Source organism: Ursus arctos, chromosome X, assembly GCF_023065955.2.
Source record: "Ursus arctos isolate Adak ecotype North America chromosome X, UrsArc2.0, whole genome shotgun sequence".
Lineage (NCBI taxonomy): Eukaryota > Metazoa > Chordata > Mammalia > Carnivora > Ursidae > Ursus > Ursus arctos.
Genome location: NC_079873.1, coordinates 105,430,725 through 105,574,903, shown reverse-complemented (window position 1 = coordinate 105,574,903; position 144,179 = coordinate 105,430,725). Strand labels below are relative to the sequence as shown.

General features: G+C 39.9%; 1 protein-coding gene and 2 non-coding genes across 3 annotated transcripts; 1 reads left to right on the top strand and 2 right to left on the bottom strand.

Moving 5' to 3' along the window:
- Positions 1–61,430: 61,430 nt before the first annotated feature.
- Positions 61,431–61,535, bottom strand: LOC113246833 (U6 spliceosomal RNA). Its single transcript, XR_003313078.1, has one exon. It is a non-coding gene; the product is annotated as a U6 spliceosomal RNA (small nuclear RNA).
- Positions 61,536–63,039: 1,504 nt separating this feature from the next.
- Positions 63,040–63,145, bottom strand: LOC113246834 (U6 spliceosomal RNA). Its single transcript, XR_003313079.1, has one exon. It is a non-coding gene; the product is annotated as a U6 spliceosomal RNA (small nuclear RNA).
- A 22,303-nt stretch (positions 63,146–85,448) lies between these two features.
- Positions 85,449–142,250, top strand: PASD1 (PAS domain containing repressor 1). The gene is made up of 14 exons (XM_057306609.1): positions 85,449–85,476; positions 91,252–91,340; positions 93,445–93,534; positions 101,136–101,244; positions 101,657–101,770; positions 104,130–104,260; positions 106,597–106,679; positions 127,704–127,782; positions 134,577–134,750; positions 136,977–137,159; positions 137,505–137,699; positions 138,074–138,387; positions 139,636–139,897; positions 142,110–142,250. The coding sequence occupies exons 1-14, from the start codon at positions 85,449–85,451 to the stop codon at positions 142,248–142,250; spliced, it is 1,992 nt and encodes a 663-aa protein (XP_057162592.1).
- The last annotated feature ends 1,929 nt before the right edge of the window (positions 142,251–144,179 follow it).

Below are 144,179 nucleotides of genomic sequence, written 5' to 3'. Positions count from 1 at the left end.
GCAAATGCAACTAAAGTTCTTTTTCTATTCCATCTCCTAGGTGGGCCTTTACTTAATACTTTGTTGCCCTACACAGTAATTGTGTTCTTAGAAATGTGTGTTCATGTCACCTTCCGCTGTATAATGTACTAGAAAGAGCCCTCCCTAGACTGGGAGACAGTGGACCTGCTATCTAATCCCAGTTGTGCCTCTAACCCACTATGTAACCTAAGACAATCCCTACCTGTCTGGATGTCTTTCAGCACTATGAAATGCATTTCAATTTAGCGAAATCTTCTGAGTGCCAACTCTGTGACAGGTCTTGTGAGATATACTGAGATGAGCAAAATGCAAATCTTGCTCTCAAGTGACTTTCTCCCCTGTAGGCTATACCTGCAATTTATTAAGCACTTACAATAGGTCAGCTGCAATGCTAAGCACTTTATGTGTCATACTTCCTTTAATCCTCAGGAGACCTTGTGAGCTAAGAGGTAATATCATCCCCATCTTACAAATGTGGAAACCACAGCTTTTGAGAGGTTAAGTAGCTTGTCCAAGGTCATACTGTTGGTGGCTCTTTAACCACCACATCACATCAATTGATGTCAAAGGACAGAGTTCAGGTGGGCTTCATATATGAGATAGGATCTTAATCCAGTAGGACTGAAGGTAGCATTTTGAGAGGAAAGGAAAACAGAAGTTAGATATATTTATTAGCACTTTACAGGTGGAGAAGCTGAAGTTTAAAGAAGTGCTATGTCTTGCCCAAAGTCACAAGATAGACAGTACAGGACTCAAACCTATATTATTCTTTTTTATGGTTGGGTAATAAGGTTCCTCCCCTAGGTGAAGGCCAGCCTCTCACCTTGTGCAGTGGATCCCATCTCTTTCTCCTTGGAGATCTGTCTTTTCATCAATTACTCCCTGTCATCTACGGAAATGACCTCTTCTGGGCTATCTCTTTTGTCCCAGCAATTAAATGTGTCCAAAAATCTTCCTACATTAGAAATCTTTTCCTGTATCCTATCTTAGCTGCCTCCCAAGCTAACGAGAACTCTCTCTCTCCTACTCTCATAACCGTCCTTATGGAAGGAGTTGTCTATACTCAATGTCCTAACTTCCTCGCCTCTCACTCCCTCCCCTCCCACTGTAATCTGGCTTCTATCTCCAACATCTCTCCTGTACCGCTCTTACCAAAGTCATCAATGACATCCTTGTCACTAAGCATTATTTCCTTTCTCATCTTGCTTGGCTTCTCTACAACAGTTAATGAACTTGACTAATACCTCCTCACCTGAGGGTTTTAACCTTGGCTTATAAGACATGGTGTTCTTTGTTCTTCCTCTTTCTCTTCTTTCATGTGTCCTTTAGAGGTTCACTGTCTTCCCACTTAGTTATACTGTATTATTCTTTTATTTTTTAAAAAGATTTTTATTTATTTTTTGACAGAGAGAGAGACAGTGAGAGGAAACACAAGCAGGGGGAGTGGGAGAGGAAGAAGAAGGCTCCTAGCAGAGGAGCCTGATGCAGGGACTCAATCCCAAAACCTGGGATCATGACCTGAGCCAAAGGCAGATGTTTAACCGACTGATTCACCCAGGTGTCCCAAGAGTACCATAATCTTAATAACTATAGCTCTCTGGGGTCACTTTTAAGATCCCAGAATGGATGGGTAATACGGCTAAGAGGAATCAGCATTCAAATCAAAGATTCTGTGGTGATAAGTAGTTGAACTCAGCTGGCAATTAAATATGGGCACAGATGTGGTCTGTTTCCATTTTTTCCCCATGACCTGGCAACTTACATGACTGAAACTAGAAGCACAGATGCCACTGGAACTAACTGGAATCTTCCCAGGCTCTGGGCCCTGAGGTTGGTAGATGACTGCACTGGTAATATGATGGTGGAACAACTAAAAAATTGCAACGTTTCGGGGGTGGGAGGAAAGTAGCTTGAGGCATCTGTGGGGTCACCTGTCTATGGAGGGATCAACCATATTCAGCTAGAGTCACAGGAAAGGTGGAGCTGGGGTGTGTTGTGTCCCTCTGTGCCATAAAGAACCCAGTCCAGCCATAAAGAACCCAGTCCAGAGCCTGGCACCAAGAAGGTGCTTAGTAAACTTTTGGTAAATGAGTCTAGATGGAGACTCATGGATTATTGAGGACCCCAAAAAAACTTTTGTTTATGTGGGTTATAGCTAATGCTCTTTAACACAAATGGAAATTAAAGCTGAGAAGATTTAAATAATTCTTTGTTCATTTAGAAATAACATTTTTATGAAAAAGAAAACCTGTTATTTTCCAAAACAAAAAGAAACTTTATAAGAGTGCTGTTGTTTTATATCTTTGCAAATCTCTTTAACATCTGGATTTTCCTACCTGTATCTTTATTCAATCTGTTGTCATATGATATGTCATGTAGCCTCCTAAAAACTCCACTGTACGCTCATGAGATAAAAAAACAAATAATGTGTTAGTGTTATTATGAGAATAGTCGATCTAGTAGACCCCCTTAAAGGCTCGCAGGAACCCCCAGCAGTCTGGGGAACAGAATCTAGTGTATATATCTAACAGGGTAGTTTCTGGATCATAGAGTATGCACGTTTTTCATCTTACTCAGTATTTCCAAAGTGCAATCCAAAGTGGTCATAACAGTTTATACAATCAGCCACAGTGTTTGGGAGTTCCAGTTTCTCATATCTGAATCAAAATTTGGTGTTATCAGACTTAAAAAATTTTACCAATCTAAGGGATGTTTTAAATTTGCATTTCCCTGATTACTAGTGAGGTTAAACATATTAATCAATACTGAATTCCCTGTTTCTATTTTTTGTGCATTTTTTAATGTATTTGTTTTTTCAATATTGATTAATAAGTTTTTAATATGTCCTTTACATATTCTACCCCTTTGTTAGGAATAAGTGTTGCAAATAGTTCTTCCATGATATTGCTTTACATTTATTTTTTCACACTGACCTTTGATGCACAGAAATTTTTAATTTTAATGTAATGAAAATTAGCAGTCTTTTTTTTAACAAGTTATACTTTTTGAGTCTTACTTATTTAATTCTTCCCTGCCCAGAAGTTATAAAAATGATTTTTAAAATTTTCTTCTAAGGATTTTAAAGATTTTATTTTCATATTTACTTCTTTAATCTACCTGAAAATTGACAAAATTTTTTGGCATGATATTGGGTAAAGATGTAGTTTTATCATTTCCCCCAGATTCTCTATTTTGTTCCATTAGTCTGAGTTCCCTCACTTCGTTTTTATTCTTCAAAGTATTTTGCTTATTCTTAACACTTTACCTTAAAAATTTTATGAAGTACATAATACATACAAAAGAATATATAAATTTTTCATGTACAGTTAAAAAATTATAAAATTAACACCTAACTAATACCTTGGAAGCCTCTTGTAAACCTCTACCTGATCACATCATTCTTCATTCCCCAAAGACTACAGGCAAACACTGTCCTTAATGTTAAATTAAACATTCACCTCCTTAAGTCAAGCAGAGAAAGACAATTATCATATGGTTTCTCTCATCTATGGAACATAAGAACTAGGAAGATCAGTAGGGGAAGAAAGGGATAAAGAAAGGAGGGTAATCAGAAGGGGGAATGAAGCATGAGAGACTATGGACTCTGGGAAACAAACTGAGGGCTTCAGAGGGGAGGGGGGTGGGGGATTGGGATAGACTGGTGATGGGTAGTAAGGAGGGCATGTATTGCATGGTGCACTGGGTGTTATACACAACTAATGAATCATGGAACTTTACATCAAAAACCAGGGATGTACTGTATGGTGACTAACATAATATAATAAAAAATATTATTATAAAAAATTCACCTGCTTTTTATTATAATTTTACTGTTCATGTAGCCCCACTGTATATTGTTTGGTGTTGCCTGTTCGTTACATAAATGGAATCATACCATGCGTTTTCTCCACATTTTCTCTTGTGACTTGCTTCTTTCACTTATTAGGTTCCTGAGATTCAGCTTTATAAGATGCATGTAACTATAATTTATTCCTTTTTACTGCTGCATGGTATCCCATTGTTTGCATATACCACAATGTATCCTACTATTAATAGATACTTGGGTAATTCTTTCAGGCTTTTGCACATTTCAAACAATACTACAATGACTGTATTTTACATGCCTCTAGATGCACTTATGAAAGAGTTTCACCAAACCAAGGAATATGATTGCTAGGTTATAGGGTAATTGCTAGGTTATAGAGTAAATGAATGCCAATTTCAGCAGGTAATACCCAACATTTCCAAAGTAGTTGTTATATTACTACCAGTTGTAGATGCAAGTTCCTGTTATCAACAAATATTCTCTTTTTTTGCCTTTGCCAATTTGGTAAGTATGAAATATATCTCATTTTAGTTTTACTTTACATTTTCTTTATTAAAATGATCTTAAGCATATGTTTATATGTTTATGGCCTCTGTACAGTTCATTTCCTTCAAAACGTGTCTTTTGTCCAGTTTTTAAATTAGGTTATAATTTCTTATTGATTTTTAGAAAATTTTTATATATTGTAGATATTAATTTTTTATTAGCTTTATATACTTAAATATTTCATTCCAGCGTGTGGCTTGTCTTTGTAACTTTCCTTAGGGTTTTTTAATGAAAAGAAGTTCTTAATTTTAATGTAGCTGAGTTCATCATTTTCCTTACTGGTTTTTGCTTGCTTCTCTAATCTGAGGTCCTAAAGTTGTACCCCTGTGTGGTCTTCTAAACATCTTATAGTTTCACATTTACATTTAAGTCGAGTACAATCTTCAATACAAGTACAAGTCATTTTCATATGGTGCAAAATAGAGATCTCTTTCTTTTTTTTTAGATAAACTATTCTCCAAGAATCATTTGTATTTATAGTCCATCCTCTTCAACAATCTGTAATTACTTCTGTGTCATCAATCAAGATACTGTGTATGTGTGCATTTATTTCTGGACTCCATTCTGTTCCAATACACGGTTTGTCTACCCTTGCACTAAAACCACATGGTCTTAATTACTATAGTTTTTCTCTAGAATTATTTTTATTAGGAAGATGTAATGTGAAAGAAACAAAAGTATTTTAGGCATCAGTATAACATCAGGTTCAAATTTCTTATCATGCAATTCCTTAATTATTATCAGAGGTGAATCATAAGCACACAGCATTTATAGCACATATTTTCTGTTGATTACTATAAATCTCGATATCTAATAGTTTATCCTATCTGGATCATTCTTTTGGAATTTCTTGGCTACTTTTGGCTCTTTGTGTTTTAACATAAATTTTGGAATTAGCTTGTTGTATTCTACAAAAAAACCTTGGGAAATTTATTGGAATTGCATTTAACATATAGATACTACATCAAAAGCTAATGATATACTGTATGGTGACTAACATATAATAAAAAAATGATTACTACGAAAAAAAGAAATGAATTGACATTTTTATTGAAGTATAGTTGACACACGATGTTACATTAGCTTCAGGTGTACAACATAATGATTTGACAAATTTATACATTATGCTGTACTCAGCACAAACGTAGCTACCATCTGTCACCATACAATGCTACTATAATACCATCAACTTTATTCCTTATGCTGTGACTTTATCCCCATGACTCATTCATTCCGTAACTAGAAGCCTGTATCTCTCACTCCCCTTCACTCATTTTGCCCATCCCCCCACCTGAGAATTGATATTTTTAAGATAATGAATCTTCCTATCCAAGATCATGATACATTTCTCCATTATTTCCATATTTGAAGGGAGTTTTTCAATAAAATTTTACAATTTTCTCCATCAAGGGCCTGTGCATAATTAGATTTATGACTAAAGAGTTTTGTTTGTTTTTGTAATGCTATAAGTGGTATTTTTTAAAACTTAATAGACTTTATTTTTTGGAGTAGATTTAGGCGAGAAAAATTGAGTAGAAAATATAGACAGTTTATTGTCCACAATAGCCAGACTGTGGAAGGAGCTGAAATGCCCTTCAACAGATGAATGGATAAAGAAGATGTGGTTCATATATACAATGGAATATTTGTCAGTGATCAGAAAGGATGAATACCTACCATTTACATCAACATGGATGGAACTGGAGAGGATTATGCTAAATGAAATAAGTCAAGCAGAGAAAGGCAATTATCATATGGTTTCACTCATGTGTGGAATATTAGAAATAGCACAAAGGATCATAGGAGAAGGTAGGAAAAAATGAATGGGAAGAAACCAGACAGGGAGCGAAACCATGAGAGACTCTTGACTCTGGGAGACAAACGGAAGGTTGTGGAAAGGGAGGTGGGTGAGGGCATGAGGTAACTGGGTGATGGGCTTTAAGAAGGGCACATGATGTGATGAGCACTGGGTGTTATATGCAACTAATGAATCATTGAACACTTAAAAAAAGAAAGAAAGAAAGTATAGAGAGTTTCCCTATGTGCCCCAACCTCTCTCTGCCATATGGTTTCCCTATTATTAACACTTGCATTAGTATGGTACATTTTTATGATTGATGAGCCAATATTGAGGTATTATTATTAACTAAACTCCACAGGTTACATTAGGGTTCACTCTTTGTGTTGTACATCCTATGAGTTTTGACAAATGTATAATGATACATATTCACCACTACAGCATCATACAGAATAGTTTCATTGTCCTAAAAACCCCCTGTACTCCACCTATTAATCCCACCCCCCACCATGAACCTCTGGCAACGACTGATCTTTTTACTGTCTCCATTGTTTTGCCCTTTCCAGGATGTATGCTTTTCAGATTAGCTTCTTTCAGTTAGCATATGCACTGAAATTTTCTCCATGTCTTTTAATAGCTTGATACCTTATTTCTTTTTAGCACTGAATAATATTCCATTGTGCCAGTGTTGGCACGTGCCACTGCTACTGTTTGTTTGTCCATTTACCTATTGAAGAGCATCTGGGTTGCTTCCACATTTTGCCTGATTATGAATAAAGCTGCTACAGATATCGACATGATGGTTTTTGTGTGGACATAGGTTTTCAGCTTCTTTGGATAATTACCAAGAGTGTGATTGCTGGATGATATGGTAAGAATATATTTAGTTTTGTAAGAAAATGGCAAACTTTCTTCCAAAGTGGCTCTACCATTTTGCCTTCCCACCGGTAACATGAGAGTTCTTGTTGCTCCACATCCTCCCCAGCATTTGGTGTTGTCGGTGCTCTGGATTTTGGCCATTCTAGTAGGTGTGTAGGGGTATCTCGTTGTTTTAATTTGCAATTCTATAATGACATGTGATGTGGAGCATCTTTTCATAGGCTTATTTTCCATCTGTATATCTTCTTTGGTGAGGTGCCTATTAAGGCCCTTGACCCATTTTTTTTTTAAATTGGGTTGTTTGTTTTCTTATTGCTAAGTTTTAAGAGTTTTTTGTATATTTTGCATAACAGTCCATTATCAGATATATCTTTGCAAATATTTTCTCCCAGCCTATGCCTTTTCTTCTCAGCTATTGGTTTTTTGTAGATGTCCCTTATTGGGTTGATGAAGTTCCCTTTGGTTACAAGTTTATTGAGTGTTTTTATCATGAAAGGGTGTTGGATTTTGTCCAATGTTTTTCTATATCTATTGGGATTATCATGTAATTTTTGGTTTTATATTTTATTGATATGACATACTACATTAATTGATTTTCAGATGTTGAACCAACTTTGCATTCCTGGGATAAATCCCATTTGATCATTGTGTATATATATGTGGCTGGTTTGCCTATATTTTATTGATTGTGCTTAATAGTTTTGCATTCTTCTTGAACTTTTTTTCTGGTATGCAATTAGGTTACTTGGAATAGTTTGATCTTTTCTTATCTTTCTTTAAAACTTTAGGAGGAAACAGAGCAGCATTTGTTCTATAGTTATTTCCTACCACTGAAGCAAGACCCTTTTGAATACTCTACCCTATGCCTTGTGAGTCATGAGGTTTCCAGTGTGACTGGTGGGAACTGGCTCTATTCCCAGCTCTCTAAGAACTCCAAGACTCCAGGAATCTGGGGGGCAGTTAGTTAGCTAGTTTTCTCATATGCATGTGCTGTTCGGTACTCTGCTGAATACTTGAGAGGGATCCTCTGTGAATCTCTGTGATTTTCTCTCTGTGCAGGTGTTTCCTTTTGATTCTGTCTCTGTCCAAGCTAACTGTAGCAGCCTTGGTCTCCTCAGACTCTCAGCATCCTTCCTTATTTTCAGAGAAATACAAAACAGTTGTGGTATAATGGAAAGAGAACTGGGTTGTGAGTCAGGAGGCCTGGTTTTTAGACCCTGCGATACCATTGCCTCATTGTATGACCTGAATCATGCATCTGTTGCTCTATGAGCCTCAAAGAGATCTGTTTAACGAGAGAATTGCTTTAGATGACTCTTTAGCTCTAAAATGCATAGTAACATACATGTGTCCCGTGCTTCACAATTTACAAATAACTCATATCCCCTCTTCCTAATAATTCGACATGGTAGTCAGGGCAAGAATCATTATGCTGTTATATAAGTGAGGAAACTGAGTCTTAAAGTTTTGGTATCACAAAGCTCATTAAGTAGTAGTATTTGGACTCAAATTCAGGCTCTGTCTCCCCAAATCCAGTGCTATTTCCACTTCATATACTAAATTCCATGATCCTGCAGTTTCATTTGTTCACTTAACCAATACTCATTGATTATGTGTTCCAGCGTCTGTGCTTTTGGGGCAGCAATTTTAAGAATATCCCAGTATTCATCAGAAAGTGATACCAACCACATGAGTCATTTTTTCTTGAAAAGAACACTTTTATATTAACTGGCAGATGTTCAGGAAGGTTCATTCAGCGTGGTGGAAAGTTCCTCATATTTTTGCCATCTCAATGAATATATCAGCTAGATTAGCCCAACCCAAGTGGTATTTGGTTATTTTTGAGTTCTGGGCTCAGTGTGGTATTTCCCCTTGTCCGCTCAGAGGCACTGTACATACTGAGCAGTTTTCCTCTTTTGCAATTACTACTTGGAACACATTTGATGTTGCAGTCCAAAAAAGTTTCTGATACTAAAGATAGCTGCTATTTGCAGCATGGAGACTAAACCCTGATGTAGATTGGCTAAATGTCCCAGGGCTTGGCACCATGACACTCGGAGACTTCTCTGATGTTCCCTTATAGGGTTAGATTCTTGGCAGTGCCTTTCCCCAGCTCTCCAAATTGCACACAACACTCCGGCTGCTGCAAATATGAGGACCTTTAAAAAGACCAGCTTGGCATTGGGTATTAGGAAACTGCACACAGAGGACTGTTCTTGCATAAGTTCTTTCAGTCCATCACTCAGCAAATATTTGTTGAGTGCCTATTTTGTGCCAGGCAGTGTGTTAGGTGATTGAAATATCTCAGTGATAAAACAAAGGTCCTTCCCTTATTAAACTTACATTCCAGCAGGGGAAGACAGATACTAAACATGGTTCATACATGAATTTAACTTTAGTATATTGGAAGGCCTTATTGAGAAAATGACATTTAAGCAAAGACTTGAAGGAGTTAACTTTATGAAACTTCAGAGAAAGAGCAGTCTAGAAAGAGAGAACCATCAGTGCAAAGGCCCTGAGGCAGGAGTGAGACACACATATTTGAGGAACAGCAAGGAGACAGAGATAGCAAGGTAAGTGGCAGAAGATCAGACAGATAACAGGAAAAGGGACCTAATAGTACAGGGTCTTACAGGGCATTTTAAGGATTTACAATTTTCCTCTGAGTGAAACGGGGAGCAAAGGAATGACACAATCTGACTTAACATGTTAGAAAGATTTTTTTGGCTGCTATGTTGAGACTATACTATAGGGGTCAAGGGCCAAAGCAGGGAGGCCATTTAGAAGGCTAACCCATTAATCCAGGCAAGAGATGACGGTGGATTGGACCAAGTGGTAGCAGTGGAGGTGGTGAAAAGTAGTAGGATTCTGGATATATTCTTAAGGTAGAGCCATCACAATTTGCTGACAGATTGTTGTGCCATGAGAGAAGTGATAAGGTTGATGCAGTTGTTTCTGGCATGACCAGCTGGAAGGATAGAATTGCCATCTAATGAGAAAAGGAAAGTCATCAATGTGCAGATTGGAGAGAAAGATCAATAATTTAGTTTTAGACATGTTGAGCTTGAGATATCTTATGTTCATGCAAAGCTCTGGGTGTGAATGTTTGTAAAAATTTTATTCATAACCTTCAAAACTGGAAACAAATCAAACGGCCTTCAACAGATGAAATGCTAAATACATTGTGGTACATCTGTACAACTGAGTACTATATAGCAATAAAAAGGAATAAACTACTGATGTACACAACCACATTGATGAAATCTTAAATGCATTATGCTAAGTGAAAGAAGCCAGACTCAAATTGTTACGTACTATATGATTCCATTTACATAGCATTCTGCAAGAAGTGAAACTAAAGGAACAGAAAACAGATCAATGATTGTCAAGAAATGGAGATATCAGAAGGAATTGACTATGCAGCGGGCACAAGGGAATTTTTAGGGGTATTGGAAATGTTTTATATGTTGATCGTAGTGATAGTTACACAACTCCATGTGTTTGTCAAATCTCATAGAACTATACGCTAAAAAGGTGGATTGTATTGTATATAAATTGTACTTCAATAAATCTGAGTTAGAATATTATATATAGGCCAGTGATGGGTAGTAAGGAGGGCACGTATTGCATGGAGCACTGCGTGTTATACGCAAACAATGAGTCATGGAACACTACATCAAAAACAAGGGATGTACTGTATGGTGACTAACGTAACATAATAAAAATTAAAAAAAATATTATATAGTCCATTCTTCAGGTTGCTGGGGGTAGAACATATATTCTTTGAATTAAAATAAGTGAATCAATGAACATGAGGCAGTGCTTGTATTAGGGAAGAACAATTACCTTTTGTGAATGAAGTTTCTGCTCTTAAGTCTGTCATAAAGTACCTTTATTTTGATTGCAAGTGCTAGTACCCAAAAGTGGTGACCAGCCTTGGCCACCATTGTCAAATGCACAATGTATGATCATCACAGACTCTGATTATCTTAGTGAGGAAAGAGTATGAGGGTTAAAGCAGTCACACAAAACATTTGGCCGTACAGGTGGGACGAATGTTTCTTTGGTCTGTTTCTTCTTGCTTTGGTATCTGTAGCTGTGCTCCACATGTGTCAAAGGGCAGCTTTGAGCTGTACCCCACTAGGAAATGGAAAATGGAAATTTTTGGAAAGATTTTTTAAATTTTGCCTATTGTACAAATTTTTAAAATTTTACCTATTGTACAAATTGTACAAACAGTTCTTGATTTTTCTAAATAGTTTGCATCTGTAGGTTTTTGTTTAGAGACCAGCTGTAGAGAATTACAGCTCCCAGCCTCAGACTTCCAGATTCTATCTTTGCACATTCTGAAATCAGTCAATGTTATTTTACAGGTTTGCAGCTCGTGAACTCCCTCAGAGCTGTTATGGGCCCCATCAAAAGGAAACGGCCTGCCTTGGCCTCTGCTTTCCTGCTCTGTCTTGATTTTGCAAAGTTCCAAGGAAACACAAGAATTATGGTACCTTGTCAGACACAGAGGAAGGCTTTACATCTGTCCCAGGTCTTTGGAGCTCCCAGTTCTCATTATTAGCTTTGATAGAAACTTCCAGTGGGGCCTAGCCAGACAGTAGTCCACAAGCCCCTGCCATTAGATGGATTACAGTTACAAAAATCAGCCTTGGACTGTGAGCTGCCCGTAGCTTATCTTAATGCCACAAGAGCATTGAAATGAGTGTCTCTAATTAGCCGGGCATATGGTTTTGCTGCATACATGAGCCCTACCAAACACAGTTAATCCAAGTTTATGGGCTTGTTTCCATTCTGTCCCCAGTCTCATCTGCCCTTTCCCACCTCTGTGCCACTGTTGTGGCTTTTCTTTCCATCTGAAATACTCTCTTGCTCCTAGCCCCTCAGGTATGCCTGTTGAAATTCTCCCGTTCTTCAAGGCCAGGTTTCCATCCCCTCTCCTCTCAGAGGCCCTCCTGAAACTCTGTCCTGGAACACTTCTTCCCTCCATTGACCCTGCTGAGTGATGCATATGTCCCTGTCTTAATACTCTTTCTAGACCACAAGTGATGAGAGGATAGAGACAGGGTTCATTCATCCCTGTACCTGTCCACACCTTCCCTCCTCCACCCCCTACTCCACATCTCATCTCTGCATCTACCACAGTTCCCTGCTCAGAGTGGGCAATCAGAAAATGTTTGCTGATGTGGAAAACCAAAAGTCAGAATGAGCAAATAATTGAAATTCTGCTATTTGTATTAACCCATGGGAAATCAGACAAGTTTTGAGTATATGCCACATGGCATCCAAATATCTAGTACTGTCTTTAAGTGTTTCAAATTTCAAAATATAAAGCTTGGTTATAATTAAGACTTCAAAATTCTGTAGATTTTTCTTACCTTCACATAGAAATTTCAAAAAAACACTTCAACAAACAAAAATGAATGTCTGCTTGAATTTAAGAGACTTGTGGATTCTGATTGTTTAAAACAAACTTCAAAGCAGAAGGGAACTGAGCAGTATTTAATTCAAAGATTTCATCTGATTACAGGTGAGACACACTATCCCCTGTGTGAATGGCAGCAAAAGACTGCATTGTCAATTAGAGAAAGAAACACAAATGTGGAAGCCGAATTCATACCTTACCTGATTTGAAACCTGAATTATTTACTGTTGAGATTTATATGAGATTAGATTTTTTTGCTTAAACACTAAATCAAGCTTAACAGGAAGAGATATTGCAAATAAACAATGTTCTCTCAAATGGTGTTTTTAATACTTTCATTAGAAAGGAAACCAGCAAAAAATTTAAAATAAAAAAAAAAGGAAATCTAGCTGAGTTTTTTATTGCAGACCCTGATGGCTCTATAATTTTTTTATTAAAGATTTTATTTATTTATTTGACAGAGAGAAAGAGCACAAGCAGGGGGAGAGGCAGGCAGAGGGAGAGGGAGAGGGAGGAGCAGACTCCCTGCCGAGCAGGGAGCCAGATGCCAGGCTCGATCCCAGGACCCCAGGATCATGACCTGTGCCGAAGGCAGACGCTTAACCGACTGAGCCACCCAGGGGCGCCTCTATAAATTTTGATGTGCCGTGCTCCAGAATTCATGCACCCATCATGAGAGAAGTTGCTCCTCGCCAGCTTATAGGTGCAGCAGGGTTTACAAGTACTGGCTTAGTGCCCAGGAAGGTCTGGGTTCCAATCTTATCTCTGCTACTGACTTGGGCAAGTCCTTTCTCCTCTCTGGGCCTTGGTTTCCACATCTAGAGAGAGTTGAATTCTGGTTTTTTTTCTTTCTTTCAATGAACCATGGGCAATGAAGTAAAGATAGTTATGTTGCAGTTCTTTCACTGTTTTATGTTACTGCTCATTAGTTTATTTGCAACCACACCCTATAGTTTTTAAGAATGCTAACAACTTAAGAGACTGAGATGGTGCCAGTTTTTTAAAAGAATGTCTCCGGCATTTCATCTCTCTGGATGTATTAACCTTATCATCATTGTGATGAGTCAATTTTAAAGTCAAACAAGAAAATGTCAAACTTCTGTTGGTTTCCTCACTTGCATTTGTTACTATGGAGAAACGTCCTTGAAAGAATTGTATTAAAGCAGCATCAATTAGTTTAACTTCCTCAATCTATATTTGCACCTAGAATATTCTGTTTAATGCATGCTTCTGCCACATTGTGGCAGTTATGGGTCAAGAAAGTGCAGGCATCAAAGTATACTGGGAAATTGGGTTGCCAGCACTCAGAATCTGTCCATTACACCTCTAACCTCTGTGTATTACCCCAGCCACAGATGCCTGCAGAGACTTATTTGTGGGCCTTGGCATAACATATGACTCATTCATGTAGGTCTCTCACCTTTCAGGATCTGCCAAGAGCAGTCTGGTCACTGGCATGAGGAACAAGATCCTGGTTTGGGCCCATAAACAAGTCATTCAACTGTCGAGGAAATTACCTATTTTGTATCCAGATGTTTTGAGTTCATGTACAGTCTTAGTAAAGTGGAGTTTGTTCAACTGGAAGAGCCAATTTTGTTGCTGTGTATTGATGGACCATCCAGAGACAGTTTCCTTTTGAGGGATTGAGGGTGTCGAGCTAGCTAGCTGATATCCAAGGTCCCATCCAGCTGGGAATCTCGGCCTATGGAAACAGAAATCTCATGTCTGATGAGTTAGCCTTGCTGTTCAAAGACATACTTCTCCATCTCTTTTCTTTATCATTTATATTATTACAGTTATAGGATTTTAGTGGCATTCTTACCTGCTTCAGGAAGAGAGGTGGAGGTGAGGTGATTTTTTTAACCTGGTTACTGCTCTACAAAATAGTCAAGTTTATTTTTTATTTTTTATAATAATTTTTTATTATGTTATGTTAGGCGCTATACAGTATATCCTTAGTTTTTGATGTAGTGTTCCATGATTCATTATTTGCGATAACACCCAGTGCACCATGCAATACGTGCCCTCCTTAATACCCATCACCGGCCTATCCCGGTCCCCCACCGCCCTCCCCTCTGAAGCCCTCAGTTTGTTTCCCAGAGTCCATAGTTTCTCACGGTTCATTCCCCCTTCTGTTTACCCCCCCTTCATTCTTCCCTTCCTTCTCCTACCGATCTTCCTGCTATTTCTTATGTTCCATAAATGAGTGAAACCATATGATAATTGTCTTTCTCTGCTTGACTTATTTCACTTAGCATAATAATCTCCTCCAGTCCCGTCCATGTTGCTGCAAATGTTGGGTAATCGTTCTTTCTGATGGCTGAGTAATATTCCATTGTATATATGGACCACAGCTTCTTTATCCATTTGTCTTTTGAAGGGCATCTCGGCTCCTTCCACAATTTAGCTATTGTGGACAATGCTGCTATGAACATTGGGGTGCATATGGCCCTTCTCTTCACTACATCTGTATCTTTGGGGTAAATACCCAGTAGTGCAATTGCTGGGTCATAGGGTAGCTCTATTTTTTAACTTTTTCTTACCAGAATATTATATCTTTGTTGGTAAATGTCCCATATGCACTTGAATGTGAATTCTGATGTTATTTAAATTATTCTGTAAATGTCATTAGGTTAATTAAATTGACAATGTGGTTCAAATTTTCTATATCTTTACTGTTTTTCTATCTACTTGTTTTCTCATTTATTGAGTGAGGGGTATTGAAATCTCTGATTATCATTGTAGACTTTGTTTCTCTTGCAGTTCTATCAGTTTTTGTTTCATGTAATTTGAAGATCTTCTATTAGTAGCAAAATGTTTAGGATATTTTGTTCTCTTGATTAATTGACAACTTCATTATTATTAAATGACTTCTTAGCTTTGATAATATTTTTTCCTCTGAAATCTCTTTTGTCTGATATTAATAGAGCCACTCTGGCCTATGGTTAACTCCATCACCTCTTTCCTACAGTGACAAAACCCAAATGAGAGACTGTCTACCTAAGGAGGTAAATGAACTGAAAATGGTCACAAAGTTTCTCCACCTAGAAGCTGGAAGCTTGTTACGGCTGTTCATAAAAAAAGAATTCCACCAGTACTCCTCCAGGAAGGTAAGGTCTATTTCTCCAGAAGGCTGCAGGAGAAGGAAAGGAGTTAGGATGCTAAGAGTGCCCGCAGTAAAATAAAAGTGCCTTGTGGGTGAAGATACATGTTGAGAAGACCTTTTCACATAAGGCACTCGTGCCTCTGGCTAAGTCAAGCCCATCCTGGATGTATTCATCAGTTTTAGTTTGTAGTTTTTTGCATGCAAACATCCCTTACAACTTGCAGCATCTATGTATCTGCCTCATCCTCCCTACACTATTAAAACCTAACCCAGATTTGAAACAAGACTAGGATACCCATGGGGCACTTGGGTGGCTCAGTTGTTTAAGTGTCCAACTCTTGATTTCAGCTCAGGTCATGATCTCAGGGTTGTGAGATCCAGCCCCATGTCGGGTTTTGCACTGGTCATGGAGCCTGCTTGAGAATTTCTCTCTCCCTCTTTCTCTGTCCACTGCTTGCCCCCACTCTTTCTCTCTCTCTCTCAAAAAAATTTTTTTTTAGAAAAGAAACAAGACTAAGATACCCAACAGAGCAAGTTTATTCAGTGAAGTCTTGATAGCCTGAAGGTAGTGATTTCAGATTGGACAACAAAACTGAGGAGAACTATGTGGTCACTGTAAAAGGAGGTGGGGATAAAAAAGATCTCTGGTAGTAGGCAAGAACTGAATGACCTTCAAGGTGTGTAGGAGTGAAATGAGATGATTCACATCTCTGTACAGACTTAAATATGGCCACATTATCATGGATGGATTGAAGGTAAGATATAAAAAAAAAAAAAACTTGACATCGGTGAAGGGTGGGAGAGAACAGAATGTATTACTGAATGGGGTGGCTGTGGGGAAGTTTGGAGGAGACACCCTCCCCACCATGTGACCCACCAAAATTGACATGCAGAGATGAGGAGGGTGACAGGTCAGTGTGGAAGACTCTTAAGGGGTACTAAGAAAATTCCCCCTTTCTCCCACTGCAGCATCTTGGCCTTTCCAGCATCTCCCCTCCCCTGAAGTTTTGTCAACATGGTCTTTTGTGATGTCTAAGCATCCCAGGGCTACCATTGGCTGGGGAGCTTTGTAGACCAAACAAAACTGAAGGGTGTGTACCTTCATTATCCTGGTGAGCATATATAGGCAGGTCAAGAGGCCTGGGGTAGACCACTGGGAATTTTTGCGTGGAAAAGTGACCTATAAACCACAAGCTTCTAGTGGAGTTATAGAACAACCAACTTCAAGCACCACAGGCAGGAAAAAGAAGACCACTTGTCAACCCTGGTCCAGAGGCAGTGGCAAGGTGAGATGACTCTACCCATGCTCTTCCTCATCCCCTTTGATTCCTTGCCCTGTAGACTCCTTCCCTGTCCTTGCCTGGCGCACATATCCTCCTCAGCCTCTCCCTTCTCCTGAAGCCCCTGCTCCCTTCCACCCTCCATCTTCTTCCCCCCAAATCAATGCCCCTCTGTGCTCACCCTATTGTCTTCGCAGGTGGCCAAGACAACTATGAAAGCTAAAAGACAGTTTCAAGGGAGTTTGAGAGAAGAAACCTCTTCCAGAGTTCCCATTCCATTAATTAAGTCTAAGAAAACTAAAGTACCAATACTATTCGGCCATTATCACAGGCTGAATGAAAAGCTGAATCAAAATGAGCCAGAGCAGGACCAAGAGAGTGTAGAGAAACCCACCACTTCAAATGATGACCAGGGCAGTCAGAATGTAAGAGTCGGGCCAGAGACCTCAGATACCTGTGAATTCTCCAAAGTCTAGTCACTAAGAAATGGCCAACTACTTAGAGCCAAACCATGCACAAACAGGGTACATGCATGGTGATAAATAAAACAAAAAACTGTGTGAAAATTTGCGTGTGTGTCTCTGTGTGTTCTCTGATGGTAGGGAACGACAAAGGGAAGAGGCAGGTGTGTGAGAAGGGAGAGAGGTGGGGTTGTACAGGGTTGGGGGTTAGACCAGAAAGTCCACATTTAGACAAACATTGGGAATAAGGACTAGGTAAGGTCTGAGCAGTAAAGACAAATTTCATAACACTATCCCACAAGCAAGGAGGGAAAGGGTATGGTGTTTCTGCATGTGTATGCAGGCAGTTGGGGGGCAGCAACATAAGGGTGTAGATTGCAGGAACCTATATTGAGTGAAGTGTGTGGGATGACACTGTCACCACCCCCAAAAAGCAGACAAATACATAAAATACATAACCTCTAGCCCACCTACCTCACAGTGTTGTTTGTTGCATCCTGTCCTCTGCTGTAAGAAACCTAAGACCCCCAAAAGGACCAAAAATTTCACCCTACTAAAAGTCAATGACAACACCCTCAAGGACTGATTATGGCGATAAATGGGAGCATTATTTGCAGACAATTTTTCATTAAACTTTTTATTTTGAGATAATTGTGGACCAACATGCAGTTGTAAGAAATAATACAAATGGGGCGCCTGGGTGGCCCAGTCAGTTGAGTTCCAACTCTTGGTTTCGGCTCAGGTCCTGATCTCCCAGTTGTGGAATCAAGCCCTGCACTGGCTCTGAGCTCAGTGCGGAGCCTGCTTCAGATTCTTTCTCTCCCCGCCCATCTTCCCCTCCCACTCGTGCTTGCTCTCTTTCTCTCTAAAATGAATAAATAAATGGGGAGCACTTTACCCAATTTCCCACAATGGTAACATCTTCCTTTCAGAACAATCAGGATATTGATATTGAGACAGTCCGGATGCACAACATTTCCATCACTAAATGAAACCTCATTTCACCCTTTTATAGACACAGCCATTTCCCTCTTGTTATAGACTGAATGTATGCCCTTAAAATTCATATATTGAAGCTTTAATCCCCAATGTGATGATATTTGGAGGTCAGGGGCTTTGGGAGGTGATTAGGTTTGGGTGAGGTCATGGGGGGGAGCCCCCGTGATGGGATTAATGCCTTTATGAGGGGATGAAGAAACCTAAGCTTGCTCTCTCTGCCATGTAAGAATACAGCAAGAAGGCATCTGTCTGCAAACAAGAGGGCCCTCACTATGAACCAAATTGACTGGCATCTTAATCTTGTACTGCCCAGCCTCCAGAACTATGAGAAAGAAATTTCTGTTCAGTCATCCAGTCTATAGTACTTATTATAACACATTGAGCTGACTAACACATCTCCCATACCCACATCCTTCCCTGGCAACTACTAATATGTTCCCATTTTTATGATTTCATCTTTTCAAGAATGTTATATAAGTTGAATAATACAGTATGTAAGATTTTGGGATTTTTTTCACTTAGCATAATTATCTGAACATTCATCCAGGTTGTTGTGTGTATTAACAGTTCATTTTTTATCATTGAGTAGTGTTCCACGTTATGATGGCCAGTGCCAGGGTAAGACAACTTGAACTGTAATTGACGAATTGCTAAAAGTCTGATGCAGACAACTCTGAATTAAAAACTCCAGGGAGGGTGGGGTGCCTGGGTGGCTCAGTCGGTTAAGCGTTTGCCTTCAGCTCAGGTCATGATCTCAAGGTCCTGGGATCAAGCCCCACGTCAGGCTCCCTGCTCATTGGGGAGTCTGCTTCTCCCTCTCCCTCTGCCCCGCTCTTCACTCATGCTCTGTCTCTCAAATAAATAAAATCGTTAAAAAAAAAAAAAAAAAGCTTCAGGGAGGGGCACCTGGGTGGCTCAGTCAGTTAAGCCTCCGACAGTTGGTTTCGGCTCAGGTTATGATCTCGGGATTCTGGGACCAAGCCCTGTGTCAGGCTCCACGCACAGTGCAGAATCTCCTGTCCCTCTCCCTCTGCTCCTCCCCAACTCATGCTCTCCCTCTCAAATAAATAAATAAATAAAATCTTGAAAAAAATTTAAAAAGCTCCAGGGAGACCCAGTCATGGGGCAAGGGCACAATACTGTGAGCTCTACCTCCAGGACCTCAGCTAGTTTCCACAGTAAATATCAGAGAAAAAAATCCCTCAGGCTTCTGGCAGAGGGAGGGATAAAAGAACCATTTTGAAATATGCCAGAGCACTCTGTTCTTTGTAACAAGGCCTGCCCTCAGGAAAGCTTAGTTAACCAGAGCTTAACCTGCTGGGGTATCAACAGAGCCTAACTGACCAGAAGGAAGGGAAATACCCAGCTCCAGTCAGCTCTAGCTTTCCACGTCGGAGAAAGGAAATACCCAACTCCAGCCCACTCTAGTCATCCTATTCCACCTAAGGGAGGAGAAAAAAAAAAGAGAAACCCTTGTGAATTTCACAGTCCAGAGATAGAGGCTCACTAAAAGAGTGGGACATACTCATAGGACAATAGAACATTACCCCAGACCTTATCACCACATTACTAAAGGCTTACTCACAGCAGTTCCTTTTACCCAGTACATCATGTTTGGCTATTAAGAAAAAATTACAAGGCATACTAAAAGACAAAAAACACAATTGGAGGAGACAGAGTAGGCATCAGGAGCAGACATGGTAAGGATGTTGGAATTATTAGACCAGGAATTTAAAGCAACTATGATTAATGTGCCAAGGGCTTGCATAGATAAAGTAGACAGCATGCTTGTGAAGGTGTAGAGCAAGAGGGATTTTCATTCATTGCAGGTGGGAATATAAAATGGTACAGCCACTTTGGAAGATGGCTTGGCAGTTTTTTACAAAACTAAATATACTCTTACCATATGATCCAGTAATCATACTTATTGGTATTTACCCAGATGAGTTTAAAACTTATCTGCACACGAAAACCTGCACACAGATGTTTATGCTCGCTTTATTCGTAATTGTCAAAACTTGGAAGCAACAAGAGGTTTCTCAGTAGGTGAATGGATAAACTGTGGTACATCCAGATGATGGAATATTGTTCAGCACTAAAAAAAGAGCTATCAGTCCGTCAAAAGACACGGAGAAGGGCGCCTGGGTGGCACAGTGGTTAAGCGTCTGCCTTCAGCTCAGGGCGTGATCCCGGCGTTATGGAATCGAGCCCCACATCGGGCTCCTCTGCTATGAGCCTGCTTCTTCCTCTCCCACTCCCCCTGCTTGTGTTCCCTCTCTCGCTGGCTGTCTCGGTCTCTCTGTCAAATAAATAAATAAAATCTTAAAAAAAAAAGACATGGAGAAAACTTCGATACATATTACTAAGTGAAAGAAGCTTTTCAATCTGAAAAGTCTACACACTGTATGATTCAAACTTCAGTTGACCCTTGAACAGCAGAAGTTTGAACTGCGTGGGTCCACTTGTGTGTCAATTTTTTATAAGCACAGTACAGTACTATAAATATATTTTCCTTATTTTCTAAATAATATTTTATTTTCTCTAGCTTACTTCATTGTAACACTAGAACATGTAATACATAGAACACACAAAATATGTATGAATCAGCAGTTTATCAATAAGACTTCTGGTCAACAGGAGGCTATTTGTAGTTAAATTTTGAGGAAGTCAAAAGTTACACACGGATTTTTGACTGCATGGGGTGTCAATGCCCCTAACTCCCATGTTGATCAAAGGTCAACTGTACGTGACATTTTGGAAAAGGCAAAACTATGGAAACAATAAAAGTCATTGGTTGCCAGGAATTGGAAAGGGAGCAATGAATAGATGGGGAGCATGGAGAATTTTTAGGGCAGTGAAAACACTTTGTATGATACAAAAATAGTGATTATACATTTTTCCAAACCTATGGAATGTATAACACAAAGAGTGAACCCTAATGTGAACTGTGGACTTTAGAGGATTATTATGTGTTAATGTAAATTTATCAACTATAAGAAATGTCTTACTGTGGTGGGGAATGTTGATAATGGGGAAGGGTATTCATGTATGAAGGCATGGGGTATATGGGAAATCTCTGTACCCTCCTTTGTTTGCTCTGAACTTTCAACTGCACTAAAAAAATCTTTAAAAATACATGAAATGATACAGCCAAAAATCACATATGTAAATTAAAAAGGAATATTTAAAATATTCAAATAATCAAAAAAAGCTAAAGGAAGAACAAGGAATAAAAACACAGAAGCAACAAACAAAACTGATACAATAGAAGACCTAAATCCAATCATATCAGTAAGTGTATTAAATATAAAAGGTATACACACGTCAATTAAAAGAGCAAAATTGCTAGGGTGCCTGGATGGCTCAGTCAGTTAAGCATCCAATTTTTTGATTTCAGCTCAGGTCATGATCTTGGGGTCCTAGGATCCAGCTCCACATCAGATCCCCACTGAGTGGTGAGTCTGCTTGTCACCCTCTCCCTCTGCCCCTCCCCTCCTTGCTCTCTCTCTCTCAAAATAAATCAATCTTTAAAAAAAGAGAAAAATTGCTAAATTGTATAACAAAAATAAGACCCAACTATATGCATTCTACAACAAGCCCGTTTATTTTTTTCCTGTTCTTTTGTGTGTTATGTCGTTAAACTTTAACTGGATTTTATTTATTTTTTAAATTGAAGCATAGTTGATATACAAAGTTACATTAGCTTTAGGTATACAACATAGTGATCCTATAACAAGCCCACTTTAAATATAATTTACAAGTGTAATAATTGATGAAGATAAAACAAGTAGACATGAATGAAATTAAGCAAGCATGTGTATATTATCAAGAAGGAGACTTCAGAACAAGGCAATTGCCTGGGTTAAAAGGGACATTGCATAGTGATTAAATAGTATATTTGCTCAAAATATATAACAATCCTAAATGTGTATGTACCTTATAACAGAGTTCCAAAATATATTAAGCAAAAACAGAAGTTAAAGGAAACAAAAATCCACAAATATTCTTGGTGAATCCAACACTCCTCTCCCAGTAATATGTAAAACAAGTAGAGAATCAGAAAGTGTATGTCAGAGCTGAACAACCTATCAGTCAACTTGACCAAATTGACATTTCTAGAGCAGTTTACCCCAAAGAGTAGATTATAAATTCTTCTCATGTACATATGGACTATTTTCTAGAATGTGTAACATCATAGGCCATACAATAAACTTTAACAGATTTAAAAAAACTGAAATGATACAAAGTGTGCTGTGACTATATCAGAATTAAACTACAAATAATTAAGAGAAATATACCTGGGGAGTTCTTTAACATTTGGAAATTAATAACACTTCTACACAATCCATGGGTCAAAGATTATAATTCAAAAGAAAGTAGAAAATATCATTAATTGAGTAAAAATGAAAACAGCATAACCAAAATTTGTGGGATGTAGCTAATGCAGTGCTTTGGGGGAAATTTATAATATTTAATGTTTACATTAGAAAAGAAGAAAAAATCTCAAATTAGTGATATAAGCTCCTGTGTTATAAAGCTACAAGCATAATAGAAGACTAAATTGAGGGGCACCTGGGTGGCTCAGTTGTTTAAGTGTCTGCTTTTGGTTCAGGTCAGGATCCCAGGGTCCTGGGATTGAGCCCATGTCAGGCTCTCTGCTCAGTGAGGAGCCTGCTTCTTCCTCTCCTTCTGCCTGCCACTCCACCTGCTTGTGTGCTCTCTCTCTCTCTCACTCTCTGTCAAATAAAAAATAACATATTTTTAAAAAGAAAAGTAAATTCAAAGCAAGAAGAATGCAAAAGTAAGGAAGTAATAAAAATATAAGCAGAAATCAAGGAAATTGAAAACAGAAAATAGGCTAAATCAATGGAACCAAAAGCTTGTTCTTTTTTTTAAGTCTTTATTTAAATTCCAGTTAGTTAACATACGGTGTAATATTAGTTTCAAGTGTAGAATATAGTGATTCAGCAATTCCATACATCACCCGGTGCTCATCACAATTGCACTCCTTAATTCTATCACCTATTTAACCAAGACAAATACCATATGATTTCACTTATTTGTGGAATTTAAGAAAGCTTGTTCATTATAAAAATCAATAAAATTGATAATCCTCTAGCCAGATGGACCAAGCAAAGGAGAGATAAGACACAAATTACCAAAATCTGAAGTGAAAGAAAGGATATCAGTATGGATACTATAGACATTAAAAGGATGATTAATTAATAATATGGACAACTCTATGCCCATGAATTTGACATCTTAGATAAAATGGACAAATTACCTAACAAAAAGTCACGTAAGAAACAGATAACTTGAAAAGTTGTATTTCTATTAAAGAAATTTAATTCGTAGTTAAAAACTTACCGCAAAAGAAAACTTCAAGTCCAGACAGTTTTATTGGTGAATTTTCCTAAATATCTAAAGGAGAAATAATATTCTATTACAAAAACTCTCCAGAAGATAGAAGAGGTGGAAATACTTCCAAATTCATTTTTTGAGGCCAGCATTAACATGATTACCAAAAACCAAAGACATTACAATAAAGGAAAACTACAGAGCAGTATCCCTCATAAACATAAATGTAAAAGTTCTCACCACATTAGCAAATTGAATCCAACAATATATAAAAAGGCTAATGCATCATGACCAAGCGGGGTTTATCCAGGAAATGCAAGGCTGGTTCAACATGCAAAAATCAATCAATATAACATACTAAAAAAGAAAACCACATATCATATCAACTGATGCAGAAAAAGCATTTGACAAAATTCAATATCCATTTATGATTAAAAAAAACCACTCTGCAAACCAGAAATAAAAGATAAACCTGATAAACTTGGTAACCTGATTAATGGTATCTATGAAAATTCTTAAGCTAACATAAATACCTAGTGGTGGAAAATTGAATGCTTTCTCTGTAGGTCAACAACAAGACAAAGATGTCTGCTTTAACCAATCCTATTCAATATCATCCTTGAAATTCTCGCAAGTACAATAGGGGAGGAACAAAGAACTAAAACACACCCATTGGAAAGGAAGAAATAGAACTATATTAGCAGACAGCATCACTGTCTAAGTAGAAAAACCTAATGAAATCTCAAATAGCTCTTAAAACTAGTGAGTTTAGCAAAGTCACACTGTAGAAGTCAATATACAAAAGTTAATTGTATTTCTATATACCAGCAATGAATATTTGGAAATTGAAAATTTTAACAGTTTTACCGAGGTATAATGATGTACAAAAATCCTGCACATGTTTAATGCATACAATTTGATGCATGGGGACATGTGCCTTCACCCATGACTCCATCACTACAGTCAAACTAATAGATACCCCTAACACATCCCAAAGTTTCCTTGTGTCCCTTTGTTTTGGTTTCTGTTTTTGTTTTATTTTGTGATAAGAACATTTAACATGGAATCTACCCTCTTAACAAATTTTTAAGTGTGCAATATTGTTAACTATAGGCACTATATTGTACAGCAAATCTCTAGAATTATTCATCTTACGTAATTGAAACTTGATACCCATTGAACAACTTCCCAGTTGCCCTTCTTCCAACTCCTGGCAACCACCATTCTACTCTCTGCTTCTATGAATTTGACTATTTTAGACACTTCATGTAAGTGGAATCATGCAGTATCTGTCCTACTATGAGTGGCTTATTTTACCTAGCATAATGTAGAAAAGAAGTATTTACAGTAGCCCCCAAAATGGAATATTTATATTTAAATCTAACAAATTATGTGCAGGACCTGCATACTGAAAACTACAAAATACTGGTGAAAAAAATTAAATTAGATGTAAATAAATGGAAAGATATACCGTGTTCATGAATTAGAAGACCCAGTATCATTAAGATGTCAATTCTCTACTAATAGGTCTATGGACATAATCCCCATCAAAATCACAGCAGTTTTTTTGTAGATATCAACAAACTTATTCTAAAATTTATATGGAAAATCGTATGAAATAGAATAGAAAATTTTTTTTTGGAAAAGAACAAAGCTGGAGGACTCACCTTACCTGATTTTAAGACTTAAAAAAAGCTAAAGTAAACAAATCAGTGTGATATTGATGGAGGGATAGACATACTGGTCAATGGGATAAAAGTGAGAACCTCAAGTAGGCCCACACAAATATGGCCAATTGAATTTTGACAAAACTGCTATGGCAATTCAATGAAGAAAGAAGAGCCTTTTCAATTAATGCTGCATGAACAATTTCACATCCATATGCAAAAACAAAATTGAACCTTGACTTTACATATACCTCTAATCTTATACATTAATTAGCTCAGAATGGATTATAGATGTAAATGGAAAATTTTAAAATATAAAACTTTTAGATGAAAACAGGAAAAATCCGTGTGACCTTGGTTAGAGAAATAGGTTTTAGATTCAATACCAAAAGCATGATCTATAAAAAGAAAGCATAATAAATAGGGCTTCGTATAAATTAAAAAAGTTTCCTCTGTAAAAGACATCATTAAAAGGATAAAAATGCAAGCCATAGACTGGGAGAAAATATTTGCTAATCACATATCTGACAAAAGGACTTGTGTCTAGAAATCTCAAAACCCAAAAATAAGATCAAATAATCCAATTAGAAGAAATCAGAGAGGGAGAAAACCATGAAAGACCCCTGACTCCAGGAAGCAAACAGAGGGTTCTGAAAGGGAGGTGGGTGGGGGGATGGGGTAACTGAGTGATGGGCATTAAGGAGAGCACATGATCTGATGAGCACTGGGTGTTACACTCAATTAATGAATCATTGAACACTATATCAAAAACTAATGATGTACTATATGTTGGCTAATCAAATTTAAATAAAAAAAGAAAAAAAAAAAGAAAAATGGAAAGAAGATTTGAACAGATACTTCACCAAAGAAGATATGTGGATATATCAAAGAAGATACATGGAAGCTTGGTATTTATATAAACAAACATGCACGTGAAACTATGCTCAGCATCGTTAGTTGGTTTGGAAAGGCAATTTAAAACTACAATGAGAACCACTACACGTCTATTAGAATGACTAACATTCAAAAATATATAAAAAAGAAAAAACTGACAAACCAAGCGCTGGTGAGATTGTAAAGCTACTAGAAGCCTCATACAATGCTGGTGGGAATGCAAAACGGTACTGCCACTTTGGAAGACAGTTTGGAAGGGTTTTGTGTGTTTTTTTTAAGTTAAACATACACTTCTCATATAACCTAGCTATCTTACTCCTAGGTATTTACTCAAGTGAAATGAAAACACATGTTCACACAAAAACTTGTGTGTGTATGTTTATGGCAGCTTTATTCATAATGTCAAACAAAAAGTGGAAACAACCCAAACATCCCTCAACTGGGGAATGGATGAATAAAGTGTGACACACCCATCCAACGGAGTACTACTCAGTAATGAAAAGAACAAACCACTGACACACACAGGATGGATGAATTTCAAATGCATTATGCTGAGTGGAAGAAACCTATCTGAAAAGGTTACATACTGCATGATTTCATTCTTATGACATCTTGGAAATGTTATGTGTGTGGGCAGGATGTTTAACTATAAAGGAGTAGCATGTGAACCCTTTTTGGGGGGTTAGTTATAGAATTGTTCTGTGTGTTGCTTATGGTAGTAGTTGTGTGACTCTGTGGTAGTTGTGAAAACTCATCAAACTGTATACCAAAAGAGTGATTCTTTCCTGAATATAAATAAAAATAAACTTAAATTTTAAAAACTATATACACGGTGGGGAAAGCCCTCTGGTGGTTTCTGGATAAAAGTTTGTGAGAGAGCAATGGCAGATGTGAATAGACAAGTTAAGGGGTTACCTCAGTTTTGCACACAAAAGACAATGGTGGAAGGGGCCAGGGAAGGAAGAGGATTTGGATCAGAGTGGACAGATATGAGAACCATGAGGAGATAGACTGAACAGTGAATGGTGTGGCGGAGGGAGTGGGATGAGTCTAGAATCACTCCTAGGTTTCTAGTTTGTTCATGAGATTCAGTAATGCCATTTATAAAATAGAGAATAGAAGAAGAGGGCCAAGAGTTGGAAGAAAGACAGTATGTTCATTTGGGGACATGGAACATTGTGGAACAAGTTCTGACTGTATATGGGCTGTCAATGTAGAAATGGCCAGCAATGACTTGAATATTCAGGTTTGGAGCTCAGGGGGAAATTTCTGGGCTAGAAATCAAGATTTGGGAGCCCATGAACTTGGAATTGTTTCGTCAACGTATGAAACATGTTCCTGATCTTATTTGGCCCCTCTGTTGCATTCAGCAGTTGACCTCTCCTTCCTTTTGAAGCTTTTTGGTGCCTTAACTGCCGTGACAATACACCATCATGATTCTCCTTGCATTTCTGTGTCTTTTTTCCCAGTCCCTTTTGTGGACTCCTCTTGCTCCATCCGATGAATATTTCTTGAGAACCCTACTATGTGCAGGTTGTCATACCAGGTGTTGAAGTCTCTCCCTTGAAGGAGTGTATAGTCTTGTGAACTCTTCGGTGGCCTGCACTTTAACTAATAACATCTCCAGGTTTCTGCGTAGTGTTCTTCCTGGGCACTGTATTTTGGCCTCTAGGTGGCCCCAGAGCATCTAAGATGAATGGGAAAGGGCCTGAATAATGAATCTGTAAGCACTCGCAGGGTCTTCAGTAGTCTAGGCCTTAGTCAAATGCATTCAAAGCAGGCTCAAAAGGAAGTTGTTCTTGGGCTTTATGATCTGGTCTGTGTTCACTCTCCAGGCTCATCTTTCTCTTATTTCCCCTTCATTCATTCCCCTCTGGCCATATGAATCTTCTCTCTCTTCCTCTAATACACCAAGCTCAGTCCTGTCTCAGGGCCTTCATTCATGCTGTTCCATTTGTGTTTTGCCCCCTCACCTGTGCTACCCAGCCATCCTCAACCAACTCTTTGGGTGACTCCTCCTCCATTCTTTAGGTTTCAATTTGTTAAATATGCTTACATCAGAGAAGCCTTCTCTGACCTTCGCAAACTGAATGAGGTCCCCTTTTTATTCTATTCCATAACATCCCATACTCTTCTTTCATAACACCTATTACAATTTGTGATTTTCCTTTCAAGATATCTCTCCTCCACTAGACTATAAATTCTAGGAAGTCAGAAACTGTGTTTGGTTTCGTTCTCTTTTGTATTCCCAATGCCTGGAACATAATAGAGGCTCATTATATATTTATTGAATGAATAAATAAGTAAATGGCTACCTGGAAGTTCAGGGGAAAAAATGTCATTCCTGGAGGTAGATAAGCCAAGAGCAACCATTTGGATTTACTCCTACATCACCCATAGACCATAGGTACTCAGGGCTCTTGCAGTTCCATTTCAGCCAGAAGACAGATCACAGAGGTCAGAAACCCTAGATTCTTCTTCCAAATTTTCTACTTACTAGTTTTGTAGTCCTAAACAAGCCCTTTGCGCCCCCCGGACCTCAGTTTCCTCCTCTGGTAAATGGGACTAGTAATTCTTATCCTGCCTACCTCACAGTACTCATGGTGATCATCAAGTGAGACAAGATATCCTATGGCTCTTTATAAACAATGATGCACTGTGCATACATAAACGATGGCTGTCACAATGTCCCATCTCAATTGCACTGTCATTGCCACCCATGATTTCCTCAGGACTCCCCAACATCAATGCTCTGGGACTCTGCAGTGAGTTGGTTGCTTCCCACACAGCTAAAGGAGGTGCTCGTTAGAGAAAACACATGTGCCAACCCAACCCAGTTTTCTGGAGTAGATTATACTGTTTTTCTTTCCTGAAAAGCTAGATCGTAGCATTTTTACAGAGAATGGGACAATATGAAGCCATGGCTCATTCTTTCAATGGAGGTATGCCTAGAATGGACCCAGGGATGGCCCAGATGGACTACCAGCTCATTCCTGATGTGCAGAAAGTTTGTAATAGTCAAATTCCAAGGATAGGTCATGTCACAAGGAAAGCGGGTATTCATTTGTTACATAGAACACAGACTCCAGGAACCAACCAATCCAGGAAAGGCTACATTCAATCATCTCACACTGTAAAGAGAGATTGGCAACTCATGTTTAAGGAGACAAAGGTAAGAGAACACCCAGCACTTTTATTTTTTATTTTTTTTTAATAATGATTTTTTATTATATTATGTTAGTCACCATACAGTACATCCCCGGTTTTCGATGTAAGGCTCGATGATTCATTAGTTGTGTATAACACCCAGTGCACCATGCAATATGTGCCCTCCTTACTACCCATCACCGGTCTATCCCATTCCCCCACCCCCCTCCCCTCTGTAGCCCTCAGTTTGTTTCTCATAGTCCATAGTCTCTCATGTTTCATTCCCCCTTCTGATTACCCCCCCTTTCTTTATCCCTTTCTTCCCCTACTGATCATTCTAGTTCTTATGTTCCATAGATGAGAGAAATCATATGATAGTTGTCTTTCTCTGCTTGACTTATTTCACTAAGCATTATCTCCTCCAGTGCCGTCCATGTTGTAGCAAATGTTGAGAACTCATTCTTTCTGATTGCTGAGTAATATTCCATTGTATATATGGACCACAACTTCTTAATCCAGTCATCTGTTGCAGGGCATCTCGGCTCCTTCCACGATTTAGCTATTGTGGACATTGCTGCTATGAACATTCACCCAGCACTTTTAAATCAAAACTCCCTCACACAGACACAGACCGTTCCCTGGGCCTGAGGAATTTTTAGATGGAATAACAAACACTATTTGGAAAGCAGCACCTGTTTGGCTTGTGGTGGTCATTTAAATATTTGTTGAACAAGAAACAAATTTCTTTGCAGAAGTATGAAGAATGAGACTTGAAAGAGGCAAAAGTTACTCTGATTTTTCCATAAACAGAAAGAGGCAAATTCCAGAAAGTGAAGACTGGGTGATTTTAAAGGCTGGTTGCACATCTATTCCCAAAGTGAGCTGATTTTTAAAAATGCTGTCAGACTGGAGAGACATTTTTAATGACATGTGCCATAGGACTATCCCTGACATTATTCTAGTCACTGTTTCTATCAATGCCATAGGAGAAGACATTTGAGCCAGCTGGTCATATTTGAAGGTTTTCTAACTGTCCTCATGGAAATAGGCCTGGACTGTTCTGAGGAGATGTCCACTTCTGCAAAAGGGTCTGGGTAGTCTCAAGAGTTGCCTTGAATGGGGAGAAGGAGCGTTCAAATAAGCAGAGCTGTGGGCAAGAGCACTGCCATTATGAGCAGGTGAGGTGATGCAGGACACTTGAGGATAAGAGAGCAGACCGGCTGGGCTGGAATAGACAGTCCATGTTGGGAAGAAGAATTGAGGGTGATAAGATTGGTAGGACAGAGTGCAGGGACCAGATCAGGAAAGCCCTGAAAGCCTGGCTAAGAAGTTTGAATTTTACAATTTCTGCAAATGTGCAACAATTTATTCACTTATTCATTCACTCATTCAGCATACATTTATAGACTACTTTTTGCTAGAACCTTCACCTACTTCTCACTAGGAATGCAGATATGAGGAAGACAGGATCCCTGCTTTCAAGATGTTCACTGTCTTACAAGGCAGTCTGACTCATCAATAAACATCTGATTATAAGAATGCGCCAGAGAGGGGCGCCTGGGTGGCTCAGTCGTTAAGCATCTGCCTTCGGCTCAGGGCGTGATCCTAGCATTCTGGGATCGAGCCCCACATCAGGCTTCTCAGCTAGGAGCCTGCTTCTTCCTCTCCCACTCCCCCTGCTTGTGTTCCCTCTCTCACTGGCTGTCTCTATCTCTGTCAAATAAATAAATAAAAATCTTTAAAAAAACCCCAACTTTCTTTAATTAAAAAAAAAAAAAGAATGTGCCAGAGAGCAGGAGAGTTAGGAGAGTCACGGTGCGTCGCTGGGGTAGGGGTGAGAGTGGGGGGAGAGTGCAGTCAGATGTGTTCTTTAGTTGAGCAGTTTCAAATTGCCCTCCCATGGACCAGTACTTGCTGTGTGAATGTGTACCACTGGACAATGTGAAGAGTTTTTCATAAGTAAAATGTATCCAAAATATTTTACCATAAGATTTTTAATTTTTCCTATTTTCTTGATAAGAAATACCCATCCTTTTTTGAAAGAGTGGTGATTAAGTAGGTGGTAACTGGACTTCCTTATTTGGCAAGAAGTTGCACTTCGCATCACTTCCTCCCCACTTGGCTTGTTATGTCCAGTGGGCACTTTCTGGAGTGTGGTAGATACCACCTTAGAAAGTATATGGGCAAGAAGAATGGAAGTGAAGGGCAAACAGCTTAGATAAAGATGGAAGGGAAGGAAACCAAATTAGAACAGGGAATCAGGTTGACAGGAACAAGCTTGGGGCTCTCCTGGCACTTGCCTCCATGACACATACAGCCAAAGAGGGTACACAGAGCTAGACAAGCCAGAGATGACTCAGCACAAAAAGGGGGGCTCGTTTAAAATGGAAGGGATTCATCTGGGTATCAAAAGGAATGTCAGGCTGGAGAAGCAATTTGCAGAATGGTGACATGAATACCTGTGTTCCCTCTTTCCAGTGAAACAACCATAAATGGTGAATGTTACTGAAAAACACAACTAATTAAAGTCTCTGGAAATTCAGAAAGTATTCAGCAAATGGGGGAACATTTATTTTTAAAAATCTACTAAATTGGAGTAGGAACAGTGACCCACTCCCTTATCCACCCCCAGGCTCAGCATGTTGGAAGCTCAACTCCTTCCAGCTGCAGCTCAGGACCACTCAGGACTAAGGGATCCCTATACTCCCAGCTACAGGCTAGGGCTGATTTCTCCCCAGGAGAAGCAGGCTGCTAGCATATCTCCTCTGCTCCAGCTCCATGTTACAGAGATTTGGAGCTCAGAGAAGAGAGGGGAGGGGAGGGGAAAAACTATTCAAAGAAGCTGGTGTCTTGAAAAGATCAGTAAAATTAACAAACTTTTGGCTAGGTAGACCAAGAAAAATATGAGAAGACTCAAATTACTAAAATCAGGAATGAAAGAGGGAACATCACCACTGCTCTGACAGTAATAAAAAGGATTATAAAGGAATACTATGAACAATTGTATACCAACAAATTAGATAACCAAGATGAGACGGAAAAATTTCTGCAAGGACACAAAATACTGACACTGATTTAAGAAGAAATCTAAATAGACATTTAAAAAGTAAAGAGACTAAATTCAGCAACTCAAATAACCTCCCAATGAATAGACCAGACCCACATGGCTTCATGGCTGAATTCTACCAAATGTCTAAAGAATTAACAGCAATTTTTCTCAAACTTTCAAAAATAGAAGAGGAGGGAACATTTCCCAATGAATTCTGTGAAGCCAGTGTTATACCCTGATACCAAAAGCAGACAAAGACATTACAAAAAAACTATAGACCAATATTCCTTATTGGTGCATAAAACCCCAACAAAGTGATAGCAAACTGAATCCACAACATATAAAAAGGATTATGTACCATGACCAAGTGGGATTTCACCCAGGAATGCAATGTTGGTACATGTGTGTGTGGGGGGGTATTTTCTATACTACTCTAATTTTTCTCCATAGAGTACTTCACAAACTTTATTATATATAATTAAATATCATGAAACACTGTGATTTAAAGGCCAATAAACCACAACCCACATGGGACCAAATTCTGCCTCTAGTTGTCTGTTTTTGTAAATAGTTTTAGTGAGATAAATGGAACATAGCGTAGGGAAGGAAACATTTTCCCATCTTTCTTTCTAGGTTCTTTGGCTGATCTAATAATTAAATTGACATAAGAAAGATTATCAGGAGGAAAACAGATTTAATTTTGTACTCACAGGAGCTCATAAAAATATAAGACTCAAAGAAGTGACCAAAGCAGGCAGCTTTTATACCTTTTAGACAGAGAAACAATACATTTGTGAAGAATTGACAGGACAAAGAAGTTTGGGCTTGAGGTGGTAAATTAGTGAGGACGTAACAAGGTTTATTTATACAGGTTTCTCAGCCTTAAATTTCCTATCTCTGGTGATAAGGATGCCTCTCTTCCTCCTGGCACAGGGAACATACCTTTCACATGGGAGATTTATTTCCTGTTTCCTGGGAGACAAAGGATGGTCAGAGTGTCCGTTTTGCACTGGCTGTTTCTTAAGTAACCTTAATTCAAAAGAATCAATATGCCAAAGTGGTATATTTTGAGGTAGCGTATTCTGCTCCCACCCAATGGCTGCATTCATTATTTACATGTGGTTGAGAGAGAGACTATCAGTGGCCCACTAAAGCCTAAAATTTACTGTCTGGCTCTTTACAAAGAATGTTTGCTATCCGGATATGTTCCAGATCTGAAAATTAAATTTCTGAATTCAATAACCTGCCCAACATCACACCACTATGAATGTGATAGAGTTGAAATTTGGGTGCAAGCCACCTGATTCTGGGGCCCATGGTCAGAACACATACATATCATGCTGCCTCATTGTCTGAGAGTGCTGCTGTTACCCCCTGCTCCCCACAGTGATCTCTAGATTTAGTGTTTCATTTCCAAAATATTAGCCATTTTATTTTTCATTTTTAATAATATTTTTTATATTATGTTAGTCACCATACAGTACATCCCTCGTTTTTGATGTAACGTTCCATGATTCATTACTTGCATATAACACCCAGTGCACCATGCAATACGTGCCCTCCTTACTACCCATCACCAGCCTATCCCATTCCCCCACCCCCCTCCCCTCTGAAGCCCTCAGTTGGTTTCCCAGAGTCCATAGTCTCTCATGCTTCATTCCCCCTTCTCTTTACCCCCCCTTCTTCTTCCCTTCGTTCTCCTACCGATCTTCCTACTTCTTATGTTCCATAAATGAGTGAAACCATATGATAATTGTCTTTCTCTGCTTGATTTATTTCGCTTAGCATTATCTCCTCCAGTCCCATCCAAGTTGCAGCAAATGTTGAGAAATTGTTCTTTTTGATGGCTGAGTAATATTCCATTGTATATTGACAAGGCAAGAAACAACAAATGTTGGAGAGGATGTGGAGAAAGGGGATCCCTCTTACATTGTTGGTGGGAATGCAAGCTGGTACAGCCACTTTAGAAAACAGTGTGGAGGTCCCTTAAAAAGTTAAAAATTAAGCTACCTTATTTTCATTTTTTAAAAATATTAAGAGGCATCTATTTACCTCTGAATACTTCTTCGATATATTTCATAGATTTAGTATTAACTGTATTGGTTTTCATTGTTTCATAGTCTATAATTACTCATTTATTGTCTCTTTGATTTAATTTTCATTGGTGAGATCATCTTACTCCTTCAATTTTCAGGTGGATGCAATTATTTTTGAATTAAAATATAAGACATATCACATTTTATTTTCCACGAAGTATATAAACAGTTTTCCATGTATGCAGAGGAGTGAATACTTTTTGTATCATACCTGATTTTTTGAGTTAGAAATTTCTTGCTTCTACATAATGTATGATTTTTTAAAAACTTTTTAATAGTTCTTAAAATTTGAGTATAGTTGACACACAATGTTACATTAGTTTCAGGTGTAAAACATAGTGATTCAACTTCTCTATACATTGTAATACATGGTTTTTGAATGTGTTCAAGTATAACATGCTTAGAGAAAAGGGCACAAACTGTAAGGTACACCTCAAAAAAGGATCAGAAAGTGAACAATCATGTGTATCCATTCCAGATACCTTGTTGTATGAAATCTCTGGTTAATAGTAATAAAAGTATCTGACTTTCTGTATTAAAAAACAGTAGCACTAATGGGCTGACTTGGTCAAGGATTAAAAGAAAATTGTGGGCTTTTTTAATATTAAAAAAAAACACCTGCAATGAAAAGAATGGTAGACTGTGACTCAGGAGACTTAAAGCTTAGTCTCAGCTGTGCCGGTTCCCTGTCCCCTGTGTCTTTGCTCCTGAAGTCCCCTCCTATACAAGGAATTAAAACAAGATGTTCACCAAATGCCTCCAAACTGACTGTTCGGAGTTCTAGAAGTACTTTCATATGTATTAGGTTATTGGTTAGCTGATACCAGAAAGTCCAGAACTAACAGATAAAAACAAAGCTCAATTATGAGTAACACGGCTCCTTTCAAAGTTATTCAAATTCTATTCTATTGAACAGGCCAGAGAAAAATTTAACTGGACAACGTAGTCATTTTGAAAAGTAAGTTTTTAGCCATCTTTAGCTAAACAATTTGGCAATGTGTATCAAGGGCCATAAGACTTTTCTTGATCTTAAGAATTAATTCCATTTCTTTGTACTCTAAGGAAGTACCCTTATGCACACAATTTCTTTGACATTATTCTAAAGCGATGGTCTTATGCACGAAGACAATTATCACATTGTAATAGGGAAAAGTAGAGATGACCTAAATATCCAATAGTATTTAAAACAATAGGGGTGTTTTCTTACTGAAATATAGTTGACACACAATGTTACATTAGTTTCAGGTGCACAACATATGATTGCACAAGTTTGTACAATATGAAGGGTATGTTTGAATAAATTACGGTATCTCCATAAAATATGTTATCATGCAGACATTAAAATCAGGTTGTATAATTTTATTTAATAGCATGAAGAAACCTATTATAATGTTAATTTCTAAAACCAGAGTGTAAAATTAAGTGCACAATATGGTCTTAATTATGTAAAAGAAAATATAAATGAATGAAGTGTACCGAGTCAGTATCATGATTGCTTCTGCCTGATGAGATTATGTGTTTTTAAGCTTGTTCTTCAAGCTTTTTATTTTTTTACAAAGACACACATTGCTTTTATAATCATAAAAAGAGACAAAGATGATGTATGTTCAATTGTTTCAAAATGATTAAAGTAAAGTACTTGACAAATAATAATGAAAAGGGCTATGTTTTCTTCCTGATGCATTATTTATAGGGAAAACAATTCCTATTAGTCCCTGTTTTCAACAAGCACAATGTATACTCTTCACAGTTGCCAATACAATGCGGGGGTAATGTTGGTAAAAAGCGCAAATGATAACCCCAGAGATCTGTCTGTTGATTAAGCGACCCTTTGAAATTACTACATGAAAAGGTCACTTACTTGCCAACAAAAATAACATTTTGTCCATGTCCTCTAATTTCACACAATGAGAGTGTAATTTAAATATATGTATTTTTGAAATTTTCAATTTAGTTTGAAGAGGTATTATGTAAATATTTTGAATATTCAATTTAAAGTTCAACATAATAGACTGGCACCTATTGAACAACCACGCTGTCCCACAAGAGGACAAAGGCAACTTTCACAAGTTCTAATTGGCAGGGACCTTTTTGCACAGAAAGGTCACCTTCATTTGAATACTGTTTGTATTTATGTGGTCCTAGCTGCCTTAATAACTCACGAATCAGCTGATGGATCATCTGTCCCTATTTGATAGCTACATCTCTCAGATGCAGATCAATCTATTTTGAAATGAACAAAGGGGCAAGGGTCTTTTTGAAGATGTTCCACAGGAGATGAGCATGGAAATGAAGGCTCAGAGGACCCTTCACGCAGCAAGGCGTTGCTGACTCATATAGCTGTGTGGATGAATGAGGGTACGTTCAGCCTTGCCTGTTCTCCTCTCAACTTGTTTTCGTGATCAAGGAGATACACTTCCAAAACGGTAGGTCGACCATGTCTGGGTAGCAATAATTAGCAGGGAAATTGTACATGCATTCTCCGTCCTGTACCTCATTCTCTAGAAGGTACCAACTAAACATCAAATTTGATCTGGCCCTGTTCTCAGCCCATCCATACACTTAGATGTTGTTTTAGCATCTCTCTGCTCTCAGCTACCCAGGCCTTAGCTCCCTGCATCATCACCTCCCTCTGTGTTCTATTCCAAACTTATCACCCGCTGTGTGCCATCTTTCTTTCTCAATTCCCAGAACCGGACAGACCCTGGCCTGTCTCTGGTTTGATTCTGCTTTCACTCTTCGGAAGCTGATGCTGATTTACCTATGACCCTGACCTCCAGGCCCTTCCCCTTCATCCTACACAGGGGTCCTGTGTAGAGGCTCCCGGCAGAGCTGGCTTCAAACATCTGCTGAAAATAGCCCTTCACATTTCACCACTGACCATAGCTAAGACTCATTCAAATAAACAAATAATTAGAGTTGAAAAGAGATATGTAATGTCCAACAACAAACCAACATGCGACATTATCCAGAAGGGCCATCTAAATTGGAGCTTATTTTACCACATCGGTAAGGAAGTATACAATCTGAAAACATTCAAAGGGAATCATTTTCCACTCTTTGCCTGACACCAAACACTGTCCAGTCCTCTAGTCCAACATTGCACATTAACCCATTGTCAAGTATTAGGTGTGAGCAAATAGTGAATTCACGTAGGAGCAGGCAAAACTCAGGGTCCTGTAAGGTGGAGCTGACTGAATTCCATGGAATGTAAAGCCATGAGTTTTTAGGAACTCAGTCCTGAAAGAAGACCTGAATACTTTTGTTAAGGCACTGTTTTTAAGGGCCCTATTGTTTGTATGCACTGGGCAGCTTATGGCTTTTGAGATGCTTGTTAATATTGAATGTTCTCTCTCTGTGTGTGTCTGTGTGTGTCTCTCTCTCACAGACTATTAGTGATTTTTTTTACTGGTGGGATCCAGAAGTGCTGAAACAACCTACGCAAGAGCTTCCAGCCTTCATCAGGTACCTGTGGGGCTGGGGAATCAGCTTTAGCAAGTTCATTAACTATTTTCAACTCGCCGCACAAATCCAAGAAACTAATTGCTCATTTGCCAGGCAGGGTGGGCCTTGTTCTCCAGTTCTTGGTGATCGAGATAACTGAAATTTGTTTGTATTTTTCAGCCAGAAGCTATTTCACTTAATGCTTTCAATATGGAAGCACTCTGGTTAAGGCACTGAGCAGAATTTAAAGGAATTGTTGAGTCTTCAAAATTAAACTATAAACAGAGGGCAATTTTAAGAATTTGTAAATCCTTCTTCCTGATCCTGAAGTCTTTCCCTGGGGCTGACGTTAGGCAGGGCTTGGTCATTTTCCTTCAAGGGAGAAACCCTAAATTAAGCTCCCCAGGAGATTACTTTGACTTGATTGGCCATGAGTTTTCTCCACACTCGGACATTACAAATTCTTAATTTTGACATTCTGAATTCACCATAAATCAAGCCAAGAAACACTGAAGTTTCATATTTTGTAGATTTCCAAGATGACATTTACTAATGTGTGTGCGTGCATGCACGCATTTGAGGGGGTGGGTAGGGAAGGGACATAGGTGAACAGAACTAAGGACGGCTCAGTCTTAAAAGTAAATTTGAAATCATTCATTTCCAAATGAGTGGCATCCTGTTTGCATGTCATCCCTATCTCTATCTTGGTACAAGTTCCTGGTAACTGTTTTTGCACCTTTATGTCTGTTGCTGGTAAATGTAGAAATAAGGAAAGTGACTGTCTTCTAACATATTCCTTACGCTCAATTTTTAAATGTTTCAGGACAACTCTCCCATTGTCTGCTAGGATTTTTGAGACCTGACTGAGTTTTTAAATGACGGATTATGGCTTTTCCAAAATTTTAAGGGGTTAATATGTGCATCAGTTGCTTACGGTTTATTTGCAGATTATACTGCAGGGTTATCAAGTAATCAATTCACATTTACTTTTTGTGTTCTTACAGAATGTTGTGTTCTCAACAGTAAAAAAGCATTGAAAGAGTAGGCCTGGTCCCCGTTTCTTGCAAAATTACCCTCTGGCTAGAGAAGTAAGTCTTAGAGAATGTTTATAATCATAAATAGATAATCCAACACAAAAACATATATATGACAGTAGACTGATGTTAAAGGTAGTTAGAGAAGAGCAAAAATCAATGCTAGACGAAATGGATGGGATTGGTTAATTAAGGAGGTGATGAAAGTGGATTTAAGGATACAAAAAGAACACAGTTATATCAAGCATCCGGAAGATGAAGTTCCCTTCAATTTCAAAGTAGTTTCTTTTGACTAGAAACTAAAAAGCAGGAGGAGGGGGTTGTGGTGAAGACTGATGCATTTCATTTGATTAGTATGTAAATATCAGCATCCCCAATCTAAATGCCATTGTATGTAAAGTAGCAATTCTAATGTTAACAAGCTGTGTATTTCTCTGAGGAAAAAGCTCTGAAATGTTGCAGCTGAAATATTTCTGACGAGATGTTCCTGAAAAAAATATCTTGCTTTGTGTATAGTAGTCAATAATGTGCTTATAGAGTCAAACAGAGTTCAGAACTAAAGCCAGTAGCTGAATTTGTATGGTTTTGAATAAATCAGTGGAGAAGAAAGGGACTCAGCTTCATAAATACTCAGTAAATAATATGAGAGTGTGAATTTATGAAAAAGGTATAGTTTTCTTTTGTGTTAATAATGGATATAGATAATGTATACATATATATTGTTTTTAAATTTGGACTCTTATCTGGCAGGTAAGCTGTGCCCCAGATATACGGTTTGTCTAAAACATAGCAGGATTTAAAAGAATCATCTGTATGCTAGTCTTAAAAATCAAACATTGACAGGGGCGCCTGGGTAGTGCAGTCGTTAAGTGTCTGCCTTCGTTCGGCTCAGGGCGTGATCCCGGCGTTCTGAGCCCCACATCGGGCTCCTCCGCTGGGAGCCTGCTTCTTCCTCTCCCACTCCCCTGCTGTGTTCCCTCTCTCGCTGGCTGTCTCTCTGTCACATAAATAAATAAAATCTTAAAAAAAAAATCAAACATTGACAGATATATTTGGTTCAGTTTCATTCAAAATATTTGAAACTGCATAGTTGAATTAATGCTGATTAGGAAGTTTATTGACCAGAAACAATAGTCACCATAACAAAATTGCCTAAAACATGCCTTGTCTCAAACCAACATGTTAACTTTTGTTCCTCTTATGTCAAAGTAGAAGATTCATAATGAGAAACGACATAAACTTTTAAACTGGTTTTACTGGCTTTCTGAAAACACCCTGAGCATAATATTGAGTGAGGCAGTGTTTTTACTTTGCCTATTTATTAAAATTTTATATCTTGATCTATTTATTTTGCAATATTCACTTTACTATGCTTCATTCATTCCTAGAATCATTCATTTAGTGTGTAAACCTGTAATGAGTAGTTTTATGCCTAGATTTGTTTTCCCTTTGGGGATTATAATTAGGAGAGAGAGGACTGTCTAAGTCTGTGCTCACACTCACCACCATGTTGTTGTCCAAGGATTCCCTGACTTGCTAGCAGAATGAGGCACCCAGTTATTAGCTACAACACACAGAAACGGGATGTTTCATTTCCCCCAACATTGCTTACTTAGGACTTCAAAATCCTTGCTGGAGTTACAAGGTTTGTTTTTGTGTTTGTGTGTGTGTGTGTGTGTGTGTGTGTGTGTGTGTGTGTGTGTGTGTTTGAGCTCTGTTTCCTAACCTAATTTTTGTTTTGGTCTTTCCTCATTTGTGCCCTCAGGATATATAGAACCCTTGGGCATGCATTCATTTACTTCATAGTGCGTTTTTTGTTTTTTACTTTTTGTGAATGTTTTCACATCTTCTCCCATTGGATTATGTCAATCTCACAGAATCTGTTAACTGTGACAATAAACACAGTCCTAAACCCCATCTCGTCTACTCTCGATGGAACATTAATTTGTGTTCTAATTAGATTTTATTCCACATAGTATTCTTCTGCATGTTTTACAAAATCATATTATAACCTTTCACTTAGATGTACTCTTCTTTGAAATTTAGGACAATTTTTTAAATTAAAGAAGATGGAAACTATTTTGAATATAAAACAAGTCCAAAAGTTGCTAAACCTACAATTAGGTAATTGTGAGCACAATTAGCTACCAGCTGTTCGTTCTAAAGTAACAAGAGTTTGCCTGTGTCACTAATTATTTATACATAAAATTTTGCACTTTTGCATTTTGGCAGTTAATTAAATCATGCAGTTAAATTACACATGATAATTGGGCATGAAAGAACAAAATGGAAATAGAGAAAACTTAGTAAAAGTAGACCTCATGAAGAATATATTTTCTAGCCACATAGGAAGATGAATCTATTGAGTAGTCATCTGAAGGGCCTTTTTATTGAACTCACTTTGCAGTTTAGATGAAAGATTTGCTGAGAACTCTTTCCCCCTACAGTATATACCCTGGCTTCCCCCAGGAATTCCTGGAGGTCCCAGGACAGATTTGGGGCTCTCTGAATACTCATCTGTTTCTTTCTGGCTGCCAAAAACTCCCCCTTTCTGCTTCGAATTAGAGCCCTCTCTGGGAAGTGACCTGCCATCTCTTCTAGTACCCTCTTTCCTGATCTAGCTATAGGTGCCAGGCACAGTTCCAGGCACTGGAGCTACAGCAATGAACAAAACAAGGTCCCTGTCTTCATGGAACTGACCTTCTCGAGGGAGGAGACAGAACAAATACATGAGTACATTCATGCAGTTTGAGATGGTGATTAAGTAGAGAGAATGGGATAGACTGAGAATTGAGGCCTACTTTAGTGTTTGTTGGGAAAGACCTCTTTGAGGAAGTGATATTTGATCAGAGAATCAAAAGAAGGGAGGTGGTGAGTCTTGCAGATTTGGGGGAGGAGATTTCTAAATGTAAAAAACAAAGGGTGAAGCCCTCAGGAGGAAAACATGTTTGATTCAGTGACACACTTACATACACAAATACATACATACAAACATACATATACACAAGCAAAATTGCCTGGCCATTGTGTATACTTAATTTAACTGACTAGTGCTGTACTGTTCTCCAAATGGCTGGCCTTGTCTATGCTCCCACAGCAAAGCATGAGGATTCCTATAATACCTCAGTTCTGTCAATACTTGGTAATCTATAGCTTTCTAATATTTTCTAGGCCAACAGATGTAAGGCGATATCACACAGATGTTTTAATTTGCATTAATTAATGAGTTGAAGCATTTTATATACTTGCTTTTTGGGTTTTCTCTTTATAAATGTTTTGTTCCTTTATCCTTTTCCTATTTTTCTATTAGGTTTCCTATCATTTTGGTGATGCTTTTAAAATATTAGTTTTTGTTGGCATTAGATATTGCATTTTTTTCTCCCATCTTACCATCTGTCTTTAATTTTATCCATGATGTCCTTCATTAAGCAGAAATCTTTAATTGGAATGTAATCAAATTTATTACTTTTCACCTCACATCTTTGGGTTCAGAAAAAACAAAGATCTTCTTATTTAAAGAATTCTTCCCTACTCCAAGATGAAAAAGTGTTTTTGCAATTTCCTTTTCAATGTTATTTTTTCCTTTCATAATTATTCTTCAAACCATTGGGAATCCACCTTCATACGGATTGTTAGATGGGAACCTAGTTTGATTTTTCCTCCATAATGAGACAATTCTCCCAAAAGCATCCACCAAATAATCTATCCTTTCCTGTAATCTGTGGCACCACTTTTATCATATCATATGATCCCATATATACCTGGGTCTCCGTCTGAACTGTATTTTGTTCCATATTCTGTTTAAATTTAATAGTATCTGTAGCCTGACTTGAGTCGACTCTGTGTGCATTCACCTTGTGTGCATTTTCCTCAGTGCGAGGAAAGTAATAACTCTCCACAAAGCAAAACAAAACAAAATAAAACAAAACAAAGCCAAACTTGCAAGACAAATCTGAGCAGGGGCTCACCTGCTGGATTTGGTATAGGCAGCACTTTTGTTGATAACTAGCTACACTGTGAAGGACATTGACTTCAGTGTTCATGAGCACCAAGGGCTCCTTGCAAGTTGAAGGCTCAGTTCAGTTTCCAACAGTCTTCTCACTTTTCTTCATTCTAAAGGGTTTGTGGCAATTCCTTGCCCCATGGGACAGCCAGGAACTTGTGCCATAAATTGCTATAAATCAACAGCTTTGATGGACTTGTAACAAATCCAGCAGGCAGCAGGTTTTCTCAGATAGCTTAATTAAAAGATGCTTATTCTTAATTTATCCTAGTATCCTGTTAGCTGTCCACAGAGATTTCTATTATCCAACATCAGTAGTGAGAATGAGATAGGACTTACTCAAAACACATGCCATGCGAATATGTAATTACCTTCAGGTTGTATGCAAATACAGTATCAGCATTTGTTCATATTTTAATTATTTCTTTGTATCCTCTAGTGAGCCACTATGACTAGTTATCAACTGAGTTTTATAGTAATTTTGTGTCACATTTAAAATAATCGTAAAGCTATATACATATTTTGCTCAAATATTTGATCTTGTCTTGAGCTGTGGCATATGATTCTCTGCAACCGTGGTACAACGAGCTGTTTGTGGCCAAGCAGGTCGGTGCATTTCCTGTGCATGGTTTCTCATAATTATCAATTTCCTCTCCTTCCTCTCCCTTTCATTTGTGCCGTACATACCAGTTCTCACTCCTAGACTCTCATTTTCTCACTTCTAATTTTTAATTGATATATAAGTTACACATCCTAAAATTTACCCTTTAGAGGAGTACAGTTCAGTGGTTTTTCAGTGTATTCAGAAGACTGTGTGACCATCACCTTTATGTAAGTCCAGAACATCTCATCACCCCAAAAGAAACCCTGTCCCCTTTGGCAGGCACTCCTCCTCCCAGTTCCCCCCAGCTCCTGGAACCACTAATTTGCTTTCTGTCTCTATGTATTTGCCTATTCTGGACATTTCATATAAATGGAATCTTCTTTATTATGGTTAAACACATGTAACATAAAACTTTCTATCTTAACCATTTTATTTTTATTTATTTTTTTAAAGATTTTAGTTATTTGAGAGAGAGTGTTCATGCACATGCGCGTGCATGAGAGACAGAGGGGGAGAGAGAGAGAGAGAGAGAGAGAGAGAAGGAGCAGGGGGAGAGGCAGGAGCAGACTTCCTGCTGAGCAGGGAGCCTGACCTGGGACTCAGTCCTGGGACTTCAGGATCATGACCTGAGCCGAAAGCAGTCCCTTAACTGACTGAGCCACCCAGGAGCCCTATCTTAACCATTTTAAAGTATACAGTTGAATAGTATTAAGTATACTCACATTGTTGTGCAACCAATCTCCAGAACTCTTTTCATCTTGCAAAACTGAAATTCTGTCCCCATAAATGACAACTCTCCATTTCCTCTTTCCTCGAACTCCTGGCAACCAGCCCACTATTCTATTCTACATTTTGTCTCTATGAATCTGACAACTCTGGGTACTCATATAGGTGAAATCCTACAGTGTATGTCTTTTTGTGAGCAGCTTATTTCACTTAGCATAATGTTTTCAAGCTTCACCCACACTGTATCATCAGTCAGTACTCCACTCATTTTTATGGCTGAATAATATGCCATTGTATGGATAGACCCTATTTTGTTTATCCAGTCATCAGTTTATCGACATTTGGGTTATTTCCACTTTTTGGCTATTATGAATAATGCTGTATGAGTTTTGGTGTGAACATAAATTTTCAATTCTCCTGGCATACACCTCGGGGTGAGATTGCTGGGTCCGATGGTAACTCTATATTTAACCTTTGATGAGTTGCCAGACTGGTTTCTAATGTGGCTGTACTACTTTGCATTCTCACAAGCAGTGTGTAAGGGTTCTGATTTCTTCACGTCCTCAAAACTCCTTCATACTATCTGTCATTTTGATAGCCCTCCTAGTGGGTTACAGCAAGAATTTCCAACCCACTGCCCACCCTCATAATTTCTGATCTGAGCCGGGGCAGCAGGAGCCAGGTGAGAGGGAACTATAGCTGTTCCTAGGGTGTACTGACAAGAAGGTCAGTGATTGGATGAGTGGAATGATTTTTTTAAAACAATATCTTTTTCTAATTTTTTTAACAAAAATTCATTCTGAACCCTGGTTTTGGGCCAGGTGACTAGACTGTTTGAATAAACGATGTATGGTGGGCTGGGTGGAGCCAGCCCACTCTGAGTTTGAATCCCAGTTCTGTCTCCCTGGACTAGTTATTTCACTTTCCTGGGTCTGTTTCTCTCTTCTGTAAAATGAGGTACAATTGCAATCAGATGAAATGTACGTAAAAGAATCTACACACTTTTGGGGCGCCTGGGTGGCACAGCGGTTAAGCGTCTGCCTTCGGCTCAGGGCGTGATCCCGGCGTTTTGGGATCGAGCCCCACATCAGGCTCCTCTGCTGGGAGCCTGCTTCTTCCTCTCCCGCTCCCCCTGCTTGTGTTCCCTCTCTCGCTGGCTGTCTCTATCTCTGTCAAATAAATAAATAAAAAATCTTTAAAAAAAAAAAAAAGAATCTACACACTTTTGGTGCAGAATAGGTACACAGTAAATCTTCATTTATTTGTTCGTTGCTTCTTACCAACCTTTTTTTTTAAAAAAATCAATTTTTACTAAAATTTCCTTTGATTTCAGCCCTCAGGTATTCCTTGAGATATGTTAGCTTTTCATGACAGATAACACAGAGAAAGTGGAGAATACTCAGGTGGCTTTTCTTCTGGGGAGAAGAACATTTGGTTGATTTTTTTTAAGAGGGATATTAAAGCCCTACACACTTCAATGTGTTTGAAGCTTCACAGTCTTGAGACAAACTGCGTACCTTAAGCTGTTACGGTTGTCATGGTAAGTGGTGTTTGCTTTCCGTAGCAACTGAAGCTACAAATAATTATACAAATGCTGAAAAGAATGGCCAGAGAACAAAAACATATCTTGCTCATAGTCTTTAGGTGAAGATATTTTCTCCTATAAAAGCATCTTAAGGTTCTGTGCTGTGGGGGCCAAGGGCGTATTGATTATCGTGAATTGAAGCTACTTGAGAAGCAACTGGTGCAAAGACACTCAGGCCCTCCTCTGTCCCCCTGAAATCAGGAAACAAATCTCCTCTATGAAAAATACCCTTCCTATACTAAGAAGTAAAAAGACATCCTTATCACCAGGCATAGGGACTTTCTATAGATGCAAAATACATGAGGGCATTATATAGTGGGAGCAGCCAGGCCTTCTCATCTAGGCACAACTGTTCTCTAGCCCTCAGATTCTGGACAATCCTTCCCAAAAGATTCAGTGGGCTTCAGTGTCCTTAATTAGAAAATGAGGGGCTTTGGGGCGCCTGGGTGGCACAGCAGTTAAGCGTCTGCCTTCGGCTCAGGGTGTGATCCCGGCATTATGGAATCGAGCCCCACATCAGGCTCCTCCGCTATGAGCCTGCTTCTTCCTCTCCCGCTCCCCCTGCTTGTGTTCCCTCTCTCGCTGGCTGTCTCTGTCTCTGTCGAATAAATAAATAAAATCTTAAAAAAAAAAAAAAGAAAATGAGGGGCTTGGGCCAAACCATCAACAAGGACCCACTTGGCTATGCCATCATCACTAAGGCAGAACCCCCAGCAAGTTCCATACTTCCACCCCACTCCCATCCTTGTAAGACACCCTCAGTGGTTTGCTCACAGTCTGTAGGTTGGAAAGCATAGGTAATTTGAATGTTCCAAACTTGCTCTTGCTAAGTTGAGAGTATAGGAAGAACACATGGGCATTTAGGCCCTCTGGGAACCTATTTTAACAATTGGTCTTTCTTTTTAGTAAATGATTTTCCTGTCCCTTCCGTAGTTTGTCACATTAAAATATTTAGTAAAAGCTATAGCAAAGTTCTAACTGTTGTGCGGTGAGAGGAAAAGAGCAGCCATTATGATTGGGAGGGTAGAGATGGTGAGAATGGGATGGGGTTTTCTTCAACAGCCAGAAGTGCTTGTGGCGCAGAGCAGACAGTATTTCCACCAGGGGAATGATGTGACATGAACTTTTTTAAAGGCCATGCTGGCTGTTGGGTGGAGACCAGTTTGGAGGGCATAAGAGTGAGAGTAGGAAGGACTCCAGTCAGGGGTGCAGGCCAGAGCTGATGGGGATGTGGACTAAAAGGGTGGATCGTTGCAGAATTCACTGATTGCTTTTCTTTTAAAAATTCAAGATAGAATAAAATAGCACTTCTTAAATTCCTTTCGTGTATTTATCATCGAATTTTCCCATAAGTAAAAAAGATCATGCTTCACTAAAGTACACCACTATTTATTAGTATTATACCAGGAAAAATGGGGGACTTTTAATGGAAACTCAACTCACACATTGATCCATGTATTCCAGATGTACTAGAAATATTACTACATTTTCACAAAATGGCATCTGACTAAACTGGAGATGAATAAGGGTGTGAGTGCTCTTATAAACTAGGAGTGACTTGAAGTTGATTTTGTGCAAGTGTGTTGTCTTTTCCCTCAAGAGATGTAAAAAATGGGGTACTTATTTCCTTTGGGGATGAAGCAAACAACTGGCAGTTTGATGCCCACACGGAGACAGAACGTTACGTCACTTGTTTTTTTGTTTTGTTTTGTTTTTGTCTTCGAGGGAATTCCTTTGGAGATTTCCATGGAATTTTGGGGCTTGCGTAGAGGCTACTCATGGCTGTCCTTCCTTTGCAGGAGAGTGTTCAGTCTCTGATATTGGCAGGTCCCCTGTGAGAAAGACTGGAGGTAAAGTGGTACCTCCAAGCAAGACCAGAAGAATCTCGGGTGGATGTCCCCCAACACTTGCATGCTGTGTTCAGACGGGATGGACATCTGGAAGCCCTGCCTGCCTTTGGTGAATATTTTATTGTGCTTCCTAATGGTAATTACAGCCCCACTGACCAGGGCCTCCTTCTTGCTGGGCTCTGTGCCAGGCACTTTGCATGCATCATCCCGTTGAATCCTCCCTACTCTGTGAGCCGGGTACTATTTATTATTGGGTCTGTTGGTGAGAGGATACTGTGGCTTCAGAGAAGTTAATTACATTCTCTAAAACTGGCCAGGATTTATACTTAAGCCCAAGCTCTTCCCGCTCTGCTCTGTTGCCGCTAATCTCTGCTTTTGGGGGCGAGTCATGGTTTGTTTCTGAGGAAGGTTGGTCGGTCATTATTAGGATTAATGCTTTTAATAATCCCTTTGTTTTGAATGTTGTCTTTGACAACTCAGTGGTAGTTGTATAAAGAAAGTTAATTAACGCTGATGATATGCTCTACAAATGACAAACATTACATACCTACATGATATCTGTCCCTCCTTGCATGTAATCTGGCACTGAAAAAATTGATTTGTTTTAGGATGAGAAGAAAGAGAGTTGGGGACAATGGCACCTGACTTTTCTTCTCTCACGCAACACTGTGCTTTAGGCTTTAGGGAAGTGTTATGTAAATGCCTGCCTCACTACACAACGTTTTGCTTTATCATTTCCTGGTTAGTTTGGATGTCATGCCATGCTGAAGCTTGTAACCTTAATAATTAGAGTTTGTGGTGCCTGAAGGCTGTACTACAGCTACAAATCCAAATGGTCTATTTAAAATGCACTTTGGGAAGCGTCATGCTGTTTTAAAATGAGTCCCTCCTGAAACTGAGCTCAGGAGCTTCTTTCTAAACTCCATAAGAGTTTAGGATTTTAACTCGTTTTTAATGGAAGCATTGTTGACACGCAATGTTATGTTAGTTTCAGGGGTACCAGGATTTTAAGTTTAATTTTAGAATGGGGAAAAGAATATATCCGAAGACCCCCCTCATGATGATGCACCCCCCAGCTTTATTGAGATATGATTGACAAATTAAAAAATACATATTTGAGGTGTACAACATGCTGTTTTGCTGTATTTTTCCATCATACATATACCTATATTTTGTGCAATGATTGAGTGGTACAGTTTTGAAAACAAAAAGTTGTGTTGTACATAGAAAGTTCTGGAGCCCTTTCTGTGGCATGTCCTTGTTTGAGGGACAAAGGGTGTCACTATTTTGAATAAAGTTTAGTATTAATGATGTTGTTAAATTAATATTTACTTTGTTCATCCCATACTGTATGCTGGGTCAGAATTAAAGGTGATTTTCAATCTTTCAACTCAGTGGAGGTCTTTTTTACTTGTCTTTTTAAACAAAATTGGCCAGCTTGAGAAAACAACATGTGGTGTTGAATCTATTCCTCGGTGAGGATTACTCAATTCTGGAATGAGTGGCTGAGGGAAGTGGTGGAATTGTCTTCTCTGAGAGTTTTTAGAAACAGACCTGAGAAGTCCAATCGTGTAGTGCATGCAGGCTGGCGAGGTGGGCAGATTGGGAAGGCGAAAGAAAGCTGTCTCGCGGTTGCGATCATCATGCTTAATGAGATGACAAGTCAAGGGGAACAGCTTACAGTTGCTCTCCCTTTGTCCTCTGGGGCTCCAGGCACCACTGGGGCTGCGCCCGAAGAGCGGCATTGGCCCGGCAGGACTTGCTAATCAGCTTGCTACTCAAGCTGCTACTCAACCACGGATGAAATTTTGGTTTTCCTCAGGCTGCAAGGACCCTTTTGGATTAGGAGGAGATCTGAGCCTCTTTAGCTCCACTATGGAGTTCCGATTGGACCCAAAAGACCCCCATCTCCCGGCTCCACAGGCCTCAGCAGGTGCTGCTCTGCGGTGTCCTGTGCCGGAGCGGAACCTTGGGGCTCGGAAACCAGGAGCTGCGCGGAAGGGGCGTCCCGTACCCCAGTTCCGGAGGCGGTCTCCCGTGACCCCAACAGCTCAGGTCAAGGCGGAAGTGGCCCTTGCCCCCTGCTCGGTACCCTGGGAGCGCCGCTGGCTTGGGGGTTTCATTGTCTGAAGAATCGGATACAACGCTTCATTCACGGACCCTCAGGGCTCTCAGCGAGGCCTGGAGGCCAAGGAGGAGTTTCCAGGCCCTCAGCCCGCCCCGGCCCGCCCCTCGGCTCCCCTGGGCCCCGGACACCCCGCTCGCACCGGAGGCCTCCGAGAGGGCAGAGGGCAAGCACAGGCAGGTGAGGGCTCCTGCGAGGTAACAGGTCTTCGGTGGCGCGCTGCCATTTGCCACCACCGGGGGCTCGGAGACACGTCTTCTGGAGCACCCCGGGAGGGTGGCTTGGTTGGGAGGACCATGGGGTGTGCAGGTGGGAAGGCCGGCGTTTTGAGGCCTCCATAGGGATGGCATCGCAGGTGTGGCACTGCAGGAGGTACCCTTTTACTCTTGTTTGGAAATTTCTAGAAAGTTCCCAGCATCAACTTAAACCTCGGAAACAGATTTGCGAGGAAAGTGAGCGAGTAGCAAAGCCAGAGGCTCTCCCAGGCACGTTAGTACAGTTGAGGCAGGAGGGAAAGCAGCAGATTTACCTGGCTTTAGTAGGTAGGCGGAACAGCTGGTGCACTGGGCGACTGCAGACTTTCCAAGTTTGAAGGCCATGTTGCAAGCGTGAATTTTCAAAGGATCCACTTGAGGTTTCCTTTGGTTCTGTTTTCAAAAGATAAGGCGTTTACGTTAGAACTGGTATCTGACCCCATCTAGACTGAGAGCAGAGAGCGCTTAGCTACTCCAGAAAATCTTTTCTTTTAAAATGGAGTAATGCTAACATAAAAGCTGAAGCCCCTGTATGAATCTAAAAACCTGTAGTATATATAACTGAAGCCTAGATAAATATAAACAAATGCCCGTACAACGTTAAGTAGGACCCCCCTAAAGTAAACAAAGAAAACAAAAACAAATTAAGTGAACAACTCAGTTCGTGGAGAAGCTTTTATGGTTAATAGAACAACTTATGTTACAATGGTTTTATTGTGTTTAAATTGATTTTTTGAAACCGTTCTTTCTTTGAAAAATATAGCCAAATTGAGTGTGAGAGGGAAGGAACTCTGGCAATTTTGCATAATTTTTCTATCAATAAAAGGAAGAATAGCATGTTCTGCACTGGATTGGGTGTGGGGGCAGCTGCAAGCTTTTAACTCATATGAGCTAAAGAAATAGGGTTTTTATTTAATAATCAACCAGAGGAACTTGCTAGAGAAATTTGATGAATTATTTTAGCAGGGGTCCCAAATTTTACCTTGTTACCAACAAGCACTTACTACCTTCATTTTATAAAGTCAAACTTTGCGTGTAAGTAGTGGCGTAGTTTATAACTCTGAAAGTAAGACTACAGTGAAGCCATGTACTAGGAGTTTCAAAATGGAAATATCCGGAAGAAAAAAAGAACATGGCCATGAAATGTGGTCAGTTCTTAAATATTTTAGAACATGGAAGTCTAAATGCCATTGCCCTACAGGTGGCAGTGGTGGTGGCGGCAGTGGCGGTGGTGGCAGCAGTAGCAAGGTCAGTGCCTAGCAAGCTAGGGAAGCATAGTTAAAGCACCAAGCGATTCAGAGGTTGTGAGCAAAGCAGAAACTAGTATTTTTAGGATTTCAAGGAATTTTGCTCTTTCCCAGGTGGAAACAAAACCTGAAAAACGAGAGAATAGATAGCTGTAAATCTGGCAAGTCCAGGAGAAAACAAAAGAGAGAAAAAGGACAGGGCAAGGTTTATAGAGTTTCCCTGCTGTTCTTCTGGGGTGTGTTCATCAACAGATTACTAATTTCTCTGACCCCACACATGAAGAAGGAATTTGAAAGCAAGCATAATTTTTATTAGTGATTAAGGGAATTTTGCATTATTACTTTTTGACCTATTCCTTTAAACAAAAGAAGTGAGAGGATTAACTTCTCATATAGTGACTAACCCCTCGAAGAAGTGTGTTTTTTTCCTTTTCTAATTTTAAAATGGCAGATGAGGAGCCCCAGAGTTCTAATGGCTTGATACTGGGAAAACAGTGAGCAAGCGGGCCAGTGAATCATTCAGGGGCTCTGGCTTGGTCAACTGGGTTATTACATATGTAATGGGATTAAAATGAAGATAGCCCTTTATTTGTGTAGCTCAGCAGCTTGAGGTGTGGTTCCCTGCAACAGGGGACCTTGGGTGGTGGGTGAGGCCACTGGGGCTCATCATGTGATGACCCAGGGAGGAACACTTGGATTTTCTCATGTTGGCTGGTTATTTCACTACAGATGACTCTCTTTTGGGTCCTTGCCTTGTGAATGTTGTTATTTCTCTCAGGACAATACATTTTAAACAATTCTGAGAAAGGTTTTCATGTATGGTATATCTCCATAGAGAAATAAAATAGCACAGTAATAAATTTCTTCTTGTTCTTCTTAATGGAATGAACTCCCACTTTAATTCCCTTATTTTGAGCTTAGTCGCTTGACTCTGAATAGCAGGGCAGGAGAATCTCAGGCTGAAAGTCCATCCCAGACAATGACAGGCCCTCTTAGCAGGGTCCTTCTCTTACCCAGAGCTGAAGTTGTACAAGGGAGAAATGTTCACTTCTAGAGGAATCATAAATTCCTCTTGTTTTATAAAATTAAGCAATTCTGCAGTAAAATAGGTAGCCAGTTTATTTTCATCACTCCAGAAGGCATTCGCGGTGATCACATTCAGAAACAAATACTGCCAATGGAAGTGCTTGCTCTAAGAAGTAATATAGTCCAGTTGTGTCTCAAGTACGTAGCTTTGTTTTGCTCATTTATCTCTGTGTTCTAAAAGAAAAGGGAACATAAAAGTGTGACTATGCCAAGGCATCAAAAGAGGATTTTTTACATTAAACTCCAAGGGATCTCTGGAAAGCATTAACTCATGACTTTGAAAGTACGTGGGCCAAAATGGCCAGGTTGGAGAAATGTTTGGGCTTAGTGATGAGAAGGCCTGGGTACTCCCCTGACCCCATCAGTAAGTCATTGCACAGAGAAATCTCTGCCTCCGAACATGGCTGAGCCTGGCCAGGCATTTGTGAGGAGGGGAGGGAACCTGGCCCTTTTTCTAACCACCAGGGGCAAGTATAGGGGCTGTGCTCCTCCCCCACTAAACCAGGACCATTGCGTGCAACTTTGTTTGCAAATCAATTCACAGGTACCCAGATTCTTTAGTGATTAGAATGAATTGGACAAAAAACATCCTCCTACTCCTCTTAAATTAACTGAAAGCTGTGTAGTAATTTTGGTTGTGGGGAAAGCAGTTGGTTAGTGGTGGTAAAACAAAAAATTGTGATGAAAGTATAGCTTAATTCTTCTGGTTTTGGCCCCAATTCAAATGTCATTCAACACATTCACATTGTGACAGGCACTCTTGGAGCTGGGGACGGGCGAAAAGCCGGTGGAGTAAGATACAGGTACTGCTTTCAGCGAGCCCCACATGCTAGAGGGACATTATGTCACGAAGCGCTTGCGTTATGCTTGGATATGTCACAGCATCCTTGGTAGAGGAGAGGAGGGAGTGACTGATTTCCCCTGGGGGGGGACAGTTGGGCCTTGGCACATCTTCCTCAAGGAGGAAGATTTAGTTTGGGCTTTGAAGGGTGAGCTCCATATCCTTAGAAGGAGAAGCAGAGGGAAATGCATAGATGAACAGAATCAAAGAGGACTGAAGAAGCATGGTGTTTTCCAAAGCAGGAGGTGACCAAGTGAGGTTCACTAGTCCTGAGGCCATCGGAGGAGGGTTGGGGAACCATGGTCAGGTGGGTGGGTCAGTTTGAGGAGTTGTCTTTCATTTCTTGGACAGTAGGGAGCCATGGCAGGGTTTTAACAAAGAGCGTGATTCCAGATACTGTGGGGACGACTCGATCGGGTGAGGCCAGAGGCACAGGCAGTAAAAGAATTCGCACAAGACAGAACAACGGAGATAGAAGTTTATTGAGTACGCTGCAAGGGAGCAGTGGACAGGACAGCAAAGGAGACACTGCCAGAAGGCAGTGATCGGGGGCTGTAGGAAACAGGGGAAACTGAGGAGGTATGGTAATGTATGGTATTTTCTTTTTTTGGTACCTGTGCCTGGTTGTACGTAGCCCACTGGTCAGCTAGGGCCTATGGCTATTTTGAGGTGGTCACCAAGTGGGCCTGTTTGCATTTAGCCCGGTGCTCACTGTGGGCCCTTTGACCTTACTCAGGTGTCCATTGCTCAAGCCTGTTCCCTAAAAGCGGCCTTTACAGATATCACATCTGATTCGGAGATAGACCATTGGAACTTGCTGTGATGGATTGGATTTGGGTGAGGGTTATGCAGCGGGAGCTGTTAAGAATGACTCTACAGGGGCGCCTGGGTGGCACAGCGGTTAAGCGTCTGCCTTCGGCTCAGGGCGTGATCCCGGCGTTATGGGATCGAGCCCCACATCAGGCTCCTCTGCTGGGAGACTGCTTCTTCCTCTTCCACTCCCCCTGCTTGTGTTCCCTCTCTCGCTGGCTGTCTCTATCTCTGTCGAATAAATAAATAAAATCTTTAAAAAAAAAAAAAAAAAAAGAATGACTCTACAGTTTTCTGTCTTTTTAAAAAAGATTTTATTTATTTATTTGAGAGAGAGATAGAGAGCACAAGCAGACGGAGGGGCAGAGGGAAAGGGAGAAGCAGATTCCCCGCTGAGCAGGGAGCCTGATGCGGGGCTCGATCCCAGAACCCTGGGATCCTGACCTGAGCCAAATGCAGACGCTTCACTGACAGAGCCACCCATGTGCCCCTACAGTTTTCTGTCTTGTATGACTAGTTCTATTTACTGAGATGGGGAACACTGATCCTAGAACATCAGTCTCTTGAAAGACAGGCAAATAATTCTCAGGTTTTTAATAGAGCACATAAACTGCTTTTGAGGTAGGCCTCCCAGTTCATAGTCTGCAAAGAACTTTACCTTTTCGATTGTCCTTTATCAAGAGTGTAAGACCGCTGTAAGGCTTTTCACAAACACTACATAAACATTAAATTGAATTACACATGCTATTTATGAGGAATAGAATATTATTCTTGTTATTTGTTACGTATTTATGGAGTATGTGTCCTGACTTGAGTCCAGCTAATGGCCCACTAGGGAAGGGTGCTTTGGAGGTTGATGAGTTTTTCTTCTGATTCTGTTTCTAATAATTAAGCACACTGTTTAAGTAACAGGTTGTTCTTTGATTATAGAGTGTTCATGACCACTAATAAATGTACCCCATATTTAAATATACAAGTTGCACCTCTGGGAGGGCCTGGAGCTAAGGGCAGTCAGCCTTTCATATGCTAATACCTGAGATCAAGGCACACTAGATATTACTCAATCAAGCTAATATTTAGCTTTGGAAATTAAAGCATAAATTCATGAATTTGATTAGTGTTCTTCTCTCTGCATTGATATTTAACCATAATATATGTATGCACACAATGTTCCAAGATTTTTCCTTTTATTTTTTGACGATGTATGCTGTACTTGCTGCAGTATTTGTTGAATTCATGAATGCTATTGTTTTTCAGAAGAAAGCCATCCAAGAGGTGTTGTACTCCCAGTGTGTCTTCATGCTGTTTGTCTCCTTGTTTAAGTGAATGAACTTTGACATTCAAGGTTAAAGTGAAGCTTATCGTTTGGGGCACTCACCAGATACATGGGTGTGAGCTTGTCATTGGGGGCACTCACCAGATACATGGGTGTGCAGTGCATCTTAGACTTTTCATGGAACTTGCCTTCCTTTATGGTATCTGATCTTCCTGAGAGGACCTTATGTGGTGGCAAGGTCCAGGCTTAGCACCATTTTACAGGTGCTCAGAGAGGCCAGACGACTTGCCTAAGGTCACATGGCTAGTGCAGAACTGGGACTAGGTCCCAAGCATTCTGACTTCAAGAATATTGTTGATTTCCACTAGTTTTGCAACCTCCCTAGTTAAGCCATTGGATTAATGATTTTTAAAGTGTGAATTTGTAAGTCAGCTGTTTCCTCATAGGAAGTAATAAGTATCTCCCTTAGTATAGGTGAAGAGTTGTGGAAGGTTCGCTCTCCTCCTTGGAGTGTGTCAAACCCCCTTTGAAACATTCGTGAGTACTCTGCAGACAGGACTTCATAAGGGCTGTTTACTCTTAGCCTTTTCTAGCATGAGCTCCATTTGTTGATCTTCTCAGGAAACCTAGATGTGAGCTATGCTGTATGGTGTGGACCACACAGTGCTTGAAAATGAGAAAACCTCAAAGTAACAGGCAGGACTTTGGGAAATTGAAAGGTCTGCACTAAATGATTGTACTTTGAGGTGAAATTCACAAACAAAGTCAATCAACATGAAAAATCTGGAAACTCTCAGTGAGAGCTGTTTCATCTTTCTTTACGTTCCACAAGAAACAAGTTGGAACCTTTGGTGTGAAGTTCCAACTTATGTAATCACAGAAAGCATTTGAAGTACATCGAGCAGAGACACTATTGTGGCTGTCTGCGAGGGCATTTGCAGAGCCTCACTTTACTGTGGTTGTGTCTGAACCATCAGCATTAAGAAAAGGAATTGGGTGGGAATGGGGGCGGGGAGTGGGGTGGGCAGGAGGGCATGTGGCTTGCACATAGCCAAGAGTCAGCAACAATTAGGGAGATTATTTAAGTGAGGAGGTCCGCAGTCTTTCATTCAGGAAATGGAAGGTTTCTTTGGCCCCTCTTCTAATATGAGAATCATGTGGCTAATAAATTGAGTAACTTTTTACCAAGGTGGTATATATATTTTTGATCATTCATGTGATATTGGCACATAATTCATGTATTGATCTTAAGTTATTTTTGTTGTGTACGGGTTTTCATTCACGGACACGGCCCCTTTTAAAAAATTATTCAACCTATTCTGGGAGACAACTTCCCTGCTTTTTTAGATAAAGCAGCCGAGGGTATATGGAGAGTGGAATAAGGTTGAGGAGAACTGGAGATTGGGCTGGGAAATTACCTTAAGGTCAGGGGGTTAAAATAAATTAGGAGAAGCCACCTAACTTCTGAAAGGCTTGTTCCCTAGTTGATAAATAGGGATCAGTTAGACTTGCCTTGGGAACAAACTGTATTTACAGAGTTCTCACAGCTACATAAAAAGATTGGAAAGAAATCATCTGAAATGGCAGTATTTGCCCCTGGGTGGTAAAATTATGTTTGTATTGTTTCTCTGTTCCATTTTGTAAATTTAAAGCTCTTAAAAATAAGAAAACTAAACTAAATTTCTTTTTGAAAAGGAAATGTCAGAAGAAACAAGAAGGCTGGCTCTTTTTCAGCATTCTAATGGGAAATGATTATAGTGTTCTACAAAGCTATCGAAGGGGCTACATAGTGACGGAAGGTTTTTTGATTTCTTTCGGAAGGATTGTAGGGAAGGGCTTTGCTGGGGCTTCCAGATCCCACTGCTCCTTTCTAATGTGAAGGTGGCCTTGGGACCTTTGTCTTGAGTGGTGAACACCCAGCAAGCAGCCAGGAGCACCAGCAGTGGGCACTCCCTTACAGAGCACCTTTTGGATCTGGGGCTAACAATTGTCCTGCCTCTTATTCGGTAAGCTGTCAGGTTTGTGGGCTGCCAGCTGCCTTAGCTTTACCAAAAGGAGGCGGTTCGTTCATTCTTTTACTGTGTATTGTCAGCTGAATAAAGCAGCTTACCACAGCCTCTGGGACAAAAGCTCTCCATGAGGATTACACTGCCAGGTTGGAGAATGGCCCGTTCAATGCTGTCAAGCCTCACGTAGGGGCTGTGTTCCCCTGACCACCTTTATGCAAATCCCTTTTCTTTGTTGAAAGGCTCCCCCTGAGACAGAGGCCAGCTAAGCCTTTCTGGGCAGATACGCTTTGTGTAGGGCTGGGAGGGAGATCTCCCAGGTTAGGTGCTCCTGGGAAGAAAAGCTGATTGGAATGGTTTTGTAAATGCCATTGCTAATAAATTGAACACTGGCAAAAACTTCTTACAATTAAGATATTATTGACAAAGAAGAAATCATTCCTCAAATGGAACAGATTAAAGTGACATAGTTTGGGAGTGCTGCAATTGTTGATCTTTGACATTATGCAAAATATATTACGTCTGTATCTCTTGTTTCCAGTTCTCTTCATATCCTTCCTGATCCTGGCCTTCCTTGTTTTTGTCTGGAGTGGAGAAGCTGCTTCTTACTCCCTCCATCCTTCTAATGGAATGTTTTCAAGGTTTTATCTTCTCTTTAAGTAACTTCCTTAGGGCACTCCGAAGATTAGTGAAATTTCAAATATTCTCTGTGCACATGTCTTGTAAAATTGTGAACTCTCCCAAACTGGAAGAAATCTCCAAGTCATCCGTCCAAATATCTCTCGCGTCTGTGTGGTCAAATTGATCATTCATGTCAAATAAAGATGGGTTTTCTTGCATTTTCATTGACACCTAAGGATGCAAAAGAACCCCAAACTGGTGAATTTTCTCTCTAGATTTTTCCGTAACCCAGTTCCTTTTAGTAAAAAACGTCTCTGGCCTTATGATTTTCAACCACTCCAGCCCGCACTGCCTCCAGGCCCATTACGACTGACGGTATCTCATCCACCTCTTACCTTCTTCTATTACTCCGCCTCCTTCAGAGCATGTCTGACAGCCACCCTCTCTTGCAACTTTCTTCTCTTCCTTCTGTAACAACTACCTTCTGAACTCAAGCCTTTCCTCAGCCCGTCTGCTTGAGTTCCCTGCATCATCTCTCTTAGAGTTGGTTTGATCTTGGTAGTCACTTTCTCAGAAATTTGCAGTAGTGCCCAGCTATCCTATAAATTAAATAAAAGTGTTAACGTCTTCAGGTAGAGAACCCAGCCTGTCTGACAACATTGATTTTCCCATTTGATTCTTAGGCTCTTCAACGTTCCCACTACTTAATTTATTTTTTATAATAATATTTTTTTATTATATTATGTTAGTCACCATACAGTATTGCATGGTGCACTGGGTGTTATACACAACTAATGAATCATCGAACTTTACATCAAAAACCAAGGATGTACTGTATGGCCACTACTTAATTTTTAGAGAATTCTTTTGACAGTTATGTAGTCCTTCTTTGAAATAATAATTGTTATTTCTGTGTAGTTCTTTTAGTTTTAAGGGCTGATGACAACACTGTAGACACCCTGATATGCCCAGAAACCACAAGTGTAGGACTCAGATTCCTGAAAAAAGAATTCTTGCTTCCTTGGTAGCTTCTTATAGTAGTCAAGAAGAATGAACCTTACTAAATATGGACTAAGAATGACCTAAAATATTCCAGTATAACTTGTAATACTTCCAGGTTCTTGACTCAAATTCAGTATTTCTGTGACTTTATGTATGTTAATCTTCCTGTTCAGGAAGTTCTGCTATTAACAGTTCCAGTATCATTTTCTTTCGTTTATTTCACCAATTGGCTCTTAAAATTTTATTTTATTTTTTTAAAAGATTTTATTTATTTATTTGACAGAGAGAGAGAGACAGCCACCGAGAGGGAACATAGGCAGGGGGAGTGGGAGAGGAAGAAGCAGGCCCATAGCAGAGGAGCCTGATGCGGGGCTTGATCCCACAACGCCGGGATCACACCTGAGCTGAAGGCAGACGCTTAACGACTGAGCCACCCAGGCGTCCCAGCTCTTAAAATTTTAAACTGAACTGAAGGGTGAGAAAAATTACCTATCAGATTCTTAATTAAATGATTCACTAAGACCTCTTTAAATGTTTCCCTTAAAATATACATTTATGTAAAGAGAGGGCTCCACATATGAAGTCACCTCTCCTACATTGTTTCCTACATATTTTTCTATAAACTCAGTCATTCTTTTCCTGAACCCTAGGGTCTCTGGAGAGAAGAGCAAACTCTTGTCACAGTCCTCACCCAACTGAATGTGATTTATTCCTCACAGTTTTACAGGCTATGTTCAGACAATCATGGCTTGTTGAGAGGCACTAACCCTGTTCCTCCACAGAGGGGAGAGACTGGCAACACATGACTTTCATACAGTGCCAACGAGGGCAGGTGCCATCGGGGTCCCAGAGAGAGGATCAGAAAAGCACTCTTGGAGAAAGGGCTTTGGAGAATGTGCCTTTGAAGGATAGATGTGTCTTCAATCAGTAAAGACATGGGGAAGGGCATTCCAGGCCAGGAGACTGTCATTGAGCAAGGGCAATGGGAGGCAATGAAGAGTGTGTGTCTTGGTAATGGCGAGTACCTCCTGGCATTCAGAAGATGTGAGCAGTGGTGTGGCTCATGATCCCTTCAGTGCATGCTTGTTGTGCTTCTACTCTATGTCAGGTGCTATGGACAGGGAGGAGTGAGACCAGATTCTGGCCTCGTGCTCCTACCCAGTGGAGGCGGTGGACCAGCAAGGGCTGGAATAGTGATCAGGAACCCTAGAAAGTGGCAAGTGACCTGAGACAGTAGTAGACAGTGAGCTCCTTGGAGCTCGTGGAGGAAGAATATGAGGAGAGCATGCACAAGAGAGCATTCTACACAATTCTGGAAAAACTTGAGAAAAATGCTATATTTTGGATCCAAACGTGTATATCCAGATCCTCAGATACCTTCTGCTTCATAAAGGCTGTGGGGTATATTTGCCAAACATCAGAAACAGATTTCTGTTTTGGGACCATATTCTTTGGTTATGCAGAATTGGTACTGCTCAGATGGTACAACGATCATGTGTCCCTCAGAGAAGGTGGGAATACTGCCTGCCTAACACGAAGCAAGTCCGTAGCACCTGTTAGGAGAAATTCATGAACATCAACACTTCTGTATCTAGGATTACACATACAAGTTCTTCTTAATGGTACATAAAAGAGAGTTTGTATAGAGGCAAATCTTAACGTCACCTTTAGGGGTTATATCAAGGCCACTCGATAAGACAGCATCGGAGAAAGCTCAGTCCCTTTGGTGAAGCAGGATTGAAGGGGGCTGGAATTAGGAGGAGACTAAGGAAATTTGTCTTCATGTAGAAGCTAGAAGCAGTTTAAGAACCTTCTTGAGTGAGGAGCAAACCTACTTTCTCTACCCCAAAGCATTGCTATGAGAATCATGGCACTGTATGGAAAACTAGGTTCTAACCTGGAAAGTCTTGGTTGTTGAAAAGGATTCTCATTTTTATTTTAAATGTACAGTTACGTGATAACTGACTTCCCTTGTGTTGATAGAAGGTGTATTTTTGATCTAGAAACATTTCTTTCTTTGATGGTCATCTGGATAGACTATCTACTGTCCAGAGACAACATTCATTAGTTTTTTCATCTCTTGTTCTTAGGTAAGAAAACAATATTTATCTTTTAGACTTTTCTTTTATACCTATCTTTTATATTTTACTGAGCACTTATAATCCGATGGAAGTAAGAGTCTTCGGTGCTTCGAAACTGATCAGCAAGTCATAAGTGATTGGGGGAAATCCAAGTAATGACTTGCATTTTAAGTAACACCTGAATTAATAATTCACACAATCAAGACATGCTCCATCAGGCTTAAAGCACAGGTCAAGATGTAACATCAAGTAATCACAGTCAATTCTTTTTTTTTGTTTTCATATGGAATGCTTCACAGATTTGCATATCATCCTTGTGCAGAGGCCATGCTAATCTTTGTAATTGTTCCAGTTTTAGCATATGTGTTGCTGAAGCAAGCACCACAATCGAATCTTAACAGCAGTGAATTGAATGCATGTGAAATTGTATAGCACAAATAAAAATATCTGTTTACATATGTCCTTGATTTTCACCAGCTACAGATTTAAATTCAAATAATATTTTATCTGAAGAGATTATGGGGCACCTGGGTGGCTCAGTGGGTTAAGCGTCTGCTTTTGGCTGAGATCATGATCCCGGGGTCCTGGAATCAGGCCCCACATGGGGCTCCCTTCTTAGCGGGGAGCCTGCTTCCCCCTCTCCCTCTGCCTGCCACTCTGCCTGGTTGTGTTCTCTCTGTGTGTGTCAAATATCAAATTAAATCTTTAAAAAAAGAAAAAAAAAGGTAGTCTACTTGGTCACTCTAAATGTGGCATTCTACCAATTTCCTGAGAGAATTGTAAAGTGAAGTGAAGAAAAGATGTTTTTGGTTTTGATAAATTGTAGATTTTGGATCGAGGGGGTGTGTGTGTGTGTGAGTGTGTGCATGCGCACACACTCACATGCAAACTCAGCTGGAGAACAAATGCAAACAGAACTGAACTTGAATGTTGATTTTTGCATCTGATTTTATTTTTATATAGGCATGTATATGATCATATTCTTTCATGAATGAAAACTCAACCTGCATATTTGCCTTGAACTGTGATGTATAAAATAAAATGTAGCATACATTTTTTGCAATAAATGTAATTTGGTGTTTAGATTCTCTGAGAACCTTGATACTTCTGTACTGAAAAATGAACAGATGTGGAAAGTCTGTTTATAAATCTTAAGATGTAACCATTATACTCTTTCTCACCCATTTCTTTCAAAAGGTGCATTTTCCCAGGGATGCAGCTGGTCAATTCCACAAATATATTTTCTTTTTTTTTTTTTTTAAGATTTTATTTATTTATTCGACAGAGATAGAGACAGCCAGCGAGAGAGGGAACACAAGCAGGGGGAGTGGGAGAGGAAGAAGCAGGCTCATAGCAGAAGAGCCTGATGTGGGGCTCGATCCCAGATCGCCGGGATCACGCCCTGAGCCGAAGGCAGACGCTTAACCGCTATGCCACCCAGGCGCCCCTCCACAAATATATTTTCAAAGATTGCATGGAACTTACATGTCTCTCATGCCAAATTGCTCATTTTATAAAAATATCTTAATAGAAACACAAATCATCCTTGTGCAGCCTTGAAATTCCATACTGGGAATATTTCCTTAATATAGAAATTCCACTGTGGTGGTTAAACCTGGTGAACAGATTTTACCTTGTTTCTGGCTTCAAAGTTATTTAGATGCTAAGTATTAATTAAGCATATTAATTTGGCTCATATTAAAGTGGCTCATACTATGCATGAATTAGAACATTTTCTTACACAGGTAATTCTGAGTGCATAGGTAATTCTGAGTGAGACACATTTGTACTGCATGATCATTGCAGTTGTTTTTTATGTTAGAAGAAAGTCTTTTCTTCCTTAAAATTTTTAAATTTCAGCTTTACTGAAATATACTTAAAATATGAAAATTATGGAAAGTTACATGAAGTTGGGTGTCATCCTTGCACAGGGGCCATGCCAGTCTTGTCTGTGTCTTCTAATTTTACTGTATGTGTTGCCCAAGCGAGCATTGCTTTCAGTTGTTCTTTAAAAGAAAGATTAGATGTGAACACTTTATCCCTAGAGTTGTGTCCCAGGTGTTTGGGCAGACTTTGTTGGGGACTTCTTGGGGATCATCTTGGACTGAAACCAATGAACCAGTCAAAAATGACCTCTCTACTTACCACATTCATTTTCCCCTGGACCCTTCATAATTTTTCAGGGGATCCCAGACTGGTGTTTGCATCCCAAAGCTCATGAAATATTTATTGTTAGGTTTCCAAAGCTTCCTTTCTGTCATTTGTAAGCTAAAATGTTTCTTTCATTGAAGGTCCTTGAGGATGGAAGGTAAAGCAAACCAAGGACTCAGTAAAGTCATCTTGAAGATTCCCAGCGTTCCTAAAACCTATGAAAAGCCCTGAGATGTCCTGTAGTCAAAAAAATCTGCTTCACTATATTTAACTCAGGATTTTCCAAATGTACCCAACCAAAGAACACTTCATTTTTATAATTGCTTCAGATCTATTAACATCCTTTAGTGGTATTCCTTGAAAGCAATGACCTTTAGGAAGGTCTAGGTTACTTGTATTAGCCCATTTAATGCATGTAAGCAATGGCATCTGAACCTGGCATTCTCAAACTCCCCAGGAATAAGATTTACCAGTCATCTCTGAGCAAGAAGATTAGCAGCAGTTAATCACAACTTCAGACTTCCTAGGATAACTGGCCATGAATGTTTGCATTGATTTAGGGTCCAGCGGGTTTGAAGGTAGCAAAAACTCCTGTGGTATCTCCAGTAGGTTCAGAAAATGGCCTTCTAGGCTTAGCACTTTCTTTGCTGCAGAGACAATGGAAAACAATGACCAGCCCCCAAAATGAAGAATGAGATTTGTTGGCATAGTCCCCTCTGCTCTTAGATGCTATTGCACAGGGATGATATTCACCAGAGATCTCTCCCCCTCTCCCTCTGTATTGAGTGGCTTTGAGAGGATGGACTGTTGAGCCATTAGGGTCACAGACCAAATCCAATTCCATGTTTCCGAGAACCCATCTTTTTCCACTGCGGAAAATTGAGTTTGCAAGTTTTGACAAAATAACTTTTCTTTGAAGAAATGGTAAAAAGTAATTAACCATTGTGCAAAAAATTTTAAATCCTTGGCATCAAGTTTCAGTGGACTTTATTTTCAATGAATATGATTGGAATTTTATTTAATATATGATTTTGAAAAGTCAGTTTCTGTTTATATAGCACATAAGGTAGATCTAATATGGATGGTTTAATAACAAATGTTTGTTTTATGAACCAGTAGAGACTCATAATTAAAAATCTTGAAAGTTCAACATAAGCCTCTTATTAAGTGTGGTGTATCTTGTCATTTTTATAAAATTTTTGAATTAAGGGAGTGACTAGAGTAACCTTTAGTTTCTGTAAGTTCGAATATAATGTGCGATGAAGCTTTTCCCCTGCATGAGTAATAATAGAAAAGTAAAGTGTTTCATAGATCTATAGAACCCAAGTAAAAGTTGAGTTTTTACTCAGCTTTTGTGAGGAGCTGTAGGAATAACTGTAGGAAGCCTACAAACTTCAGATGTTTTAGGGAAGGAGGCAAACTGAAATGATCATGAGAGTAACATGGGCATAATCTTGATTGAACTCTAATTTTTTACATAATAATTTGCACATTCCACTGTTTTAACCAATATTAAAGCATGGTTACTTCATTTACTAATTTATTTACTCATTCAGTAACAATTTTGGGGCAAAAGTGAGGATGGGAGGTCCAGAGGAGATGTGCAGGCAAGAAAGAACGTCTCAGTTAGCAGCTCAGTCTAAGAGCAAGATTGACCCTGGCAGTGTGGTGTGTCCCCCCAGAAGTGCCTACTGTGGTCCTGGACCCAGTGACAAGCCTGGGGAGCCGGGGTGCTGAGTCATGCAACATCCACTCTTTGCTCCTATGTACCAGCTTTCAGGCATCCAGGACCTCTACACATGTGTGGCCATTTTCCTGGGGTCAGTGGTTTCTTGCAGAGAAAAAGAAGGAAAGGAAGAAGGAAGGAAGAAAAGGAAGGAAGGGAGGGAGGGAGGGAGGGAGGGAGGGAGGGAGGGAGGGAGAAAGTGAGCTTATCTTCTAGATAGGGAAGGGAAGGAGTGAGCTTATCTTCTAGAATCTTGGAGGCTATACTTAGTGCTTTGCATTATTTTTATTGTTAGACAAGGTTAAACACATTGATTTCCCAGAATGGATTGAAATTGAAGTTCTCTTGAAATATAATGGATCAAACTAGTTTTTCATTGATAATGGTTTGTTCTTTCCTCCATAGCAGTTTCAGGTTTACTTTCTCTGTGGCTCTAAGGATGATAGCCCAAGCTTTCTACTAGCTAGGGAACCCTGAGTTTCACTGTGGCAGAGTTCAGGGGGTTACATTTAAGAAAAAGTATGATCACTTTAACCCAGGTGCTCCCCTGCTACCTGTAACATCAGGTCCCAGCTTCTTTGCCTCTGTTCCTGTGTTCCCTCTGTGCCCCTCATCTCTGTTCCTTCTTCTCAGCTTCCAGAACATTTTATGTGAATTTAAATTTTCCAGTTTCAACCTTGTATTCTGGTTAGCTATCTGTTTACAAGTCTGATCTCTCAAAGGGCAATCCATACCAACTTCATCTCTTTATCCCCCAGAGTCTGCCACGGAGTCCTCACTTAGAAAATGTCTATCAAGTGTCTAATAAATAAATGGGATTTAACTTACATACAGCCCTTCAGGAAAGATGTGTTGTCTGATGGAGGGAAGCATTCCTTTACTTCCACAATTGAATGTCTACTTTTTACTAAGAGCTCTCTGGGAAAGAGAACCAGGCTATTGGGATATAGGAGCTTCTCCTTGTTGCTCTTCCCCTTTCACATCTTCCCTGTACCCCTTTCCTTATAGACGAATTATCAATTACACCTTTTGAGTTTCTCATTCTTCATCTTTGGTAAATTCTTGGGTTGATCCTTTTATAGATAAAACAATATTGGAATATGGGGACTAAGTGATGAAAAAAGGGAGAGGAAAAGAGTAAGATAGAGGAAGAAAGTGTCCATTGATTAAGCCTGGAAAGAGAGGCATTGCACAGCCAGTCCTGTTTGCTCAGTTTTGCACAGTACCAGTGAGTAGCTAAAATAAGTAGGACAGAGTTATGATGTATGAAGGATAGACAAGGAAAATTTTCTGTGTAAATAGCTGACTAGGAAAACTTCAGGGACAGTAGTCTCAACAATGTTTTCTTGGGTCTTGAGTGAGTCTAAGAGTGTTAGCCTTGGTTTGATGCCATTATCCTTTTGAATAATCACAGCAGCAAACACACAAGGGGGCTTCGATAGAGTTCTTGGGTAGGATAGAGGTGTGACAGGGGGTTGGAACCTATCATCTCCAACCACTGGAGGGAATCAAGGTGGAAAGGAGTGGATGGAATGCACTTCAAGATTCTTGCCCTTTACAAAGCCACGAGTGCTCCTGCACTTCAGCCTTGGTGCTATCTAGAGTCTTGAAGTACACCAGACTGTCACTCTTTGCTATAGACCAGAGATTCTCAAATACTCAAATCTTGTGTCTCACAAATTACTGTCAAGGGACTGGGCTCTCACCAGGATAGAAACCAAACTCCCCTATGTTTTTCAGCAAAGGACATTGATGTGTTTAGATGGTTTGTCAGCATATTTATGATTTTTGGTGAGTTTCAAGGACATGATCAATTGCAGAAAGGTTATTGGACATAAATGTGATTGCTACAGAACTTCAAAGTAATTTGTCAATAGGCTGGGGAACCAAAAATGGAAGAAACATGAGATGTTTGTGCTTACTTCTAGTCCGCTGGAAGGTCACGGGTGGAGAATGGAGGTGGGGAGGGTGGGAGGAGGGTAGGTGGGAGATGACACGTGACATGTGCAGATGGGCAAGAGTATTGACAGAGGGCCAATATCAAGTCATGGAGAGGCGGTACACTAGTGAGTGAATGCTCAGGCACTGCCACTGACTCTCAGGGTGGCTTTGGGAAAGTTAGCTAACCTCTCTGGACTCTATTTTTCTCCTGTGTAAAATGGGGATGGTAATAACAGAATCCTGGATTTAGTAAGTGTTTAATAAAGGTCACTTAACGTTATTACTGTGTTAAACTTTTTTGAAAAATCTTCTATCTTCCTACTACTATAAAGCTAAATTCAGTAAATGTGGTTGAGTCTGGGCCCTATCCCAATGGGGCTTTATTGCTTAAATGTAAAAATAACATTGTAATGAGGTTATTTTCATCTTCACAGAACTCTTAGAGCAAGGGGCCTTAAGACAGATTCTGAGCAAACTCCACCCCAGTTTCTTCATGATTTCAGAGTAGAGATAGAAACATACCCTTAAATTGAAAGTTTGCAATATTTTTCAGTTCTGTGTGGGGGTTTTTTGGAATTTGCAGACTGTTTTAACTTAATGAAATCCTTTTTGTTTATTTAATTTATTTATTTTTAAAAATATTTTATTTATTTACGAGAGAGAGAGCACAAGTAGGGGGAGTGGCAGAGGGAGAGGGAGAGGGAGAAGCAGACTCCCTGCTGAGCAAGGAGTCCAATGCTTGGCTCCATTCTAGGACCCTGGGACCATGACCTGAGCCGAAGGCAGACACTTAATCAACTGAGCCACCTAGGCGCCCCAATGAAATCCTTTTTAATTGAGGGATTATAACTATCGGTTTAAATGCCTCTTCCTTTATTGACTGTCACCTTCACGAACGCAGAGACTATGTCATCCTCGTCCCTGGATTCCCATGCTCAGCATTGCCACGCATGGCACAGGGTAGGCACTGCATGAATGCAAATAAGTGCAGTGTTTTAGCTTTTCAAGTTAGGTGCTTTCATCTGTCCTAGTTCTAAAAGAATTCAGACTAAGTCTAGGGAAAATCAAAAGAAGATCTAAAAAAGATAGGATAGGGGCGCCTGGGTGGCACAGCGGTTAATCGTCTGCCTTTGGCTCAGGGCGTGATCCCGGCATTACGGGATCGAGTCCCACATCAGGCTCTTCCGCTATGAGCCTGCTTCTTCCTCTCCCACTCCCCCTGCTTGTGTTCCCTCTCTCACTGGCTGTCTCTCTCTGTCGAATAAATAAATAAAATCTTTAAAAAAATAAATAAAAAATAAAAAAGATAGGATAAAAACCTATTGGTGCTTCCCTATTATTTCTCGCTAGATTTTTTTAAATGTCAATTAGGAGAATATTATACATTTCATGGATTAATAGAAAATCGAGGTTGGTGTAGAGTGGCATAGCTAGAAATGTAGAGATTTTGAGCAATAGCTTTAACAGTACAAACTTTTCAGTTATAAGATGACTAAGTTTGGAGATCTAATGCACAGTAATGTGACTGCAGTTAAGAGTACTGCACTTTATACTTGAAATTTGCTGAGAGTAGATATTGTTTTCACCACAAAAAAAGATAATTATGTGAGGTGATAGATGTGTTAATTAATTTGATCGTGGTAATCATTTCACAGTGTATATGTATATCAAATCATCACATTGTATGTATGTGTGTGTATATATATATATATATACACAGTGTTATGTGTCAATTATACCTCAATAAAGCTGGAAAAAATAGAATTCTCCAAATCCCACAGTCACTCTCATTGCTAAGCAAAGACTAGCCCTAGGAATAGAGATTGAAGAAATCAGTCAGGGAAAGATAGCACCAGACAAGACATCCGGAAGAAAACCAGTACTGTCCCCATGAATCTTCCATCATTAAAGCTCCTTTTCTGCATCTCAGGGGTGAAGCTTCTATAGGGATTGATTTCTGTGTTTAGTACTAGGATATGCTTTGGGAATATTGGAAACCATTAAGTTCTACAGGCTGACTGAATTCTACTTAAAATCCTACAAGTCTTGTTTGTCAACTGGATATCTATAGGGTTCATCGGTGAGATTTTGTAGTCTAGCTATCGTGGCTAGCAGAGATAATGTGTACATCGGAGCAGCAGAGACTTAGGGTCAATTCTGCATTTCTAGGAAGTGAAGTCCTTCAGAGAGGACTTGTTCTTTTAGTGGAAATCAAACTAATGTTGAACTTCCCTTTGCCTGTTGTGGGTAGAGCTAGCCCTGGACAGTTAAAGAGAGTGTGAGACAGTACTTTAGCCATCAGGTATGAGAAACTTGGAATCCGTTTATCTTGCTAAATGCTTCCATAGGCCATTACCATCTTGCAACCCTTTGAAACAGCTTAAGCCACAATGGGGTTGGTGAAGCTCACATAAAATTCACTTTGGACATTGAATAAGCTGGATTTCTCTGGAAGCATTTCTTCTCTAAAATCGTAGGACTCTTAAAGACCACATCCCTTTGATTTTTGGCATTCTGAGTTCCCATTTCCTTTCTTCTATCATCTGGGTGTATAGGACCATATTCTGTCACTGTGAACTTAGCAAAGAGAAAGGAGAACTATGAAGGTGAAGTAGTTGGCACCAGCTCTCACAGAAGAGGTAGCTTGAATTCTCTATATCCTCTTTTGTACTTATGCACATTTAATTGGATCAAACAAATATCCAGTAATTTGTACATAGGGAGAACAGTTCTAAATATGCTAGGGTGTAGAAAGCAGAGGAAGACTACTTTGCCCTGAGGAAGCTTACATTCCAATGCACACAGGGCACATTTTATACAGGGTCTTCAAAGAAAAGACTTGGGGGGAAATCTGGGAAGGCTTCCTGGAAGCAGTGATGGAAGGCAGTGTAGTAGTTTTTAACTCACAACACCAGACTCCCAGGATTCAAATCTCAGATGGACCACGTACTAGTTGGGTGATCTTGGGCCAACCCTTCTGTGCCTCAGTTTTCTGAGAAACTGAGATGACAACATCAGAGCCTACCTCACAGAGGTAATGTGAGAATCGAGTAAATTACTTATTGGAGAGATCAGGGCCTCTTTGTAAGTCTGGGATGGTGGGATACCCAGGGGAGGACTTTAGGAGTAGATACAAGATTAGCTTTGTGTATTGGATTGTGTTGGCTGCTACATGAGGATAGACTGAAGCAGGGTAAGAGTGGAGACCAATGAGGACAGGGTGGTTGTAGGAATTGAGGTGAAGGGATTGAGCCTGAGGTCTGGCATGGAAGACAGGCAGAAGCAGGGAATCATGAGCCACAGTGCAGAGGTGGGCTCCATAGCTGGGCCATGGATGCTGATCAGATGGGCCCAAACGAGGGCAGAGAAAGAAGAGGAGTATGGAAGGAAACTTGGCAACTTTCATTTGTAAGAGTAGAGTTTTGACACTCACATTTGAGGAGTGTTGACATGTAACTGGGTAAAGATGAAGATTTTGGACTTTCTACTCCTTTTAGAGGATTATTTTACAATATGGTGGAAATTTAATTCTGGAGAACTTCTGTTGTTGCAGCCAAAGGAAGTAAGTGTTGAGTTCTCTTGATAAATGAGGAAAGGAAAGGAACAAACATTAAATGCCTCCCTGTTGCTGATCAGCTGAATTCCTGCATAGCCGTGGGATTCCGGATGGGACAGGCTTGTAGAAGAGACACTCAGTTTGACCACTGACGAGGAAGCACATTGCTCAGGGGCTTCATATACAACTCAGGCAAAGGTGGGAGATAGGATGTAGAAGATTGTAACCAAATGGGTAGCTAGAAAGCTCAAAAGTTTCCCATTTGTTCATATGCTGTCATCTATATCAGGTGGGCTTCCAAAATAGTTTAGAGAGCTGCCAGAGTAATCATCTCAGGGCTTAATAACGGAGATAGTGGGTAGTGGAGTAAGACAGGGCAAGCTCATTTCCCCTGAGGTTTGAAAAGCAGCACAGAAAAGATGATAAAGCCAATGTTTATGGACTGATTTGAATCCCAGTTCTGTCAGGTACTAGCTATGTAACCTCAGACAAGTTACTTCAACTCTAATTGAAAATTTTTTTTCCAGTTTTATTGGCTCATATGGAATTTAAGAAACAAAACAAAGAAAAATAAACAAAAAGCCAAACTCTTAAATACAGAGAACAAACTGGTGGTTGCCAGAAGGGATTGGGGAGAAGGGTGAAATAGATAAAGGGGATCAAGAGTACACTTACCGTGATGAGCACTGAGAAATGTATAGAATTGTTGAGTCACTATATTGAACACCAAATGCCAATATAATACTGTATGTTAATTATACCCCAATAAAAAACAATGGAGAGAAGTTAGTCATTAGTTAAAAAATGTTTTATTGAGATATAATTGACAAATAACATTGTATAAGTTTAAAGTGTACAACATCATGATTTATGTATATGTTGCAAAGTGATTACCACTGTAAGTTAACATCCATCACATTACATAGTCACAATTTTTTAATTGTAATGACAGCTTTTATTATCTACTCTCATGGCAACTTTTAAATATACAATACAGTGTTGTTAACTATAGTCACCACACTGGACAGTACACCTCCAGAGCTTATTTATTTTACAGCTGGAAGTTTGTACCCATATCCTTCACCCCCATCCCCCACCCAGAGCAGCGACCAATCTGCCGTTTCTATGAATTTTTTTTTTTTAAGATTCACATGTAAGTGAGATCATACAGTGTTTGTCTTTCTCCATCTTATTTCATTTAGCATAATGCCCTCAGGCTCCATCTGTGTTGTTGCAAATGGCAGGGTTTCCCTCCTATTATGACTGGGGAGTAGGATTCCATGTGAGAAGTGGGAGTAATAGCCCCTATCGCCCCGGGCTGTTGCGAGGTTTAAACGGCTTTGAAAGACACAGAACCCAGCAAGTAAGTGACATTGTAAGCTCCATGGTTGTTAGTGGTTGTGGCCCCATGCGCGCTGCAGCTGTCCCACTCTAAGTCCTCAGCCTCTGTGCGCTGAGCTCCTTGGGTCTTCTAACCCCATGCTTCCTGAAGGCTAGTGTGTGTGGGAATGACCAGAAGTCTTGTAGCACGAGGATTCTGATTCAGGAGGTCTGGAACAGCCTGAGAATTTGTTTTCAGGCAAGACCAACACTGCTGGGCTGGGGGCCACACTTTAAATAGCAGAAGTCTAATTGGCACCCCTTCTTTCAGCCTTAGCTTCTTTGTAATCATCTAACCCACCCCCAGGGTGATCTTTATAAAATATCAATATCCATTACATCTCTACAGAAATATCAGTTCGAGTCATAGCACCTCCAAGTGTTCCCATGTGACACTAGAGTACATCAAATTCACAATTCTCCTCAGCCTGATATTCAGAGCTCTTTGCTTCTGGCTCCAACCTACCTTCCTAAGCGTTCCTGATTTCAATCACACTGTGTTGCATGCTGAGCAGGCCTGGCACTTAACTTTTGGTTTTGCTTTGCCTTTCTTATTGTGGTAGTAAAATACACATAACATAAAATTTACCATTTTAACCATGTTCTACGCATGCGACTGAAGGGCACTAAGTACATTCACACTGCTGTGCCCCGTCACCACTCTCCATCTCCACTTTGTCATAGTCCCAAACCGAAACTGTGTACCCATTAAACAGTATCACCCGTTTTTCCTCCCCTCAGCCCCTGGAAATCACCGTTTTACTTTGTTTCTTAGAACACTTTGCTATCTGTTATTTCAGTGGATCAGTGAAGTGGTGCTATTATTATTCCCATTTTACAGGTGAGGAAACTAGGGCCCAGAAAGGTCAGGTGACTTGCCCAGGTTCACATGCTAGGCAGCAGTGAAGACGATTTCATGTCGCCATACCATGATGTTCCACTGTGGTGCCTTTACTCGGGCTTTGTTTTCTGCCTCTGGTGTCCTCTCCTCTCCATCTACTGCCCGAGGTCTTTTGGATCCATTGCACAATTACCTCAGATGCCTGTGAAGCTTCTAGTCCAGTACTGATAATTCCCTTGCCTTGAATCAGTGGATTTATGTAGATGTCAGTCTTTCCCATAAGCTTGTGCGCTGCTAAGGCATAGTGGGCACAGGGATTGAATGAACTGCTGAAATTTCAGAACTGGCAGGACCATGGAAAGACTTTATAGATGATCCAGAGATTTAACTGGAGTATATCTAAGATGAGGAATTTAATGAATTGCTGCTTTCTTTCAGGGACATGTTCAGTTTTTACCGCACCATATAGAAACTGCAAATATCCTGCCAGAATGTTGAAGGATGTAAGAAACCTTTTGCTTCTTAGTATTGCCTCAGACTAAGAGAACATGCCATACAGAATTCCCCAAAGTGCAAAACCAGTAAGAGATGTACTTGTAGATCGAACTTTCTCTATCGATCTGAGTTTGCCTGCTTCTTTATTTCTTTCTCTTTCTTCCTTCCTTTCTTTTCTTTCTTTCTTTCTTTCTTTCTTTCTTTCTTTCTTTCTTTCTTTCTTTCTTTCTTTCTTTCTTTCTTTCTCTTTTGCCTGTTTGTCTTTTAGGAACAGAATAAAATTAGCAGGATGAGAGATGTTCAGCAACCTTTGACTGTTCATCAGCATTTTGCCAGGTAGCACTCAGTGCTTTTTCTTTAACTGATTCATCCACCAAACATTTATTCAGCATAGGTTTTCTGCCAGGAACAGTTTGGGGTGCTGGGAATACAACAGTGGACACAAATCGCCTGACCCTGTCCTCAGAAGGGACGGCAGAAGGTGCACAAAATGAACATCAGCTTTGGTCTAGGAAAGAGTGGACATTTTACTCGTGGAGGTATGTGTGCTCTTATGCAGATCGCCTCATTTTCTTCGGTGCCTGGCTTCTCCACCACCTCACCCAGACCAAGGCCCATGCCTGTGCAGTGAGCACTTGCTGAAAGAACTCAGGTTCGAGAAAAGAAAAGCCATTCTCTGGGGATGATGCAAAAGAATCAGAAAGCCTGATCCTGTTTCTGGATGTCTTTTGGGGCATGACTTTGCCTCGCCCTTTCCTGGTTTATGCAACATAGTACTTGGCACACATGTTACCTAATCCAGTCTAGGTTAATTTTCATTCTTAATTTTATCCGTTGGAAAATCATGTTCCCTTAAGATGGGTGAGTAACTGATGAAATAGAGTCTTACAAGATGTAATTTTTGAAGAAAGTTTTGATTGAAAATAAATTGGAAAATTCCGTGGCTTGTTTGATATATTTATGACATACACATTTAACATCATTACTGTCTACATGGGAATTATGAATATTTCATTCTTTCTTACTGTTTGAATATCTTTAATAAACCTTATATGAGTAAGAGATGATGACTTCATTCAAATTGATGAAGCATGCCATCATGCATTTCCCCCTATAAACTTAAAAAAAAATCCCCAGAGTCATACTGAGGTTTGAAAGACCACTTTCCTTTATGTGAGCAATTGTTTATAAAAAAAAAAAGTGTGCGTGTGTACATCTCTCTCTCTGTATAAAGGGAGAGTTGGTCTTTGATAACACACAGCAAATTTTATAACTACAAATATAAGGTATGATTATCTTCCACAAAGGCATTTTAAATACTTTGAGGTTTTTATTCTAAAATAAATAAATATTATAACCAGAGTAATAGCCCAAGATGGATTCACTGTTACATTCTGCTTTTCTTCAGACCCTATCTGGTTTTCTTTAGAATTCCATATAAACATTTTAAATGATGTTTACATGAGCCAAACACTTTCTGGCCATTATTGGTCCGTGAAGGCCGCAAGGGTTTCCTTCTCTCTGTCAGTCCAGCCAGGCTGACTGACAGATTGGCTGGGGGCGGGGCGGTGGGCAAACTGATTGGCGGAGCCCAGTGAGGGCTGCCACTGAGCTAGGACTAAATCTGCTGGCTAGCTGTCTAATTGGGCCCCCCAGTGACTGCCTGAGATTAGGCAGCCCTACAGAGAGGGCAGTTGTTTTTTGGTTACAGAGCCCTAACTAGTTAACTTAGGCCTCTTCAGATGTGGCAGGGTGAAGATGTGCTCTCTTTCTTGCTGTATCTTTCTTTTTAAGAAATGTATTTTTCATGATTGCATTTGGTTATCACCAGAAGCTACTGGTGACATTTTCAACTGAAAATGCTAGAACTCCTGATTCGTCTGTTGCTCTTTACGTGGCACTTTTAGGAGCCCTGCTCTTTTACTCTCTTCAGATTTATTTCAACCCCTCGACTGCTGTACTTTTTCTTGGTGAACCTCCCCTATCCCTGCCTCCAACTTGTTAGTCAATCTTTACATTAAGGTCCAACATTCAAGTACTTTTTCTGGCCAATATCCTTAGTGCCTCTTGCCTTCCTTGATGCTCAAGAAAACTCCAGGCAAAGATCAATCTGATCATCTCCCTCGTCTGTTCCTACATGTGGGCTGTTTGCTGCTCTGGGGAAGATCTTGCTTCTCTGCAGCTTAGTACCACTCTAGAGCCATGCTCTTCTACCTCACATTCATGATGAAGACATACATTAGGTGGCATGATAGCCCAACTCAGTCTCTGGCCTGAGATGCCACTTACTTGTGCCATGTTAGATTTATCCAGCTGGTCCACTGCATGGTGATCGATCTCAGGTTTCTCTCATTCTTGTCACAAGTGGCATCAAGAAACCTCTGTATTGGGGCGCCTGGGTGGCACAGTCGTTAAGCGTCTGCCTTGGGCTCAGGGCGTGATCCCGGCGTTCTGGGATCGAGCCCCACATCAGGCTCCTCCTCTATGAGCCTGCTTCTTCCTCTCCCACTCCCCCTGCTTGTGTTCCCTCTCTCGCTGGCTGCTTCTCTCTGTCAAATAAATAAATAAAATCTTGGGGGGAAAAAAAGAAACCTCTGTATCGCCAGTTGTTTGCCTTCAATTCCCTCCCTGAGAAGAATGCTTCTTACTTACAGTCTTTCAGGTTGTATACTGCTGCTAATATTAATATCTCTAATTAAAGCTACAATGTATTGGGTGGCTACTATGTGCCAGACACAGGGCTAACCACTTTTAAGTCCATTAACTTAATTCTCACAGAAACTTTGGCATGTAGGTATTATAAATCAGACTTTACAGTTCAGGTAATTGAGACTCATAAAGATTAAGGAACTCACAAAGACCACACAACTAGAAAGGGATAGACTTGGAATTTGAACCCAGGTCTAGTTGATTTGAAGCCCAAACTCTTCACTGCTCAACCATGGCTTCTGTGTTATTTTTGAGAGGTGTTTCTTAATTTCGAATGTTACACATATAATGAACTTAAGAAAGGCAAAACAATTCTGGAAAACAATAAAATAGTTTAAATTAAAAAAATATGTTTAATCACATATTGTTCCATCAGCCAGAGACGCTTTTGAATGTTTTCTTTCCCTAGTCCTGTTTTCTACACAGGATTTTATTTGTTCCTGTGTGTATCATGTTTAACATGATTGGGCTAATATAACATATACAATTTTATGACCTTCTTTTTCACCTATATTATAACAAGTATTTTTCATAATGCAGATTCTTTACAAACATGCTTTTTAGTGGCCTCTGCACTGATTAAAAAACACATGGAAAATCCACTGGGTAATGTCGCAAATGCAGAGACTTTCCATGAAATAAGAAATGTAATCTCAGGAAGAAGGATAAAGGGAGCTCGACTCCTAGTGGTGGACCAATATTACTCTATTTCAAATTGAAAAATGCAACAAATGTAGACATTTCACATGGAGCTTCATTAAAATTCAACTTTATAAATCCTCCACCAGAGCAAGCAAGGTGGATGAGTCTGAAATTGTGGAAAATTTGTTGGAAAGGTCATCATCAGCCCTGAGATATGTAAGTAAATTCCTTGAATTACAATGCTGTATGTCGGTCGTCTTCATTCTGATGTTTCTACTCCTCTAGGTTTGCATCCAAAGAAAGTCATGATCTTGCTCCTCTGTTGCCCCTCAGCGCTTTTTCTCCCGTCTACAGCTGCAGGGTGCAATAACTATGAGCCTAGCTGAGTCCTGAAATAGTTCTACAGGATGTGTTCGCTTTGATTCTAATTCAGGATTAAGACTTTAGTGTCATTTAGTCCTTATCTGTTTCTACTGGGAGATGATGGCCCATGTTTTCTGTGTGTCACACAGGCCCTAGATGTGGCCCCAGGTAAATGTTTCAAGATTAGGAATTTAATGAATTGACAGAACTATAGCTTTATAATAAGCCTCGGTGTCTAGTAGGACACATTCTTTTACACTGTCGTTCTTCAAGATTATCGTGAATCTTTCTGACTCATTGCTCTCCATAGGAATTTTGTAATTAGCTTCTGAAGTTATATAGAAAAGTAAATCTAGACAAATCTACCAGGTTTTGACCACAATTACATTAATTTGTAGATTAATTGGGGGGATCTGATAGATTTATGATATCAGGATTTCCTGTTCAGGGATATGCCATATTTTTCCATTTATTTAGATCTTCTTTTGTCTGCTTTAATAAAGACGTTATTTTCTATGTAATGTTTTAGCACATTTTTGTTAGATTAACTACTGAGCACTGTATAGTTTCTTTTTTTTTAAGTAGGCTAATAGTTTTTTTTATTATGATATGTTAGTCACCATACAGTATATCCTTAGTTGTTGATGTAGTGTTCCATGATTCATTGTTTGCGTATAACACCCAGTGCACCATGCAGTACGTGCCCTCCTTACTACCCATCACCAGCCTAACCCATCCCCCCACACACCACCCCTCTAAAACCCTCAGTTTGTTTCCCGGAGTCCACAGTCTCTTGTGGTTCATTCCCCCTACTGTTTACCCTTACCTGGCTAGCCCATCCCCCAACCCTCCTCCCCTCTAAAACCCTCAGTTTTAATAGTTTTTAAAATATTTTCATTATTAAAGTATAGTTGATACACAATGTTATATTCACTTCAGGTGCACAACATAGGGATTTGGCATTTATATATATTATGAAATGCTCACCACAATAGGTGTCACCATACAAGGCTATTACAGTATTATTGACTACATTCCGTATGCTGTACTTTTCATCTCCGTGACTTCTTCATTTTGTAACTGGAAGTTTGTACCTCTTCATCCCCTTCACCTACCTTACCCATCCCCTCACCCTCTCCCCTCTGGCTACCACCAATTTCTTTTCCATATGAAGAAACCTATAAATTTATATAAAACATGAATAAGTGATTTGTGTAATTACAGAGAGATAACTTTTTTTGGAAATATATAAGACCAAAAGTATGTATAGTGCAATTTTAATAAATTATAATCTGATGACTGAAGTTTGTAAAATTAAAAATAATTTTCAAAACCATTCAGTTATAGTTGTCTAATTTCCTGTGTTTAAACATTTTTCAAAGGTTTCTTCTTTGACCCACAAATTATTTAGAAGCATGTTATTTAATTTCCAAGTGTTCAGGAGTTTTCCAGATACTTGGTTGCTTATTTATTATTGATTTCTAATTTAATTCTATTTTGATAAGAGAACATAATCTGTATGGTTTTAATACTTTAGATTTACTGAAACTGGTTTTATGGTCCAGCATATTTTGAATCTTTATAAAAATTACACATAGAATGGAAAACATCTATTCTGTAGTTGCTAGGCAGCGTGTTCCGTAAACACATGGGGCCAAGTTTGTTGGCAGTGTAGTAAGTCTTCAGTATCCTTACTTATTTTCTGTTTACTTGCTCTATTGATTACTGGTAGAGAAGTATTGAACTCGCCAAATGTTATTGTGGGTTTGTTTATTTCTTCTTTCAGTTCTTACTCCATTTTGAAGCTTCATAATTAGGTGCATACCTATTTAGGATTGTTATGTTTTCTTGGTTGACTCCTTTATCATTGTGAAACATCCTTCTTTTTCCTTAGTACTATGTCTTACCTGAAGTCTTCTTTGTCTGATATTAATTAGCCATTCAAGCTTTTTGTCATTAGGATTACATAGTATATGTGTTTCTATTCTTTTACTTATAACCTAGCTGTGTCTTTATAATTAAGGTATCTTGTAGACATTTGAATAGTTGACCCTTAAACAACACAGGTTTGAACTGCACAGGTCCACTTATATGTGTTTTTTTTTTTATAAATGCAGGACAGTACTGTAAATGTATGTTCTCTTCCTTTTGATTTTCTTAACGACATTTTCTTTTCTCTAGCTTACTTTATTGTAAGAATGCAGTATATTATACATATAATATCCAAAATCTGTGTTAATCAACTGTTTATGTTATCAGTAAGGCTTCCACTCAACAGTAGGCTATTACTAGTTAAATTTTAGGGGAGTCAAAAGTTAAATGTGCATTTTCAACTATGTGGGGGCGTCAATGCCCTAACCCTTCACATCATCCAAGGATAGTTTGGCCTTACTTTTCTTTTTCTTTTTTTTTAAGATTTTATTCATTTATTTGAGAGAGAGAGAACTAGAAAGAGAGAGCATGAATGGGGAGGAGAAGGAGAAGCAGGCTTCCCATGAACAGGGAGCCTGACGCAGGGCTAGATCCCAGAACTGCGGGATCACGCTGAAGGCAGATGCTTAACCAACTGAGCCACGCAAGCATCCCCATTTTGTTTTGTTTTGTTTAAGATTTTATTTATTTGTTTGAGAGAGAGAGCATGAGCACAGTGGGGTAGGGGCAGAGGCAGAGGGAGAAGCTGACTCCCTGCTGAGCAGGAAGCCCCACATGGGGCTTGATCCCAGAATCCTGGGATCATGACCTGAGCCAAAGGCAGATGCTTAACCAACTGAGCCACACAAGTGCCCCTAGGCCTTCCTTACTTTTCTATCCAGTTTTAGCAGTTCCAGACTTTACATTTGTGTCCACTGACAGTTAATGTAATTATTAATATGATTAAATTTAAGTCTGCCATCTTGCTACATGTTTTCTGTTTGTCCCATTTGATCTTTGTTATCTTTGCCTTCTTTTTTTCTTTCTTTTGGATTAAATGAGCATTTAATTAGTATGCCACTTTATCTCTTTTGATTTATAATTTGTATCACATTTGTGTTTTATTTGTTGCTCTAGGCAGTTAACTTATTGCTGTGTGCTGTGGACTCCTGTTGTGCCATTTTATGTAAGAGCCTGATGACAGTACATTGTTATTGTCCATCCTCCTGTCATTTGCATTGTTATTGTCATAGGTTTGACTTCTACACCTATTATAAACCCTACAGCCCTTTGTTTTTATTTCAGTTTTCTTGGACATAAAGATGAAAAAAATTATTTTATATTTATCTACACATGTATTATTGGCAGTGCTTTTCATGTCTTTATGTAAATCTGAGTTTCCATCTGGTATCGTTTTCCTTTTACCTGAAGTACTTCCTTTATGGTAGTGCTAGTGTACTGGCCTTGACTTCTTTCAGATTTTGTTCATCTGAAGTTGTCTCTATCCTCAACTTCTTTGAAGGGTGTATTTTTGTGGAATATAGAATTCTAGTTTGATTCCAGCCCCACCCCCTAACACTTTAAAGATGTTTCATTTTCTTTTGGCTTGGGTTGTTTGATAAGAAGCAGACAGAGGTCATTCTTTTTTCTTTTGCATGAAATGTGTTTTTTTATTTCTGTGTGCTTTTAAGATTTTCTTTTTATAATTGGTTTTCAGCAGGTTGTTTATTATATGCCTTGGTGAGTTTTCTGTTGTGTTTATTTTCTTGGATTCATTGAGCTTCTTGAATAAATGAGTTTATATTTTTCATCCAGTATGGAAAAAGATGGCCATTATTCAAATTATATTGCCTCCCCTTTCTGGGAATCTAGTTACATAGATTTTACATTGCCTGATTTTATCCCACAGTGAGGCTCTGTGCATTTTCCCAGTCTTTTTTCTCCACTCCGCTGGATGAAACTCAGATCTGTCTTCCAACCATGCATAAGCTGTGATTGTTTAGTTTTGAATTTACTCGATTTGTTCTTTCCCTGGTAGTTGTTCTTTGATTGGTCTTGTAGAGTGTCACCTTGAACAGGCACAGGTTAAGTATTCAGCCAAAGGTTCAAGGGACTCTGTATTCAGATTTCTGGAGTTTGTTTTGCCATAGCTTTTTTTCTTTCTGGTATTCTGCTTCACAAATTCCGTCCACCTTGGGTTTCCTGAACTCTTATTTCTCTCTCCTAATCTCAGTGAGACCACTGTACTCTCCTTGGGATTCTGCTTCATGAACCATGGTTTGAAAGTACCTTTAGGTAGAAAGCTGGGATTATTGTAGGGTTCGTTTCATTTTTGCTCTTATCTCAGGGATCACAGGCATGTGCTGCCTACTGTCCAATGTTTCCAAATAGGTATTTCCTCTAATTTGTCCAGTCTCTTAGTTGTTCATGGCAGGAGGGCTATTCCATGGCCATAAGCAGTAGTCCCTATAAATTTCTGTTTCTATTGTATCTTCAAAAAAATATTTTCTAATTGTGGTTGCTGGTACAAAGGAATAAAATGAACTTTTATATATTAATCTGATATATAGCAATCTTGCTGAACTATTTTATTTTTTTAGTAAATTGCATAATCTCTTGGATTCTCTAGATAGATAATCACAGTGTTCATGAATGAGGACGTTTATTTTTCCTTTCCAAGAGTTACTGATATTATTTCTTTTTCTTATCTTAATGCATTGGTTATAAGTACCTTTAGCACTATATATGAAATGCTTTAGTAGCCAGTCTTATTTTTTTCCTGAATCTAAAAAATTCCTTTAATGTTCTACCTTTAAGTATGATCTTTGTATGCGTTTGTTTGTTTCCCTTTATCAGGTTAGGAAGCTCCTGTCTACCTAGTCTGTTAAAAATATTTTTAAAAAAATTATACATGTGTTTTGAATGATATCAAATGCACTTTCTGCATCTACTGAGATGATCACATTCTTTTTTTTTCTTTTTTTTTCTTTTTTTTTTTAAAGATTTTATTTATTTATTCGACAGAGATAGAGACAGCCAGCGAGAGAGGGAACACAAGCAGGGGGAGTGGGAGAGGAAGAAGCAGGCTCATAGCGGAGGAGCCTGATGTGGGGCTCGATCCCAGAACGCCGGGATCACGCCCTGAGCCCAAGGCAGACGCTTAACTGCTGTGCCACCCAGGCGCCCCTCTTTTTGCCTGATACATTGAATTATATTTTTTCTAATGTGAAATTATCTTAGTATTTCTAGAATTAGCCCACATTTTAAAATACTCTCTTGGTTTGAGTTTGATAATTTTATGTAGGGTTTTGCATCTGGATCATGAATAAAATTAGCTTATAAAATTTTCCCTTGTGATGCTTCCTTTATCTCGTTTGGTATAAAATATATACTAGGATTATAAAATGAGTTGGGTGAGTGACTTCTTTATCTGTTTCCTGGAATAATTTGCATGAAATATGAAATACTATTATTCAAATGTTTGGAAGTGTCAGTCTGTGAATGCCTTGGGATTGTTTTGTTTAGATTAGGTTAGATTGCTTTTTTTTTTAAAAGATTTTATTTATTTGACAGAGAGAGAGACACAGCCAGCGAGAGAGGGAGCACAAGCAGGGGAGTGAGAGAGGAAGAAGCAGGCTCCCAGCGGAGGAGCCTGATGTGGGGCTCGATCCCAGAACGCCGGGATCACGCCCTGAGCCGAAGGCAGACGCTTAACGACTGAGCCACCCAGGCGCCCCATAGATTGCTTTTTTGTGGATAGATTTTAAATTATTGCATTAATTTCTTTACATTTATATGATTTTTTTCCAATTTTCTTTGTATTATTAAATATGTTTAATAGGAAAAGTACATTTTTTTTCTAGGTAATACATCATTTCATCTCTGTTTTCAAATTTATGGTTATAGAGCTGATCATACTTTTCACCATCTCAAATTCATATGTATGCACTTTCCATTCCAGAATGTGTCTTCTCCTTTATTTCTTGATTGATCTGGTATAATAATATTTTATTTTATTGTTTTTTTAAGAAACAGATTTTTCGACCTGTTCTATTATATCTTTTTTATCAGGTTGTTTCTCATCCTATCATTATTATTTCCTTGCATCTCCTTTATTTGGCTTTACTTTTATTTTTACGATTTTTTTTTGTTGACTGCTTAGCTCATTTATTTTTATTTTTTTCTCAGGAGTATTTAAGGGTCTAAATTCCTTGGTGTTGCTTTAATTGCATTTTATAGGTTTTAATATGTAGTATTTTACAGTCCTTCAGTTCTAAATGTTTTCTGATTTTCAGAGCTATTTAGGAAATTTTGTTTTTGTTGTTGCTGTTGTTTTAAATATTCAGATCTACAGGGCTTCATGTTATCTTTCTGTTCTTGATTTCTAATTAAATGGCATTAGGGCCAGAGCATATGTTTCTTTGGTACTTGTTGATCTGTTTTATGGCCTAGAATGGCCTATCTGTGCTTCATGCTCTGAAATTTCACTATGTTGTTTCTAAGTGTGGTTTTATTTTAATTTATCCAGATTGGGTCACATTTTCTATTCTGGGAAAATTTTAGCCATTATTTTTGTACGCCTTTCTCTAATTCTTGCTATTCTCTTCGTCTGGAATTCCTATTAGAACTATATTAGGCTTTCTCATTCTGTCATGCATGTTTCATAATCTCTTGTTTCATATTTCCCACTTTAGTATCTCTCTGTAAAGGCAATATGGTAAATTTCTTCATATCTATATTCCATTTACTAATTTTCTCATCTGGTTTTTCTTTTTAAAAATTTATTTTATTTTTTTAAAGATTGTATTTATTGGTTTGACACAGAGAGAAAGAGCACAAGCAGGGGGAGCAGCAGGCAGAGGGAGAGGGAGAAGCAGACTCCCCGCTGAGCAGGGAGCCTGACCTCATGAACTTTGAGATCAGGACCTGAGCCAAAAGCAAGTCTTACGTTCAACTGACTAAGCCACCCAGGTGCCCCTCATCTGGTTTTTCTTAATACATGCTTTTTGAAATTAATTCCATTGAATATGTTTTTATTTATCGAATTTCACTTTTGTTCTTTTTCATGTCTACCTGGCTTTTCTCATATTTTCGGTTCCATCTATTTTGTTTTTCATATTTCCAAACACAATTATTTTATAATGGCTTTCAGATCTTCTAATTATTTCAAGTTCTTGAAGGTCTCATACTGCTGGGGGAGGGGCTGGTGTGTGTGTGTCCTAATTTTGGTATATGGTGGATTGTTTCCTTACATATTTTCTAATTTTGGATGGAGAGCTCGTCTTCAGCAATGCCTTATCTGTGGAAATTCTGTGGAACTTGTCTTTAGAGAGTATCTCTCCAGAATGGCTTTGTCTTTGCGTCTCCTAGAACCTTATTCAGTCTAACAGTACCCTTTTTTCCTACCCAGAGAACGCGGTGAGATAGTCAAACTTTGTTTTCTTCCATTGTGTCAGGAGGGCTTTTTAAATGAAACCATAGCCTCTGGGAGACTTGCCTATATGCAGGGAGGAGGTGGTGGGTTTTAGTTTCAGGGCTTTGCTTGCATGCTTTGTCACCGAAAAGGGCCCTAATACCTGAGGTCCTTTGTTGAATAACCATGTTTCCCTGTCCTCACAACAGCACAGGTTGGTGTACTAACCAGCTTTGGTCTTCAGCATCTTCTCAGTGTTGTACCCCTAAGCTTTCCCTTACTTTCTTGAGAGCTTTTAAAGCATGTTTGTTATGTTTTAGCTGCTGCTTCTTATTTAACAGACATGTATTTGAACGTTGTTGACTTCTACCTTGAGGCTATGACCTTGAGGTGATGTGTGAGTCTAATTTTACAATTCAGAGCAGAGGACTTTGTTGATTTTAGGGCCATTTTTAAAATGCCCAGGATTTCTGTGATAGCAGCAATAAATGCAAATTTTGTTTATTGTGGCATGGTATTGTGTGTAGGTATGAAGCTTTTTTTTTTTTTTAAAGATTTCATTTATTTACTTGACAGAGATAGACAGCCAGCAGAGAGAGGGAACACAAGCAGGGGGAGTGGGAGAGGAAGAAGCAGGCTTCCAACGGAGGAGCCCAATGTGGGGCCCGATCCCATAACGCCAGGATCACGCCCTGAGCCGAAGGCAGATGCCCAACGACTGCACCACCCAGGCGCCCCTAGATATGAAGCTTTTAACTCACATCTGTCTTTTTTCTTTAAGTGTTCTTCAAGTTAGTGGAAGTTAAAGGAATTTTAAGGGTATGGAGTTAAACCTACAGATACTTTTGGATTAAGTTGTGTAACTTCACGGAATGTTTTTGTAACTTTTTCAAATATATTCATTTGTAATGCTGTTGTGACTAACATTCATTGGGGATCAGACAACAAAACAAGTCTTCAACATCTACATAACGTATGAGAGGGTTATTGGTACTTAATGAAATTCTATCTTTAAAAGAAGTAGGCATTCCTTAAGGGAACGGTGCTATGCAATTGAGAATTTTGATTAGTCTTATTGCTTTATTGTGATTCATCATAGACTGATTTCTTAGTAAAATGTTGTTCCACTTTGATTTCAGAATTCTTTGTTACATCACTGAATAATGGATGAGGCTGAGAGAGAAAAAGAGAAGAGGTATGAATTCATAGCTGACTGATATTTCTCTCAAAGCCCTCTCCCCTGTCTTCTGTTCCTGTTTCACGTCTTGCAAAATCCTATTTCCTTGGGGAAGCCTGACTCAGGGAAATTTGGTCTCTCCAGTGAGTTTTTGATAACCCCTAGCCCCAACTCTATTATAATACTTAGTGCATTACCTATGTACCTGAAAGCCTCCCTCATCAAACTGTGTCTTCCATGACTTACACAGTGGCTGCCCAGAGCTGACACTAAATAAGTGCTTTACACTCCCTGATAGGTTTAGAAGCCTGTTTTGGAGCCATGGTTTGCCTAGAGCTTAAATTCATATATGTTTGAAAAGATAAATTATCTTATTTTTCCAATTCAGGCATCTAAAGTACATTCCTGAATGGGAAAAAATCAGAGAGGGAGACCATGAGAAACCATGAGAAACCCTTAACTCTGGGAAACAATCTGAGGATTGCTAGAGGGGAGGTGGGTGGGGGAATGGGGTAACTGGGTGATGGGCATTAAGGAGGCACGTGATGTAATGAGCACTGGGTGTTATGTGCAACTGATGAATCACTAAACTCTACTTTTGAAACTAGTAACACGCTATATTTTAATTAATTGATTTTAAATTTAAAAAATATATATATTAGAAAATTGCAAAAAAAAAAACCAACAACAATCAGCTTTGGGTTTCACTGATTTTCTTTATTTTTTCATATGTCGAATTTAAGAAACAAAGCAGATGAACATAGGGGAAGGGAGGGAAAACTGAATGGGAAAAAATCAGAGGGAGACAAACCATGAGAAAACCTTAACTCTGAGAAACAAACTGAAGATTGCTGGGGGAGAGGTGGGTGAGGGGATGGGGTAACTGGGTGATGGGCATTAAGGAGGGCACGTGATGTAATGAGCACTGGGTGTTATATGCAACTGATGAATCACTAAATTCTACCCCTGAAACTAATAACACACTGTATATTAATTAAATTTAATTTAAATTAAAAAAAGATGTGAGTTGAAAAAAAATTCCAGTGCACTGATCAAAAAGTTTTTGTCCAAATTTTTCAGTATGATCTGTTTTTTAAAGGAAAAAAAAACAATATCTCACTTAGCATTTTATTGTTCAGCCTTCTCTCTGAGATGGAGCAATGGCTTTGCAAGAGCCTCTTGAGTAATTATATATCATTTAAAATGAATTTTATTTAATCAGAAGTACTCTTGTAAAAGCAGGTAAGAATATATGGTGGAACAAAGATCCCCCATTAAATTCAAGTTAATTTGGATTTAATTTATTTTATATAATTCTTAGGTTACTGTGCCAGACACTGTGCTGGGATTTGCTATGGAAGACATTGAGATAGATGTGGTCCCTACCTTCGAGGGCCTCACAGTCTAAGGGAGATGCGATTGGCTTTCATTTACTCATTTTATTTTTTTTTCATTTCCTCATTTTAATATTGACAGTTATTGTTGTCCTTTGAATGATCAAGGGTCTGGACTTTTGCTCAAATGTTGGCATTAATAACTCCCTTTCTCTCTTCTTATTTCTTCTCCATCCATTGTTTCATCGTCTGAATTCCTAGACTTACCCTTACCATTAACAACCCTTATTGTTTTTTGTCACTTAGGGATGTACCTAACGTATCTGAAAATATTAAGAAGGACCGGTTCAATGCCTTCTTCACAGAACTTCGTTCCATGCTTCAAACTCATGGTTATCCTGTAAAAGGAGACAGATCTAAAACATCGCAGGGCACTACTGCCCCTTCACAGAAGAAGGAAGGTTTGATCTGGGCACCCCAACCCATCCTTATAGCTTTTTGATTAGTCATATTGAAAATTGGTTGTGGGTGGGACAGCTGGGTCTTTCCCTTTACTTCAAACATCTTTGGGCGGGATTAATGAATAGAGGATCTCCTGAAGCACGTTCTAATTCACAGATACTTAGTTTCTGTCTATTCATAAGTTTGTTTATAGCCAATGCTGAAAATATTGTTAAGGTTCATGCAAAAATGGAACAAGGAAATGAGAATTAATGGAAGTATACTGGCCAATAATAATACAGATTTCTGTATCTTAGGCACTTGAAGCATATGGTATACGTTGCTAAGGGAAACATGGCTCTGAGGGTGTAAAATAGTACCTATAATACTTAAGTAAGCTTAATTCAAAACATCTGAACAGGTTATACCCATATGCATATAATCATGCTGTAAAAATCTGTTACTTAAAAAAATATTTTCTTGACCCTGTGATACTTCTATTTCTCTGTTTCTGTGCCCTCTTCACAGCACAACTTCTCTCTTTTTTTAAAGATTTTATTTATTTATTTGACAGAGAGACAGCCAGCAAGAGAGGGAACACAAGCAGGGGCAGTGGAAGAGAAAGAAGCAGGCTCCCAGTGGAGGAGCTTGATGTGGGGCTCGATCTTAGGACTCTGGGATCACGCCCTGAGCCGAAGGCAGACGCTTAACAACTGAGCCACCCAGGCGCCCCCACAGCACAACTTCTTGAAATGATTGTATAGACCCTGTCCCCACATCCTCATCGCTCACTTTCCTCAATCCACTTCGCTGAGGCTGCAGCTCTCACTGCTCCAGTACAACTACTTTTGTCAGGAATAACAGTGACCTCCACATTGTTGAATTATTTGGTCCTTAACTCTCCACATCTTTCTTGGCCTTTTAAATTACATTGGACAGGTGACAACTCCTTTCTTCTTGAAGTATTTTTCTCTTGGCTTCCAGAATAACCCACTCACCTAGTTTCTCTCTTAGCTCATTGGCTGCCCCTTCCCTTTTTTTCTACTTTCTACCTTTCTACTTTCCCTTTCAACTTCTGAACACTTGTGTGCCCCAGAGCTCAGTCCTTGGACCTTTTTTCTTCTCTAGCTACACTCATTTCCTGGGTACTCTCATCCAGTCTCTTAACTTGAAGTGCTCCCTGGATGTCAGTGACCCCTGCTTGTTAAGTCTGTCTCTAGCCCTGACTTACCTGAGCTCCATACTTGAGCACTGTACTCATTATTAAATCAGCAAAGAGTTTCCTATGTGACTTCTTCATTTGGATATCTAATAGAAAAGTTAACATGTCCATAAAGGAACTCTTGGTCCCTCTCCACTCCATTGACTCTCACTGCCCCCCCAGTTTTCCTTATTCCAGTAACTGATACCACTAGTCATTCTTCCAGCTGCCCAAACTAAAAATGTAAAAATCATTCTTGTGTCCCCCATTTCTTCCACGTCCTCAGCCAATTCATCAGCAAGTCCTTTTGGTTTTGCCTCTAAAATATATCTCAAATCCATTCACTTCTCCCCATTTCCATAGGTTTGGTATACCAACGAAATCCAGGCCACGAGCATTTGTTACTTTTGCAGAAGCCTCCTAGCTATACTCTGCTTCCACTCTTGCTCCCCAATTTGATCTGTTTTGCACAAATAGCCATAGTGGTCTTTTATTTTTTTAAAGATTTTGAGAGCACAAGCAGGGGGAGCAGCAGGCAGAGGGAGAGGGAGAACCAGGCTCTCTGCTGAGTGGGGACCCCAATGCAGGGCTCAATTCCAGGACCCAGAGATCATGACCTGAGCTGAAGGCAGATGCTTAACCTACTGAGCCACCCATAGTGTGCCCCTATAGTGGTCTTTTAAAAACATGTCACTCTAGGGACACATGGGTGGCTCAGTTAGTTAAGCATCTGACTCTTGATTTCGGCTCAGGTCATGATCTCAGGATTGTGAGATCAAGCTCCACGCTGGGTGTGGAGCCTGCTTAAGGTTCTCTCTCTCTCCCTTTCCCTATGCCCCTCTCCCCAAAACACATATCACTCTCCTGCTTAAAAGTATCTCATATTCCACTTAGAATAATGCCAACTCCTTAACATATACCCTACATGGTCTGGCCGTGCCTGTCTTTCAGACTTCATTTCCTACTACTCTATCCCTTGGTCACCCTACTGTAGCCACTCTGGCCTCTTGTTTGTATTTAAATAGGCCAAATTCTTTTCTGCTTTACTTTGTACTTACTGCTTCTTCTGCTCAAGATGCTTTGCTCCCAGGTTTTCCTGTGGCTGTCTTCCTGTCATTCCCGTCCATGTGTTCATTATCTCTCTACCCACACCCCACCATTCTGTAAGATACAAAAGGATAGTCATGTTGCTTGTCTTGTTTGTACTGTTTTGAGCCTCTAGAACAGAATAGGATATATAGTTGGAGCTCAGTAAATATTAGTTAAATAATGGGGCACCTGGGTTGTGCAGTTGGTTAAGCATCTGACTCTTGGTTTTGGCTCAGGTTATGATCTCAGAGTCCTAAGATCGAGCCCTGTGTCAGGCTCCATGCTCAGCGCAATCTGCTTGAGTTTCTTTCTCCCTCTCCCTCTGCCCCTCCACTCATGCTCTCTCTCTCAAATAAATAAATCTTTAAAAAACATTAGTTAAATAAATGAATGAATGAGGTTTAGTTTAATAAGAATTACCAAGTCCCTATTATGAGTTAAGTACTATGCTAGATACTGGAATTTTAATGAAGAATTGGCTATGGTGACCATCCTACAAGCAAAACAAGAATAAATTTATGGATAATAGTAATGTAAAAAGCCCTTTGTGGTTGACTGATAAAATACACTGGTTTTATTTTCTTGGAAATATGTAGACTCTCTTCAGTCTTATTTATTTCTTTGGAGGGAGTGTAGGAGATGACAATCACTAAGTAGAGCTGAAAGTCAATGGTGAAATAACTTCAGCAATCAGGTATGGGAGAGTGTCATGGGTTGTTTCCTGAGCTTGAAGAATTGTGACCAGAATTGAGTTTCCAGGCTGGGACAGTGGTCAGAAATACTGATCTTGAGGCATTTGTGCAATTGGTGTGGTTTATTTTTATATTCTGTCATTTCCCATGCAGTTACACACCCTTCTTTCATTCCATCTTTAGTGAGGGTTCTGGAACTTTTTTGCTCATGCTTGGTCTCCTTGTCCAAATCTACTGATAGAAAAGGATCTGAGACTCATACCCACTTAGAAAATAAGCTGTGCTATCAGAATTATCCTCGTCGGGGGATTTAACATTTTTAAAAGGGGTCAAAGTTGTATGCCATGGGTCTCTAACTAACTGTTCTGTGAGGAGAAGAAACTAATAGTTATTGACATGCATTAAAATAACTGGAGATTAGAGGGCTGTGTTAGGGAAATCCCTGTGTTAGTGAAGTTAGTGGAGTAGGTAGGATTGGGGCAGGTGGTGGGGGCAGATGTTGATAGCAAAGGCTCTGAGTGAGCACAGCAGCAGAAACAGTTCTCATTGGGAAAACCAGAAAACCTTGAAGAATGAAGAAGGATGGATGGGAGATACAACATTGTTAACAGCTTTGAAGAGATATGAGAGGGCTTAAAGATATTCTAGATAGGTGTCTGGATCTGCCTAAAGCCCTTGACACAGCCTGTAACTTCTCTGGCATATTATAATTACTGGGTATCAGTGGAATGCAGAAGACTTAAAGAAGTCAAGAAAAGGAAAGAACTAGAGGTTGAAAATCATAAAGTTTTTGGAGAGGTGTGTACAGTGGAAATTGAGTTGGATGATCTTAAGGTCTTTTTCAATTCGAAACACTTTTCTGTTTATGATAATTTACAAGCAATTAGTTAGTCTACATCAGCTCCTTCATTAGCACTCAACATTTTCTCATGGGAGTCTTTTCTATAAAATTAATTATAACTTTGAAAAATCTAATACCCATAGCTAATCATTTTAATGTGACAGTTTTCTATCCTTTCTTTGTTTTTCTAAAAAGGCAAAGTCAATCCAGAAACCTCCAGAGAGCAATCTAATTGGATTCCATCATTTCATAGCTATGAAGACTTCAAGTGTAAGACACTACAAGTAAGAGGGGGTTTGTTCTTGGATTACCACATATGTGAGAATATGTCCAATAGAAGATAAAGAATAGTGTTTTTCACAGTGTGGTTAAGAGACCATGCATATCAGGATTACCTACGGAGCTTGGTAAATAATATAGATTCCCAGGACCACCTTAAACTGTCTGAATCAGAGTCTCAATTCTGGTAGGGCCAGGAGCCTGCATTTCTAATAGGATCTCCAGATACTTCTTATGCCAACTGAGTTTTGAAAACCACTCATCTTGAGTGATGACAAATATGAAAAAGTCTTTGTTAGCGGCAAGTTAAATAATATCTGGTAGACCCTTCAGCATAGATTGTTGGCCTCTAAAAAACAGGCCTTCAAGTCTTACTTTTCCCCCTCACGGACATGAGGTTATAGTTTCTATCTCCAAGGAAACTGGTTAGTTTCACTAAGTTCAAAGTCCACAAACTAAAGCCTGAATGACTGTGGTCTTTGAGTCAGACAGATAGGGCTATGAATTGTGCCTTTGTCATTTACTTGCTCTGTGTCCTTGAGAGAGTTATTGTCTCTGAGCCTTGATTTCCTTCTCTGTAAAATGGGTATTGAAAAATCTCTTTCACTGAGTTGTGAGAATAAAGTGGATAAGTATAAAATGTCTAGCGCACTTCCTCACTCCCTTCTCCATGTCGTTCAGTTTCCCGTATTTTCCATTCCCGTGTCTCTCTGTGTTGCGATCTGAGTCATTTCTTCAGCTCTGTTTTCTTTCCAGCTATGTTCTAGCATGCTATTTAACTGTACAGTGAGTTTTTATTTTTGATGATAATATTGTTTCTAGACATTTTGCTTATTTTTCATGTCTGCCTGGTCAGTTTTGAGTCTCTTGTTCCTTCATCATATTTTCAATACGCTTTGTTATTTATTTAAGCCATTTAAGCAAACTTATTTTATATTCTATCTTCAATAATTCTGGTATCTGCTGTTTTTGAATCTGATTCTGCATTTATTATTTGTACTGCCCCTTGTTCATGATGTTTAATTATCTTCCTGTGTTAATTTATTATAAGCTCATGTTATTTGGAACTTTATCCACATGAATTCTTTGAGCCCTGGTTTTAGAATGATTCTCTAGAGATGATTTCAGTTTCTTTTTACCAGATGTCTGGGGTCAGGAACAACTTAAACAATGAAAAATGACCTTGGGCTGTAGAAATCCACGCAGGTAGTTCATGAATTCCAGCTCCAAATCTTTGTGAGTGTGGGCTTCTCTTTAGCAATTCTCAGATGAGACTAGTTTTAGTATTCCCTCTCTAGCCAGAGCCGAGGCTGAGGCAGGCATGTGCATTCACTGTCTCCCTTTGTTGGATAAGATCTGTTTTGCCTGCTGAGAGTGTTACCTTTTAGGAAACCTGATTTTATGCAGAAGTCTCTGATTTTACTTCCCACCTTGTGTAGGCCTGGGTTTGCTTTCTCTCCCCGATCCCTATGCCATCAGTGTTATGCAGGTATTTCCAAGGCAAATACAGGCTCCAATATCCCCTTACCTTTCAATTCCCATCTTCTAGTCATTTCTGATACCAGATTGTTTGTTTTACTTTACAATAAGCTTGGTTTCTTTTTGAAATATAAGTTTTTATATACTTTGTCACTTGGGGGTTCTCTACCAGGAGGTGTTTGTCTGGATATCAAATCCATTATACAGCAGGAAAGTAATGGCAATATCCATACTTATAAGTAGATGACTAAACTAACCACAAATAAAAACGCTCCGCAAAATATTCTTAGCATTTTTGAAATTAATTTTGAATTAAATGTGAAACAACCTACATACGGAAATGAATCTTCCTAGCTTGTGTTGGAGAGTTTGTGTTAATTGAGTATACGTTAAAATTTGTTTGTCTAAGTGACACATCATTTGATAAACATCTCATGCTTAATGTTAAGTAGATTCTGTGTAGAAGGAAGAATAATGGAATTTTAATTAAGTCTGTGCCTCCTTTATTGATATTTAAGGACCACAGTACATTTTCAGTGTGCTATTATAATTATTTATGCATTTTGAAATAAAGCTATCATTTTATTATTGTTCCACTATTTAATTACATTATTATTCTCTCTTCATTAGTCATTAGATGGCTTTATGATAATACTGAGCACAGATGGAGTTATAATTTTTGTCGCTGGAAACATCACTTGTCTCCTTGGCCATTTACCAGTAAGTTTTTCCAGTTTGGGGGAAAGGATCATTCTGATTTATTATTTAGGGGTTCATCATTTGTTTTCAGGAGCATATAACTCATCACAGAAGATATTCTCTCAATGTTGTCAAAATGTGCACCTGTTTTATTGTCATCTTCATTGGTTTCAGTTTTAAATCTATAATAAAAAAAATTCCGATTTGATGTAATGCAATACTGTGTGTGTGTGTGTGTGTGTGTGTGTGTGTGTGTGTGTGATTTCTAAACTGCCCCGAAGGCAATCTCCAAAGAAGAATGTGGTTTTTGAAATGGCAATCTCCTCAGAAGCAGTGGATGGATGTGTTTGATTTTGTACATTTCTTCAGAGTCCACTATATACTGATTAAACAATGAAGGTCATGATTCGTTTATGCGGGCTCATGGCATCCATTCCCAGATCTGATTTGCTTTTGTTTCTTTATATTGAACAACAAATTATGATCTCATTTAGAAAAAAAATATAGAAGTGATGACATTGTTTAGCTGGAGACATCTACCCATGAGCTGTGGTCAGGGTCTGTGGTGTCCAAAAAGGTCACCGAGTCCTGAGCTCTTTGGTGTCACTATGCCTTTCATCAGGAAAGCTTTCTCTCTCCTCATAGGACCATTGACTTAGAATATGTGATTTCTGAAAAATTTTTCTGGACCTTCACGCTGCATATCTAACAAATATACCACTTAAATATGAAAGTACTACATACCTTCTTATTCCACTAATGCATGTGTGTGAAGAGAAGATATTTAGAATACATCCTCCTCCACTCCTGAAATCTCTGTCATTTGGCTAGCTTTGTGAATCATATTTGGATTGTTGCTTTCATTGTATATTCCTTACTCCACAGAGTTATCTAAAGAACTTGAAAACCCTGACCCAGAGATCTATAGTACTCAAGGTAGAAACATGTAAATTAATAGAAGTTTTGTTACATTATTCTTTAGTTAAGTTAGAAGTGGATTAGAAGCTTATTCAACCAGTTATGCTATTCCAGCCGACATGTTGCATGACCTGGTTAGAAGCCTAGAGACTTTTCTACTCTTTTCTCTTTATTTACAGATAGTATGATACATATCTTTATTTCTCATTCTCTTTCCTTTGCTTAGAAAACAGTTTACATTTTCAAATTCAGCTTATATTTGTAGGATATCAAAACAGCTGAATAAAATACAAATATTAGAGGGGCGCCTGGGTGGCTCAGTTGTTAACTGTCTGCCTTCGGCTCAGGGCGTGATCCCGGTGTTCTGGGATCGAGCCCCATAACCGGCTCCTCCGCTGGGAGCCTGCTTCTTCCTCTCCCACTCCTCCTGCTTGTGTTCCCTCTCTCACTGGCTCTCTCTCTCTCTCTGTCAAATAAATAAATAAAATCTTTAAAAAATAAAAAAAATACAAATATTAGAGATTTTTGTTGAACTGGACTTTAGAGTACTTATATCATGGAAGAAGAATGGTCTTATTAAATCTATATTAAAAGAAAGAATATGTTAGTATGATCCACGACAGGTTAAGTTTTGTTATAGTGAAGACCAGAAAGCTTCCCAGATTCTCGTATTAGATATTACTTAAACCAAACTGGTCATTGAGTGAGACTGGTGAATTTTTCCTATTACATAAGGATTTTACACAGTGATGGTCTTAGTTGTATTATCCTTGTTTCTTTATGGAGTTTGGTTCAAAGTTTTCACTCTCAAGAGAATCTTTTACCTTTCAGCATTTTAGGTAATATACACACGCACGGACTCATCCTAAGGTAGAGGTGTCTGGGACATGGGTTTGAATGACTAATCTTAAACCATGGACTTGATTACCTGAGATGGGTATACTTAAAAATAAAGCTATGACTATTAGGTCTGTACATAAACATTAAATGGGAATGAAGTTATATAGCCTTGCTGAAAAAGACTAGCTGAGGCATAATTTCATACTTTTCCTCGTTAAATCCTAAGTCTTCTTAATTTGTAACAACATGCAATTTTTTTCCAGGCTTTGATTAAAAATTTCATTTTATAAGTCATTCATCATATATTAATGTAGAGACAAAACCATTTCTAGAATATCTTCCTGGCTCCAGGAATCTACAATTTCATTAAATATCAAGATACCTCTGTCTCTTGGGCAACTCTAAACCGATAGCATGGTGGATGGAAAGAACTTTGTCTTTGAAGTCAGATAATCTGGAGATAAAAATTTAGCTCAATCATTCACTAGCTACATGAACTTTGGTTTCTCATTTGTAAATGTGGGAAAAAATACTACTTAGAGAGTGCCTGGAGGTGGGCTATTACAAATGTGGGGTTAGTGAAGACCTGCCTTATCAGGTGATATTTGAACAGAGGCCTGAATGGAGTGAGTATGTGAGTCATGCAGATAACTGGAGCAAGCGTGTTCCAGGCAGGAGCAAAAGCAAGTGAGAAGGCATTAAAACACAAATGTCCTTGGTGTGGAAAATGTATGGTAGAGGGGACATTGTGATTGGAGCTCTGTGAGCAAAAGGAAAAATACTAGGAGGTGATGAGGTCAGAGCAGTGACAAAGGTTCACCTTGTTTAGGGCCATTGTAATGACTGTGCCTTTTCCTCTGAGATGGGAGAAAGCCATTGTGGGGGTTAGAGCAGATGAGGGAAATTATGTGAACTTAAGTTTTTGGGGATCACTCTGGCTTTTGTGTTAAGAATAGGCAATGGGTCGTTTGTTTTGTTTCTTTTTTTTAAATAATATTTTGTTATATTAGTCACCATACAGTACATCCCCAGTTTTGATGCAATGTTCCATGATTCATTACTTGCATATAACACCCAGTGCACAATGCAATATGTGCCCTCCTTACTACCCATCACTGGCCTATCCCAATCCCCCACGCCCCTCCCCTCTGGAAGCCCTCAGTTTGTTTCCCAGAGTCCACAGTCTCTCATGGTTCATTCCCCCTTCTGTTTACCCCCCCTTCATTCTTCCCTTCCTTCTCCTACTGATCTCCCTGCTATTCCTTATGTTCCACAAATGAGTGAAACCATCCCACATATGAGCAAAGGGGAAAAAAAAAGAGAGACAAACCAAGAAACAGACTCTTAACTCTGTAGAACACATTGATGGTTACCAGAGGGGAGGTGGGGGTGGGTAGGTGGGTAAAACAGGTGATGGGGATTAAGGACGGCACTTGTGATGAGCACCAAGTGTTGTATGGAAGTGGTGAATCATTATATCATACACCTGAAACTAAGATAACACTGGATGTTAACTCTACTGGAACTAAAAAAAAAAAAAAACAAAAGAGTAGGCTATGGGGGCAGGCATGAAAGGTAGAGAGCCAACTTGTAAAGCTATTGCAATAGTCCAGGCAATTAGATGGTGATGGGTATCAAGGTGGACGTGGAAGTCATCAGTGTTTTGTAGGTAAAATAAGTTTTGTTGATGGATTAGATGGGGGTGTGACAAAAAGATGTGAGGAGTCCAAGGTATGGCATTGTAACACATACAATCATGACTAGAACGATGGCTTTATATCATCATCATGGTATTAAATTTATATCTAAAATCTGCCATCATATTTTCCCAATCATTTATTTTCTTTGACAGTCTTTTCCTGTGGCAAAACTGGCAGTCACTCGTAGTACTAACTTGTAGTTCTGAACAGCTTGCCCTCCTACTCACCCCACTTCATCACACCCCCCACAAAAAAATTAAAACTGGGAATTTACATGTATTTGTTCTCTTACAATTTTTAAGCAAATGAAAATTTTCAAACACGTATTTCCTCATGGAAGGAGTTTCTCAGCATTGAGTTTTTAAGAAACTTTAGCAGGTTTTGAACACAGGTATATGGTTAGTTCATGATAATTGTGATGAGATTTGCTCTATTCTTCCTGCGAAGCTTACAGTGTAGTAGAGAGTTACTAGTGATGAGTCTTGTTTGATTCAAAGTGCAGTCTGAATTTTGTGCAGAGGCTCTTATCCTTCCCTGTGCCCTATACAGTTGAACAATTTTCTAAAGCACGTTTAATGTGAATGTCTATGCCAACAAAAAGATATTTCTTGCCTGGATTTTCAGTAAATGTCATGGAGTGGAGTAAATTCCTTTACTTTTTTTTGACACGACTGAGGCTCACCATACTAATATTCGTGGGACAACTAATAGGTATTTGCAAACTTGGCTTTTGAGAAACCTCCTTAACTTTTCACTGGTATTTATCCTTGCTTCATTAAGCTTTGAGTGCCTTGATCTTTCTGCCTTGTGTAATAAGAAGAGCAAATGCCAAAGATTTACAAAAATAGCATGGTGTTGATAATGTTTTCACATCTCTGCCCTTTATCTAACTATGGAGCAGGATCGCTGGAATGATTGTTGCATTCACTTTTTTTAGTTGGTGGTCAATTATAGGGCATTAATTGTCACTATCACGTTCCTTAAAGAATGTAGTTAATTAATAAGAAACTAATTGCCAGTATTTCCATCCAAGGGAACGTATACTATCAAAAGACTGCTCACTTTGAATTCTTTTATGTGTCAGTGCTATCCTTTATTCTTCTACTAATGAAAGAACTGGTGAACCATGGCACTTTGTACCTCCTGTTACGGTCTTATTGTATACATGGCATCATCATTTTGTGTCTGTCTCATCTGCCTTATTGAACTATGTATTCGTTAAAATTAGAATTCATGTCAGGATCATCATTTTTAACCCTCATAAGTACTCAGTAAAGAAAGAAATTGATAATTTTCTCATGAACAAAATAGGGCATAGTTCTTCTTCTTACAGGGCATTATGTAAGCTAGTTTGTGTGAATGTACCTAGCACAGTATCTGGCATAGAGCAGTTGTTAATCATGTGTTAGACAAACGAATGAATGAGTGGTCTCCACTGACCAGGGGTAACTTGGTTTGGTACCTAAAGTTTATTTTATAACTAAACCAATAAAATAATTCTTGTTGAAAAAGTTAAGTTTAATGAAGAATATCTATATTTCTTTTGGGAAGTAAATTTCTTATTGAGTGACTTTCATTGTCAGAAATTTATTGCCTGTTAATTTCATAATGTTTTGTTTGCTAAATTAAGGTAATATTTCTGCCCTGAATCGAGACATGCTTTTTCTTGATTGAGACAGGATCCATCTGCTAATTTGAGCATTGGCTAACTCATAAGCTGGCTACTACGAATGGGCCACAAAAATATATTTCTGAATTTTGACTGTACATTATTAATATTAATCAGCAAAAAATTATTTGAACTTGTGGTTCATCACCCAAAATCATTATTCAGCTACAAAGAATACTTTATTACTTTGTTCCTCTCACATTAAAAACTCATTACTTAACTTAATGCCTGATATTCAATTTATCCATGTGTCACCATATTTCAGCTACCTGGTACAGCATTATTCATTCATTTAACCAACATTTATTGAGTGCTCACATGTGCCAAGCTGTGCTCTAGGTGTTGAGGATGCACAGTGAATAAGACAGCCAAGGTCTCTGTTCTAATGTGATTTACATTTTACTGAGGGAAACAGATAATCAACAGGTAAACATACTATAATGTCAGGTAGTGATGAGTATGCTATGGGAAAAAATTTAAAATACTTTTGAGTAGAGAGTTGAATGAAGTAAGGGAGAGCTTCATTATAAATATCTGGGAAACAATGTTTCACACTGAATGAAGAGCAAGTTTAAGGGCCCCAAGGTGACTATTTGCTTGGTGTATTTGGAAATGAACAAGTACTTTGGCTTTTACTTTGAATAACTTAGGTAGCTGGTGGAAAATGTTAGAGGAATAACTTGATCTGACATAATGTTTTAAATGAAACACTGTAGCTGCTCTGTGAAGAATGGAGTGGGAGCTGGGGTGTGGTAAAAATAGATGCAGAGAGACCAGTTAAAGCTGTTTGTGGTACTCCAATCTAGGGATAATGGTTTAGCCCATGTGGTGAAAAGTGGACTGATTCTGCCTGTATTTTGACTGTATTACCCAACAGAGTTTGCTGATGGACTGGGTTTGGGGTTTAAGAGGAAAAAGGCAAGTCAAGGACAAGCATGTGGGTAAATGGTAGTGCCTTTTACTGAAATGCAGAAGACTGAGGGAGGAGCATGTTTTGTGAGGGAAAAGATCCAAGTAGGGTTTTGGATATCTTAAAACTGGTAGACATCTAAGTTATCTAGAAGAGTTCAGAGAGAAGTCTGGACCGAAGGTGGGAAGATGGATGGTATTTAATGAGCTAGAACTGGAAGAGACCAGCCAGGGAGCAGTACAGTAAAAGCGGCCCAATGACTAGTAGTCAGAGAGAGGAGAAAGGTCCAGCAAAGAAAACTGAAGGCATAGCCTTTGAAGCAGAAGGATATCATATTTGTATGGTATCCTGGAAGCCAAGTAAACAAAGTGTTTCAAGAAGTAGGAGGGATTCGTTGTGTCGAATGCTACGACGTCAGGTAAGATTAGAGTTGAGAATTGACCATTGGATTTGGCAATGTGAAGGTCATTGGTGACCCTGACAAAAGTGGAGTGGTTAGGGTAAAAATCTGATTAGTATGGTTTCAAGGGAGAGTGAGAGCTAAAGAAATGAGAGGCAGCAAGTATAGTTCCTTTCAAAGATTTTTGTTCTGAAGTAGACTAGAGAAGACCTGGGGGAGAGAGTGTAGGGTCAAAGAAGGTTTTGGATTTTGGGAATTTTGTGTTGTTTTTCTTTTTAAGATGACTGATATTATAGCATCTCTGATAAAGCATTTGCATGCTATGGAAAGACCTGGTAGAGAGGGAAAGCTCAATGCTGTGGGGAACAGGGGGAAATTTCTGGAATGATGTCCTTGACTAGTTGCAAGAGGATGAGAGGCAGTGCACTAGTCTTCGTTGAAAGCTTATTCATTGGAATAGGAGAAAAAGTAGGTCTCTAGCCACAGGAACAGATAGGTTGGTAGATTTGATGGCAGGAAGATACTGACGTTTCTTTTACCCTTTGCTTTTAATAGCAATAAGAAACAAGATCCCCAGCTGAATATGAGGAGGATGAGGGAGGGTTGGAGGTTTGAAGAAGGAGGAAAAGGAAAGTCATGGTCACACTGAAGAGTAGGAGAGTGAATTGTCTAGGGAAATGTAGAACGATTTCCAGACAGATCTGAGTGCCCATTTAAAATAATATACAGCATGGTTGTGGGTTTTTTGCCATAAGCATGCAGTTGCTTGGGTGACAATATAAGGTAGATGAAGAATTGAAATTAACCAGAGTTGGGATTTTCCCAGGCAGATATGTCAGAGAGAAAGAGAACATGGGAGTGATTAAAATGATCCACCAAGGAATCTGAGCTGGGTAAGGAGGGCTGTGACAATTTGCAGGAGATACAATGCCCAGTGAAAATGGACTGGAGGTCTCAGTGTGTGAAATAACTATTGGGGAGGTGGGGTACTTGCATGAGTGTACTGGAAAGTAGGAGGTAATGGGAACAGAGTGGGATAATGTAAACTGGGACTTGTAGAGGTATAATAGTATGACCACGAGATGGCTAAGAGGGAGCAGATGATAAGCTTCCTGGAGGGAAGGAGGTAGAGGAAGTGAGCATTAGTAGCACATGTAACAAAAAATATTTTCTCTCTTTCTCAAGGATGAGATCGTGGGTAAAAAGTTATTAAGTCTTCTGCCTGATCATGAGAAAAACGAAGTTTACCGAAAGATTGCTCTCAAACTTCCTTTGTCAAACTCAGGTACAGATTGTTTTTTCTCAATTGTAAGTTCTTAGATTTTAAAAGACAGGTAACAGTCACTCAGAGGAGTAATAAAAATAAAAACATTAGGGCCAATATAGCTGCTGATTATATATTAATATAATTCACAAATTATATTTCCAGTATTAAAAAATTTCTCCTCCATTAAATCTTGCTCTTTATCCTGAATCCTGATTATTTCAGCTTTTGTATAATTGCATAAATGTTATTTAAATAATGTGCTAGCTGGTACTCCACTCTACAGATACAACATAGATAGTTAGGCAAGTGCTAATATTCCTGGAAAGAAAATATTTTTGTAAAATCTGTTCTAAATAAGAAAATAGTCCTATGAAATAATCCTGCAGAATATGGTAACGTACAATTGTAAACTAGTTTTGTATCTGTTTTTTTTTCTTAGTGGGAAAACATATTGATTTTTGCTGTCATTTAAGGAGAGGAAATGTTGAACATGATAGCAGACCTACTTATGAATATGTGAAATTCATCCTGACAGTAAAAGATATTTCAACTGGTAAGCAGTTAAGTTTTTAATCTGATTTAGATGAAGTTAATGCGAAACCTAGCCCTTCATTGCTAACATAAACGCCCTTCTACTGTTGGTTCTCTCACATTCTCTGATATCCCTATGAGCACAGGTTTTGGTTATAGACATTAATCAAACTTTTAAAAAAGAATCCCTTGAAAAAAAAAAGGCAAAGTAGACAATAAGGGTGCAGACATTAATGGATTACCAACAAAAGGACCAAAGGAAATCTCTGATAAAAAGAAAGAGTAAAGTGATTGTTCCAAAGGATTTCATTGTTTTAAAAATGAACCTGATAATATGAAGCACCTTGCTTGTAATTGTCTCTATCCTTTTTCTCTGAAACCAGAATTTGGGATAGATAGCTTAGATACTTACCTGACACTAATCGGAAAATACATGATACCATATTTAAAATGCATTTAGTTATATTCAATGATCTCATTCCTCAGTTCCTTGTTCATGAAAGTAGCTTTCATTTCTGTTCTCGAAGTTATGAATAAATAGAAAGTTTGTGCTAGTAGACACTGCTACTAAATCGGTATCCCCAAATCCTTGGGCCTCTAGCTTTTTTGTTCAGGCTCTTTGAATTTGAGCAGAGTGCAATGTTACTGTGAAACAGTGCAGCGAGACTGTGCAGTGAAAGGAAAAGAGGTGTTTGGAGATGATGAGGACTTGAAACATAAAGATATAATTACTGTCCAGTACGATGGAGCAGCTTACTTATGAGAGTTGTAATTACTGTTTATTGCTTTGAGGAAGGTAGAAAAGAGAGGGAAATAGGGGAAACTCCTTTGAAAAATGGAATACTTTTTACAGAAATATCTAATGTAAGTTATAAAATTCTAATCCTTGTTGCATTTCTTCTATTCTTAAAAAGTGTATTACATATTCAGTTTAAAAATACAGTGCAACTTACAAGGTAGGGCCACACGGTAACATGGTGGATTGAGCTAATAAGAATGGCTCTTTTACAAGAAATCAAACCCCAAATCTGTGTTGCGTGGCTATGGGGTCCAAATTTATAAATTTAAAGGTTTCAGGAACTATAGGCTGAGAAATTAACATAAACATCGATTTGGGCCATTAAGACATCTAGGGCTTGAACCAGAGGTAAATGGCCCAACAAATGTGTAAAAGGATGCTTAAACTCACTAGCAAGCAAAGAATGAAAAATTTAAAAACCAGTGAGATAACACTGTACATCCATCAGAATGACAGCAATCAGGAAGTGTGAATAATAAGCAAATATTGGTGAAGAAGTGAGAATTAAAACACTAATACAGTATTGAGAGGAATGTAAACTCATGAAACATTCCTGAAAAACAGAGTGAACTTAAATTATGTTAATTATTCTATGACTCAGCAATCCCATCACTGGGTAGAAATATACCAGAGGCAAACTTGCAGAGAGATCTGTGTCTAAGGGGACATGTACTATGTATGTCATAGTGTTGTTTGTGGTAGGAGGGAGTTGGAGATAGCCTAAGTGTGCATCGTTAGGGAAATGGATAAGTAAAATGTGGGAAATATACAATATGGAAAACATTGAAAGCAGTGACCTCTAGATATACATACTATAACATGATTAAATCATATGTTGATTAAAAATACAGTACGTTAAAAAAACGTAAGAAACAGAATGAGATCTATAGCGCAATGCCACCTTTGTAAATGGTAAACACATAGATAAAACCAGACTACATATTTTACAAGTTTATATATTAAAGGTCATAGATGGTAATGGGTGCCTGTGGGTGGAGAAGAGGCAGAAAGAAAAACAAGAGTGAGGACTTTATCTGTGTTCATTATATGCCATGAACTAAGAGTGTAATTAACTCAGTTCTTTGCCACTGAGGTCTGAAAATATACCGAATGAATGAATGAACGAATGAGTAAATAAATAATGAAAATTAGCTCACACAATAGTCTTCTGATATGTTTGTCATATGTCTTGGAGATTAAAGGTCAGATACTTTTAAAAAACTTACTTGACTACATACACACACAAATTACACACATATTTAATACCCATGTGAACTGTATAAAAGAGGGGAGCTAAATTTCTTTTGGAGACTATAACATCCATCCACAGAGTAAGACCACAAGGCTGAGTATCACCCTGAAATCACAACAGCTACTTCTCAGTAATGACTTCTTCATATTTTGTTGGAGACCTAGGTGAGGAGGGTAGCCGGTATAGAAGGGCGGCAGGAAATATCTATGGCTTGGAATTCTGAAAATTGTCAGTGGGCTGACAAACAGCCCACTGATGTGGCAGGTGTATCTTGTGTAGCCAGCCTGCCTTTCCGTTTGATTGTCACATGTGTGTTTCTGTTTTCCTTAGAGCCTTTGGTGCTCTTCAGTAGCTTCTTCCCCAGCCGCTCCTATGCTGAATCGTCTCCTACATATCTTCCTCTGGAGGATCGGTTTTATATGGTGGGGTCCATTTGTGTCCTTAGGGATCAGACCCTACGGGTGAGTATGTTGTGTGTGTGCTTTCCCTACTGTGGCATTGTGTGTTTCCTTTGAAAGGCTATGTCCCCTTTGGTCCCTCAGCTACTGGACAGCATTGCTGAGGAACCCGATGTGGGCAGGGGGTTGTGCTAAGTAAGATATGTGAATAAGGAAAGATCAGCTCCTGCGTTTCAGAAGGTGAGCATGTCAGTGGAGATTTCAGCACACCCCAAAGAGATGTACAACCATTTACAATTGGTTTTGGTGTGGTATGAAAGAGGTATACGGGGGCTGGGGGTGGGACATATTAAGGAGAAGTGATCATTTTGGCAGGTGGATAAAGGAAGGTTTCTGTTACGAGGTGAGTTTTGAGGCAGCTCTCCCCCACACCCTCCACCATTGCTCACTTAGTGTTCTACTAATACAGCACTCCCACATTCTGTCTCTAAAAAGAAAAGTCAGTCTTTAGAATTCATTGGATAGATTCAAGTTCAATGAATTTATTCACTAAGTGACATATTAAGTAAGCACCTATGATGTGCCAGGTGCTCTGCTAGGTCCTGGGGTAATATTATGGGAAATAGACAATAGACAGGTAATACTGAAAAGTGCCACAGGGATGATGAAACAATCATATGCTAATGACTGGGAAAAGGGAGTTCAGACAGAGTGGTCACAGAAGGTCTTCCTCTGATGACCTGTCTTTTGAACCTGCAATGGTGTTGTCGACCCAGCCAAGAAAGGAAGACAATCCATGTAGAGGGTTCAGCAGCTGTAATAGTCCTGAGGTAGTAACTAGCTTGGAGGGTTCCAAGGAACAAATACTGTTGTTATGTGACTATAAGAAGGTGGAAGAGGGAAGGAGTAGGAGAAAATAAGGTATAAGAGGTAGACAGAGACCAGGTTATGGAGAAATTTGAAAACCATGATCATGAGTTTGAGTTTTACTCAAGTGGAGTGGAAAGCAAGATGACGTGATCTGACTTCACTGTTTTTGTTTTTAAAAGATTAAGCTGGCTGCTGAGTGGGAAATGGAATCGGGGGGAATAAGAGCAGAGACAAGAGCAGTGCTATGAGGGGTGATGGGGCTTGGCTAGGATTGGAATGATGGAGATAGAAGTACACAGATTTGGGTTATTACTGGGAGACAGGGCACAAAGTCCTTGCTGTTGTGGGAGAAGAGAGAAAAACAACTCCTAGCTTTTAGGCCTGAGCAGCTCAGTGAATGGAGGTGCCACTAACTGACTTGCACAAGACAGGGACACTATGGATTGGGCAATATGGGAGTGGAGGGGACAAATCAAGAGCCACGGTAACATGATGGAGTGTGACATACAACACATCCAGCTGCCCTGTGAGAGAGGCCTCTGGATCCAGACCAGCTGCAGGACCTCATCCTAGTCACTTCTGTCTTGTAGCTTCAGTTTCTTTTTCTATAAATGGTGAGACTAGAACCTCCTTTTAGGATTGTTGTGAAGAGTGAATAGGATGGCACCTTATGCATGGTAAATACTTGGGAAGGAAGAAAAAGTAAATAATCATCATTATCATTATTATTGTGATCATTAGGATCCAGAGAGGGCAAAAGACCTGCTTTACTTTTCCTCTCTGGTTTAGAATGCGGACTTTGACCACATTTTGAAAACTGTGAAGGACCCCTTTACATTCAGTTGTAGAGCAGTGATGTATATCATCATTTTTTCAGAATTAAGACCGTGAGAAAAGTGGCAGAGAGAAAAGCAATTGAAGGAAATTGCTTGGTCTGACTGCCCCAATCATTATGTCTCTCTGGCAGCTCTCTGGGATTTGAACTCTCATATTTGCCAAGAGAAGGCAGACATCCCATTTTGGGGGGTCACCCCCAAATCTACTCCTCCTGCAAAAAAAAAAAATCTCATTTGGCACACTTCCCTCACCCTAGGCCCCCTCATGGCACAAGGATCCTTATTTGTGATCTACTGCAGTTTTTCTCTGGGTTTCTAGGATATTTGTTCCATATTAGTAGTCACTTTGGAGAACAAATCTTGTGAGCACAGAGGGCTTTTTGAAGGAAGATGTTTTCACAGTTTCACTGTGTAGCACAGTGGGCAGAGCAGTGAACTCAGAATACAACTGGGAGATGGATCTACTTTGATCTTGAATCTACTAGCTGTGCATCTTGGGCCAGATCGTTACATCTCTATAATTCTCAGTTTTCACATCTGTAAAATCACGTGCCTTTCTCACATTTCTATGCAGACTAGCTGTGATACTGGATATGAGATTGCTTCCAAATTTACTACATGCTATACAAATGTGTTGGGTATTTTTACTATATAAGTACATTTTAAGTATCTAAAATGCCAGTTTTTCTGCAGGAACTTTTCACTGTAAAGAAAGCCGGGGAAGAGGTTCTGCTGATACAAGACTCAGATGAGGAACATGCATCTCCAGAGCGCAGGTGAGAGGCTAATGTTGAAGTAAGTGATGGAGACCTAGGGCTCCATTTTGTTTCATTGGACAAAACTGAAATGAGAGAAATAATATCTACAAATATTTTTCCTATTAAAATGAAAAAAACAAACACTTGAATCCAGAAGAGCAATCAACTAGGCTGAATTCCTTTGCCCAGCTAATATAAATCTTACTTCTCCAGGTGACTATAAATACGAATAATTGGCTTTTTATTTTTTTAAAAAGGCAGTAGAGCACGCTTAACTGACACAAACATTTAATGACTTTCAAATTAAAACAATGCATTTAAAAGTAGTACTTGATTACTTCTTTTTCTTGAAATACTTTTAAATGGTAAAACAGCAAGTACGCTGGGTGGCGCAGTCGTTAAGCGTCTGCCTTCGGCTCAGGGTGTGATCCCGGTGTTCTGGGATCGAGCCCCACATCAGGTTCCTTTGCTAGGATCCTGCTTCTTCCTCTCCCACTCCCCCTGCCTGTGTTCCCTCTCTCGTTGGCTGTCTCTATCTCTGTCAAATAAATAAATAAAATCTTAAAAAAAAAACAGCAAGTACGCATTGTGGCAACTGCTATTAGGTGTCCCTCTTTTTGTGAATATAATCTGTTTCTTAGCATTTGTTAACCAAGTTTCAAAGAATGGAGGCAGTATTCCATGATTTTGAGTGAGAACAATAAAAATGCATTCCTAACCCACAGGAAAATGCCAGTTGACCAGATATCACTAAAACCCCTTCTTACCTCTATTTAACAATCCACCAAGGATTTCTGCAAAATAAAAATGGTTTGTGATACTATCTAGTTATTTAATAGTTGATAAACTCATTAGTAGGTTTGGCTGTGTGTAGAAAACCATAATACTAGACCCTGTGCAGTGTCGAGTACCAAGAGTGGATTACCTTCTGCATCACAGTGTATATGGATATGTAAATAAATAGGAAAATAATATATTAAAGATGTGCACCACATGCCAATAATACTTAGCAAAATAAAATAAACAAGACAATTTTTCAAGAGGTTTCTTATGATTAAAGACATGTTTGTGTGAGGTCTGGTGGTAAGAGGAAGGAGCTGGAGGCTGTGGTCGCTGTTGCTATTTGGTGGTGGGAGGTGGTAAGGAAGAAAGAGCTGGTGAAGAAATGAGTTAAACAGGAAATGTCTGATATTCATCTGTGTCTGGATCTAAGCAGTGGGGGGAGAATCATCCCTTCCTGGCAGGAGAGTTCAGAGGTGTTTGGCTGTGAACCATTGTCTGAAGCTACACACACAGCATTGGGATGGAAAGCAGAGCTCCCCATGGCAGTCTGTTTGCATTCCATGTGCTTGGTGTCCTACAAGTCTCGCTAACATAAGACTGCATTTGTAATTGTGTGAATGTGACAAGTCTGCTCATGCCAGGATCGCTTGCACCAGCAAAAAAAAAAATTTTTTGTGTGTGGAATCTCAAATTTCTTGTGAATATTCAGCATTGTATTTGTGGTTTGTAGGTGTTGGGGACCGGACCAGTGCATGGCCAAGCTTAAGACTAATAGTCATTTTCTCTCAATGTGCGTTATCACTCCCGGTTTTTCTTGTAATGCTTGTGCTTTTTTAGGCTTTTTAGGCTTGACCGTTTCCTTCATTAGTTTCTCTACTTTATTAGGACACCTTATACTGAATAATCTGGGGAAGAGGATATTTATAAAACACAACATGTTTAAACAACATGAACTCAAGACACTCTTCTATCAGGAGAATATCTGAGATACAGTAACAGCAAAACACATGGGTAATGAATTTTCTATCAATCAGCAGATCATTATAGCAAATATTCAAACAGTGAGAGTTCAGAGAGTGAGGAAACCTACATTTTACTTTTAAGTAGAGTTTAATTGGATGAAAAATATTCTGATGCAGAAGCGAGCCAGCTACCACATCAATGCCACTGATCTAAATAGAATATAAAATAAGTGTTTTCTTAGGCTTAAAACCATTTCTAATACTGTAAGAAATTATCATTCCAGTGTGTATGAATGCACTAATAGTTTTATATGTTCTCTACTTACATAAAATATTACTAAAGTTCCTTCAAAAATTATGCAATGGATTATTTATCATGTAGACAGTAAGATGGAAAAATGACACTTAGGACAGAGCTGATGGATCTGACGAAAAAATTCTGTTTAATTCCAGCCCCCCCATCCCTTTCATATCCCTCCCCTCTCCTCCAGCACCATGGTCACTGCTCTGCTCTCAGCCACCTCAGCTCTCACATGATGGATTGTTGGTGGACCTGGTTCGTCCACTATATTGAGGTCTGTAAGGGAGGACCTGTCAGCCTTGTCCCTGTCTGGCACAGAGCCTCACATTGAGTAAGCAGAAAACAAACATCTACTCAGGGACCGGCTGATTGATTGATCCTATCAAAATGATAATCCATTCCATGCCATGAGACCTCTCAAACATAATGCAATATTGTTATAAATCGGTGCAAACTAGTATTCCTTTATTTTTGTCATAGACTTGTTCCTTGTCCTCAGATATTTTTAAATAATAAGAAGGAGAAGAGATTGTGGCATGTCAGGGTCATAGTTTGCAGTCATTCGTAATCTGGCTCCCATTTTATAGACTGAGGGATGGTTAGAAAAGTAATCAGGTGCAGAAGTCATAAGGACCATAGGGACAAAAGTGCTTCTGGATTTTTTTTTTTTTTTTGGTAATTCTACATGTTCTTTGAAAGGTAAGAAGCATTTTGCTAAGAGGCTTGAAAGCTTTTGTCTGTACTTATGAAAGAAACACAAAGAGGGGAATTTGAGATGTTTAGAATAAAGAGTCTGTTTCCATGGAGGATATCTTGTCCTTGCATGTTTCAGATTTGAGGCTAAACAACCTTTCATTTCAGGAGGGGACTCAAGGATTCGGTTATTTTCCATTAAAGCTACAGATGCACTGGAGTGGAAGGTCTTGTTTGCTTGGACCACTGAAGATAGAAAGAAGTAAGAGGTACTCAGAAGTTAGTGAGGTGCAGACCCAAACTGGAATACTGGTTAGCCCTCTCCTATCTGTCTCCTGCTAGAGTCAGAAGGATGTACCTAGCTACTCGTTTAGTTTGGCCAGTGGTATGTAGAGGTAAGGCTCAAATTCCCATCATAGCATCATCTCAGTACAAATGCATTCTGTACCTTATCTTTCACGATAGGATTTCATGTTTATTAACTTATAAACAAATCTATAAGGTAGATTTTAGACCTGTCGGACTACAGTCATAGAGGATATACAATTTGCCCAAACTCACACAGATAGTTGCACAGTAGAGCTGGAATTGGGACCCAGATTTTCTTTGGGCTCATTCCTGTCAGGACATGAGTTTCAGGAGCTGTGGCTAGTATGGGATTCCAAGGAGAAAACTCAAAAGAGTAGGAAGTCCTTGACTGGGGACGTTATTGAGAGAAAGCCTATTTTTTCCTTCAGTTTCACCTGAAATGTAGAGGAGAGAAAAATTAATAGGAGACTACGACGATTAACCCTAACACTGTTGATGAAGATAGCATCTTCTCATCCTCAGGTAGAGTAAAGAACACAGGAAAATCAAATGGCAAGCATTTCTAAGGGTTCTGGTAGCTCTTATATTTGCTTGCAGTCCTCAAAAACTGCTACAGTGCTGGAATTGGTCCCTGGGGAGACTCCACCTGTCAGCACTAAAGAAACTGTGTCAGTGAGGAGTTATGTTGTACAAAGGTGGGAAAAGAATTTTATAAAAATGTGTGATGATTCTAATTAGCACACTTTTGTTGTTTGGAGCCTTGGTACTATTCTATACTGACTTCATTCCTCGTGCCCACCCCATCTTGAGCAGGGGAAGAGCCCTGTGCACCATTGTATCACAGGCCGTTAATCGGGTTTCTCTACCACTAAGGAGCTAGCTTGCCAGTCTCATCATTCCAGTCCCAGTGAAACTTATTCATACAGCAAATATTTAGCACCTGCTCAGTGGGAAGTTCTGTTCTAGGCTTTGAGGACACAGCAGTGAATGAAAATCCTTAACTGCCTGGAGCTTACATTCTAGTGAAAGAGAAAGATAATACATAAATCAATAGAACATAGTAGGTTAGATGGTAAGGAGGGCCAAGGGAAAATGTTAAGCAATGAAGAGGATAGGGAAGGTTGTCGGGGGAGGTTACATTCGATTTAGGTTTTGCCATATGCAGTTGACGTTTTTGTCAATAAAAGATGGTGTAATGTTGGCAGTTCCCAGTGGTGTCATGTAATAGGTAGGGTGTCCAGTTCGGCTCTCTACAAGAGACCTTTTCACAGTCAGTCAAGGCTCTCTGCTCTCCCTGTGTAAGTTACTTGGCTGATTCTACTCCCTACTGCCTGCCGTCATCTTTGGCAAATAGTGTGGAGGTCTTGTGGTATAGTACTGGTTAAAAAAAAAAAAAACACATAGGATTGGGATTTTTAAACTACAGTATTTAGGTTTTATTTCTCAGCTTGACCTTTTACAAGTTGTGTGATGTTGGAGAAGCCTCCTTGAGTCTCAGGTTCTTTATCTATAAATAGTAAGGATAATTAGAGCAGAATGTACGTCATAATCAAATCATAAATGAGATCTATCTGCTTTTTTTTCCTTTTTTTTTGATGTAAAGTTCAATGATTCATTGGTTGCGTATAACACCCAGTGCACCATGCAGTACGTGCCCTCCTTACTACCCATCACCAGCCTATCCCATTCCCCCACCCCTCTCCCCTCTGAAGCCCTCAGTTTGTTTCTCAGAGTCCATAGTCTCTCATGCTTCATTCCCCCTTCTGATTACCCCCCTTTCTTTATCCCTTTCTTCTCCTACCGATCTTCCCAGTTCTTATGTTCCATAGATGAGTGAAACAATATAATTGTCTTTCTCTGCTTGACTTATTTCACTCAGCATTATCTCCTCCAGTGCCGTCCATGTTGCAGCAAATGTTGATAAATCATTCTTTTTGATAGCTGAGTAATATTCCATTGTATATATGGACCACATCTTCTTAATCCAGTCATCTGTTGAAGGGCATCTCGGCTCCTTCCACGATTTAGCTATTGTGGACAATGCTGCTATGAACATTGGGGTGCATGTGGCCCTTCTCTTCACTATGTCTGTATCTTTGGGGTAAACACCCTACAGCAAATATCATTCTCAGTGGGGAAAAGCTGGAAGCCTTTCCCTTAAGATCAGGAACACAAGAAGGATGCCCACTCTCACCATTATTATTCAACATAGTACTAGAAGTCCTTGCAACAGCAATCAGACAACAAAAAGGGATAAAAGGTATCCAAATCGGCAAAGAAGAAGTCAAACTGTCTCTCTTTGCAGATGACATGATACTCTATATGGAAAACCCAAAAGAATCCACCCCCAAACTACTAGAAGTTATAGAGCAATTCAGTAATGTGGTGGGATACAAAATCAATGCTCAGAAATCAGTTGCATTTCTATACACGAACAATGAGACTGAAGAAAGAGAAATTAGGGAATCCATTCCATTTACAATAGCACCAAAAATCATACGTTATCTATCTGCTTTGATAAGTAAATGAGATCTGTATGCTTTGTAAAATACTATACAAAGCCAAGTTATTATCAGTTAAGAAGTATTTCCAAAAGTAGAGTAATTATAATTTAAATCTATACTAAATTCTTAACTGAGCTATAATCACATTATTAAGTGCAAAGGGTTACATGTAAACTTGGCTTATGGTCATGATCTGAAGTCTGTGTCTGGTGATTTCCTCAATACTCTTATTTTTCTATTAATTAAAGGTTATTCTCTTTTTCTGTTTAAAGCCAGCACATTTAAACCTCTATTCTTAAGAGATGGTTTTATATCCATTAACATCCAAATTGTTCTCTGCAAAGTGTCCACCTCACCTTGCTGGGTGTGTGTGTGTTGGGGTGGGGGGGTGTTGTGGCCAAGTCTGAACATGATAGAATTCCCAGCTTGGAGGCCACATCTGCTCCAATAACTGCATGCTCTCACACCTGCCTGAGGGACACTCACATGATGACTCCTGGTGCTAACAGATAAGGAAAGGAGTTGGGGCCCATTCCCATGCAGCTGTGTAGTTGTTAGATCTGGAGCCAGCCTCTTGGTTTCATTTAACTTGTCCTGTTGGTATGTACAGGACCTGGTTCTTGAGCACGGCAGCCATTTAAAAAAAAATGAAGAAGAAGAAGCGAGAAGAAGGGGCAGCAGGCTCAGGATTCTGGGTTTTATGTTTCATTGTGTTTATATGACCCCTAGCCCAACCATATTCCATCTTTAGCTACATGACAAATTATTTTGATCATCTCAAAGCATAAAGTCATTAGACTGCCTTATTAGATTTACAACTGATAAGAGCAATTTCATTGTTAATATTTTTTAAAAAGCTCAGAGTAAGGGTCTGTACTCAAACCTCATTGAAGCAACTCTGAAATCACTGAGGGCTTAGATAGTAATGATAAGAAGTCTAATAATAAATATCAAAGTTTAGAAAAACTGGGAACAAATTATCTGAGTATTAGCCTATTTTATGAAAAGTAGTTTTGGGGAATATACTGGCAGCTGCTTGTTCTGCTCAGACAGTTAACAATGTAATATTTTCTCTCTTCATGGTGTTCATTTGTCATCCTGTAATGAAGATGTCAGGCTGGGTATTAGGATCTGAGGTAGTGGACAGGATCTGGCTCTCTTTCAACCTAATGCTTTTTGCTCTACCTTTTTGTATCGCAGAATATTCTTTTGCTTTAGCTCTGTTAAACTTTTCTGTTAACTTTTGAACTTTTATTTGAATATTGGCAGGAACTACTGTATGTGTCCTCCTCTACCTGTACTCACAACTATTGAAATTTTGCTGTGTTTGCTTTATCATTATTTTCTCTCCTTCTCCTCTGCCACACTCATTATTTATTTATTCACTTGTTTATTCACTGGATTATAGTATTTTTCTACTATTATTTATTTCAATGCTCAGATTGTCCCAGAATCGACCCATGGCGGCCCCTTTAACCTGGCTCTTGTGTCTTTTGGACGCTCCTCAACATTCTTGGAGCATTCCTTACTTTCTGGCACTAATGATGTTCCAGGTTAATTTTGTTTTTTTCTCTGCCTTAGCCATGAAATCAGCTGGTTCTCTAAGCCTTAGTCAAAAGAACCCTGGCTTCTTAAGTGCAGATATTTAGAAGCCAAGATCTGGGTGCTAGTTGTGCTCCTTGTTACTGGCTTGTGACTACTTATAGTGCTTTCAGAACTAGGAAACAAATCCACACACACATAGGCATAAAGATCTATATCTCTATTTATTTCCTTGTCTACACATCTCTGTGTATGTGTACCGTGGTATATATGTGTATATAAAATAATACAAACCATGAATTCATATGGATGCCTCCAATTCTAAACCAACACCGCAAGGTTCATTCTGGTCCTCCCGTTTCCATTTATCAACACTAATGCAATAGTCAGATAGGCCTGACCTCATTATCCACAATATATTTGCTTATTAGCTCAAGTCTAGAATACACAGAAAGGAGTTTGAGGGTTGCCAACTCACAGCATTGAGCAACTTCCTCATTCGAGTTCATATTGTTTTTGTTTTTAAGGTAAAATTTATATATAATAAAATGCACAGATCTTAATTCTGTTATTCCATGAGATTGGACAAATGCATAAACACATGTGACCCATATTCCTGTCAAGACATACAATATTTTCAACACACAGTGCCATTTCCCTGTTATCCCCCCACCTAGAGGCAACCACTATTTTGATGTTTTTCAGTATAGATTTTTTTCCTTTACGAGAACTTCATAAAAATGAAGCCATTTAATATATACTCTGTTGAGTCTACTCTCTTAAAACTCAGTATAATGTTCCTGAGATTCATCCTGTCATATGTATCAGTCATTCATTCCTTTTTGCTGTCGAGGAGTATTCTAGTCTGTGGATATGCCACAATTTGTCAGGCATTTTCCTTTGATGGACATTTATTTCTAACTTTTGGTTAATACAAATAGAGCTGCAGTGAACATTCTTTTACAAGTCTTTTTGTGGACTTATGTTTTCATTTTTAAATTGTTAAACAATTTATTTATTAAATTGTACAGTGAAATTGATTTATTTTTTCTTGGTGTACAGTTCTATCATTTTAATAGATTCGTGTAACCATGACCATAGTCAGCATAAAGAACAGTTCTGCCACCCCAAAAAACTTCCTGGTGCTGTCCATTTATAGTCACCCGTACTTCACCTCACCCTCAACCCGTCAACCGCTGATTTATTCTGCATCCGTATAGTTTTGTCTTTTTGAGAATGTTCTATAAATAGAGTCATACAATATACAATCTTTAGAAATGGGCTTTTTTCCCCTTGGCATAATTCCTTTGCTGTTGCATGCATCAATAACTTTTTTTTGCTCAGTTGCATTTCACTGTATGGATGTACCATGGCTTATTCATTCACCTGTTGAAGCACATATGGGTTGTTGCCATTTTGGGGGAAACCTGCTATAAACATTCATATACAAGTTTTTGGTGGACATCAGTTTTCATTTCATTGCTCTAGGGTATACAATTACGGCATTAATTAGCATTCCCCTAATGACTAAAGATGTTGAGCACTTTTTTATCGTTTGAATATTCAGATGCTTTGCTTATTTTTAAAACAATGTTGCTTACTTTCATACTATTGAGTTTTGAAAATATTTGTATATTCCACATACAAGTCTTTTGTCAGATATTCGATGTGTAGGTACTTTCTCTAGTTTGTAGCTTCTTTTTTCATTCTCTTAACAGTGTCTTTTGCAGAACAAAAGTTTTTAATTTTATTAATTTTTTAAAAAGATTATTTATGTATTTATTTTTGCGAGAGAGAGAGAGCGCGCGCACATGCAAGCATGTGCGTGGGAGAGGGGCAGAGGGAGAAGCAAGACTCCCTGCTGAGCAGGGAACCCCCCCCCAACCATGCGGGGCTGTATCCCAGGACCCCGGGACCATGACTTGAGCTGAAGGCAGACGCTTAAACAACTGAGCCACCCAGGCGCCCCACGAGTTTTTAATTTTAAAGAAAGATAGTTTTACCATTTTTTTTTCTTTGATGGATTGTGGCTTTGGTGACTTGTCCAAGAATTTATCACCAAATCACAGATCACAAAACTGAAAGTTTTATAGTTCTGGGTTTAAGGGTTGTATCTATGATCCATTCTGAATTAATATTTTTATAACACGTGGGGTTTAGGTTTAGGTCAAAGTTCATATTCTTTGGCATATGGATGTCCGATTGTTCCAAAACCATTTGTTAAAATACGATCTTGTGCCTCTCCTGCTCAAAACCACACAGAGCTGGTCTTAGTATAGTCTCTTGTCTGATTTATGATTCTCTCCCAAAATGAATTTTCCCCAAATACATGATGGAGAACTGTGTAGCTTTGACACTCGGTCTGCCTGTGAATGTTAGCAGTGTTAGCAGCTGGCACCGAGGCTGAGGTCTAGGCAAGTTCCAGTGGCTCACTAACCGACACTATATGTCGCCTTTTCTATGTTTGAAAACGGGGCAGACTGCAGAACACTAATTAGATTCTAAAGGTGCTTTCTTGTTTACTTAATGTTTTCACGCTGGTCAGAAGAGGCCAATAACAGCAGTGTTCTTTTCAAGATGATAAAACCTTGAATTTTTTTTCTTTTGGTTATTGATGACTGACCATGTTTTCATAGCAATAGGGCTTTTGTTTACTTGGTGTTTGCTTTCTTTTCATTCTTTGACAGCAGGGCATTGCTTATTGTAAGTTACTTGCCCTTCGAGGTACAGGGGACATCAGGCTATGGCTTTTACCATGTTGAAGATTTGTATGTACTTTCTAAATGTTATGAATGTTCTGCATTTCTTGTTTTTCTCTTCTGGTGAGGAAATACCACTGAGTGGTGTTAGATGTTTTTCCTCTTTTGATGTGTTTGTGGAAAACTGGTGTAGCCAAGAAAGCACATTACAGAAGTTCAGACTGGCCCTTTAGAGAGTGATGTTTTCTATGAAATGGATAAAAAAATCCTTTGATGGAAATTTTCCCATTTGGACTCCATCCTTAGTAAAACACTAAAATATAGGATGGTCAGAGCATTTGACTTTTGTTCCTTTTTAGTTATGTATCAGCAGTGATAGGAAACAAGTCTGTTAACATATCACTAAAACAATGGTTGAGTTTTCTTAGCTATGTGATAAAAGTAATTACGTCCCAGATAATTTTTATAGGGACCCCGTATTTTAAACATTTGAAACTCAACATTTTGTTCTAAATCTTCATATTCTAATATGTAAAATCATCTGAACTTCCTGTATGATGTAGGTTTGGTAACACAGCAGCTTAGATATATTAACTTCATATGTCAGCTGTTTATCAAATATATATCAGCCCACACAAAGAATATGATTTTAAAAGCCACAAGAATCTACGTCCAGCAGGAAGAAAGGAAGATACCATTGGTACATATGGCTTAGAGACCCTAAGTCATCCTCTCAGGAGCACCATTACTCTTGGCACTTTGGTCAAGGAGCAGTGAGGAGTGCAGGGCTCGGTGTAGGGAATCTGAGAGGAGAAGAACCAAGTATTTCCCAAGCCATCTTATTTCATTTTCTGCCTACCTCCCCTCACACACACTCACATACAAACACACACACCCCAGACATTTCCCTGCTCTATCCTTTTTGGCCCTGGAGTTATGGGTCAGGAAATACATACTTTTTTTTTTTTTTGCCAGAATTTGTGCTTAAGAACAGCCAGGGTCTTCAATATAAGATAGTCAATAATATAAATTATTCTACTGGAGAAGACTGGATATTCAAACAGCACACTACTTTCATTCAGAGTATCTGAAATATCATACTTTGCCCCTCCCATAAAAAAAAGAAAGAAACATTTTTGAGACTAAAATTGATCATTTAACCCAAAAACCTTTTTCGGAAGCAGAGTATTACTCAGCCATCAGAAAGGATGAATACCCACCATTTGCATCAACATGGATGGAACTGGAGGGCATTATGCTAAGCGAAATAAGTCAAGCAGAGAAAGACAATTATCATATGATTTCTCTCATCTATGGAACATAAGAACTGGGAAGATCGGTAGGAGAAGAAAGGGATAAAGAAAGGGGGGGGGTAATCAGAAGGGGGAATGAAGTATGAGAGACTATGGACTCTGAGAAACAAACTGAGGGCTTCAGAGGGGAGGGAGATGGGGGAATGGGATAGGCTGGTGATGGGTAGTAGGGAGGGCACGTATTGCATGGTGCACTGGGTGTTATACGCAACTAATGAATCATCGCACTTTACATCAAAAACCAGGGATGTACTGTATGGTGACTAACATAATATAATAAAAAGAAAAAAAAGAAATATTTCAACTGCTTATTTTTTCAAATTTTGATATGTCAAAATTCCATAGTCTTTCATTGAGAAAAGTCATGATAAGCTCCAGGTGAATTCACCAGAAACAAATTCTTGGAAAGCTTTCTGCCAAATGATCAATTTGTTCAGTGGCCAAATTGTCAAAAATGAATTCATTCAAAACCTATTCATCGAATGTCCAGTTTACAAAATTTACCCATATTGATTGATCAGAAAGCATGGCTTAAGAAATGAGCTTTTTGAATATATTCCAAGGGTTGATGATAAACAGTTCTCTGAAAAGGACCAGATGGTAAATATTTTAGGCTTTACGGGCTATATAAGGTCTCTATAGCATATTCTTTGCTTGTTTTACAAGTTTTTAAAATAGTAAAAATCATCCCTACCTCATATGAAAATGGGCAGCTTCCAATTTTGGCTCACAGGCTGTAGTTTGACATATATATATATATATATATATATATATATATATATCTTTAAGTTATTTTTAAGTAATCTCCACACCCAGTGTGGGGCTCAAACTTACAACCCCAAGATCAAGAGTCACGTGTTCCACTGGCTGAGCCAGCCAGATGCGCATGAACCCCTTATATATTAAAATAATTTATATCTTTTCATATGAATGTATTATTCTTGATTATATACAGTGGTTACATTCTTAAATATAGTCAGTGGATATATTCTTACTATCAGCATTTTAAGGGGTGTTTCATTTGTTAGAAGTTGAAAGTCACAGAAAGTTTACCATTCTATGAATAAACAACAGTATTTATTCTAGGATTTCATATGAAAGAATTTTAGGTTATTTTAGTGTAGTATTAATCCTGTCAAGAATTCGTTTTCTGTTTTTTTCTGTTTTTTTTTAATGATCTAGAATGTTTTCAGATTTTATAACCATAGACTCATTTACCAAGTTTACCAATTTTCCCAGAACTTTTATCTTTTAAGCGTCAAAGTTCAGTGATTTAGAGTAGATTGAAAGTTTCAACAGTTTTTGAAGGTACCTGGAATATTTTCCTTGGTCAATTTTTCTATTAGCATTTTAAGGACAGTTCCATGTGTCTGTATCCCATGTGTCTGCAACTGAATGGAGCACGCAACAAGAGAGGAAAATTTGTGTTGGGAAAAAGAAATGAAGGAGAGCCAACAATCCAACACAGCCTTATGTTGGATTGAGAGGGAACTTATGTCCATGAGAGAAGGGGATCAGAAGTCAAGTTGGTGCCTGAAGGTCCCAGAACTCAGAAATCCTTACTTCCTACTCCAGTCTTGAGCTCTGCCAATCCATTGCACTGTAAATTTTTGAATAGTTTTAAGAAACATGTTTTTGGTAAATCCATATATTTGACCAGTTTGGCAAATAGATCCTTTGATTTATTGGTCATTTAGCCAAATGGTCTATTGGCAAGTTGGCTTTTGGCAAATTTGATGTTAATAAATTGACTTGGTGAATCAGTCTGCTTCCATCCTAGAAAGCAGAGGCTTTCCAAAAGTGAAGCTAAGAAGGAGCCAGAAGTGGGGCAAGTTTATATCCTTTTTGGAAAGAATGGAGAGTGTAGTAGTGTGTACAGACTATTTGGCAGAGTTGGTAAAAGCACATACTCATTTGTGGTTCATTCTGTGAAGGATGTGCTTAGGTTAGCTTATGGTGTGACTTATTAAGAAATGGAATTTATTTTAACATGTGGTTGATTAATTTAAAGGACATACATGCTATAATAATAAAAACAAAGTCATACCAAACATGTGGCATGGCAAAATCAAGACATTTCCAGCTTGAATTGAGCAAAACTAAACATTGTCTAATTTCTACTACTCCCTTGTAGAGAAGGAAAAGTAAGTTTTACTCCCTTTCCAGGTTCTTGGCTGAGATGTCCTATTATAAAAGACAGATTGACAGGAGGGAAAAAGAAGTTTAATAGCATATATACCTCCTGTATAGGCACATGGGAGAGACCCAGGAAAACTGAGTAACTCCCTGAAATGGCCCAAGCCACTACCTTAAAAGTCATTTCCAGCTAAAAACAAAGGATGTTGGGTGTGGGGAGAAGGCCAGTTATGAAGGCTGTCAGGAAAAGCACAGTAAACGAGGGTATGGTGGTGTGGATTTGAGTCACTGCGTTCTCCATTGAGTTTCTAGAGAGGGAGAGACACTTATAAATGGAAATTGTCCTTGAAAGTGTAAATTTCTCTTACAAAAAGGTAACTTCTACTCAGTTTTCAGAGCTCGACCCGTGTCTCTTAAGAAAAACCAACCAGGTCACTGCTGATAGAGCTTGAGAGGTGGAAGATAGATTTAGGAAAACTCACCACAGCTCCCCCGAAGCCCAGCCTAAGCAGGCAGGCAGAGTATTGGAGCCACCACTGCCTTCCGGATTAGTGTTTTTCCAATGGCAACTCCAAGTCTATGCATCCTGCCCTGTAGAGACCCAGCTGAGCCACAGGTTCCTGTGAGAACAATGTCATACTCCTCTGTTCTGTCCTGTTGGGATTCTCCACTGCAAGGCAGTGGGCAGCAAAATAGCCAAGCAGGTGAAAGAAACTCCACCAGCAGTATTGAGCCCAGGCTGCTATGGGAGACAGTGTAGAAGCTGGTGCCCCGGCCTGGTAGTGGCAGTTCCTTGGGGTCAAGCAACTCAGGATCCCAGTCTGTGTCCTACCCTGGGTCTCAGAATGACTCGGGGGAGTGCTTCAGAGTGAGATCATCATCCAAATCTGAAGGATCTCCACCTCAGTGCCTCAAAAATGCAGTGAAAAAAAAAAAGGCGAAGATAAGAAATAAGTTTTTAGATCTCTCAAGCCTGCTGATTTGACTGCATTGGCCATAGAGCTTCAAACAGTGGAAGATATGTGACCCCCACACAAAGTTCCAGACGACTACTCATCCAGTGAGGAGTCAGGGACAGCAGATGAGGAAGATGATGATATAGAACAAGAAGGAGCTGAGGAACCCACCTCTGGACCTGAGGACACCAGAGCAGCAGCATCTCTGAATTTGAGCAATGGTGAAACAGAATCCGTGAAAACCATGATTGTCCATGATGATGTAGAAAGTGAAACAGTCATGACCTCATCCAAGGAGGGCACTTATCATCCACCAGACTCAGTCTGCTAGTAACACACTCCAGAAACACAAATCTTCCTCCTCCCTTACATCTTTTATAGACCCCAGATTACTATAGATTTCTCCATCTAATGGGACAACAGTGACTTCTGTGGTGGGATTTTCCTGTGATGGAGTAAGACCAGAAGCCATAAGGCAAGATCCTATCTGGAAGGGCTCAGCGGTCAGTGTGAATCCCATGAACACTAGACCACAGAGTGACACCCCAGAGATTCAGAAATATAAGATGAGATTTAACCCTGAGATTCTGTGTGCTGCCTTAAGGAGAGTGAATTTGTTAATGGGTACAGAGAGTGGCCTGATGCTGCTCGACAGAAGTGGCCAAGGGAAGATATATCCTCTGATTAACTAAAGATGATTTCAGCACATGGATGTCCTTGAAGGTTTGAATGTCTTGCCGCCAATGTCTGGCAAAAAGGATAAGTTATGTGTCTACTATTGGTCCTGGTTAAGAAATAAAATACTTCACAATGATCCAGAGGTTGAGAAGAAGCAGGGATGGACAACTGTGGGGGACTTGGGAGGATGTGTACACTATAAAGTTGTTAAATAGGAAAGAATCAAATTTCTGGAAATTGCAGAGTTCTGTGAAGGTCTATGCATGGGCACCCAAGCTATATCACAAATTTATGGGCTTTAAGTCATTTGGAGAATTGGTACATAAGTGATTACTGGTGGATCTCACTGTTGAGGAAGGCCGGAGGTTGAAAGTGATCTATGGATTCTGTGCTGGATTCCATGCCGTTGATGTGGATTCAGGATTGGTCTATGACATTTATCTACCAACACACATAAGAAAGAACGTGCACTCTTTGATCCAATGTAGCATCAAACCCCATGCAATCACCATGCTCCTCAACACAGATGGCATGGAGCTTCTGGTGTGCTATGATGATGAAAAGGTTTATGTGAACACTTATGGAAGAATCCCCAAGGATGTGGTTCTGAAGTGGGGAGAGATGCCAACATCTGTAGTATATATTTAATCCAGTCAGATGTTGGGCTGGGGAGAAAAGGCCATAGAGCTCTGTTCTGTGAAAACTGATCACTTGGATGGCATGTTTATGCACAAAAGGGCTCAAATACTAAAATTCTTACGTAAACGCAAGGACAAGGTCTTCTTTGCCTCTGTTGCATCTGGTAGAAGCAGTCAGGTTTATTTCATGATGTTAGGCAGGGCTTCTCTTCTGAGCTGGTAGAAGCAGTGTAATGAGGATTATTGGCCCCCAGATTTGTTAAGATCCTGAGAATTGGAATTCCTTGCATCTTGGAGGTCAGAGCTGGACTGGTGTAGTCCAGGACAGCTGTGTGTGTGTGTGTGTGTGTGTGTGTGTGTGTGTGTGTGTGTGCAGGCACCACATGTGGGGTGTTTTGTTTTCATTTCCTTTATGTACCTCTTAACAGTTTATCCCTTCTCTTCTTTTCTCTACTCAAAAATAAATCAAGGCTGCAATGCAGCTGGTGCTGTTCACATTCTTAAAAAAAAGAATAACCAGCTCAAGATAATCTTTGTGACAAAGAGGCATATTTTGAGATGGCAAATTGCTCCTTTCCACACTAATGATGATGTTGTAACTATTGCCCACACTGGTATAGGAAGTTGGCAGACTAGGTTTATATTCAGACTTTGTCATTTATTATGACCTTATGTATTATTCACCTTGTGAAGCCTTATCTTCCTCATCTGTAAAGTGGGGATCATAATAGAACACATGCCATTGAGTTATTTTAGGACCCAAAGAGTTAATATGTGTAAGATACCTACTGCAGGGTAGGAACTCAGTAAATAATCGTGTCTCCCCTGCCAGTCAGAGGTGAGATTGGTGGTGGGTATGGAGTAAGGTTAGTAAGCAGTTGCCTTAGAACTGAGGGTGGTGATGGGGCAGTCACTTCAAATTACTGATTTCCTGAACTGATTGAAATCATCCCCTTCACCTATCTGCCTTTCAGTAAGTTTCCCCCAAATAAACTAATTCCATCTTCAAATAATGTAAGTCTATTAAGATGACATTCTCCAATAATTTATTTACTAAAAGGTGTTATAGTGAAAGAGAAGAAATATTTAAAAGGCAGGGTAGTTATTTTTTTTAGTAGGGATCAATTTGTACATTGATCCACAGGCTCTTTACAAGTGTGCATTGTATGCACAGCCACACAGCCATACAACACCCCTCTTCCTCCCCCAATCCTTGCCCAAATGAGGAACCATCTAGGTGATCTACAGCAATAGCACCTCTTAATCCCCAGTGTGCTTATCTTAACACTGGAGAGTCTGCTTGTTGGCTCTGAAGGGATAGAGCAATGGTAGCATATGCAGAACTCATCTTTGTGGAACACATTTTCTAGGAGAGAGAATTAAAATCACAAAAGAACCATTTTAGAGCAAATTACAGTCTTATACATCCCAAATCTTATATTTAAGTGGAGAAGAACTTAGAGGAATGGAGCAATCAAAGAGAGAACGAGTAATGAGGGCATTTGAGATGATCACATTGGACTGTACAGATTACAAAGCACTTTGTCCAAACATTATTTCTTCTTTCAAGAATGCTGCAAGGTACATATTATGAGTCTCACTTTAAACATTCAGAAGCTGGGATTCAGGGAAGCTAAAGGACTTGCTCTAAGGCTCGCAGCTAGGAACTGTCAGGGCTGAGGTTTGAGCCCAAGTCTGTGTGACCTCAAATTCTGTCCACTTTTCTTTGGCAGTTCTTGAATGCTGGACACAATGGTGAAAATAGGGGAGTGGGAAAAATAGGAGATGTTTCAGGCATTATCCCTAGGGGACCACTTAAGGGAATAGTGACTTGGGAAGAGATAGGCTCTGGAGATGCTAGTACTAATCCAGTTGTCAAGGATTGCTGAGATGCAATTGGGCCTGGAGGAAATGATGCAGTGGGGCCTTGACCTAAGATTTCCCGTTTCAGACAGGGAGTTGGTAGTGGGTTTCTCCTTTGAGCCTATGGACTAGCTTTGGTTAGAGTAATCTTGAAATATAGTTTCTTAAACTTTGGTCACAACTTGTGACCAAGAAGGGAAACCTGGTTTTCCTTTCTGCCATCACTTCAGATTAGATCATCTCAGCTGTTAACTTAAACAAGGAGAGACAAATTTTAAGATGATATTTTTCTGCCGCAACTGTTCAAAACAACACCTTAGTTTATACTGCATTGATGTATGAAAGGGCAGTATTCATTGGGCATCCTTTTCATATTTACAGTTTTATTTACATAGCAAGTTGAAGTAGATGGTTTTTGGTTTTTTCTTTTTTTTTTTTTTTTTTTTTTGAGCCAAGAACAACCTTCCATTAAAATAATTCAGCAGCATTGAGTGCTTTACCATTGAATATCAAACCTCGGCAAAGATGTAAAATAGAGAGAAAGAAACTTAAGGGCTCAATTTAAGAGTAACATTTTGAGGTTTTACATAATGAGACAGGTACTTTTCTTCGTAAAATTGGAAGGTGTTCTTTCCATGTAAATATAGCTAGTGAAGTGTTCTTTGATCATTTTCATTCTTTTTGAAAATCAGCTGATGTGATTTAGAAAAGGAAAGTCCTGTTTCTCTCTGTTCCTAACCAAAGGGCAGCAACGTTTTATGGTCGCAAACCCTCCATTACACCTCCTGTCCTGAGCCTGAATTCATTATTTACACGTACAGACTAGTTAGGTATGAAATACTATTTAATGATTTTTTTTAGCAATGTATGTGCTTATTTGTTACTTTTACATTCTGATTACAAGTCAGAAATTTGCCATCTATACTGATGATGTATAGAGAGGCATGAAATATAAAGTCATGGAAGAATCTGGAAAACTACTATGTTCTTGATATCCAAGCAGTGGATTTAAAGCAAATCATCATCACCTCATAGTGTTTTGTTGTCAACGTCAGTGTCATGTCCGGTAAAACTCACTGCATCCTTTGATACAGAACTGTCCAATAGAGCCTTTTGTGAAGACAGTGATGCTCTTTAATCTGCTCTATTACCATAGCCACTAGCCACACGTAGCTACAGCACACTCGAAATGTGGCTGCTGTGACCGAAAAAAATAAATTTTAAATTTTCTTTAATTTTGGTTTCAATTTAGCCACATGTGGTAAATGTATTCGTTCCATGCAATTTATCTCAGGTATAAAGATATTTGCTGTTTAGAAACCAATATAGTGACATTTAATTGCTTTTAAGGAACAGATAGAGGCCTCAGTTTGTTCTTGAAAATAATTGTGTCAAGCCAAGCAGACCTGGGATAAGGGAGGAATGTGCAAATATTTCAATTGAGCTGGCTGGTCAGATTGTCTATTCATTTATTCACTCAGCAAATATTCATGAAGCACCTAGTATGTGCTCTGCATTGTGCTAGGTGCTGGGGATACAGGAGGTTCAGTGCATGTGCACTGTCTTCAAGAAACTCACCAAGTAGAAAAGGTGGACAGAAAGTTAGGAACAAACTTTCATACAGAAGAGAGTAGTGTAAGAGTGAAGAGTCAAAGATAACTTGGAGGTTTGAGTCTTGAGTGATTGTGTGGAGGGTGGCACTTGTCACCAATACAGGAGACACTGGAGGAGAAGGAAGAGGAAGAGGAAGTGGAGGAGGAGAGGTCTAATTGGACCATCTGGAGTTAAGGTGTCTAGTGTTAGACATCCAGACTGCGTGTTCTGAAGGCAGTTGGATATTTGGGTCTATAGCCCAGGGAGAGGTCTTCAGATAGAGATGTCAGAGTTGCCCCTAGTTGAAGCCAAGGGACAAAATGCAGTCTGCAAGGAGATAATACAGAGAAAGAACAGAAAAGTGAAGAACAACTTTGAAGAAGTACCAACACTTACTAAGTAAGAAAACATTCTGTTAGACTAAACTGGCTTATAAATTGAGTCAAAGCCTGAGAAAAATAAAATTATAGATGATAATCTTTTAAGAATTTTATTTTTAAATGATGTGAGGGCAAATTTGTAAATGACTCTGTTTATGTTACTTGATGCTGAAAGTTGAACCATTAAGAAATACATAGTAGACATTGTATAGCCCCATCATATAACAAATGACTGAATTTACTCATTAAGTAGTTGCTTTATGTAATTTAAATCACTACTTCCTAAATGGTACATATTTTGATATCCAAAATATGTATTTTTTCAAACTCTTCTTAGTTTTCTACCATTAAAAATAAAGGGATGTAGGGGGCACCTGGGTGGCTCAGTCTCATGATTTTGGCTTGGTTAATGATCTTGGCATCCTGCGACTGACCCCTACATCAGGCTCTGAGGTCAGTGGGGAGTCTGCTTGAAATTCTCTCCTTCTCCCTCTGTCCCTCCTCTTGCTCACTCTCTCTCTCTCTCAAATACATAAATCTTTAAAAAATGATGTAAGTAAAATTGATTTTTTGACTGGGTCCTGTGAAATATCGAATGGAAAATTTCTCATTATGTCAGTTTTGACGTTTTGAAACCTCACAGAATAATCCTGTTATTCTGTTAATTTTGTGTTTTCTGAATGAATTGGGAAGGTTTCACAGATAACATTTTGTCACTGTGTTGCTGCTCTAAGGACTTGCTTTTTATCCTATCTGTTATCAGACTCCAGTTTCTCATTTTGTGGAGTGATGGGGCTTTTCACTCTTTGGCCTTGGCCTAAAAAAGAAAAACTCTTGAAAACAAAATACATTTCCATAACAGATCTTTGGGAAATTTTTAAGGCTTAAAAAGTAATTTCAGTATTAAAACCAAGATTCTCATTCTTTCATATTCTCTCTCCCCCCCCATCCGTCTCTCTCCCCCCAAGTTCTCTCTCACCTTCCACTTATTTGGTGAAAAATAAGCTGTACTTAGACTCCAGTGCCAGGAAGCTGCGTTCTCACCTTGGGCACCACAATTCTAATTTTGATAGACATGAATTGTTAGTGAGCCAAAGAATAGTGAGTTTTTCTAATTACAGGAAACAAAATTAAATTTGCCCTGAAGGCATATTTTTGTAATTGCAGCTTGTTTAAAAATTACGAAGATTCACTCATACGCCTTGCCTTTTCCTTTTTTTTTTTTTTTTTCTTAAGCTTGCTTTGCTCACCACTGTTAACCAAAGGCATTGAGACCTGAGGCAAACCTCATTCTAATGAGGGTCCAGATGATTTATTTTATAGATATAGTGCAGAACAACTTTCTCTGTAAGATTAGCAGCACCTCAAAGATTGATGTGATGTATTAAGAAAAATAAATATTTGTTCTTTTTTTTAAGATTTATTTGACAGAGAGAGTACAAGGAGGGGAAGTGGCAGGGAGAGGGAGAGGGAGAAGCAGGCTCCCCACGGAGCAAGGAACCTGATGCGGGGCTCTGTATCAGGACCCTGGGATCATGACCTGAGCCGAAGGCAGACGCTTAACTGACTGAGCCACCGAGTTGCCCCTAAATATTTGTTCTTATTTGAACCTTATTTTTACTGTACAACAGAAAGTTTAGATTTAATGGCAAGTGAGGTGTGCTTACCGTTTCTCTTTTCATTTCTTTATAGAAGCCAGGGCCAAAAACGAAGTTTTAGAATGGAATCGCTGCCTGCTGAATCTGCTGCTGCTGCTTCTGCTGCCTCAGACGTATGTACATAAGAGAGTCATAGGGTAAATGGATGGATCCTTCTCCCTGTAATGTTGATTCTTTAGTTAATGTGTGTTGCCAACAGAAAAAGGTTTTAATTTTGAGAAATATCCCATGTGGGCAGAGCACTTGAGCAGTGTTCCACAGCTGCCATTTTATAACCATTTCTTACTGGGAGCTGGCAACCACCATGCTTGTGTTGGGGGGCAGGAATGTCCTGTCCCCTTCGAGGTCCTTCTAGCTGGATTAAGAATCAAATTGACATGAGACAGATTAAATTAAATCAAATTTAATAGCGTACACGGAGGGCACCCACACAGGCATGGAAATTTCAAAGAAGTCAAGCAGAAGGAGGTTTATATGTCATTCTGAACTGAGGAAAAGGGGATATCAAAGGGAAGGAATGCAATCCTCAGAAAGAATGAGAAAAAGTAAATGTTTGGTAAACAAATGTTTGCTGGGTACTCAGAAACAATGGGACACAGAGAGGACTTTGATCAAACAGCTTTGCTAGGTTCCTCCCTGTGCACCATCCCTAGTTCATGGTATAATGGTATATGGTGATAGCTCTCTTCCTGGAGCAGGGCTTCTTCTTCTTTTTTATTTTTTTTAAAAATTTTATTTATTTATTTGACAGAGAGAGAGAGAGAGAGAGACAGCCAGCGAGAGAGGAACACAAGCAGGGGGAGTGGGACAGGGAGAGGCAGGCTCCCAGCAGAGGAGCCTGATGTGGGGCTCTATCCCAGAACGCTGGGATCACGCCCTGAGCTGAAGGCAGACGCTTAACCACTGAGACACCCAGGCGCCCCCTGGAGCAGGGCTTCTATCTAAATTCTTTTAGGCAGTTGTTGGGCAGGTAAAGAGTTTTTCCTGAATCTGCTGGGTTTTGATTGCTTTTTTAACTCAAAATAATCTTCATGCCAAAGTAGTCCATCTTGGGGCAGCCTGCTCTTGGCCCCCAACACTTGGAAAGGGCCCTACAGTACTTTTTAAAAATTAACCTAAGCTCTATGCCATTGTTTAAGATCTTTTTGACTTGTGAGTACATTTCAAAAAGGAAGTTTACTGACGTATCTGCTGCAGTAGCCTAATGTGGGGTAGACTTATGAGCCAGCATCATTCCTTCATGGGCAGAACCCAGCCCCTAATTAGCCTAGATAATCCCCATCCTCTTTCTAAGCCACTGAATGTATCATCCATTTATCCATTCGCCAGACGTCACTAGAGAGAATCTTACAGGGATGCACATTAATAGAAATTTGAAACCTGGATCTGTTCTAACTGATCTGAAATCTCATCTGACAGAGAAGATCAAACTGCAAGAAAAGAGGCATCGAACAGAAAAAGCCTCTCAGAAAGCCTTCCCTGTGAATGGTGTTTCACCTTACCTGCCACTCCCTGGGTGCCTGTGACACGGCTGCCATGGTGGTGCTGCAGAAAGATGGCTCTAGACTTCAAAAGATAAGGGTCAATTCCTGATTTGGCCATTTACCAGTTTTGTGACCTGGGGAAAGTTATTTGCTGGTGGAGAGCCTCTGTTTCCTGTCAGTAAAAGAGGAGTGGTCGTCTCCCAGGCTATCTCATCTGGATGTAACCTCATTTATCAGTATATTCTCTGTATTCCTGCAGTAGAACGAAGCTTCTGTGAGGACAGGGGCTGTCTTGTTCATCAGCCTATCCCCAAATATCTTGAACAAGGTTTGCCACACGTAGTAGGTGTTCATAAATTTTAGATGCACAGATGAATATAGTATGTTACAGCTCTGTGTAATTTCTATAGCACTCTTCAAATGTAAGGTAAAGGGAACCCCCGAGCAGTATAGATAGGCTAGGTGGGTGGACTCTCACTTTGGTTTTCAGGCCTGCATGCGATTTTGTGTGAAAGGATTTGTGTGTTTCTGGGACTGTGCAGACAGCAGTGTTTTTACTATTTAAGCCCTTCTCTGACATAGGAGATACACTTCTGTTTTAAATACAAAGTGCTGTAAAGTTCCATGATTCATTACTTACGTATAACACCCAGTGCACCGTGCAGTACGTGCCCTCCTTATTACCCATCACCAGCCTATCCCATTCCCCCACCCCCTTCCCCTCTGAAGCCATCAGTTTGTTTCTCAGAGCCCATAATCTCTCATGCTTCATTCCCCCTTCTGATTACCCCCCTTTCTTTATCCCTTTCTTCTCCTACCCATCTTCCTAGTTCTTATGTTCCATAAATGAGTGAAACCATATGATAATTGTCTTTCTCTGCTTGACTGCTCCAGTGCCATTCATGTTGCAGCAAATGTTGAGAAATCGTTCTTTCTGATGGCTGAGTAATATTCCATTGTGTATATGGACCACATCTTCTTAATCCAGTCATCTGTTGAAGGGCATCTTGGTTCCTTCCACGATTTAGCTGTTGTGGACAATGCTGCTATGAACATTGGGGTGCATATGGCCCTTCCCTTTCTTCTCCTACCTATCTTCCTAGTTCTTAAAAACTACGGATGTACTGTATGGTGACTAACATAATATAATAAAAAGCTATTATTATAAAAAAAGGAGTATATTTGTCATGATGAGCACTGGGTGATGTATGGAATTGTTGAATCATATTATACACTGAAACTAATATAACACTATGTTAACTACACTGGAATTAAAATTTTTAAAACTCAATAAAATTTTTTAAAAAAGAAAAAAAATAAATACAAAGTGCTGATTTTGTATTCCATTTTCCAACTATTGCTCACTGTAGGGGAGCAGAATTCACCACCCCAAAATATGTCTCTGGAATAAAGATTATCTTAAGGTGAATATTTTTAAGAAAGTGCAAACACAGGAGAAGCTCAAAAGACTGAGTAGAAGTTAACCTTTTGTAAGAGACATTTACGTTTATAAGGAAAATCTCCCTTTGTTAAGGATGTCTCCCTCTCTGTATCAGGAAGAGGCGGAAGACTCTGAATCACTAGGAACTCATCAATGGAGAAGATAATGATTTAGGTCTGCATAACAATCTTACCCTTATTACTTTGCTTCTCCTGGCCACCTCCCATAACTGACTCCTCCAGTCCCAGCGTCTTCTTTTGTCTTAAGCTGGAGATGGTATCCAAGATGATGGCTTCCGCCACCTTGGGAGTCACTCCGTTTTCCTGGGTCTCTCCCATGATACCAGAGGTTGTGCAGTTTTCTGAAGTTCAAATGCTGGGAATTGATCTGGGCCAGTGTGTTCGAACAGACAGGTTCCTTGTGGAAAAATTGGCATGGGTCTGTGTTTTAATCCAGTCTGAAAACAAAACAAAACAAAACAGAACAATTACCCAACATTTGCTGCAACATGGACGTGACTGGAGGAGATAATGCTAAGCGAAATAAGTCAAGCAGAGAAAGACAATTATCATATGGTTTCACTCACTTATGGAACATAAGAAGTAGCAGGAAGATCGGTAGGAGAAGGAAGGGAAAAATAAAGGGGGGTAAACAGAAGGGGGATGAACCATGAGAGACTGTGGACTCTGGGAAACAAACTGAGGGCTTCGGGGGGGTGGGTAATGGGATAAGCCGGTGATGGGTATTAAGGAGGGCACATATTGCATGGTGCACTGGGTGTTATACGCAACTAATGAATCATGGAACACTACCTTAAAAACTAAGGATGTACTGTATGGTGACTAACATAACATAATAAAAAATTATTTAAAAAATAAATAAAAACCAAAAAAACCAGTGGAACAAGCAAAAACTGATGAATGGTAAATAAATCATTGATGCAAGTTTTTCCTTAAAAACAAAACAAAACAAAAAACAGCCCAAGTACTAAAATTTTCAGCAGAGATGAAAAGATTCCAGGGCTAGACCAGGTACTTACATTTCATCTGAGCGGTGAGCTGCAGACTGTTCAAAAAGGATCTAGTCATTAAGGAAGTGGAAGTGGATCAGTAAACTTGGAATATGATGGGTACAATTTAAAGCAGGAAATGGCTTCAATTTAGACACCAGGGTTAGGGAAGAGAGCACTGGGTTTGAAGTCCTTGGACTCTGGCTCTGCTCCTGCCCTGCTGTGTGACCTTGTTGTCTTTGACACTATCAGAGGGGGAGGTTGCACTAGAAGCTCTCCATGGCCATTTCCGTCTCCGTGCTACTATAGTAAAGATGTTTTTGGTAATAATACTTCCAACTTTAACCTGCATTGAAGACGTGAAGTGGCCATTAAACAGCCTCCATCTGGCCTTCCCTTGCTCTCAGTGAGGGCTGCACGTGCAGGCCCTCTGGTACTGGTGCCCTTCTCCCTCGGCAGGGTCAGCATCCTACCAAGACCTGAGAAAGGCATTGTGGTTTTTGTTTGTTTGTTTGTTTGTTTGTCTTGTTTTTGTTTGTGCCGCGGCTTCTGAGTGGTACACAATTTTCTTATGCTTGTGCTTTCAGCGCATCTGTACTGTGTTTATTTTCTCAGTTTTGCCAGAGTATAGCATGTGGCACCCATAATCTCTGCTTGTTATTACCTTCCAGTAATATTTTTCAAGGACATGTTTCATGATGGTTTTGTTTAGGTATTCGACTGATAGAAGCAGTGTGGGAAACTGTGATGTGAAATGTATCCAAGTTTGTGTTCTGCCCATGTTTCCTGTTGTTTATATATCTATCCCCAAATTGAAATGTCATCTTCTCCTCTTTTGGAAATTCCCAGGATCAAGCTGATATTGTAGCTGTCGAGCAGTATGATCCCCAAGAGTCTGTTCATGTAATTAGTGCAGAGTCTGATACGTATGATTCCAGCACATCGTCCCTGGAAAGCATACTGGCATCACCAGGTAGGTACATTTGGACATGTGGACAGGGATTATCAGAAGAAAAATAGTGGCCAACCCGGTAGTTCTTGTTTTTTTCAAGGGATGAGAATGTTCTGTTCCTAATGGTGTGAAATCACAAGAGTGAACTTTCCCCATCTTCTAAAAGTTTTTTGAGATGATGATTTGAGAGCGATGAAAGTGAATATCTCATCAGTTGTTCAAGTGCTTGGGAATGGTATTATTCTGTCCCATTAAAATTTAATCTTCTAAAGATTGGTGCTAGATCTCAGCCCTTGGAGGAGTAGCCTCTTATCTCTTTGTCCTCATGCAGTCTTCACTGCTGTTCCATAGCGGCTGCAGTCCAAAGAAACCTCTTGTTTAAAAAAAAAGTACTATAAGAAGAATTTTTAGTAAAGGACAAAAAGGGTAGTCACTCAGAAACAGAGGTGTTTATTACATAAGTTTCAATATTAAAGGTATTTCATAAATATAATTGTATAAAAAATACAAAACTTGAAGCGGTGCCAGATACATAATGCAAGTCCTGTCCTCTAATTTGCCGACCTTAGCATAGAGTCTTTGTATTGTGGAATCTTCATATATAGAACTAATACCTCTATTTTAAAAATATTCTAGCTAGCAACACTTACATTATTGCTGTCAATCTGAAACTTCGTTTAAAAATTCTTCTCAAAATAATTGATTTTGGGAGGGGAAGTCCATGAAGCCATGATTGTGATTTCTGAAACGTGTAAGAACAAATTTAGTTTTGAATTTGCACACAGTAAACTTCACTCCTTGGGATGTATGCTTCTGTGGGTTTGAAAAGGCAAAAGGTCCTGTATCTGCCACCACAGTACCAGTCAAAACAGTTCTCTCATCCCCGGATTCCTTTGTGTTGTCTCTTTGAACTCCAGCTCCGTCTCTCAACCTCTGGTTGCCTTTTTCCAGAATGTCATGTAAATGGAATCATGCAGTTTCCCACTTTTTGGTCTGACTTTGTTAACAAAATGCATTCAAGATTCATCCATGTTGTGTGAATCCATGACGCATTCATCTTGCCCACACCTACGCATGCACCACAGTTATTTGTTTAAAACTCCATTCATCAGTTTACCCCCCCTTTCTTCTTCCCTTTCTTCTCCTACTGATCTTCTTACTTCTTATGTTCCATTATACGCAAGTAATGAATCATGGAACTTCACATCAAAAACTAGGGATGTACTGTATGGTGACTAACATAATATAATAAAAATTATTATTAAAAATAATTTTAAAAAAGTGTAAAAGAAAACCTCCATTCATCTGCAGAAGGACATCTGGGTTGTTTCCATGTTTTTCAGTGATTATATGTAAAGCTACTATAATCATTTGCATAGAGGGTTTTTTTTGTGTGAATACAAATGTTTAATTGACGTGGTTAAATTCGTGGGAGGGGGACAGCTGGGTCAAACGGGAAGCGTGTGTGAAAGAAACTGCCAAACTATTTTCCAAATTGACTCTGCCCTTTTGCGTTCTTCAAGTAATGTTCTCCACCTTGCATTTTTGAAGGACGGTCGTTTCTCAACACCTCCACCAGCACTTTAAGCACTCCTGAGAGCCCCACATTCTGGGAAACCTATTTTTTTGGAAGCAATTTTATGGTTAGGTTTGATTTGGTATTATCAGATGGAAGATACCAAATTTCCAGAAGCACAGCCAGAAGAATTTTATAATGAAAAGACACTCAACACACATGGTTTGGGAACCTACCCACTTATTCTTGGGTAGGTGGAGGTAAAATCAGACACTCCCTCCTTTTTCCTTATTTTCAAATATGAACAGATTTTTAAGGAATGTTCTGAATTATTGTTGGTACCTGGCACATCTAATCCTTAACATGGAATAAAACTGGACTCTCCTGTTTTTATGACTTAAAAAGGAAATAGAAACCTGTCAATCTCTTCGATAATGTTGGCACTTCGGTTGTCTTGATTATGCATTCCACTGTGCTTTCTTCTTCAGCTCCGTCATCTTCGCAGAGCTTTGAATGCGAACCGGAGGTGGAAAAGGTGTATGATATGGATGAGGTGCCGCAGGGGGACGAGGTGGAAGAGGTGGAGCAAGTAGCTGACGAGAAAGAGGTGGAGCAGCTGGGCCAGGGGGAGCAGGAGGCCCGCTCAGCCTCCAGTGCTGCTGCCGGCATCTGCGATGAGGTACCTCTGGGGCAGACATGCTCCACGTATTTGTCTGGATCACTAACCCTGCGAAGCCCCTCATTTCCACTTTTGTGTTCAGGTTCACTTTGCAGAAAGCATCCTATTTTTTACCACTATTTCTGTCATAGTGGATTTCCAGATGCAGCTGAGAATCCAGTGAACCCTAGCAAACAGGGATGTTAGAGGTTCTTTGAGATGAAATCTCTGTTCTCCTCTTAATGTGAAATATGCAAAGACACTTTGGGTTTGAGAGAAAGTCTGGGCCAAATAGGAAGCTTATCTACTAAGAAAAGGCAGTATTTTTAAGAGCTCTGTTCCTTATCACCTGGGGGGGGGATGCTAACCCTCTCAGGAGAAGGTGACTTCCCTGCCTGCCATGCCAACACCTTCCCACCACAAGCTAGGTTTCTCCAATGGGGTTTTTATTGGGTTAGAAGCACGCCTTTCAGAATGTTAGTTGTATCCAGCCTTCAAATGTCAGCACCAGTGTGTGGTCTGAGGCCAGAGCAGTGCAGTTGGATTTACTCCTCTGCTGCTCTTCTACCCTCAAATTTGTGTATATAATCACAGATTTGGGCAATCGTCTGTTATAATAGCAGGATTATTAAAATCAGGATTGGCAGGCAAGATAATGAGTTTATGGTCTGTTACATAGAATCATGTGCATTAATTATGAAGCCTAAGATGAGTCACTCGCTCTTCTATAAGAACGAGAAGAACTAAGGGCTAGAAGAGTTATTTGAGTTTGGCCACAGCATTGACCTTGGCACAGCCCTGAGTCTCATTTTTTCCATCTTGAAATGGTCTGCTTGCCTTGTGGGGATTTCTGGACTGCTGTGAAAATTTTTTGAACAATTAAACAAAATTCCTGTAGAAATCCATGTTGTCCTTATTTATGTCTTTATCATGCCAAAAAGCTGCGGTTCCCCTTTAACGTTGACAAGTTTCTCTTCTGCTTTGAATGAATTCATAACTAAACTTTAAATATAACTTTTGTTTAAAGTAGTCAGAATAACCAGCAATGAGTGTGGGTAGTACAGCTCTACATGTGGTAGCATATTGGGCTTATTTTTCGGTGCCATGGATTGACAGACTGGAGTGTATCCAGAAGCTGGAGACCACGATGGAGAGAGGCTGGAAAATGTCATGTTGTCAGTAGTTGAAGGTAGTCACAGTGGAAGGCACTGGAGAAGGAAGACTGGCAGGGGACAGGACAGCCTGACCAAGTAGCTGCACAGCCGTCATGCTCCCGAAGTGGAAGACGAGTTTCCAGAGGATCAAACTAGGGTGGAGACCTAGCAGCCCGGGGCAAACAGCTTTCCACTCCCCTCCAGAAAGTCTCTCAGATGGCTTAGGTCTCTTCCCCAGGTGGTGGGCTTCCTCCCCTTCAACGGAAAGGGCTGAGACAGGCTTTGTTGCTCATCTGCCAGGGACAGCAGAGAAAAGATTCCTGCTTGGAGAATGGGGATGTGGATGCGATAACCTGTATGATTTGTGGCTTCCAATCCCGAGTTTAGAGTTTTTACATTTTTTTGGCTTAATGAATGCCTACTTTCTTATGTGAACATCTATATACTCTATAGCAAAAGAAGGACAATTTTCAGTGACTTAAAAAATATATATATAATTTTTTATTCCAAGTGTTAAAAACAGCTCGCGTGTTATTTGCTCTGTCTCTTTTTAATAACTCAGCTGTGCGCTTCCATTAGCCATAACGGGTTGAAGGCCACAGTATATGATAGAATAGACTCTTGTTTTTGTTTTTCTTGCAGTCGCATGTATATGTGCCTTCTCATCATTGATATTGGGACTGTGATTCTCTCATCTTGTTTATACACACCGTGCCAACCCTGATCAAGGCAAATAATAGCTTTCACAGATAGTTCTTTTCCAAGAACCCTGCCTCTTTCCTCTGCCCTCAGCTGGTCAGTTGAGAAGCCGTGTCCACTTTCTTAATTTCTCTCAAATGTGTCCCTTCCTTTCTATATCTCCTGCCTCTGCTTAATGACTGAGCCACCCAGGCGCCCCCCATGACCCATTTCTGATCTTGAATTCCTGGATTCTCTAGCCACTTCTTCAGACTTTCTAGTGATGAATGAAATTGGGAGTGGAGTGCCATCATTCTCATTCTCAGTCTTTCCAAACTTGGCAATAAAACAATCTGGTAGGATTTGGAGAACTTGGTGTCCCTATCTGTGAACCACAAGCAATTCCTCCCCGCAGCCATTACAACCACCGCCATCAATTACATCATATATCAACAAGCGGGAGTTGGAGCTGATGAAAAAGTTTAAGGAGCAGCTGGACGAGACGACACAGATGCTGCAGGCTGATATCAGAAGCCAGCAGGACGCACTGGAAATGATGAAGGAACAGCTTCAGAGAATGCAGGATTCCAGCTTTCAGGTCAGAAGCCCATTCTACATAAGTAAGTGGCAGAAGGGAGAGGAGAAGATGGACCTTGACGGTTTTCAAGCAGTTAGTCACCAGGGCCTGCTAGTAGGGATAGCAGCTCTCCAGGGTGGCACGGGACATTTGGAGCTGTCTTCAGCAGGGACTTATGGCTGTGCTCTTTGTCTCTTGGCTGTAGTGGCTGAGATGGGCCCAGCTAGTCTTTGGTGGTGGCAGACAGGGCTCCTATATCGCCAGGGTTTCCCAGGGGACCTGTCCTGCTCTATGCCCAGTATGTCCTGTGCCCTGAGGAAAGGTGCAGCCTCTGAATAAGACCTCCGTGATACTGTGTCCTTACAGATGCAGCCGACCGTCTCACACCACCTTGACCGTCCCGAGCCCCAGTCTTTAGAGCCAGTGCCCAAGAAACAACGCACTGAGCAAATGGAGTCCCTCCCGGATCTCAAGGAGATCAGCCTTTCCCGTGGTTCACGTTCATCCCACTCTTTCATATGCCCTGAGGAGCTTGAGGAGCCTTGTGATGTCTCCAGCCAGGTATGGAAAGCCTGTTTCAGCTGTGAAGCCGAAAGATGTCATTTTCATAAACACTGGGGCTCACCTGGTTCTACTGAGGGGGTGGTGGCTATTCAGTTGGCTGCAATTCACTTGCCTGAGATAAAAATTCTTGGTGAGCTAGACCCGGGCACTCATGCCCAGGTATGTGTACATGTGTTCCGGATTGCAGTGGGTTGCAGCCAGCAGCGTGGCTGCAACTTGTGCCCAGATAAGCACGTAGACATCACCCAGACCATGCCCGGAGGCACAGGGCCACTGTCATCTTCTGCTCTGGGAGAATGGAGCAGGGGTGTTCAGTCTGTTTCTGGGGGACTCTGGCGGGCCCTGAGGTCCTTTCGTCTCTCCTTCTGAAGCCGCCGCTGCAGGGGCAGGACCCGTTTCTGCAGCAGCAGTTGCAGCAGGTGCAGGACCAGCACACGGGGCAGCAGCTGCTGCCGGAGCAGCAGATGCAGGAGCGGCCACAGCAGCCTAGTGCCACAGTGGGAAACCAGATGCTGCAGATATGCCTGCCGGGCCAGGCCAGCGTAGCTGTGCCCCTCTGTGAGGACCCCACGACGTTCATGCAGACCCAGCCCATCGTTGTTCCTGTCCAGTTAGTAGCTGGACAACAGCCCTCTGGCTACTATCAAGACGAAACCCTGGGGGACGACGAAGATGACAGTCATAGGTAAGAAGTGCATGGAACAGTGATAAAAGCTAAAGTCCCTGCTTTCCTCTCATGGCCAGATACTGTGCCTGAGACCATGAGTGACTTGCCCACAGGACACCAAAACCCCCTCATCAAAAGCGATGTGCTCCCACTCATCTTGCTCTGTGGTTTCCGGCCCCCTGCCTCTGCATGCAAGTGCGTGGCCAAGTAAGTGTTGATGGAACGCAGGAGACTCTGTGAAGATAGGAGGCCTAGATAAGGAAGTTCCCAAGCTAGGGAATTGGCACGCAGATCTTAAAATCACTTGGCTTCATCCACCCAAGCCCAGTCTCATGGCACGGGGCGTCTATAGCAAAGTCTTAAGTGCCCATAGCTGAATGACTCCTGGGCTCCCAGCTTGCTTCTCCCACTCCACCGTGATCTGATGATCACAGCAGACCAGATGAAGGGGCTCCGTAGCATCGACAGTCTCTGTGAGGGAAGTGGGTATGAAACAGTTGCTAGATGGTCGCTGGATACCAAAGAGCTAAGCTCACAGGAGGACTAAGTTCTGGGAAGCAGTACGAGGACATAAACACATTTTCTGCTTGGTGATAAAGTCTGTGGTCCCAAATGCCAGAAAGAGAAGGCTCTGTTCAGCAATGAAAGGGTTGTAGAGCACAAGCTTGGTGCCCAATAAATATTTTTGAATGACTGCCAGCTCTCTGAGTGGACCTCCCAGGGCTCTCCAGATTTCCTCTGGGCCTCCCTGTAGGATCAGTGACCCTGATACGTCTGGTTGGAGGGTGAGTGCCGTGCTTCCCACCAGCCTGATAATCAGAATCCACTTGAGGCGGTTGTGGAAAGTACAGATTCAGAAGTCCCTATTTATCCCAAGAGCCCCAGCATAAATGGGGCTCTTGTAGAGAGAGCACTGGATTTTCAGGGAGGAACTGGCCCAGCAGCCCCACTCAGCTGTTAGCTCCTTCAGCAACAAAGGACATGTCCCTGACTTTGGGTAAGTAAAGTGACTGGCCCAAGGCCACAGAGATCACCATTGTGGCAGATTCAGGACCGTCCAAGTAATACAAATAAAACCGTTTGAGACAAAAGACTAATTTGCCTCAATCTTTACATTCACTTGACTCTGGCAAATGGAATCTTCTTTGGGCAAAGTGAGGGTACAAACCAGTGCATCCTGATTTAGCCACCAAAACCAATTGTGCTGTAAACACCTACTGATGAGCAAGGCGATGGCTCCATATCACTGTAACATCTTTCTTTCAGTTTTCTTTCTGAGGAGCAGCAGGGGGTGTCCATGGATCCACTGCCACTGGTGTATAGCCCGGGCTCTGACACAGTAGCTTCTACCAGCTTTCCTCAGTCTCCCATAAATTCTGACTCCAGCTTAGTCACCCTGGAGACCCCGCAGGATTACATCCAACTTTGGCAACAGCCACCAGATCCACAGCATCACCTTTACCTCCACGTGAATACTTGGCCTTCCAGTGAGCAGACCGCCCTGCAGGACCAAGCCACCTGGCCCCAGGTATAACCATTCCTTTCTCCTCTGCTCCCCAGCCCAGGTCAGGGCGTTCTGCATGGAGGCTGGGCCCCTTCCCCAAAAGGCACACAACACAGGAGTATGCTCTGGGTATGAAATCTGACTTCAAGCCTCAGTAAATGTGAGGGTGGTGGTTTGCACGGTGGTGGCACACACTGCTGAGTAAAAAGATTCACGTTTCCATGAATAAGCGAGCTGTCCTCATGGACATTAATGCAATCTGATGTGAAAACTTCTCAAGCATATGTTACCTGGACAAAGTGAGTCATGCCATATGCTGGGCTCATTGCCCAAGCCCAGACCCCTTTCTGAACTTGCAGATCATTCATTCTGCTACAAAATCCAGGGCCTAGTGTGGGTGTGTTTCCTTGTACTGAAAAACAAACCAAGGCTCCTTCTATGGAATGTGCTTGGTATTCATCCACAGGGTACTCTGTATTTGCCAGGGCAGACCCCAGCGCAGGGACCATCTGTAATGGTCATGTTTCTAGGGCAGTGTTGGCAGCTGGTCCAGATGGCAGTCACATATTGGGTTTTGCTTCCAGATACACTCCCAGCAAGCCCCTTGGGACCACACACTCTCAATCTGACTAACAATCTGACTAAAACTTATAAAGGGTGTTTTGATTCTGGCTTTATAAAGGGTGTTTTGACTAAAACTTATAAAGGGTGTTTTAATGGAGCCTAACGTCTGATTTTTAAAACTAACAATACCAACAAGGAAAAAAATAACCCAGTAAGCTAAGGCAGAATGAGCAAGTTTGGATATTTTAAATGGTAAAGGTGTGATTATTTTCACATACACACCTTGACCAGCTAGACTGCAAATCCTCCGAAAGGTTGATCCACGAGAGGGACTGCCCACACAAAGAGACCACATAGATGCTCAGTGGACCCTGTGGTTCAGTTCCCAAGGCAGACTCTGGTGAAACCCTTCATTATGTCTGCTCTCAAGGCGCTACCATCTGGATAGGCCCTTAGAAGCAGAGCGAAGACCAAGCTGAGCAGATAGCCCAAGGAAGTAGAGAAGGGAGGATGCCTGGAAGGTTGTTAGGAGAGTGCAGTGGAGCAACCAAGTGCAGGACCATGTGGGAGCTTCCTTGTCCACAAGACTTCGGGGGCTCTACACACCCTGCCCTGACTCATTTCCACTGGTCCCTGGGCCTCCCGCTCCCCAGGTCCCCAGACACATCTGGGGGGGATGTGTCTTCCCATAGCTCAGCCCTGCTCCTTCTGTTCCTCTGTCTTCTCTTCTGTCCCTCGGGTTCCACTTGTTGAATTCTTTTTTTTTTAATAGTAATATTTTTTTATTATATTATGTTAGTCACCATACAGTACATCCCTGGTTTTTGATGTAAAGTTCGATGATTCATTAGTTGCATATAACACCCAGTGCACCATGCAATACGTGCCCTCCTTACTACCCATCACCGGTCTATCCCATTCCCCCACCCCCCTCCCCTCTGAAGCCCTCAGTTTGTTTCCCAGAGTCCATAGTCTCTCGTGGTTCATTCCCCCTTCTGATTACTCCCCCTTTCTTCTTCCCTTTCTTCTCCTACTGATCTTCCTAGTTCTTATGTTCCATAGATGAGAGAAATCATATGATAATTGTCTTTCTTTGCTTGACTTATTTAGCTTAGCATTTGTTGAATTCTTGCATCACCTTCAGAACACAGCCGAAGGGGTCCTTTTCTCTCAAACAGGAAAGACTCCCCCAGCCTAGCCTTCGTAATACCACCTTTGCATCTGACCCTCCTCCCCACTCTGCAGTTCGGAGTGGGTTGTTGTTACCTTTCCCATCACATTGTTCAAGTAGGCCAGGTAGCTGTCGATCAGGCTCAGCATGGAAGTTACTTCGTTTCAGCAGAGTAATAGCAAGGTCCAAGGATAGGGGCAGGGAGAGACCTTCCCAAGCCTTTGCCTAGCCATGGCTGGCAGAAAAGCTGGGCTAGGGAGGGCGAGACACAGAACCCAGTAGCCTTAGGCATGAAGAAAACTTTGGGAGAGCCCAGGGCTCCTCTTGCCGGTCTTTAAGGCAAGATGCTGTTGGAAGACGAAAGCGGAGAGGAACCCCATTGTCCCCAGATGCACCTTCTACCAGCACCTCGTAAGTCTGTATTCCAAAGAGGTATTTCTCAGCACCTTGCTGACTTGAACTCCAGGGAGTGTCTCACCTTGTCCTGCTTTTTTTTGGCAGATGCCAGCTCCTGAGGCAAGTCCGGAGGCTTTCGAGGACCCTGATGAATATTCACCAGGCCGTATCGGCTATTTTATGTCTGCAGAGCTGTCTGACTTGGATGAGCACCAGCACCAGCAGTACTTTCGTACCAAACCTTGAGAGAAGAGGGTCAGACAGGCCAATGAGGCCTGCATGGCCAGGGGACCTCCAAGGCTCACAGAGTCCCCTGGAGTAGGGGTTGGGGGGGTGGTGGGTATTTTCTTTTCTTTCCTGATAAGTTCTGTTTGGGATTGTTGAGCACAACCCGTTTCTTGGAAGTTATGTTGCAGAGGCAGCCTGTGATCCCAAGCGTGCTAATGTGTGACAGCAGCCAGGCCACAGCAGGAGACTGCTGTCCCCCACCTACCTGCCTGGCCGTGCGTATACCTGTTCTACCATGGGCCGGCAGGCTGCAGAGTCTGCTCTAGTTAGAATACTCTTTTTTATGCCGAGAAACATTTTCCAGCATGGTTTGCAATCTAGTAAGAAGCTGTTCTGTCTTAAGCCACAAGAGTTCCAAAGCCTTGGCCTTGATGGCCAAACCCTGTATCTCCTCCACAGTCATGCTGGGGAAACCACAGGGAACAGCCTTCCAATGGTGAGAAGCTGAAATCAGATGAACATAGGTGCTTTGTACTGAAATAATCACAGCTCCAGTGCTTAATAAAAATTGTCTTTCATTGCAACTCTCTGTGAACTTATGGCAGACTTTTGGAATCTGGAAATGGTTACTGACCCAGTCGACTGGTACCAGGATCCTGAGCACAGGGCTCATTTCCTGGACTTGGGCCCCTCACGGACACCTTTGCTCCCTGCCACATTTGCAGAGGCTAATGGCTCCTGCCTTCCTGAGTGGCCATGTGCACAGGCCCTCTGTGTAGCTGAAGCCTGCTGGCTCCTTCACTGATGCCAAGGGCAGCCGCAGGACCTAGAGGCTAGGTAAACCATGGTCTGCCTCATATATCACCTCTGAGGTGAGCCTGGATGCTTTGCATGCATGCTCCTTCTCTCTTGCCTGTAGCTTTTCCTCCAGGATGTACTCCCTGCAGGGAAAGTGATTCGTTCTCTGGCCAGACACAAAGTAGAGCATCTTCCTAGCTGTCTGCACAGGGGACAAGAGGAGAGGGAGGGGGCACTTGGATAACCTTATTAGAAGTCATCCCGAGCATTCAATGTCCATCTTAAGATAATGAATCATTGCTGGAATAAGGCAAAGGAAGCCCCCAGTCTCCAGTGACAAGTTAAAGGGGGCACATGAGGCCTCACACCCACGGGAAGATTTTGGCATTCCTCAGTAAATCTGATCTGTACCAGGGTAGTATGGACTGAATGTGTCCCTCTCACATTCATATATTGAAGCCCTACCCTACAGTGTGATGGTTTTTGAAGGTGGGGCCTTTGGGAAGTGATTGGGTTTAGATGATGTCATAATTGTTGGACTCCCACAGTGGAATTAATGCCCCTATAAAAAGAGGCACAGACAGATTGCTCCCTCTCTCACCTTGTGAGCACAAAGAAGAGGTCATGTCAGCCCAAAGCAAGATGGTGCCTACTCACAAGTCAAGAGAAGAGGTATCAGAATAAAACCTACCTTGCTGGAACCTTCATTTTGGACTTCCATCCTCCAGTGTGAAACATAAAGGCCTGTTGTTGAAGCCCCCCATCTATGGTATTTCATTATGGCAGCCTGAGCTGACCAAAACACAGAGGCTGTTTGCTTCTTGGCATGTCCCTTTGTAGCCATTGGGAAGGAGCAGCTGAAGGCTCACTTGCTAGAGTCACTCCTTGGCCCATTGTGTTCAGCAGAGGCAGAACATTTCCAAGAACCAGTTCTCTCGGGCTGCCCAGTAGAGATGGCAACAGAGAAGTCAGGGACATTCTTGATACCTGCCTTGACTGTGGATGAGCAGAGTTGGAAGTGACGGGCATTCTGGGATGTTGGCAGGGACTCTGTGGCCTCCTGCACTGGCAGCTGCCTCTCTTGGTCAGGCAGCCGCCTTCACCCTCCTGCCAGACAGTACAGGAAGGACTGCATGTGTACAAACCATG

Bases quoted from the DNA above. Each gene is read 5' to 3' on its own strand.
- PASD1 (XM_057306609.1), top strand. From the start codon at position 85,449: ATGAGGCTGAGAGAGAAAAAGAGAAGAG. The intron at 91,341-93,444 runs GTAAGAGGGGGT...TCTCTTCATTAG, and splicing joins TCAAGTGTAAGACACTACAA to TCATTAGATGGCTTTATGAT. The intron at 138,388-139,635 runs GTAAGAAGTGCA...TCTTTCTTTCAG, and splicing joins GACGAAGATGACAGTCATAG to TTTTCTTTCTGAGGAGCAGC.